This window comes from Epinephelus moara, chromosome 2 (assembly GCF_006386435.1).
Source record: "Epinephelus moara isolate mb chromosome 2, YSFRI_EMoa_1.0, whole genome shotgun sequence".
Taxonomy (NCBI): Eukaryota; Metazoa; Chordata; class Actinopteri; order Perciformes; family Serranidae; genus Epinephelus; species Epinephelus moara.
This window is the reverse complement of record NC_065507.1, coordinates 24,145,556-24,289,734: the sequence shown is the minus strand read 5'-3', so window position 1 is coordinate 24,289,734 and position 144,179 is coordinate 24,145,556. Positions and strand designations below refer to the sequence as shown.

General features: G+C 42.1%; 4 protein-coding genes across 4 annotated transcripts; 2 read left to right on the top strand and 2 right to left on the bottom strand.

The window, feature by feature from the left end:
* The first annotated feature begins 3,027 nt into the window (after positions 1-3,027).
* LOC126404925 (probable G-protein coupled receptor 149) lies at positions 3,028-17,107 on the top strand. Its single transcript, XM_050068350.1, has 5 exons — positions 3,028-4,289; positions 5,836-6,016; positions 6,151-6,653; positions 12,473-12,616; positions 14,732-17,107. Exons 1-5 carry the CDS (start codon positions 3,321-3,323, stop codon positions 15,242-15,244), a joined length of 2,310 nt encoding a protein of 769 aa, XP_049924307.1. The 5' UTR covers positions 3,028-3,320; the 3' UTR covers positions 15,245-17,107.
* Positions 17,108-23,057: 5,950 nt separating this feature from the next.
* On the top strand, positions 23,058-57,273 carry dhx36 (DEAH (Asp-Glu-Ala-His) box polypeptide 36). Its single transcript, XM_050068277.1, has 26 exons — positions 23,058-23,539; positions 27,849-28,003; positions 28,169-28,282; positions 28,427-28,637; positions 29,287-29,325; positions 29,514-29,684; positions 29,898-29,977; positions 35,186-35,260; positions 37,306-37,472; positions 37,582-37,663; positions 37,781-37,921; positions 38,869-38,974; positions 44,236-44,323; positions 46,311-46,366; positions 46,489-46,553; positions 47,128-47,271; positions 47,721-47,838; positions 48,890-48,988; positions 50,822-50,995; positions 51,144-51,230; positions 51,316-51,399; positions 51,534-51,633; positions 51,759-51,849; positions 53,542-53,662; positions 55,090-55,242; positions 56,707-57,273. Exons 1-26 carry the CDS (start codon positions 23,291-23,293, stop codon positions 56,938-56,940), a joined length of 3,204 nt encoding a protein of 1,067 aa, XP_049924234.1. The 5' UTR covers positions 23,058-23,290; the 3' UTR covers positions 56,941-57,273.
* Positions 57,274-57,742: 469 nt separating this feature from the next.
* LOC126404891 (rho guanine nucleotide exchange factor 26-like) lies at positions 57,743-95,379 on the bottom strand. The gene is made up of 15 exons (XM_050068291.1): positions 95,146-95,379; positions 92,982-94,635; positions 92,127-92,178; positions 91,830-91,972; positions 88,986-89,042; positions 88,294-88,454; positions 84,649-84,801; positions 84,326-84,455; positions 83,714-83,788; positions 81,519-81,608; positions 80,972-81,126; positions 72,268-72,477; positions 60,220-60,290; positions 59,924-60,028; positions 57,743-59,543 (listed from the first exon to the last, which is right to left on the bottom strand). The coding sequence occupies exons 2-15, from the start codon at positions 94,560-94,562 to the stop codon at positions 59,401-59,403; spliced, it is 3,126 nt and encodes a 1,041-aa protein (XP_049924248.1). The 5' UTR covers positions 94,563-94,635; positions 95,146-95,379; the 3' UTR covers positions 57,743-59,400.
* A 44,559-nt stretch (positions 95,380-139,938) lies between these two features.
* LOC126405030 (ras-related protein Rap-2b) lies at positions 139,939-142,567 on the bottom strand. The gene is made up of 2 exons (XM_050068545.1): positions 141,662-142,567; positions 139,939-141,072 (listed from the first exon to the last, which is right to left on the bottom strand). The coding sequence occupies exon 1, from the start codon at positions 142,266-142,268 to the stop codon at positions 141,717-141,719; it is 552 nt and encodes a 183-aa protein (XP_049924502.1). The 5' UTR covers positions 142,269-142,567; the 3' UTR covers positions 139,939-141,072; positions 141,662-141,716.
* Between the last annotated feature and the right edge of the window lie 1,612 nt (positions 142,568-144,179).

Here is a 144,179-nt window from a genome sequence, read left to right as displayed (position 1 = left end):
AGGACACATGCTTGCATCTTATCCAGAGTGAAGTGAGCTCATTATGCATTCATAGTGCATGTAAGATGTGTTGTTTTGTTTTGACAGTGCACATCTAAACTAAACCTTTATTCACAAATCAGGATTTTAGTTAAAACGGCACATACCTCATTTTTTATTCTTACATGGTAAATGTTCTTCAGTGATGTTGTGTCTCTTCCCTTCCATCTTGTCATCTAACTACCTTGATATAAAATTTATCGTCAGTCTTTCCTCCATGAATAGGTAATGGGATGTGTTTTGACAGACCCTTGGCTTATCATATTTCCCAACAGATTCTGTTTCAATACATTTTCTCTATTCCTCACAGATGCTTTTGTCTATGCAAGCCTTTACGGTGTTGCACTCTCACCTTGTGCTTTTCCATGCACACATTGCATGCAATATGCACAGACACACACACACTAAGTAGGTCACCTTGATGTGTGACGCTGAGCTCAGCTGTGTGTGTGTCTGTGTATGTGTGTGCGCTTGTGTTTATGCACCCTTGTGGATTGTGTTTTGTCCTCTTATGTTCCTCTCTGTGTCCTCGTGGCCCCAGAGAGAGTCTAGTCATTAGATTGGTTGTAAGTCACTTAGCTCCAGCTCTAATTGAATCACAAGATCTGAAGTCAGATGCATTTACGGTCATGTTTGTATGTTGCACAAAGCTAAAAGAGCTGAGCATCCGCAGATGCCGTGTAGTGATATAATACGGTCAGTGTGAACATGACAGAGGGGTGTAAATAAATAAATAAGCATGTGCTGTCATCATGCAGAGCCATGTTTGCATTTACATAAAGGGCACGAGTCCAAAAATAAAGGGCACGTGTCCAAAAATCTATCACCAGTGACAAACACACTACTACCCATGGAGTATTATCTCTATCTAGACTGCTGTGAGGGTAAACGAACACCCATGAACCATCTAAACAAACGGCAGAGTCCTTCAGCCTGAAAATCCTTGAACACTACAGGGAAGGGAGGCACAAGGCCACCTCCACACTGGAGTATAGGACTCACACACACACACAGAAAGACATGGACACACACAGGCTACACTTATCTGCCTCTGTCCAGCCACAGGGTCACTTACTGTTTAAGTTTTTCTTTAGTCATTTGCATCTACCAATGTTGCCCCATTAACCAGCTTTAATGCTGTATCTGATACAACTATCAAACTGTATCATTCAAAGGTCCAGTAAGATAAAAGGGTGATTTAGTGACATCTAGTGGTGAGGATTGCAAATTGCAACCAGCTGAAACTTCCCCTGGTTAGAATTCCTTCAATGTTTATTGTTCAGGAGGTTTTTATTCATTTTCTGTAACCGCTTATCATGTTAGGGGTCACGGGGGGGCTGGAGCCTATTCCAGCTGACACTGAGCGACAGTCGCCAGACTATCGCAGGCCTGACACATAGAGACAGACAACCATTCACGCTCACATTCACACCTATACAGCCAAGTTAGAGTCACCAGTTAACCTGACTGCATGTCTGTGGACTGTGGGAGGAAGCCGGAGTACCCAGAGGAAACCCACACATGGGGAGAATATGCAAACTCTGCACAAACGGGCTCCCCCACCCCAGGGTTCGAACCAGGAATCCTGTGAGGCGACAATGCTAACCACTGCACCACCATGCTGTCGAATTATCCACAGAGGTGTCTTCCTCTCCCACATAAACAGACCAGGTGAGCACTGAATAAGACTGAATAAAGCCGTTTCACGTTACAAATTAGTGTTTCTCCAATGCTATTTGGCTCATCACATATGAGATATAGCCGAGCACCTGCTAATGTGTGCTCACCTTTTTTCTCTGATAACTTAAGACTCAGTGGCTCAGGAGGTTTTTACCGGGAGGTGGATTATCCGCAGAGGTCTCCTCCTCTCTAAAACAAATGGACCCATTTAAACTGGTAAAAGCACTGAATAAATGAGTTTCACATCAAAACACTGGTGTTTTTTTCAACCCTGCTCGTTGCAGAGGGGATTCTTACTACGGCAGCCAACATGAAAATGTGAAAAGCACTTTCTGGAGCCAGTGTTTGGTTTGGTGGACTCTGTGGGTGAGGACCCACTCTCTATGTAGATATACAAACGGCTCTTTCTACAGTAACAAAAACATGCCACTTCTTTTTTTTCAGATGATGAAACACTAAAGAATACATGCTTATTATATGATACTCAGTTTCTGCCAATATATCCTCCTAAATCCTACACGCTGGACCTCTTAAACACATGTCTCTGATGGCAAGCAAGGTGAATATGTTTTCCTTCACCACAGTGTCCATTTGGATGAGTCAAGCAAGGATAGCAAGCTTTTAAAGTTCTTTGTTGCCTTGAATGTGTCCTTTGCCCTCCTTCCTCATGAGGGCTGCTCCAATACACACAGGATTAAATACAAACAGACACGCATGCACTTACAGTAAACTGGCCTTACTCTGTTCTCAGTCTGGCTCAGAGTAGCCAGCCTACACAGTCATCTCAACTCAGACTCAAGTCTTATTTAATTTGTGTTTCACTTTTTTTTTAAATCCCTGGCATTTAGTTCTCTGACTCCATTAGGCCGAAAAGGTTTTGAAAATGAAACAATGAAAGCCAATCTGCTGAAACTGGCTCGCCTGTCTGAGTAGATGGTGAGTGTGTGGTCTCCAGATGAAATTAACCACAAAGTGATGGGCCCCTAACACGCACGCACAAACCTGCATTGGCAGGATAGAGTCGTTAAAAGGTTCTTTTTTGCTCATTTTGTATTCAGTAGTGATTAAATGTCCCTCACTCAGAGGAAGAGAGGCGGGGGAAGACACTGGGGAATGGAGGGGAGGGGTGTTAGTATCTGGCATGACCTGAAGAGAGGGTCGAGCCAAGCCACAAATGAAAACGCAGCCTGATGCATCGGACCAATGCTACACAGACAAAGTAGTATAGGCAGCGTTTGGCCCAACCCCACATGCCTATCGTGAGAGGAAACGATGATGACGACAGCGCGTAAATCGGCAGCTGGAAACGAGAGGTTCCCTGGTTGCGCGGTTTGAACGGTGAACACAGGTGCCTGCCAGCAAGGAGCCCAGAGGCTCCACATCCAAGGCACCGGAAAGCTTTGATTACGCGTGCGTTCCCAGTTGGATCGGAGAGGGATGTTGCCCAGTGTCCCTCTCATCATCTCCACTGTGTCATTTGGTTTTTAGAGATGCGGCGCAGGTTGTGCCAACCTCACATCTTTGCAACGCGGTAAACTTCACGGGATAAGGAGAGCAATTTAAAGTGCCAAAAGAGACAGAGAAGTTTATTCACTGAAAAAATGTCTACGACGCACCTTAGCCCCTCGGCGCCCAACCAGAGCTACCTTTCCACGGCCACCTACGAGAAGACAGACCCGTCGGAGGTTGAGAGGCAAATCCATCGGCTGCTTTTCGGGTTGTGCGTAATAATCGCCGCTGCTACCTTTATCGGAGGTGTGTATTCGCTGCTCTCCCTCCTCCGGATGAGGAGAAAAACCTCCCTGTGTCTCATCGTGGCTTCCATGTCGGTGGACGACCTGCTCAGTGTGGTCCCTCTCTCCTTGTTCATGCTCATACAGTGGGAGACAGATGGAGGTGGAGGGTCGGGCAGCCTGTGCACTTTATCTGGACTTCTGTACGTGTTCCAGGGTGTTTCTAGCAATATGAAGGCTTGCCTCATAGCAGCCTACACTTTTTATGTCACCAAGAGATTTGGAGTGCTTCAGTCTGTCCGCCGGCCCCTGAGAGTGATGTGGGCCATCGCCGGTGTGTGGGCGGTCAGCCTCGCCGTGAGCGTGTTGCCTCTGTGCGGATGGGGCAGCTTTACGCCGGCCTCTCTCGGGTGTTTCCCAGAGAGCGACAGTTTTTACATCGTGCTGCTTTTCACTTTATACTCCATGTGTTTCTGCGGCTTGCTGTTTTTCTTTATCCCTCTCACCTACCAGCTGCTGTGCTCCAGAGAGCCCCAGAGGACTTTACTGTACCCCAGCTATTTGGAGATGGCGAGGGGACTGAGCGGCTCCGCGCCCCTCTGTGATCTTCCCTCCTTTTCCCGGGACATTCTCAACAAAAGTTTCGGGGTCTACAACGAGCTGAGCCCAAGTTCATGCGGGACGGAGCTCAGGGAGAAAGAGGACAGCGGGCTGTCCCCAGTGTCTGTCAGCGGGCAGAGGACAGCTGCTGTCGGGGACACACCAGTTGTGTTTGCACAGAAGCGCTTCTCCATGATCCTGGCGGTTGTCCGAGTGATTTTATGGATGCCAATGATGGTAAGCACCGTGATTAAAGCAAATAATACAGCAGTTGAAGCCAAAAAAAGAAAAGAATTTTAACTTTTTCCAACTTGTTTCCAGATTTTTAAGCATTATTTAGTTGGAATGGTTCATACAATTTGGCACAGACTCATAAAATTAATTAAACTACAACCCAAACAAGTGGAGCTGTCTCATTATGTTGGAATAATCTCTTACCTGTTGCAACACTGAATCTTAAAATGACATTATTTTAACTTAATCCTGGCTCCAGTTAAACCTACCCAACTTTTTCTATTACTTTGGTAACTTAAGAAAAGTTATAAATGTGGAAGCTGAACAGGACTGAGATTTTTGGGGGGTCAGCCAATTACCCACTTTCTACCCAAACTACTGATGAAGTTGTTTAAGAGTAAGATGTCAAACAAGCACCAGACAAGTGCTTGACTGCCAAACATTTTAATGCCTCACATCCACATCAAACAATTTCCTGTGGTAGTTTGTGCACAGGAATGAGCTGTACACGTTTCTCAAGTGACACAAGTAAGAAAATGTGGGCTTTTAGTTTGGAGCAGAACTGTATGATTATCTTAAAATCCTTTTCTGTGGTGAAAAAATGATGAAGCTATTCTTCCATTTTTGTTGGAGTCCCATTAAGCAGCCTTGAATGTCTCTTGAGGCAACTAAACACTACAATATTTTATTCAATTCTTTAATAGTCTCTTATCTTTAAAGTTTTAAAAGCGCTGAGACATCTCACCATGGTTTGTGGTCTCATGAAACTTCTTAAGCACTGACATTTAAAATAACAAGCAATTATTTAGTTACAGCCAATGTCCCACTAAATTAGCATTCCCCGAAGGCCTTGAGAACAGTATTTGGCAGGTTTTAGTCAACACCTAAAGGGCAGCATTCGCTGGGTTGCATTGTGAAATGCCCCTACATGATTGCCACACAGCGAGCGCCGTTGTTCCAACATTTGTTCGTGCTCAAACAGGAAGAGAAAAAAAAAAGAATTTTAGGTGATAAATGCTGTGCGGCCAGCAGACAATGATGGGCAAACAGAATTGGCATACCAAAGCTGCAATACTGAAAATGAGCTGAAGCAGTGGATATGATTAATACAGAAAATGTCAAAAAATCACAGAACACAACTTGACAATACCAAATGTTCTTTCTGTGGAGACAAGTAAGTCCAAAATAAACATCTCTTGTGTAAGATGATCTGTTATTTATTTTATATCATTTTCCATAGAGCTGGAGAAGTCAATATCAGCATATCAGCACAATGCTGAACCTGTTGCAGGGCCACAATAGAGTCGTATAAACACTATTCATACTTTATACATTTATTTCAGTCTAGTGCACCCACACACAGCGCACCTCTCTTATGTTGCTCTTACGTATTTGAATATAAACAAAATAAACTGAAAAGGCAAACAAACCAAGCCCAGCTCGGGTGAAGGAGCTGTATAATTCATTTCCATTCATGTGTCGCCCTCCCCACACTCATGCATATTGAATCGCCGACTCCTCAGTGAATTAATTTCCCCTTCATTCACAGACTTTGGTGCTGGTGCGCCATGCAGTGAATGCACGCAGCTCGTCCCTGGAGACCCTAAGCTTCTTTCTCACTCTGCTTGCCCCCGCGGTCACTCCATTATTCGTGCTTTCTGAGCGCTGGATCCACATGCCGTGCGGCTGCTTCATTAACTGCAAGCGGGACCCAGCGCAGGAACCCTCAGGTAAACAATTAGGTTACAGAAATGTATCAACAATGCACCATCATGTCTTTGTACATAATGAACCCCTGATCAAGTTTGTGATATAGATGAGAGGGCACGAGAGGTGTAATTATTCCCAATCACTTTCTTCACAGTGATGAAAAGACGATTTGAGTTCAACCTTTCCTTCCAACAAGGCTATGGAGTCTACAAATTGTCACATGCCACCATGTCTCAGAACAGTCCACCCCTTGAGAAGCCGGCCTACCACAGCCTCTTTAACTGTGACTTCCCAAACGCTCGCCTTGATGCACTAGAAAGTGGTGGGCTCCCCAGACTGGGGCCCGATTTTGATTTCAGCACCACCTGCCCTGTGGACAGCTCCTCTCATGCAGACCTTCTGTTGGAGGCGGTGGCCGGTGGAGGAGAGGCTCTGGCCGACTGTCCTTCACTCCCTCACGAGAGCCATGGAGATGACGATGACTTCCGCTGCGTCCCCTCCCTGCCTTCTCATCACCGGGAGCAGGATCACAATCTCACTGACACGTCATCTGTGTTCGAGGGCCCTGAGAGGAGGCTGTCGCACGAGGAGTGTCGGAAAATCGAGCTGACGGACTGGGAGTGGTGCAGGAGTAAATCAGAGAGAACACCCAGACAGGTACACCGCTCGCCAGAGTCGTCAGATTATTAGTCTGATGTTGAACCATTAAATTAACTCATTTGTATCTGCCAGTCTGTGGTTTATGGCTGGCATTAATGGATTTTCCACACTCATACTCTATTGCTTTCCTAAACTAGTCAAACAACTGCTGCCTTAGTATGCAGCATATGGCGATGCACTCAAGAGATGATCATTTAGGATTGATTAGTGTCTCAGGACCATAATTCATGGATTTTCAATCTCCCTATCTCTGTTTACATTTTGTTCAAAGGGAAATTAAATGCTGTCTTATTGCAGTGCACCTGTACAGAGATACAGAGACACACAGCTGTTGGACGAGGATGCAGTCTTTACATAAGCAGGCTTTGGAGGAGTGTATTTGTCTGTGTGAATGCCTGTCTGACTTTCTGTTTGTTGCTCTGTATCTCTGGCTTTTTTTTCTTTCCGCATCTGTGAATATGCCTCTTTATAATCAAGCTGACAGAGTGGAGGCTGCGCATGTGATTTGGATAAAATGGTTAAAATCCCCCTCTCCCTTAGCCTCTCTGCTCTCTCTGCATATCTTTGTTTGTGCTAAGCATCAATGGATTCTGACTAATAGAGCAATTGATCAAGATACTATCAGCGGCACACCATTTTAGTAACAAATGTCAGCCTGTCTTTCAAAACCAAATGTTCATTCAGCGCTGCTCCACTCCAAAATCAGAGCAGCTCTTAAGGCTCAGCTCAACTCATTGATTTAGTCTTGCAGTTTTGTGGGATTTTAAATGCAGTATTTACAGTTTCAAGATCATTATTAATGAGTTTTATCCACTGAAGGTTAGTGCATGTCTTTCTGCACGGCTGTGATTCGGTATGAATTTGGAATGAAACTTTCAAACATTCCATTTCTGATTCATCTTTTAGGTCAAGTTCAATCAAACACAGACTTTATATCAATCCAGCGTAGCGTTGTCTGTCTGCCAAGACTCAAAGTTAGGCTCATAAATGTATTATTTGCTCAGTCTCTCAATAGTTGCTCTATGCAGCAGATGCAAAGTGAAACAGCACTAATTGTAAACAATGCGGCTCAAGACAGTTTGCTGCAACCACATGAATCACTGCCCACTAATCCATTTTTAATCCATTTCTTTCTTTCTTGTTGACATCTTGTGCTCTTGTAATACCAGAAGCTTAATTCTCTCCGTGCTTTGGTGGACCCAATTGAATTGTTAAACAAGGACAAAACGCTAAAGCCTTAATGATTAATGCATCCTGGCATTGTAGATACCAGACACAGATGAGAGAACAGCCTCACTCTGTTTCAGCGAAACAGCCGAGCAGCCACAGGCATTACCTCTGAAACTGACAGCATAGTAATTGTGACTTTTAGAGCAATGACACCATGAGCTCGCTTTTAAACTAACTGGGACATGAGCAGATGGGGGAAACATGCATTGCATATATGTGCACAGGAACACATGCACAGACTTTATCTCTGTCTCTCCTCCTCTCTGTCTCTGCTCTACTTATAAATCTGAAATGTTTTGGTTTGAAAATCACCAGAGGGTGGAAAATCCATGGAGCATGCATCTAGAGTTTGGCTTTGGCACTCACTTTGCATCAGGTATAAGTCTGAGATGCTCGCTGCCGACTTGTGTGTGTGCATGTGTGTCCTACTTCTCAGTTACTTAGTGACAAACTCTGGATATTAAACTCCCTTAGGCTTTCTTTATTGATTGGGGTCAGTACAGTGTACAGTATGTATGCGCAGTCTTACACTGCATATATAAACAGCAAAGACAAAGAATAACTTAGCCACACTAATTCAATCTTCCCCCTTTGTAATGACATGAAATTAGCACACACACACACACACACACACACACACACGCACACACACACACACACACACACACACAAGCGGCAGCGAAAAGCCAAAACTAAATGGTTTAGGATTTATAGCGCTCCCTGGCTGTGTTTTGTTCCTCGTTAGCAGGGTGTAGATGTCATTACCCAGCATCTGTCCTCCTTCCTGTCAGTCCTTCTGGCCTTCAGCATCCACAGCGAGAGGTGGAATTAGAGCTTAAAGACATCTTTACCCTCTCCGTGACTTTATGCTCTCTGCTAGCGAGCAAAGAGCTGGGGGCACATTCACAAGTTCGCTCCCAGAGGCGACACACAGATCTAATGTGCATTCAGATGCAGAGAGCTGTAACCCGTTTACCCTTCTGAGAACACATCCAAAACTGTAAATAAACGTTGTTCTTGCCAATAGGCTACACGAGGGAGAGTGGGGAAAGATGACTGATTTGGGATGGACAGGAAAATGGGAAGAAAACAAAATGAGAATCAGTAACATGCCAGGATTTGTAGACATCAACAGATAGCTGACGGTGTTGCTTGTATAAAATAGGTTGTATATTCTCATACTTAATTCATATGTTAAATATAGGTACAATAAAGAGCCAGCAGCTCTCTGAGAATGCCCTTAGGCACAGGGGTGCTTTGAACAAAATGCTACATGTAGCATGCTAACATTCTCACAGTGATGATGCTAACATACTGCAGTTATAATGTTCATCATCCTTCCTCGGTGTGTTAGCATGTTAACATTTTTGTAATTAGCAGAGGTGTGGAATTGATTCACATGACTTGGACTTGAGTCTGACTTGAGTCACAAATTTGTTGACTTCAGACTCAACCACTTGACAAAATCAAAAAAGACTTGCAACTCAACTTGGACTTTAACACCAAAGGATCGCGTCTTTACCTGGATTTAAGCACTTTTGACTTGAAATAACTCGATACCTTCCCCACGTCCAAAGATTTCAATGTATGTTATTTAAAAACTGTGCCACAAATCAATTAATTTTCCTTAAAGCCGCTATAAGGAACTTTTAACTGGATATGCAAAAGTCTCTTGTTTCTGCTGATGTCTGTGCGTGACCTACAACAACAAATGAGACCATCGGTGTGAAGATAAGCTATTTCTATATAGTGTATATCCATACCTTTAGGAAACTGTGTCCGGGTCCGCCCCAGGTCGCTTCCAGGACGAAACGATTTACGGCACTCAGACGGCACACGTCATCTTACCTAGCTGCTTACATTTATAAATAGTTGCTATTCCTCCTCCTCGACCCGACGTCCGCGGGGAGTTAAAATAGCAGCAATCATCGGGTAAAAGTTCTGTGAAAGCACTGGACTCACCAACAGTCAGCCACGTCTCAGTCACACAGAGAAAATCCAATCCTCGGGAAGTCAGGAAATCCTTCAGGATAAACGTTTTGTTTGCTAGCGATCTAGCATTTACCAGCCCAATCCTGGCAGGAGCTGGCGGGTCCACGGTGTTAGCTGTCTGGGGAGCCACACACAGACGCCGCGGGGCTGGAACACCTCATCCGGGCCGACGACAGGTACCAGCCAGGCGTCGACAGGGTCCAGCGAGTGCCAAGAAATGAAGAGGTGAGGCACCGCTCCATACTCAGTCCAAGAAGCCGTGGAAGTGCTCGCCAAACAGGCCTTCAGCCTTACCAGCCGACCGCTGTGTTTACCCCAGCGGCAGTGGTGCTTACGCCGGGGAGGTGGAGCTGGGGCGCGGCAGAGGTGAGCTGGGATCCCCGATAGGAGGGGGGGCAAAGTTTTCCCGTCTTGTTGTTTCATTCATCCCCAAAACAAACACATGCGCAAGCCAGGTAAGCGTCTTTACGACAATACGCGTCCACAGGGTCGCCAAAATCAACTCACAATGAAAGTTCCTTGTAAGGGCTTTAATCTCCTGAATCTACTAATATTAACGCTATTCATTCTCAGCAAGTCAACACTTCTAATTCTCTGCATCCACTTTGTTTGAACCAATCCGACAGCATTCAGTCAAGCTGCAGGAGAGAATCATTAAGAACAACAGTTCAGTCAGGAACACTCTCGTCATAGATTTAACCTATTGCAACAAATGGAAATACAGTTATACTTGGCGCTGATGGCTCCACTCTTAACATGCTCTCTGGATCAGACAAGCAGCATGCTAAATCAATACAGGAAGCGTAATGCAGAAAACCCCCCAGGGTGTGCAAGAGTGGGCCCAAAGCAAGACATAAAATACTCTTTTAACCTTTAAGCCATGTTAGGACTCTGAATTAGAAAAGTGGAGGATGGGGTGGAGAAGCTTTGCCAGCAGCAGCAGCAGCAGCAGCAGCAGCAGCAGCTGTAGTGTGTGGTATCAGTGAGCCAGTGAGTAGGAGGCCATATTTAATTGGACCACCTTGTAAGAATGGGTTGTGATTGGTGTTTGCTTGATTAGAAGCGATGATCCAATCAGCTGGCTGTCAGATGGTTACAGCTGCGATGTATGACTTAAATGTCCTACATGAACCAACGCAAAGCTTCATTTATGTTACTCAGTGCCAGTTGGAAAAAATTATACGAAAGATGGTTTAATTTGCAACTTCAGACAAACTTGTCTTAACAAATAATATTAATTTTAAAAAGCATTATATTTGGTGAAGAGTGCTTTAGTTGAGCTGAGGCTGGTGGGAATGCCATTGGTTTTGCAGGTGTTTGGTAACAAATTTAAATTTTGATTGGATGATGGTCCGCTATCAAAAGACCACCCAAGAAAACTAAATGTCAACATCATAATGGTTCATCCTCTGGGGAATAAGACGCAAATTTCATAGCAATCAATTAAAATATTATTGAGGTATTCCTGTCTATCATGCACAGTGAAGTGTTTGCATTAATGTCAGGCAGGATTATATATACGTATATTGAAATGATTAAGAGAACAGCACCATTACATGTAATAAAAACAAGTCACGTGAACATGTCCAGAACACACACACACACACACACACACACACACACACATCCATCCATCAATTCTCTTCCCACACTGATGGCTTCTGAGCTTTATTTGATTTACTTGACAATGTGTTTCAGCTCAACATGGCCATCTCTCTGTCACTCTCCCCCTCTGTGTCTCTCTTCATTTACAGTGATGCAAAGACAATGACAGGAAAACAGACAGAGTCAGGGAGGACAAGAGATTGACATCCTCTTTGTTTCTATTGTGCATCATAGTCACAATCAGATCATTACATTGAACTCATCTAAATAATTTAGAGGGCTTAATGAGACCTGCCACAGCTGAACCTCACCATGCTTTTCCTCCCCCCCCTCCCAGCAATATGCGTTTTCTCAAACACGTCATGTCGACAGAGGCTCACTTTGATGTTCTGTGTGGTGAATTAATCTCTCTCAAAACAACATGAAAATATGATTGGAAAATATGAAATATGATTAAAATACGAGTGATATAAACGAGCCTTGTAATTGAAAAATGATGGCACAGTGATAAGAAACCTAGAAAAAAAAAGATTAATGCTTTACACACTAAAATTGTATTATCCAGATTAAATTAGTTCATAAAAAATTCTGATAGCGGCTAAACAGCTCATAGATCTTTTTGCTGTGAGCCTAAAAGTTCTCTGGTAGCTTATTTGTGCTCTGAACCTTAATTGTCATTTTACCAGCTGAGTGCTGTTGACAGGGCTCTTACATGTAAGCCTCATTAACTTTCGGGATAGAAATGGTCGTTCAACACGTTCATCTCCCCGCGCTTAAAATCATGGGCACAATCTGAGCTCAATTAGGCCGAGTTGAACAAAGGGAACAAGATGCAAAAGGACCTTGCACACTTTTTACTTCTTGCCAATAAGCAGCCAAGTTGGAATTTAACAATATGCATGATATTACTCTCAAGTCAGACCAAGTTAATGCCAAGTTAATACATAGATAAAAATGTGCTGAACCTTATTTTGCTCTTTGCTTTGCAGAGGTCATCAGGTGGTCTGTCAGTCCCACTGTGTGCCTTTCAGGGCACTGTATCTCTGCAAGCGCCCACAGGCAAGACGCTCTCTCTTTCCACCTATGAGGTCAGCAGTGATGGACTCAAGATCTCCCCCAACAACGCCAAGAAGGTAAAAGCCCTTAGTGCAGTCTCTTCTTTTGAGGCTTTATTTCTCAACAATTTTAAGCAATTTTATCAAAGGAATTGTTTGACATTTTAGGAAACATGCTTTCTTGCTGAGAGACATATGGAAAGGTTGACATCATTCTCATGTCTGTGCATTAAGTATGTGACTCTAGAGCCAGGACACAGCTTGACTTAAAGATGAACTTTGGTATTTTTCAACCTGGAACTTTTTCTTCGATGTTTTTCTGCCTAAATGACTAATGGAGACAATTGTTGGTCCAGTATTGAGAAAGCGGCAGCGGTGGCTGTAATATAATCTCTACGGTCAATTGTGCACCATCAATTAAAAGTGCTCGTCTTTGCCCCTAACATGCTCAGATTGTTGTTATTAGGTGTCTAACAACATTACGGAAAAGACCAAATAAGACATTTTTCTTCACCTTTCGCTGATGAGGTCTTTTTCTGAGTGTGTAACTGAGTCTCGCTCAAGGAGAAGTCTCTTTTTTAAATCTTTTCCACATTGTCGAATTCAGTTAAAGACTCATGACAACACATTCTCACTCTGACCTATACATGCTATATGATGCTTGGTCATGGACTTTCGACGTCCAGATATGACGTGAAAGGTACCCTGGGTGCGTTGGATGTTGACGTTCTGGGACGCCGTGTCAAGTTCTGCCGTTACATGTATTGTCTTCTTTAAAAAATACACTTCCATTTTCACAGGAAATTTAACGTTTACTGAGTTGGTAAAACACCACAACCGCACATGGTAGGGTTTAGGCAACAAAAACCTGTGGTTAGGTTCAGGAAAAAAGAACAGGGTTTGACTTAATAGTCTTACAGGATGTGAACACCACTCTCCCAGATAAAAGTCTGTGTTTGTTGGATCCATCCACCACCCCTCCCATCCGCCTCACTGACTTTCATCACCTTAACTATCGTTCGTGTGATGCCGCATTTCCCACTGACACTGCCGAGCGCTATTGACCTATAACGGCGACCAGCGTATCATTTCTATCATTCCAACATTTTTGTTGTGCAGTGTCTGACGCAGCAAGTCATTGCCCAAGCACCACATTTCGACAGCCTCGGAGTTAGCCCGGGTTGCCCATGACACTGAAAACCTTTTAGATAGCACTAAGCTACACCGACACTCCTCTCTCCAGCTCTCACTGATCTTTCCACTATTGTTTTGCCTGCAACATGTCACCTCTCATGAGATCTCAGAACGAGACATCTCTTTGAGCAAGACTTGATCACATAACAAACAGACCAGTGAAAGGTAAGGAGAAATGTTTCGTTTCTCTGTAGGGTCCTTTTCATGATGTTGTCATACACTTCTAATAATAATCAGAGCTTGTCAGTGGCAAAATTAAGCACTTTTAATGGATATAAATTAAATGCCTGCCCTGTAGGGATTACATTACATAACAATTTCAAAAATCGCTGTCTCCATTAGTCACTTTGACACGAAAACATGGGACAATAAGGTCCAGGTTGAAGAATACCGAAGTTTCTCTTTAAAAAGACTGGAAACAGGAGGAAACAGCAAACAACCAAAAACTACAAGTTTGTGATTTGATGGGGAGTTGCGTGCTGAAGAGGTTCTGGCTGGTGGATTTTTGAGCTTCGGATAGTCAGACCAGCTGTTTCCCCCTGCTCCCAGTCCTTATGCTAAGCTAGGCTAATCTCCTCTTGGCTCTAGCTTCATACTCAGCAGATATGTAAATTATCTAACTCTGAGGGGAAAAAGCAAATAAGTGTATTCCCCAATTGTCAAACTAATCCTTTAACAGCTGTCTTCAGTTGCAGCGCTGCCAAAAACAATGGGTTTACATAGGTTTTGTAAATGTCCCACTGGCATCTGGGGCAAAGATTAATGGAAGATATGTAGTTGGAATGATTTTGGAGAAAGCAAATAGCTTTATATCAAATCTGTGGGATGATTTTATATAGGACATAACATGGAATAAGTCACACTTTGTATTAGTCCAATATCAAATATGAGAAGACATGAATTCAGTTTACTGAACAAAGCAAATATTTCCATCTCAGAAAATATTTAACTGATGTGCTCATGACAGACTTGAGTTATAAATCTCCCTCTGCTTCAAAGGTGGAAGTGTATCGCTCCAAATCAGTCGGCCACGAGCCCAGTGCAGACGACGCCGCGTCTGGAGGCCAGGCTGGAGACGTGAACGTCAGCAGCATAGGGATGGGCATGGAGATTGGTATGGGGATGGGCATAGGAGCAGGTGTGGGTGACACCAACGTCAAGATCCACCTCGAGGTTCTGGAGATCTGTGACAACGAGGAGGCCATGGACAGCGTCTCCATCATCTCCAACATCAGCCAGTCCTCCACGCACGCCCGCTCGCCGTCGCTGCGCTACTCGCGAAGGGAGAACCGCTTTGTCTCCTGCGACCTGGGCGAGACGGCCTCCTACTCCCTGCTCATCCCCAGCAGTGGCAACCAGGAGGCGGAGACCATCAATATCACTATACCTGACACTGTGGAGGCTCACCGGCAGAACAGCCGACGGCAGACGCAGGAGAGCTCAGGGTATCAGGAGGAGATACAGCTGCTCAATGAGGCCTACAGAAAGCAAGCAGGGGAGAGGGAGGAGTGACATACATACAGGATAACAAGAAGGTGTCTCTCAGGAGGAGAGCGACTCTGACAGCAAAGGATGAAAGACAAATTTCCTAATCTTTCCACATTTACTTCTTTCTGATCACCGCCCGAACAGAACTGACAGGTGACCCAAATAGAGACTTAGCTTAAGACTGCCATAATAGTGTTTGCCTACTCTTGTACTTCCTCATAAGATAGCATCATGAGAGCACATGCATCACCTGTCTGTAGAGTACATAGAGACAGATTAGCCTCTAAAAGAAGAGAGATGGCAGTGAGCTGGGGTAAATAAAAGACAGAGAGGGGGAGACAAAGGAAAGGAAAGGAAAGGAAAGGTAGGAGAGAGCACACAGCATCTGTATTTCTTCAAGACCTTCACCACATGGCAATCTGTCACATATCTAAAATAGATACAGCAGGCGAGAAATTCACTTAGATGTGGAAAAGGAGGAGTCTGATATGAAGCTGTTCCTGTAGACTGCGTCACTGGTGACTCAGCCGTGAGGGGAGGGGTCACCTGACCCATGTGTCTGACTCATCGCAGTGTGTGTTGTGCTTTTTTTTGTGTGTGTGTGTGAGAAGTGGCCTTGTCCGTAAGGATGAGGGTATGAGAGTAATGGTTTGTGATGTCAGCCACCGAAAGTATTCACATGTTTCCTATATCCAAATGTATTTATATCTGCATTTATTTCTTTTAAATGTGTTTTTTTCCTTTGCATCCAGGTGCTCTATCCGTTATGTATTTACACAGTTAATGTCAAGTCAAATCATGGTGAAAATCTAAAGCAGGAGAAGAGAAAGGGAAGGAGAGATCAAGCTTTTGATTGAAGAAGAGGGCGAGGGGATAGTTATGCAGAACTGTTTCCTGCCTCATGCACATTTAGTGCAATTTAAATGAGTGACAGTGTGCATATTTTACTACAGTAGGCAGCATATGAATGTACATTTCAGAGCCACTTTAGAGGATCATTTCTCTGCCTGCTCAGTTCACTGCCCATCCAATCAGTGAGCCATCGGGGCCTCTCACTTTCTATCAGAAACATGCATAAATTCAGGACTGGGATACAATTTTCAAACATAGTATTTTAGTTTTTGAATGGCTACATCGACTGTGAACATCTGTCAGAGCATATAGATCTTGATTCACATTATGTCCATGACTGATATGCACATTTACATGTACATGTGTGTATACAAATGCAGTAACGTGTAAAAAATAAGTATTTCCGATTATCTTTAGAATATATATTTATTTAAGTTTGTTTTATGATGGTTTCCCTTGCTGTCAGCCATTTGGTTGTTTGATCTTCAACGCAACATCGGCACTTTGCAGACTTCATTTGCCAGCTTTCGAATTGTCCTTTAGCGAGTCCACCTCATCAGTTGCGGCATGTTCCATCCTCCTGAAGAACGCTGTCATTAAAGATTCATACCAGAAAATTGCCTCCAACTGGATTGCAATGCATTTCTATTTCGAAAGCTCCCAGGCAAAATGTTAAGAAAATAATGTACAGGCATATGAATCATAATGAATGTAAAGTTGTATTCATTGTCAACCATTTCAGCTGTTAATGGTGCCAAAGGTTTTCAGCTGAGCACAGCTCGAGCTCTGCGGCAGCAGAGTGGAAGTAATTCGATCATCTGCTTATTCTCAGTTTTAAACAGGAGCACAGTTCAGCCTCTGGTCAAGCGTTCTCATAAACCATTGTGATCAATAAACTGGTTTTTGCCATGTTTGTGAACAACTAGGAATTACATAAGCTGTAAGTGTTTGCTGTCATGTTACCGATCTGGACTGATTCAGTGACACACAAACTACTCAAATGGGATTCTTTATTACATAATAAAAGCAAATAAAGTGCAGTAATTAACTATAGAGACTGACCCAGATAGTCAGCTACCGCTGTTGGTTGTTGTGCCCCTAGGATGACAGTAAAGTGACTAATCCACAGCAGCTGTGTAATATTTTTTATAATGCTCATATCTGTGTTAGAGTCGACATAAAATCGGCAGTAAAGACATATTTTCTTGTGTTTTAGGACGTCTTTTTCTCATTTTATCTGTGTGTTTGTGCAGACATTTAGAGTCTGTTTGGAAGGAGAATAAAGGGAAAGAGACAGGAAAGTAAATGAAAGCAGGACAGAATTCGAGGAAAAGCCATTGGCAGCAAAAAGAAAAAGCAAAATAATGTTTTAAAAATGTAGTTATCAAAGGCCTGAGCCGGCAGCTATTCCTAATGTTTTATCATTTCTCTCTGATCCAAGGTCTTTCACCTCCCACTCACAACTTCTGATTATGCTGAAGCAATAAGGTGGAGGTAAGCCTGCATGAAAATGTAGCATCAGTGGCACTGCTTGAGACCTCTGGTTCAACACATTCATCATCAATGAATAGCATATATTATTTAGAATGTAAAAGCCAAAGCCAGAAGAGGAGGGAAAAAAACAGCCAATGTTAAAACATGGTGCTTTTCATCTGAGGTTTTCATCTTGGTTAAATGATTCATTAGGGTCAGAGATCATTTGTATGCATCACAGGTAGCCCTGAGGGTATGAAAACAAGGTGTGCAAAAGAATCGCACATCCGCAACAGCGCTGAGAGGAGTAGGGGGGAGGGGGACCAGCACATACGAAGTAGTCCTTTCTTTTCTTGTATGCTTTTGCTTTCACAACCCCTGTCACTACTCACAAGGCTTTCCCTCACGCTGTTTTCTTACACTTTCCTCGCCTAGTTTCTTGCTGTTTTTCTGCATTGCTTACTTTCTGACTCCAGCTCATTTTCAGTCCAACACCTGTTCCCTTCAGAGCCGCCACCTGAGATATTGATTGTTCTCACAAATTTCAAAAATAATGACGCAGATGAAAGCATTGGCAGCCGAGGCGAAATCCTGTGAGTCACTCCTAATTCAAACAAAGTTTAGCTGATCACAGTTGATTTGTTTTTGTGTTTCAAGCTGAGCCCTGCTCAAAGACAAGACTTTTTATTTCTGTCAAAGAAAATTGAGCTTAGAAAAAAAAAAAAAAAAACAGAGCCAGATATGGAAGTAAAAGGCAAGGCAGCTAATGAAAACAGTCTCTTAAAAAAGAAATTTCACTTGGTTTATCTTTCACACAAAGTGACAATAATTCATTTCATCCGGAAATTATCATCTTCCATTGTGGCTGTCAGTGTGGGCAGCTGGATTTCCTTAATTAAAAAATGGTTGATGACACCATGAATGTGGAAACGCTGCACACATTTTTATTTCACAGTTTATAAAAAATGGAATATTTCACATCTTGGAATGTATCATTGCTACGATGGCGACAGAACAGGAGAGCTTGTGAAGACAAGTTGATTTAAAAGTGGTGATGCATGATATTTTTATGACAGCGACACAGAGCTGGAGTCTCCAACCTCTCATGGGCGTCATGCAAAACCTCTTTGAATGACACTCACACCTTTCATTCCTCTATCTGTTCTCTTGTCTCTGCCATGTGCATCACACAGCACTAACTGGGTGTATAATGCTGTGTATTTTATACGACAGAAGTAGGGAGGGAACAAACACGTCTTTCATTCATTCAATAAACCAGCTCATTTAAAACAAGAGAATATTGAGTACAGTCCAATTAGAGTTAATTGTAAGTGTGAACATCAGAAAAAAACAGAGTCAATGAAGGACGAAGAACAGAAATGAGAAAACTGTGTAGTTTCTAACAACCCAAAAATTCACAAATAAGATCTAGAGACAGTATTATGATGGGATACCTCCAGCTGCAATTCAGCAATCTGTAACTTAAAGTTAATGTTGCCAGGGGTGTAAAGTGGAGGGCCAGTGACCTCTTCTATGCCTCCTGTCCCCCCTTTTTTGGTGCCCTTGCTCAGACCATACTCACCTTGGTAACTGGCCTTCATTTTAGCCCTGTTTCCTCGTAGCAGTGCGGTACAGTTCTGTTCATTTCGCTTGTTTTCTGTTTCCACTGTGAAAAGTTGTGGATGGTACCAGTGGAACCATTCCGTACTGTCCCCATTTTGGGTCCCCCCTCTTTTGGGGTACCTAGCACACAGATCTGGTACTAAAAGGTGGCGCTGTGAACACTGCAGTCTGTCGATTTGTCAATAGCGGACGGTCACTCTGCTCAGGGCTGAGTTGTGGCCAGTTTTGAAGCTCGTGTAACCACTGTTCATACTGTGGAGAGATTAACTAATAAACTGTAACTATAAAATGAAAGGATGTTTTGCTGCCTCTGGCAGCAGCTGGAGTCGGAGAAAAAATAACTTCATTCACTGGGCTGACTACCAGCACCTTTTAAGATGGAACGTTAACTTGTAATGTTACTCAATGCATGAGGTGAAGACGTGAATCAATCAACACACCTTAAATTTCATGGTGACAACTTTGACCATTACTTTAGTTTTTATATGACATACACTTTCAGTAATGAGTGGATCTTCAAGTGTTTATCTGTATTAATTTTGTCCAGGTTATGTGAACTGCATTTATTCTAATTCTCACTCGGGGGAAGAAAAAAGGCATCGCAGAGCGTCGTTCCTGTGGGCTGCAGCAACATTAAACCCCTGAGCTTGCCTGAGAAGGACTAAATGCACAAACCTACTATTTTTAAATATCCCATGGAGAGAGACTCTCACTGCAGCCTGTTCTATTTTGTTCTAAAAAATACTGGTGTCCACCCTCGTTCTGTGGACGATAAACGAGGTGCAGACTTCCATCTGTCTCACCGCTAATAAGGAAATACAGTGAGATCTGGACGGAGCAGTGAGTGACAACAACCCCGTCTGCAGTGAAAAGGCTAGGGTCTAGGTACCATGTCTGAAGGGTTACTTTTGGTTCCAAAAAGTGTTTAGTGGAAACAGGGCTTTCGATCTCAACTACACATCTGTAAAGTTCTGTGACTCATACTCAGGCCGCTGTCTGTGCTCTTAAACCTGGAGTGGCAGGTTGACCAGTGGTGTAGTGGAGGGTATACTCAGGTATACAGGGTATACCCGCTTCTTTTTCTATCCAGTTACAGTATACCCACCTATCAGCTAAAAAGCCATTGTAATACATAGGAGAGTATGCCCACTTCCTCATTGGTAACCTACCTATCTACCTAGTAGTACACCCACCTCTTCAATTACCACTAACCACTGAGGTTGACGTATCAAAAACTAAAGAGATCTAAGTTATAAACTCTGCACAGTCAACAATAAACATCACGATTTCCATCCAACTGAAGGAAATAAAAAGCTTTCTTGTCTCTGCAGAGTTTGTGGAAGACCTTAATAACCTTCACTTAACTACCTTGAAACTGAACTATGTGAATCTATTAAACTGATCCAACAAAGCAAATACACTCAGGTATTAAAAGCACACAGGCTGAAGTAACTTGGATCTTGCTGAAAAAGATTTTGCACAGTTGCAGCTCTATTGCGATAACAAATTCTGTCCACAGACAGAAAGACAGATTTACAGACACCTGGCAAAATACTCAAAACGGCATCTGTTGTAGTTCTTCCTATGCAATAGGTGTCTCCAGGAGCACATTTTGCTATGATCACACACACAAAAACACACACACACACAGACTCTGAAAGTGAAAATAATACCAGCTGTAGTTGCAATTATTGATTGAATAGAATCTTACTTGCTAATTGTGCCTCACTATCATGAGTATTGTCATGCTGTCTTCACTAAGTCATGATTTATTAAAGATTCAGCTTTATATGAAGAAGGTCAAGTAGTGTTAAGGTCCTGATATCATGCAAGAGAGAGGCAGTTTTCTTATTTGCAATGTTACTAATCCAGTGGAAACCTGCATACTTTTTTTTTTTATAAATGTGAAGTAAATGCTTTGCCTCTGCTGATAGATGATACCCAACACAATGCCCACAATAAAAACCAGAACCCCTTAGGTGATACAGTCCATAGCAGTCATGGTGGATCTTTTTCATTTGGCTGTAACCTTTAAGGCCCAGACAACAGGTCAACAGGATGAGCCGGGCACAGCAGATACACGGACAGCACAGACTGTCTCTGTCTGTGCATGTATATTTCCCTGTGTGGATTTTTAGCATTTGAGGATGTGTTTTAACAAGTCACGTATTTTTTTGTCTCCCAAACTTTGCTTCTTTAGTGACTCAGAATGGAGTTACACCGTTGACTATTGACGTAAGCAGGATTAGGTTCCAAGGGCAAACAGAGGGAGCAAGAGGTTTCTTTTTGTTTAATGATCTATGTATAGAAACCAAACGCAGGCAATACAGTGCGGCATAATAAAACACCAGAGAGAAACATGCCTGATAGAAAATCCATGTAAAAAGCAACATAGGGTGATAAATTGGGTATACTGGGAACTAATCTAAATACAGTGTCAGTAACACTATTCAGGTGCAGTGTTAACTCTTCTGAAATGGAGATCCTTTCCTTTAGATGGAAAAGGAATTATACATTTGACTCTAGGCTTTTTTTTTGTTAGAGCCATTCCACAATTGCAGAAACTCTAATGATCTTGTTATTAAGACACAGGTAAGGTAAATGTTAATGTCCCAGAGGGGCAATTTGAGATACAGACAGTAGTCATGAGTACAGTTTAACAGACAATACAGTACAAACACACAGAATCCTGTATCACACACTGTCAGGGGTAAGTCATGGACAATTAGAGGTCACTGCTGGTAAAGATAAGCGATAGCGGACGGGACATAGGACGATCTGCAACGCTTAGTGCTGCATGTAGGGTGGCAAAACCTCCGCCCTGATGGAAGCATCTGAAACTCATCATGGAGGGGATGTTGAGAGTCTGAGACAACAGACCGAGCTATTAGAGGTGACCCTCTCTTCATATAGATGTTGTAGATTATATAAAGTAACACCAGTGATCTTACAGCACATCTAGAACAATATCATAATTGTCCTACCTACATCAAAACTCGTCAGCGTCCTTAAAAAGAGCAGGTGTTGGTTTGCCTTCTTACAGATGTCGTCAGTGTTCACATTAAAATTCTACTTCTCATCTACAGTGCCCAAATACTTGTACTGCTGCAAGGCTGCCACTGGCTCCCCCTTGATCAAACAAGGAGCAGGAAGGCAGGGCTTCCTCTGAAAATCAATAAACATCTCATTGGTCTTAGACACATTAATGTGGAGGACAGACTGGTCACACCAGTTAACAAATTCATCCAGTACTGGGCCATTATCATATTCTGATCCATGAAGAAAGCTTACAATAGCAGAGTCATCAGCATACTTACGGACAAATCTTGATGTGTTATTACCCTGACATTTGTTTATATATAAATATAATAAAAGAGAAGAAAGAACACATCACTGAGGGGACCCAGTAGAGGAAAAATGGGTCCTGGACACTGTCCTGTCAACACAGACCCTTTGAGACCTGTTCAATAAGAAGTTAATGAGCCAACACAACACTAAAGTGTGTAAATTGAAATTAATTAAATTAATAAAACATTTGAAGCGAGGAGTTGGGACTGTCCTAGTGAAGACTATAAGAGGATTACTCATCCAGTTACATTTGCTAAGAGATTCACTTTTCAGCAGTGTATGCCTATCTGTTATTCCAAATAGACATTTAATGATGACTAATGTTATGCTTTTAAGTAAGGTTTCAAAATATTAACATTTACTTGTGGACTGAGAATAATTAAATATCAAAATTACGAGTACTACCACGTCTCCTGATGTTTGTAGTAAGGATTCCGAACTACATGAATGAGGAGAAGTGGGGGCGGGGACAGGAAGAGCGAACAACCAATCACAGAGCGCTACGGTATTTTCAAGCTGCTGAAAGTTGTGACGTCGATTCTGTGCGACATGCCGGAGAGACGACAGCATCCCCTGAATGTGGCTGCTGTATGAGTTAAATAGTGAGACAACATTTGAATTGTATGTGTTCATCAGTAAATGAACTGCCAGTAGCTACGTAAGTGTAGCCTCGTTTATTTAACTTCACTTCCTGGTCCATAAAGTCGCCCAAGCATTAGTGAGAAGCTAGAACGTTAGCTTCCGGTGCTACCACCGCTTGTTTCTGACTGCGGTATGAGTTATGGATATGGCGGTGGAGGTGGGAGAAGAGGCAGGAGAGGAGGTCGGGGGCACAGGGATGGGAGCAGGGAGAGATGGGACAGAGGAGGAGGGTCGAGAGGACACAGCTCCGACTTCGACCAGGACCGAGGAGGAGGAGGTGGACAACGGGACCGTCCTCCTCCTCACCTGAAGGGACGTGAGATTGGTCTGTGGTACGCGAGATATGGAGCCGTGAGGAAGAAGCAGGCTGACCGGAGATCGGTAAGGATTGTGTTTGGTTGTATGCTGTTGCACCATGTGTTGAGCTGGGCAGGGTGTCAGACTATTAGAAACAGAGATGAGGACCTTCAGCACAGATATGAGACAGTAAAGTTAGGCTACATAGAAGGTGACAGATCCTTCATCACTGAGGTATTAACCTCTGCTAAAAGTATGTCTGACCTCTGAACTCAGCTATAACCTGCAAACTGTGGGGCATATGCCAATGCAAAGTGTATTGCATGTGCAGGATTGGCTCTGTTTCATCTAACTGTTTTGTTTTTATGATGTCATCAGAGCTTAAGTGGTCCATCCCAACAATAACACACCGTGGGAAAACTGGGAAAGTGTAATACATTTAGTGGGTTTTGAATGAGCATCGAAAGTAGGGGTGTCAAACATACAGCCCGGGGCCAGAACCAGCCCGCCAAAGGGTCCAATCTGGCCCTCTAGATGACTTTGCACACCTACTGTTGATGCACACATGAAGGCTAAGAGGTTTCAGGATCAAGTTAAACAGTGAGCAGATACTTCATGTAGAATACAACCTCAGAGGCTTTTCCACTCTGACCTGAACACAGCTCTCTGAAATAACAATAAGTACCCTGCTGATACGGCACTGACAACACTTCAGATTGTAAGGCAGGGGATGACTTAACATGCTTCTTCAATAGCACCCTCTTTAGTTGGAAATAATGAAAAAAAATCACATAATGAAAATGAGTAGCAGACTGACTGAGTGTGGAAAAACTAAGACATACTGTTGAATTTGCACATAGTTTTTCTGTCCTCTTTGTTTGGTAAATGGATGAACGTTTTGAGAATGAAAGAAAAATTTGAAGAGGTTGATATTTATAGGTTATAATGCAGTGGTTTTACTGGTCCGGCCCACTTGAGATCAAATAGGGCTGGGTCAGTGACAAATAAGGGTTGGCAAGATGAGCAATTCAGAAATATCTTCAAAAATAGTTTTCAAAGCATGTATCAGATTTGTTAAAATGTACATTCTGTATTTTTGTTGGTTTTATGTCAATTGAAATGACATTTGCACCATTTTTTATGAAAAGTAAGACTGAATGCTCCTGAAAATGTCAAATGACGTAACCACGAAATATTTTATCCACCTACAGTAGATTTAAGTGTACTTATAAAAAACTTTATTTCAAAAGCATTAAATTGAAATGAGATATTTTTGGAGTATTTCTATATTTAAATTTTAATGCATTTTGGCAATACTGAGCAGGACATTTCCTAAAAACACCCCTTTTTTTCTAAATAACGCGTGACAAATTATGTAAAATTTGTTAAAAAACACAGGGCCGAATTCACAAAAGGATTGTGTGGCTTTTGCGACCGCTAAACCGGTAAAAATAGAGCAAACAGATACGGTCTAATTCACAAAGCATGCGCAGAGGGTGAAATGCTCCACTAACTGCCCTGCCAAGCAGATTGCGTCTCGGTGCTCCGGTGTTATTTGCACGTATTTAAATGAGGTAATATGCATATATTTGGCGGAAAAAATGCCCCTTTCTATGCAAATGAGCCTCAGCGTGTTTGCGCTGGTATATCATTAGCGCAATATCCTTTGTGAATAGGACGTTAAGACGGAGCAAACTGCGGGTGCAAGTGAAGTGCAATTCAAGGTGCTATCAGCGGCCGCAGTTCATGCTTTGTGAATTCGGCCCACAGTGTTGCACTGCAAAAGTGGATTACATTTATTCCACATTTTACTCCACATTTATTTTCCTGTATATAATCATATTTTTATGAAAAAATACCTGTTACACCAAATGACACTGGGTTGTGTCAATTGGTGTAACAGGTATTTTTCATAAAAATATGATACACTGCCTGACCATGTTCCTTCTACAGTCAAACACCACTGCTTGGTGAAGGAATTAACACTGAAAATCAAATATGACAGTCAACAAGGTTAAGTGAACTTGTTTTTTTCATGTTATTTCAGTTCAGAAAAAAGAACATCTGACAACAGTGAGCTAATTTCTTCTACTGTAAATTCTTTGCTGAAAAAAAAAACATTTTACAATCATGTTTCATTTTAAAATTTAACTCATGTTTTGTATCTTAAGTTCTGATAAGAAAAAAGTCACCTGACAACAACTCATAAGGGTGAACTGGTCTACTATTGTGAATACGGTTGATAAAAATCTAATGAGAGAGAGAAGAGAAGAGAGAAGTTCAGAAAAAGGAACAGCTGACAACAATTAACTAATTTCTTCTACTGTAATGTTTGCTAACAACAATCATTTAATTTTAAAATTTAATTCATGTTTCATGTTTTGTATTTTAAATTCTGATAAGGGAAAAAGTCACCTGACAACAACAACTTGTAAGGACGTAATTGGCCCTTGCTGCACATTAGCATTCATTAGCATTCATTAGCACTCTATGACGAGCCACTTTTTCCTCGTTTTTTTTTTTTTTTGTTGTTGTTTTTTATTTGCACACAAGAAAAAGAGTACAGGATGTCAATAAGAAGAAACAGAATACATACAGTATTGACACATATAAAAAACGATGACTTAAAAGAGAAAAAAAAAGTGTGCGGGAGAAGCCAAAAGAAAACCTTTAGGGCTTGGCCCTCCTAGAAACTGGCATCTAATGGGGAAAATTGATTTTATTTATTTAGTTTGATTACTTTAGTTTTCTATAAATGTATCATACATTAGTAATGAAATAGCAGAGATGTAAGTAATTGTATTTTACAGACAGAAATTTTAATGTTTGAGTAACATTTCTACTTTAAATGAATTATTGGATTTTTAGGTATTTTAAAGCTACTGTACAAGTTCAAAATAAGTTTTTTTTAATAATACATCTTTAATTAGCATCATAAACTACTGATATCTAACAAATTACTATCATAAACTGCTGATATTTGACATAATTGCCTATAACAGAAAGGCTCTTAATAGGAGTCAAATTGGCGTAACCGGTTACACCATTTGACATTTCATTTTAAAATCAAATTTGACAGGCATTGCCATGGACACCTGTGTAAGCACATGGCCTTGGTCTCAAGATTTCAAACATAATTTTTAAAGTAAATATTCATTTTAATGATTTTTATGAATTATTAATGTTTTTCTAGGGTCATACCATTTGACATGTAAACGTACCGAACCTGAGTCTAAAAACATCAATTTAATAGTAATTTTAAGAGATTCTAACCTTGTCATGCAGCAGTTGTGATCATCAGAGGTCCTTCTCTGCAATACCATTTCCTGTCACATGGCCTTCTTTACAATATTAACAAAACGGCCTCTTAAATGGTGGTTACACCACTTGACACTTCATGTAGTTTACTTGACTTTCATGATTCCCCAAATTAAATTTCATATTTAGAACAATTGCATTCCATTACCTTTACTGAATATAAAAAAGTAATAATTTAAAGATCATGCCAAACTAGTTGATATGGTGTTTTATTGAGAATTTTAGTGTTTTTAAGCAAGTTTAATTATTTGGTGCAAGTTTTTATGGTTAAACCACTTAGACATTTTTGCCATTATCCTCTATTCTCTCAAAATGTATTAAAAGCATAAATTTTATACTGGATCCACACAAAATTAAAGTTTGTAAGTTAATCATACATTTATTTTCAAATTTTAACCCTTTTAAATTTGACTAAACCATATGAACACAAAAAAAAGTAGCGTCACGACATTGACCCAGCTATATGTGGCCCATGAACTAAAATGAGTTTGACACCCCTGATCTTAAGTCTGAGGTGAGAATTATTTTCAACCCTTAAAGCAAATAAAGTTAAAATATATAGCACTGAAGTTAAAATAGACATTATATGGAGCTAAAGGAGCAAGCAATCCTTCAGCTGACACTAAAATTAATATGTAATAATGCATGTGACAGTTACATAGATGTCACAGTTTCAGAAGGATTCAGTGGGATTTTTCATTGTGATAAAATAACATTTGCTGGTAGTGGTGCAGTGCTTATCATTGTCACCTCACAGCAAAAGGGTTTCAGGGTTCAAACTAGCCCTTCTAACTGAAGCCCATAGGTGTGAATGTGAGTGTGAATGGTCGTCTGTCTCTATGTGTCAGCCCTGTGATAGTCTGGCGACCTGTCCAGGGTGTACCCTGCCTCTCGCCCAATGTCAGCTGGGATAGGCTCCAGCCCCCCTGCCTGGTGATCCTTAACAGGATAAGCGGTTACGGATAATGAATGAATGAATAGAACACTAATAACATCTCTTTAAGCCCCGGTGTCACCTTTGGTTTGGCTAACTACAAGGTTACGGCTGAACTTTTCTCTCTCCATGTTTGTGCAGCGGGCAGTGGTCCAGATGGATGAGGCCAGGGAGCAGCACATTACCAAGCTGCTTAACTCTGTCCAAAATGAGCCTGGTCCAAGGAGGGACAGCAGGGATGCGAGACCCTCCACGTCTGACAGCTGGCAGGCGGCTGCCAATAGCAGTGGTCATTGGTAAGAACAGCCTGCAAAGCTTTTCCGCTTTCGACTTGCACTGTGTAATTTTGAGCTTACAGTAAAGAAAATGGGAAACCTAGATAGGATCAATGTGCCTGGAGTGTCAATTATTCTTTCAGCTGCGGCTGCTGACACAAGTTTGACTCTAATTTGTGCATACAGTTACTTTGATGGGGATTTGCCTGAAGAGGAAAAGCTGAAGGTTGAGCTCAAATCTGAGGAAGAGGAGGAAGAAGTCACTCCAGGCCAGAAGAAAGCAACTCACAAATCACAACGGTAACTTTGAAAGCAAATCTGATGCTCCAAAAATATAGTTTAATATTTGATTGTGCTCCATTGCCACAATAACAGAACAACCAGTATTCTCTGGTGATTCACGATATTGATAATATTAACACACTTTTTTGTGTTTTTGTTTAGTTACTTCTCTCAGGCAGCTGTTAAGGATGAGCCTCCAGACACGTGGGATGAAGAAGAAGAGCAGGAAAAGGAAGAGAAAGAGAAACTGAGAAGGAAGGACAAGGATGTGGAGTTCTTATTTCAGGAAGTAGTCAGAGACAGTTCACTGGATGAGCGTTTAAAGAGAGATTTGGAGAGCAAGAAATCAGATCTAAAGTACAGAGAAATGCTGGTGAGTACAATGATCAGTATCAAGTTTTCTATATACAGCAGAAAGTTAAATCTTCTAACATACCTTTTATTGTTTAATGCTTTGTAGGGCATTTCTCTGATCATTCACACCAGAGAATTTTGTTGGTTTGATGTACAACCTAACTTATATTTTTTCTTTAGATAAGACCCATGTCATCCTATTCAAAAAGTCACAGGGTGATCTCTTTAAGGGAGACTGGGTTCATAAAGCAATGAAGTATAGAATATAGATAACAGTACAACAAAATGATATCTGGAGATTTTGCAGGGCAGAGAATATGTGTCTTAATAATAAATAATACATGGCAGTTGGTTTGCAAATATTTGTTGCTGTGCAGGCTGCTCTGAGATTTACAGGTGAACAGGTGTTTATGTTTATAGACCTAAATAGTTTAATACACGAGCCTAATACAGAGTAAGGCTGGACAATATGGTGAATTAATATCTAGCAAATACAAAAATATCTTCATAATATTCCCTGTAAATGCAAAATAATGTGAAATGTTTTATCATATTCCACAGAGTGAGTGTTGGCACTTTATAACATGTTATAAAGATGGAACGTCTGCTCTTCACTTCATTGATTTATTCAGTGTTTACAAATAATTGCTATTTTTTTTTGTCTTCAGAAATTCAGGGAAAAGCTACCGTCTTATGGGAAAAAAGAGGTGGGTTTTTGATTTGACTGAAATTCATAAGCACATACTCTCCTCCTCATCATTAATCAAACCATTTCTGCTGAAGTTGAATTGCAGATTTTTGAATTTGCAGTCTTGTTAGCGGTATCCTCTATTATCACTCTGTTTGTACTCCTCGTCTCATAATCCTTCCTCTCACCTGCTCCCATCTTTCTCAGGAGCTGGTGGAGCTGATCAACTCGAACCGTGTCCTGGTGGTGAGTGGGGAAACAGGGTGTGGAAAGACCACTCAGGTCACCCAGTTCATCCTAGATGACTACATCAATAGAGGCGTGGGCTCCATGTGTCGTGTGGTGTGCACGCAGCCTCGTCGCATCAGTGCCATCTCGGTATGTACTCTCCTGGTTTTTGGAGTGCAGTTGTGTTGGATTATATGTGACAGTGTGCCAACTGATGATAGATGTGGTTGCTTATGTGTGTGTTGTGATGTTTATGATGTGTATATGTGATTTTCTGCATCTGTCTTGTAAGTTACGTAGCTGTTTTTTTCACAACGCTGATTGTGTTCTGAGGTGTTTTTGTGTGTGTGTACTTCTTTTCAGGTAGCGGAGCGTGTAGCAGCAGAGAGGGCAGAAAGTGTTGGGAATGGAAATTCTTGTGGTTACCAAATCCGCCTGCAGAGGTAAGGAAGTCTCTTCACACATATGTTGCATAAAATGAAGTACTCTGATAATGAAAAGTCACTATTGTTTGGGTTGCTGAGTCTCAGGCACTGCTCATGATACAATGGCTAATCAGCATGTAATCATAGATGATAGAGATGTGAGAATATATCTTTACACTTGAGTATCGCGATTTTATGGTTTGTAATACTGCACCAGAAACACTGCACTGACTTTTAATTAATAATTTACATGCAAAAATTGGTGGCAGTGGTTTATTTTGTGTTCTGTTTGAACCACGACGGCTAGATCCTTAAGTGTTGTAATGTATCTTCAGGCATTTGACTCTTACACTCCAGTGTGATACCCTTTTTTTCCGTTTCCACTGCAAAAAGTTGTGGATGGTACCAATGGAAACATTCGTCCCCATGTTTGGTCCCCCCTCTTTTGGGGTACCTAGCACACAGATCTGGTACTAAAAGGTGGAGCTGTGAACACTGCAGTCCGTTGATTGGTCAATAGCGGACGGTCACTCTGCTCAGGGCTGAGTTGTGGCTGGTTTTGAGGCTCATGTAACCACTGTTCATACCGTGGAGAGTTTTATTAGTAAACTATAACTATAAAATGGAAGGATGTTTTGCTGCCTCTGGCATCAGCTGTGGTCTGGAAAAAAACAAAAAAACTTCACTGGGCCGACTGCCAGCGACTTTTAAGGTGGAACGTTTGGCACCATAAATTTAACTTTAACAACTTTGACCGTTTTATATGACATGCACTTTCAGTAATGAGTGGATTTTCAAGTGTTTATATATATATTAATTTCGACCTGGTTATGTGAACAGCATATATCCTTATCCTCAGAAAAAAAAGCGTGTCCGAGTGTCGTTCCTGTGGGCTCTGGCAACACTAAACCCCCGAGCTTCAGAAGGACAGAATGTACAAACCCACTAATTTTAAATATCCCATGGAGAGAGACTCTCACTGCAGCCTGTTTTATTTTGTTCTGAAAATGTCGGCGTGCAGCCTCGTTCTGTGGACAAGACGCAGACTGTGTCAATCTGTGTCACTTGTAATTAGGTAATACAGTGAGAGCTGGACGGAGCAGTGAGTGACAACAACCCTGTCCACATTTACTGTAAGAGTACTGTTTGCGGTGGAAATGCTAGGATCTAGGTACCATGTCTGAAGGGTTACTTTTGGTTCCAAAGGTACCGCAAGTGTTTGGTAGAAAATGAGACTATAGAAATAGAGGCCTATGTAACAGGCAGAATCATAGAGCTCCTCAAATAAGATTTTAAAAAATCTCAATATATTGGAATGTATTGAATAGTAACCCCTATACAGACCAAATCACCTTGATGTCATGCTAACAACTATCACTTCTCGGTCAGCAACTGGCGATTGTAAAATTGGTTGTTAATTTCTGTTGTCATATTCAACTGTGACTGTAACATTTAAAGATGTATAGTTAAACACTGTGGTCTGATCCCTCTGACATTTCTGCTGTGCTTTTTTATGCTTATTTTCTGTACTTTGTTGCTTTGCTTTCATCTTTGATAAATCAAATCTACCGGCATGGAAGCTAAACAACGTACTGCTATGGAGGGGGGCTGCGGCAAAATGTATTTGGCAACTTAAAAAAAAAAAAATCAATATCAGTGTAAGCGCACGCTATAATTGAATATTTGCTCCGCTTTACCTTACATGGTAACAATTAGAGGCCATGGTAGACCAGTAACTTCAGTGGGGTTTTATTTTTTTCGGGTTTTTTTCCTACTAAGCAAAATGGCTGTATTTTACCTTTTAAAAAGGCTGTTTGATGGCCAGATAAAGTGGCGAAAATGTTCTAATAGTTTCATTTATCGGATATTGATTTCTTTTTGTGGGCCTTTTTCTAGGTGGCTAAAAACTAACCAGTTAAGGTTAGCAATGTTTTATTTTATGTACGTGACATGAGAGTTTTCTACCCAGTAGTTATTGTGAATAAAAATTGTGATTTGGTCTTTTGTGATACATAATACACAGCCCCCAACAGATGAATACAAACACTAAAGGAACTTCATATTCCATTGAAGCTATGAATTCTCATTGAGGATTCACTGGTGATTGATCCATCCCTGTACTGAAACTGTGCAAGACTTCTCAAGGAAGGTTTTGGTGGATGTAGTAAAATTAAGATGGAGAAGTTAACTAGGTGGGATAAATTAATTCCACAGGGAACTAGTTTTTTTTGTAGGATAGGAGATGTAGTAGATGGGAACGGTCATCTGAGACCATGCACATTGAAAGAAGTGGACGAATCTGGGGAGAGATGCACTTGAGTGGTGTGCAGACCGAGGGAGCAGACAGTTACAGGAGATAAGAGGGTGCAGCAATCTAAAGTGAATTATATGCAATAGAGTATGGAGTATGAGAGAGGATGAAATGGATGCAGTAAGAGGAGAGGAAAAGAGGCAACTCAGGGAGACTGAGACAGGGGATGAAAAGTTAAAAAAAATGCACACATTTTTTCTACTGCATGTCAAAGAAATTTCATGTGGTGCTGTTTTTTTTCTTTAATGGTATCAAGTTACTGTGATTTGTAGCTCTCCTGAAGGGAGAAAGCAGTTACTAAAGCATGGTTTTCTATCAAAGAACTTTAATAAAGTATAGACAGTTTAGGAAGGCATCTCTGTAAGCTCGTTGCTTTGCTGTCACTGCTCAGTGTCACTGTCACTGATGGAGACCATGGGTGTCTCAGTGGGTTTATGCAAAAGCTGGTAATTTGTGTCTCAAGCTTTGTTAAACTTTTATTGATGTACCAGCTCCCCCACATAACAGCTAATTTAAAAAAATTACACACTTCTTATGTTGGTCTCTCGGTGGGTAATCAACTTTAAAAGCTGAATACAAATTCACCAGCAGACATTGAACCTAGTCTTTGGCAACTGCAGTTACATTTGCAGGGAGCCAGTGTATTAGTTTGCACAACTCAGTCAGTGCAGACAGTCACTGAATTAAATGTGCTCTGACTGGTGCTGGTGAAGTGCAACAAAGAATGGGCAGTTATAATAAACACAAAGCAACTGTTTAGAGTGATTAACATTGGTTTGATTCATAATAATTAAAAAATAAATTTAAAAAATGAGACAAACTTTAAAACTTCTTTGGTTGAATTTCACAATGTATCTAGTTGTACTGATCACTGAAGTACTGTGCTGAATTAACACCTACCTAGATGTCTTTATCTCTTATGAGCTGTACAGGCCAATGACCGTTGCTAGTAGCAACGGTCATTACACAGTTGCTATGTAGCCCAGCGTTGCTAGGGACGCTGTCCTACAACAATGCAGCTGTCAAACAACTTCAAAGGGAAAAAACAAACAGAAGTGGCTGGTTTTAACATTTATTTTAACTTATTTAGAGAGTAGCTACAAGGATTTTGAGGAATGGGATGCCGCTGAAGAATAAGAATACGGACTTTCTCTGCCAAAAACAAAAGAACACGGATTTGAATACACACTCGCAGTCATGCTTAATGACATTTTACGCAAGTTTTATGCCTCGGTTCAGTCCACTAACATTAAGCCTGGGTGAGTACAAAACTTTCACCAAAAGTTGTCGAGTCCGGTCGGTTTTAATGCACTTTGCGGAGGCAGACAACATTATTTATTTAACTGATAATTAGCCGTGTAATAAGCGGGATAATGTATAATGAGCCGGTGAATACTGGGAAAACAACTCCCTTCAGGGGAATAAAACCTCTATTCCCCTTACATAATTGACCCTGTTACATTAACACACTGCTGAAAAAAATGAAGGGAATACTTAAATCACACATCAGATTTTGATTTTTCAAGCTGAAAGTCTGTACTGATGTACATTGTGTACTTTGTTGAGAAGAAAATGACATAACAGTCAATGGAAACCAAAGTTATCAACCCAGTGAGGGCTGGATTCAAAATCACACCGAAAATCAAGGTGAAAAATTGAAGTCACAGGCTTATATAACTTGCTTTAATTTTATCATGGCACCTTCTGATGTTACCCAGTAGTGTTTATTACCATCACCAGAACAAGACTTCTCCTTGAGCAAGGCGTTATCACAATAACAAACAGACCAGTGAAAGATAACGATACACATTTCATTTCTCTGTAGGGTCCTTTCCGAAACTTCAAACAACAATCAGAGCCTGTCAGTGGCAAAAAATAAGCTCTTTAATGGACGTTAATTGACAGTGCACAATTGCCAGTAGGGATTACATTGCAGCCTGTTTTGCCGCTGCAGTGTCTCTCAGTACTAGACATATTTCAAAACTTGTTGTCTCCATCACTTACTTAACATGGGAAAATTGGGTCCAGGTTGCAAAATCCCAAAGCTTCCTGACCTGAAGCCTGTGTCTGGAAAAGGGTCCCTGTGATAAAACATAGTTGCAAGTTTGTGCTTACATGCGGCATATTACTAAATTAACTTGTGATTAATAGAATAACCACACAGCAAACCTGCCACCAGGTAGTATTGCAGTGTTGAAAAACTGTATAAACTCCACAGAGCGTGTGAGGAATGAGCGTTTAATGGAGGCCCAGCAGCTCCTATTCGCCCTGAGGCCCCTCAGCAGTTTTAACCCTGCCATCGCACCTGGCCCATGGCAAACTTCTCCTCAGCTGTTATTTATTTTCTATATGCTGTTCTGTTATTGCTATTGCCAGTGAGGTATAATTAGGCCGGCTGTTTATTTTCTATGGTTTAAATTGTGTGTCGATGTTGTGAAATATTTTGCAACCCTCTTTCAAAAAGTGCTTCAAATGATTTTAATTTTTATTTTATTAGTGTTGTTTATCTTGAAATGAGGCCAAGTTCTTTTGGAAATTTGAAACTTGCATCAGCCTCTAATGTGGTTCAGTTGTCAGTGAAATGTGTTTTTCAGATGTGTCAGATGAGAGGCAGTTTCTGCTTGGTTTTGGATTAAAATAAATGAGACGCTGTTTCATGATTTCTGTTTAATGGAGAAAGTTTTCTTCACTAATGCTTGTGCAAAGTGCAGTGTGTCTGGAAACCTAAAATGGAAAAGGAGGCAGGAAATACAGGAATGACAATAGGGTCTTTTACAGTCTCATATGGAAATGTATGAACATTAACACAGAGACCTGAGACTCACTCATATAACCTTTGTCTGCACTTGATACTCGTCTTAATTTGTGTCATTTGGGAAATGTAAAGTCTTTTTTTTTCTCCTCTTAATTCTCAGCCGGTTACCACGGAGACAAGGTTCGGTCCTGTACTGTACAACAGGCATTATTCTTCAGTGGCTTCGCTCAGACCCGTAAGTCCTCTCCCACCCCCACCACCCACACCCCCTGCCCTGCTTCTTCATCCTCATCACATCCTCCCTTAGCATTTTTCTTCTTCTCTGTTTTTTCACTTTGTCTCTGTTCCAGCTGTCCTTCCTCTACTTTCTTATTCCATCTGTGTCACTCTCTTTCATCCCCATTGATTTGTGGTTAACTCTACTGTCTGTGGAAGGAGCATTAGTATGGGTCCCCATTCTCATAGGCCGAGAAATGAAGACACACACACACACACACACACACACACACACACACACACACACACACACACACACACACAGCTTCTGTTGACTCATCCCTGCATCTTGCATTCTGAGAGTCTTCAGAAAAAAAAAACACAGGGACTAAGTGAGGGTGCCAGCATTTCTTGTTGTCTTGCTTCATGGTGTCTCAGATTTGGCACGACTCAAGTGAGTCATTTTAAGACTACAGTCGTCTGACAAAATGCTGCAACTTTTTGGCATTATGTATATTTATGCAGCAGCTGGTTTACAAGCTGACGGTGTGTATGGACTGCAGCTATGTTTACACTTATCAGTTTTGGTGTGACTGTTTGTCTCCAGACATCACATTAATGATGCATTAACATTTCCAGTCCCACAGACTCCTTTGACTCATCGTTACAGACTGGTGCTGTACAGATGAGCACAGAGCTCAGTTATCCAATATGCCAGACTGGTGCTACAGACAAATGTGAATATAAAATGTATAATTTGTAAACAAAGTTGTGTGAACATTTCTTTTTATTGGGCCTTTCTGAATATCTAATATACCAAGATTTAGATAGGGAAGATTAGATGAGGTGTGGAAAAAATGCCTTGAACCAGAGAATGTAAAAATGAAAGAAATATGCATCTACAGGCCATGCTTCGAAAATGTGAAACAGGAACTTGAAAAGTGCACTCAGTAGTCGACTGAGCAGCCACTCCCGACATTTTTTGTAATTCCAGCTGATGCATTTCAGAAGCTCCCAGAAGCTAAGAAAAATATGCCCCTTGATTATTTTTGAGGGAGCTCTGGCTTAACTGGACTTTGAACAGTATTCACTTTATCTGTAGGCTACTGCACAACAAGGTAAGAAATAACAACAATAAACACAAATAAATTAGAGCAAAAGAAAAACTATTTAACTACATAACTGTCTTACTAACGTATGGTAGAAGCACAGATATCAATGAGAAATGTCCAAATCAACAAAATCTGCAAGTCTACAAAATTAGGTAGGCAAACACGTCCACTACTGAAACGCTCCTGGTGTGATATGACACCATGCAGAGGAGCAAACAAAAGCGGGTCACAGGCGGACTGCGAAGAGCTGCGGCTGGTGGACACGTCCCTTCCAGTTTCCTTACAGTCAGGATGGTGGTGAAGATAACAACAAAACTGGTACTAATTGAACTCGTATCTCAAATCAATGATTCATAACATATTGGGTACTGAATTAATCTTCAGACGCTCCTTGCCAAAACGAGACCAAACTTTTCTATGGTTGTCAGTTTTTGAGCTCGGATGAAGGCCGAAATGTGACCTGCAATGAAATAAGTAGGCCCAAGGCTTGTTTTTAGCCGAGCTGATTTTGGCTAAAAACAGTAGCTGATTTCAGTAAACTTGTGGCCCCTTCTGGCCGGCTAAGAGGAGTGCGGAATCAGCAGTCAATTAAGGTACAGAACAGTCAATAAAACAGTTTTGTTTTTTGTTTTTTTAACAATTATGACTTACCGCAACCATGAGAGGTCCTTGAGCATAGTCATAAACGTGCACACAAAATATTTGGCTAATTGGTTTCGTAATATCTTAGATAAGCTGCAGACACACACAACCAAATGCATAATCCCCATCAGGCTTACGGCTCAATAAACAGAGCTAAAAACATGTTCTTCTTGGCAAAGGTATCAAATACAGACATAATTGACACAGAATTTCTCTCTCTTTTTTTTAGTTTTAATGAGGATTTACAGACACTTGACCTATAATCAACCACAGACCATATCTCCTGTTTTTTTGTTTTTGTGTGTATCAGATTGTTGTCTAGTATCAGCCACCTGGTGCTGGACGAGATCCATGAGAGGAACCTGCAGTCTGACGTCTTGCTCGTCATAGTGAAGGACCTACTCAACCTCCGAGATGATCTCAAGGTCATCCTCATGAGTGCCACCCTCAATGCAGAAAAGTTTTCTAAATATTTTGGTATGCAGCCCTCCACATGACAAAGTTTGTTCAAAATTAATAATGCAGGTTAATTGTTTTGTATTGTTCCTCCTTCTTCTCTAACCATTTCCCTGTGTCAAACCTTCAGACAACTGTCCAATGATCCACATCCCTGGTTTGACCTTCCCAGTAGAAGAGTTCCTACTTGAGGACATTGTGGAAATAACCAGGTATAAGACCAACAAGGCTCCCAAAGACAAAGACAGTCACAGCCTAACATGACCAGAACTGCTACATCCCTTTCATTTTAATTGGGTCTTATATAAACTGATTGGTGTGTCTGCCAGGTACCGTTCTCAGAATCAGGACCGTCGCCCCGCATGGAAGAGAGGTTTTTGGCAAGGGCGCCACTCCAGACCTGAGAAGGAGGAGAAGGAGGCTGAGTACAAGGAAAGCTGGCCTTGTTACGCACGCACACTGCAGGGCAGGTGGGTTGCTGAGAACAGCAGGGTAGTTAGATTGGTGGAGCAGCTGCCAGGTTGATAGATGTGTTATTTAGGTGGGGAATAGGAAGGTTTGGCTTTGTAACATTTTGATTGTTAAAATGAATAACTCCTTGTGTTTGTGAATTTGAACTTCAAGTTAATCGGCGTGTATAAAAGCTGAATACAGAGCAGAGCGCTCTGGAACACTTGACCCTTTGATAGATTTGTTACATAAACATTAAAGTGTTGTACCTGTGCCTTTAGGTTACTGTAGTGTCTCTTGATGTTGTAGCTTATTTGCTCCTCTTCAGCATCATAACTGCAGATTTTGAGAGGTAACATGAGATACACAAACACTGCAACTACTGTCATTTACTTGCTTTTTACTTCCTGCAACTACCTCAACATTTTTTAGGGGACCAGCTCCACTGTAGATGTCATCCTCTTTCCTCTAACACCTAACTAACCTTATTCAGTTAGTGCAGCAGCTATTTGTGGTGCAGTCCCTTTTCTATGCAACCATTATTATTGCTCTGTGTCACAATGTGAACGCGAGAGAATGTAAACATGATTACTGCCAGTGTACTGTCGTTGTAGAAGGTGTATTTAACATTGTCTGAATGCATGGCGCAACAGTCTTATTATGATAATCAACAGGCAGAACTCTGGGCAGAGCTATATCACTTCTCATATGAACACTGAAACTGTGTTATTTCTGTGATCATTAGACCTGTTCACACTGAGGTTCCTGCAGTTTCAGTGAGACAAATCAAGTGTGTATTTCCAGAAGTTACAGTGTTGTGGTACATAATCCCCTCTTTGCACTGCCTCGCAGAGCTGCAGTGGAGGGATTGTAGCAATCACATTGAAGTTTGTGTCCATGTTAAATCACGGATAATGATGGATTATTTATTTAGTAATGTGTTGTCTATGTGCAATGTTTTGTACAGATACTCCGACAACACGATTGAGACTCTGGAGCTGTTGGACAGTGATGACAAGATTGACCTGGAGCTGATTCTGGCACTGATCCGCCATATTGTTCTCAATGAGGAGGTGAGTTTAACTCTGCGTGGGTTTCAGGTCAGCTGTCTGTGGCTTAATTCTGGTGTCTTAAATTTGATTTTTAATCAAGTAGGGGCAACTGGGGTTGGCTGGCACACTTTTCACTCTCAGCCGTACTTCTCTGGCATAATTTATGTTGGAATATTCTAACTGCAAAGTTTTAGGGCTGCTGTGAAACTATGCCTACTCAGGGCAACAGAAAAGTTTATCTTGGGTGCATCGGTACAATGGGCAACCAAGAAAGGACGACAAAGGAGATACCTGCGCATCAGTGCAACTGGGCTGGACAGCCACAAAAAAGGTCAACAGGCTGAGATCAGTGCAAAAAAATGTCAGTTTATTTAGGACATCCGTGCTCAAAAAGAAGGGTGCTCGGTTCTTGACTTTCATCATTAGAATATTCTAACAGCAAATTGAAAGATTGAGGTCTCAACTAAAAATAAATATGTTTTTATGTCCACAAAAATTTCTAAAATTACATGGCTTGTGATTTTAGGTATGCTGTGCATTTGTGCCAAACCAGCACCATCACAGGGTTGGTTGGCACTCGTTACCAGGCACAATGATAAAATGCTATAGTTACAAAATATAAGGCAACCAATAGAAACATTTAAACAAGAACCACAAAACATTTTTAATAGAATATCTTTCCATTTTTAAAAAACAAACAACACTTTTTAGCAGTTCTTCAGTAGGATTGTCTAATTACTTTGTATAGAAATTTTGCTACTGACCTTTCAAAATAATAATAATTAGCTGACAATATAAACGTTGTTTTTAAACTTCCAAAAATAGTTTTAATCTCTTAAAATACAGTTACAATTCTTGATTTTTATTCCCCAGATTAGCGTGCCAAACATCCTTTGACCCAACTTTGTGATGAAATTTTGTAAGTCGGCTACAATCACTAATCACAGACATTCAAATCTCCTATCAAAATGTAGCCGAATCCTTTGTCTATGAACCAGAAGTAACACATTCCTAATATTTCTGTCTAACACAGTTTTCATAATGCTTCAGTCTATAGACCACATTTTTCTTCGATACTATAAAAATTAAATGTTACGCTCACCAAAAAAGTGACTTTGTAATGTTTTAACCTAGTAGACAGTGACGTTTTCTTTATTTCTGTGTCCTAAAAAGGGCCACAGAATAGCTATGTGCCAACCAACCCCAGTCTCCCCTACATTTGTAGCATGCCAAATAAAAAGGGATTCCAGGGAGCCTGTTATATTCTCATGAGCAGTCTAAAAAGCCCTGAGTGTGCTTGTGTCTCGGAAACTTGTCTCGTAGATTTTAAGATTTGTGTTCTTAGACTTGGAAATCTCCCAACATTTTGATTGCCTACATGCTGACAGAGCAGCGGCCCATTAGAGAGATGGTTTCAGGTCAAATAAAAGTGAATAGTTGACACAGATGCAGAGACTCACAAAAGGAGTGAAGTACAGTACAGTCCTAGGTGCAGCAGATGGAAGGAACAGTAGGGCTAGCTTCCAAACACTGAATGATATTAGATCAGAGGAAATAACACAGATCCTGGCAGCTGATCTGTGCTAATGAGTGATCCAACAGATGCTCTTCCAACGCACGTCCATTCCCCTTTTTTCCCTTTCTAGTTCTTGTTAAATTTCCTCGCCTCTATGCAATTTCAGTGTTGGATTTAGAGGCTGGTAATGTGGAGTATGTCAGCTAAGTCAGATAAAACATTTCTCTTTTTAATGTGAATGTTTTAGTCTTTCAGTAGACCCAGTAGTCTAACTATGCCCATATCAGGAGCTGCTGCTGCTCATGTAATGAAAGCAGAGCAGAAAGTTTTGAAAAATGGTTGCTATTTCAGTAAATTCAATAAAATTTGTATTAGCAGCATGTTTCTTGTATTTTCCAACTGTTTTCTTGTCAGTCACGTAGGCTTGTGCCAACATGTTAGAAAACAGACTGCACAATGGAATAAATTCTTGCAATCGATACCGTTCAGTGTAGCCTATTAAAAGCAGAATAACGAGAGTGAGGACAACTAAGAAAAATGGAGGAAGGAGAGGAAGGAAAAAAAAGACACAGTCTGCTCTCACTTTTAAAATATTTTTCCAAATGAAGTGGAACTAGTTGAACTTATTTGTTAGTTTGTGACTGTGTTTGTGATAAACGTTTGTGATATGAGAGAGGAGCAGAAAAAAAAGGGACAGGCCCAGAATGAGGAGTGACTAACGCAGACAGACAGAATAATTATCCCTTCCCATATGAAGCCGTATCTCTATCAGTCACGGCCACCCTGAGCCAGTCGACCAGCTGATTCGCCGTGGCATTGTCAAACGGCCAAGAGGGAACTGGCTGATTCTCCGTGACGGCGTTCTGAACCGAGGATGCGGGCCGTCTGCCAGGCTTTCGACTGTGATGATTGGTTAATTATGTTGCAGGAGTCTGTGATTAGACACCTAGGGGGTTGACATACAGGCATTAATGAATGCCTGCTGGGTGCAACTATGTGTGTGTAGGTGGTGCAGCTAGTGTGCGTGCTAAGTAGTAGGCCAACACCACTGCGCTCTTACTTGATTTTTTGTTGGAATTAATCAGAGCCTCTTTTTCTGCTGCATGTGTGTGGACATGTGCTTTTGTCAGGTTGTAACTAGGCACACTGTCTGCATCTCTCTCCTCCTCCTCTCTCGTTCAAACACACATGCACAGGCATTAATACACACATATACAGTCCCATGTGGGTGTCGGTGGTTGAGCACTGGTAATAATGATTTGCTTTAATTAAAAGGCAGAGGTGCTCAGGGCTTGTTCATCTCCCCTTCTTTCCTCTCAGGAAATGAATAGTCATTTTTAAAGAGTGGGTTATTTTGTACCAGCTTAATATTATCCTGAGAATAATTTTTGTTTAAATTTAGGTCTTTGATGCGGCCAGAAAGCTTTTCCAGAAACTTTACTTTTTACCTTAAATTACTGTCATCAGCACGTATGTGTGGGTAAAAACATTATTTATCTCTGATCTTTTCAGCATGGTGAATACAGCATTGTCTTTAGAAGCTGCTTCAGGTTGCTTTGTACAGTCTGATCTGCATGTGAGTGTCATAAATTGCAGCCTTCACATTTGTGTCCAAGATTTACGGCCCTATCTTACACCAGGCACAAAGTGGTGCCAGTGCAGCACAGTTGTCATTGCCGGGTTCACCCTGACGCGCTTTTTATTTTCACGGTCAGCGCCCACGTTTTGAAATACCAGATGTACTTGTGCTCATCAGTTCACCCATGGGCGTGAAGGTGTTAAATTGAGGTGTGGTCAGGTGCGTTGCTATTTTGAGGCAGTAGAAAGTGATTGTGCCCTTGACCAACAAAAAGCTGGTCTGAAAGTCAGAATGGTGTTTTTACTGCTATTTAAGGGCACATTACTCAGATAGTAATATGCGCTTACGTAGGCAGGTTCACAACATGCGTACACTCTGCTTGTTACACACACGGGGACTCATGGATTAGTTGTGGGTGGGTGAAATAAGACATCATCAATGAGGAAAACATCAATTACATTCTCTAAAATGTGAACGGAGCAGCTGCTGTCCAACTCCCCATTAAGCCTCTGAAACCAAGCAAAGCAAATCAGCTTGGTTTCTTGTAAACATTGGAAGAAGGCAATGAGCAAGGAAAAAGGAAATGACCCAAAAAATCAGCAAGAAATTAGTAAAAAGAGAAAATTAATAACAAGAAAATTATAAAAACAAACAAGGAAATGACCTGGAAGAATGCTTGGAAATTATAATAATCCTGTAACATAATTTAAATCCTCCTTTTTTAAAACGTGATAATAATACTGTTATCATTATTATTATTATTATTGTTATTATTTAAAATATAGTTTTTCCCTTGCTTTTTTTTCTGTATTTTTCTGGGGGGGGGGGTTTTCACAATTTGTGGGACATTTCTTACCAAGTAGTTCAGTGCCTTTTCCCCATATTTTTTGAAAGAAATCACACCAATTTGCTCAGCGTTCAAAGGTTTAAATATTTGTGAAAGCCACCTGAAAGCAGCGCAAGAAAAGTGATGTCGCTCCCGGTTTCAAGGGGTTAAGAAAGATGCTCTGTGCATTTACACACTAGGAGCAGCGTGACTTCACTGATTATTTCAGACGCTAAAAGCTTGGTTCCGCTCTCACTGCATTACTCTCAATGTAATGCAGGCTATATCACTTACACACCCTATGTTACATTGACTTTGTCAAGAATTGAAATGCCTCCATTGAACCAAGAATCCAAAATGGAGAAATTTCTTGATGAGTTTAAGTCACAGAGCTCTGTGTTGAGCTGAACTGACATTGACACTTATCTATGCTCTCTTCAAAGCCAGGCTCCATTGACAACAATTGTAATTGTACCTGACTGAACACACAAGCTGCTGGTCTACCACTTCCTTGATTGGTAGCTTGTTTGTGTTATTGTGCGACTTTGCTGAATCTGAACTGTCCAGCTACATGATTTACATTTCTACATCTGTTCTGTTTATTTGATGTATGTAGATGTCTGCTCTGTTAGTTCATTATGATTAAAAAATAACACTGTAAGTATCTGTTAGTAAATATCTCTTAGATATTCCATCTTGCAAGTTTTCATTGTTTTATTATGTCTTTGCTGCTGCAGTAACAGTATTGCTCATCATCAATCATTTAAGGTATCTTCATCCAATGCAGCATTATGCGATGTTGTTTTAATGTTCGGGGGCTGACACCTACTCTGTGTTAAGTGGTCATCCATTCCATTGTCAGACAACTGAATGTGCAAAGATTTGCTCGCACTGGAACACCTCCAACTCTGTTAGCCCAAATCATCTGTTATCCTGCTGATGTTTTCTCAGCTTGTATTTGTGTGCCTACATTTTCCAGGTGACTAATTGTTTTTCTCTTTTTTTTGCTGCGTTGAGAGAGACTATCCTTGTGGTAATGTGGAACAGAGGCTGTACTGCAGTGGGAAGATGTTGTTGTCATAATGATGTTGGCAGGCAGTGTCAGCGCCTATTGTGTGACTGAATGTGGAGGTTTTGAGCTCAGAGCAAGTCATCTCCATCTGCCTCGGCTCAGCTCCTCCGAGGAAACAGGCACCTTGTTCACTTGGCTCGGTTGTTTAGGAGGCTCCTCGGGCTAATGGCTGTTTGTTTCTGTTGGCAGTTAGGATGTTCCTTGTTTGTTTTTTTTACTCTTCCGAAGCCCTGCTGGTTTTTGTATGTCTTTCAGCTGCTAAGTGTTGTGTCATGTCTTTGTCTGACAGGAAGGAGCAATCTTGGTCTTCCTGCCTGGTTGGGACAACATCAGCAGTCTCAATGACCTGCTCACGGCTCAGCAGATGTTCCGATCAGGTACACGCACACATGTGACATGGAAATGCATACCAGTGACTTGCAGGTTGATAAACAGTAGAGGAGAATATTATTGACTTATGGATGTGCTGTTTTGTGCTTTTTAAGCCCTCCTCCACTCAAAATGTGCTTTGCTTATTTTTACTTGGATGTTTGACCTTCAGTGTGCAAACTGATGTTTGTGCAGATTTTGGCACTAGAATGCTGTTTCACATTCAGGTGCTGAAGGGAGAAAGTCTCTCTGTGCTCAAATCTCAGTTTAACACATGTATATAAGCATGATTTGTGACATTGTAACCAATTTGGAAGCCAATTACAGGCCAGTTTCTTACACTTTATAGACATATCAAGGAAATATTCTGTAGATTCTTTTTTTTGTTAAAAATAAATAAAGATAATTATTAAAAAAAGATGGAATAAATCATTGATAATGAGAAAAAAAATACGTTATTTCAGCCCAGGATGTGTGATGGGAATACTTCTAAAACCTCCAGAGCACATATGCTGAGAAAAGACGAGACGGACATCTTGCGCTATGTAGCTAAACATGTGTAATGAACAATGTTTGCACATTCACACATTCTGGCTTCTTTTTTTTTAAAGAAGCAGATGGAATTTTAAGAATTTTTTGTGGAGAAAACATATTAAAGATCCAGTGTGTAGGATTTAGGGGGATATATAAGCAGAAATCGATAATAATCACTGAAGAATGGGAATCGTCACCTTTTTGTTGCCTTAAGCCCCATTCCCACTGCACAATAAACCCCACTAACACCTGCTAACATCTGGCTTTTCCATTTATTGGAAAAGGTTACAATCGGCATTCACTCACAGGTCAAATGACTGATCTGCACCAGCTCCGATCAGCAGTGATTGAAATATGACACCAGGTAGACACACTAATTTTAGCCCTTTGCCAATGCAATGCAATGAGCTGTAACAGAACACTGTCTTGTTTCCATCCAAGCACCGCTTGGAAGTTTGAAAGAGAGACTGAATAAGTAAGGCGTATTAAGAAAGTAACCACTGTTACATTTTTCACTGGCCTCCATGCTGCTTTCTACTGTTAACTAACCTGTTTTATGGCCTGTCCGTGGCGTGGAACAGGACACACCAGAAAAAAAATGCACACATACAGAAAGGCATACACATGCACTGCAGAGCTTTGCACACAGCTGTGGTCTACCGTAAATGGGAAAGGAGTCAGTCGCCTTTTTTATCAGGTTTTCCAGCGTTAAAAAAAAAACTGCATTCACATGCTAATTTTGATGGAAAGAGTGTATTAGAATGAGCTGTTTATATCTACATAGGGAGCTGGTCCTCATCAACGGAGTCCGCCATGTTGCACCCCAATCTTTCTACAGTAGCCCAAAACAGACAAACCAAACACTGACTCTAGATAAGGCCATAGGTGTTATTGAGCTGAAGCAGCTGAACAGCTTCAGAAAAATAGATTTCTAACGTGAAACTACTTTATCCAGTGTTTTTACCGATTTTAATTACCTGGTCCTTTTGTTTTGAAGAGGAAAAGACCTCTGCTGATTAATTTGGCTCCTAGTAAAAACCTCCTGAACAATGAACACTGAAGGACTTCTAAGTGGGAGTTTGTGCTTGACACATGAGAGAAATTTCAGCTGCTTGCAGTCTTGGTCCACCACATCCCACACACTGCTCCTTTACACACAAATGATCATTATCTAAGCAGAGTATTGTCATGTCACAAAACATGACTGGAGGTTTTTTTTTAATGAATTGCTTTTGTGTTTTTTTCTCTGTCTATATTAGATAATAATAATATACTAGAGATATGTCGCCAAAGATGAGTAAATAATGGTGATAAAGAATTACTGCATTCTTGATATTTACCAGGAAATTCAAGGTTGTATTTTTAGACGTGATCATTCAGCCTTGCGCACCAGCAGTATTATCTTGTGTTGGCAAATGGTGTTTTGTTTGAGTTTCTCTTTTGTGTCCTGTTGTGTTTCAGACCGGTTCGTTATCATCCCGTTGCACTCCCTCATGCCGACCGTTAATCAGACGCAGGTCAGCATTCCTCTGTTTCTCGCCGTGCCCGTCTCTCTGACTGTCTCTGTGTCTGCTGATGCTTTACTCCCTCTTCAATATCAGAAGAGACCAGTCTCATCTCTCTCCCTTACTCTTCTCAGGTGTTCAAAAGGCCTCCTCCTGGAGTTAGAAAGATTGTGATTGCTACCAATATAGCTGAGACCAGGTATGTGTGGATGTGTGTGTGTTTGTGTGTGTTTGGTATGTCCAGCCTTTGTACTCACTCCCTTTTGAAAATGTATTTTTGGTTGTTGCTTTCTGATGAGTTTTGGGGGGGGTATGATGACTGTCTCAGGCAGTTTTGTGTGTGTGTGTATGTGTGTAGAAGTGTAATGTAATAGGTTCCAGTCATTAATACAAACAGTGTATTTGGGGCTAATTAGCACACATTTCTTGGATTGATTATGAGCACTGTCATATTGGCTCGGATGGAGCACACTGAGTCTCTGTCAGGCAATTTGTTAATGCATTTACACACAGCCTCACGCACACACAAACCGAGCAAATTAAGAAGCTGCCTGCACTCCCAGCACATCACTCCACTAAATATAGACTCTAAACCTACCAAAGGGCTAAATTTTATTTTTACTTCTGAACGATTGTGTGTGTGTGAGAGTTTTAGCTAAGCATTCTTGACAGACTCCTTTGAAGTGTTTTTTTTTCTTCTGTCTGATTTGGTTTTTACTCCAGCCTCTTTTTTCTTTCTCCCCCTCTTCTTCTCTCTCCACTCTTCCTTGCAGCATCACCATAGATGACGTTGTTTATGTGATAGATGGAGGGAAGATTAAAGAGACCAACTTTGACACCAACAACAACATCAGCACGATGACAGCAGAGTGGGTTAGCCTGGCCAATGCCAAACAGAGGAAAGGACGTGCCGGCAGGTGTGTGTGCGTGTGTGTGTGTGTGTGTACTTGTCTGTGCTCCGGGGTATTTTTATATTTTGCATTTTTATAATGAGGGCATGCTTTTTATTAGCACCTCAGGGTATGCAGCGCTAATCAGGGAGGATTATTTTTGGGTGTGTTTGTCATCTCAGCTCTCTGTCAGTCTTCCCCATCAGCCCCCTCCTTCCTGCCTTCCCATCTGTAAACACTGAGAAAGGAAAAGCGTAGTCACTCCCAGGTTGTTTCCAGTCTGTGACTCGAGACGTCTGTTCTGTTAGCTAGCTCTGACATCAAAGTGGAGCAAGGCCCAATTAGCAGGGAGCTGCTTACTGTGTGAAGTTTCATCCCATTGATTTTAAATTAAGCCCTTGTCACAGGACTGATGTAACAAGTAACCTTTTTTTCCCCTCTCTGCTCCGCTCTTCTTCTTCTGTGCCTATACCCAGAGTGTGTCCAGGGAAGTGCTATCATCTGTACAATGGTCTCAGGGCCAGCCTGCTGGATGCCTATCAATTACCCGAAATCATGAGGACACCACTGGAGGAGCTCTGCTTGCAAATCAAGGTTGTGTGTGTGGCGAGAAACGGGGAGACAAACTGATGGAGGACGACAAATAGGTGTTGGCTGGGGAGTTGAGATGAGGACAAGATTGTTGTGAATGAGTTGTTTGAGTGCAGGGAGGGGGGTGTGAGGACAGCGCTGCCGCTTTTGGTCTTACGTTGAATAACAGCCTCTCCTGCCTAATGAGAACTAGAGATGGACATTCTGGGCTGACTCATGCCCCTTGCTCTGCAGCTCTTTCTCCCTCTTTGTGCCGACAACATAATCATTTCTCTTCTGGGCCTCGTTCTCTTAAATTAACAGTTGCTCTCTTCTTTGGTTGCTTACTTTTTTCCTCCCCTCCTCTTTTTGCTTTTTCTTTTTAAACCCTCACACTCCACTCAGACATATTTCAGCCCTGCTAATGGAACATTATGCCAAAGTTCACTCAGATCTAGTGTTTGCTATGATTGTCCTCAACAGTGGCTTTATTGGATATGTGTTTGAGTGTGTCTTTCACTACTTGAGTTGGCTGTATTGGATAGTGTGTGTGTGTGTGTGTGTGTGTGTGTGTGTGTGTGTGTGTGTGTAATGTGGGTTTTGAAGCTAGTGGGTGAGAGGTGGACTAATGCATCAGTCTGTCCTTAAAGTGAGAGAAACACTGACAATATGCTAACCCTTCGCAGACTCTATAATCCACAAGCACTCCAACACCACTGTATTAGACACAGAAATGTAGTCGCATCCTGACTCCTCAGTTTATCACGTGTGGATGTTTGGTGTATTTAAAATCTCTCTTTGATGTTGAAGTGACTGATAGAAGCATATAAATGTGGTTTACTCTACAGTGTTGGTTGTTTTGTCAGATGTATCTTGTAAACAGCGATATAAGCAAACCATGAGAAGATGCGCATGAAGCTTATTACAGCAGACCTTAGTCTGCCTGGATATTGCCCACAATTCAGTGTTTGCCACAAGTGACGAGCACTTAGACGAAGAGAGGGGGGTTTAATGTAAAAATAATTGCATGCTTTTGCTGAGTAGTGTGTAATGTGGTGTGATGTCTGCCGCCTAGATATTGAAGCTCGGGTTTATCGCTGGGTTCCTGGAGAAAGCTCTTGACCCTCCCACTGAAAAGGCCGTCAACCTAGCTATCAAGAACCTCGTAGACCTGGTAAGAAAGCATAAAGACATTCAAAACATTTTAATGAGTGATTAAGAACAAACCAAGAACAACATTTAACCTTAAGAATGTGACTGTGATTGGTTTGAGTATTGATTAATCTGGAAATTTTCTGGATTTTTCTCTTTTGTTTTGTGTCTTGAAATCGATGTTAACGTCTTTAAATAGCTTGCTTTGTCTTATGTGAAAGTAAACTGATCATTTTTATGTTTTAGACCAACAAAAACAGCAAAATGTAACAACTAAGCAGCTGAAATTTGGGAATGTGTGGACCTTTTGTTTGAGGAGTTGAGAAATACTTGAGTATTTTCTACCGATCACCTAATTAATTAATTAATTAACTTATTGTGTTAGCTTTAATTAACACTATTTACCAAACCACAGATCCTTAAAAAGTCTTAAAAGGCATTGAATCCCTTAATGTAAACATAAGGCCTTAACTGGTATTTAAATGTCTTAAAGCAATCTGTCAAGAGTCTTAATATGCAAGGACATTTGTTAGATTTTATGAATAGCTTTTTCTGACGTAACATTGTTTTTTAAAAATACAGAAGCAAATGCCTCTCTCATCAACGTCACGCAGATTGGGGTAGCTGAACCATCAACACTCATATTTTGTTTTTGGCCAAGATTCTCAGAGCAGAGTGTCCACTTTCTGCTCGCTGGCTTTCACTGTAGCATTGCTTTTGTTCAGCTTGACAATGTATTAGTAACATTAACGTTTTGGTCCTTCTGGACCTTCGTCGCGAGTGTTCAACACCATTATTTCTAACATTGAGCTTAAATAGAAACTTCCCCAACCATCACAGGAGTGCACAGGTGTAAGTTCAGCTGTGGGTGTGTTTCAACAGCCTGTGCACCATTTCTGTTCAAAGACTCAAGTGATACTTTTCCAACGCACTTGCATCTGAGACAGTTGGATGTGCAAATGCCTTTCTTCAAACTGTAGCATGGCCGGCATAGGGAAGTGCGAATTCAATGAAAACTGGCTGTTTAACTGAGATTTTGCGCCATGGCTAAAACTGGTGTAAGGCAATACACAAGGTTTGGTGTATTTTATGCAAAATAAAAATTAAAAAAAAGTCGACAAGATGTGAATGAAGGTAGTGGAATCCAACAAGCAGAGTGAGAAACACAAAATCACAAAAAAAAAAAAAACCTTGGCATCAAACACCAAGTATTCCCCTAAAAACTCCTGTGTTATATTGGAATAAATGTGGCCAAACCCCATGTCATTCATGTTGGGTTTTTGTGATTTTTCTTTTTGATTTTGGTTATTGTAAAATTGGTCTTAAATTTCATTCAGAGTGGCATCAAAAAAGTATTAAGCTGCAGGAACTACGAGCAACAAAAGAATAATCGTCCTTTTGGGAAACAGTAGCATTTCAAAAAGAGAGACTGTCTCTTAACCTGAGCGTGTGGTTTCAAGGTCTGCTGTCTAAAATCATTATCTGCCAGTTCCAAAGATGCTTATCCTCTAGTGGAGGGAGCAAGAAGGAAAAAAAACTGAGGACTAAATGAGAAATAAGTGTTCATTAAAAGGGTTAACAAGGTTAAACGAGAGAATGATGTCATGTTAACAAGGTTTAAACACAATGAAAATCAATGTAGAGGTTGGACAAAATTCAAATCAGTTGCTCCAGAGAGCCTTAAAAAGCTTTAATTAATTAATATGTTGTGTTTACAAAGGCTTTCTCCCATTTTATATTTTGGGATATTTGTTCTGTCTCTTGCGGAAATGTTTAAAACACGTTATGTTGAGCTGTAGCAGACTAAAGATGTGTGATTTTCTTTTCTGGGTGTTGTGTCGATGTTGTGTGTCAGAACGCCCTGGACCGTTCAGAGAATCTGACAGCGCTGGGTTTCCACCTGGCTCGCCTGCCTGTGGAGCCTCACATTGGCAAACTCATCCTGTTTGGAGCTCTGCTGGGCTGCCTCGACCCCGTACTCACCATTGCCGCTTCACTCAGCTTCAAAGACCCTTTCTTCATACCCCTGGTAGGGCACCAGAGTTCACAGACATGAAAGCTCATGTCGACAGCGACACACAGACACACTTGAACACATTGCTGCGCTGTATCTGCTGACTTCTCTCTCTGCAAAGTAGGTCTTCAAGGGATATTATTAATGCATGTGTCTCTCTCAGGGCAAAGAGAAGATGGCAGACATGAGGAGAAGGACCCTCTCCAGAAACTCCAAGAGTGACCACCTCACTATTGTCAATGCCTTCCAGGTCAGACAGCCCACGTCCATCAGTTTTCTTTCATCTCAGTCTGCTGCATGAATTGGTTGTCTTAATTTATACATTGATCGTCCAGGGCTGGGAGGAAGCAAAACAGCGTGGTGCCAGGTATGAGAGGGAGTACTGCTGGGACAACTTCCTGTCTGCCAATACACTCCAGGTGAGCCAGGCTGATTGAGAGTGCTGTGCTGAAGTGCTTTGAAAAAAACACACATTACATTTTTAAATTGACTTCTGCCTGGGCAGATAAGGACATGCAGCATTTTAGAACTGATTTGTCCTTTTATTATTCAGATGCTGCACAATATGAAGGGCCAGTTTGCTGAGCATCTAATGCATGCAGGCTTTGTCAGCAGCAAGGACCCCAAAGACCCCAAATCTAACGTCAACTCAGGTAACTTAGGGGAGTTTTTTGGTTGCCATTCAGCTGTCAAAAAAGCTAGCTGTGGAGCAGAAATAAAATATCATATGGGACTTGTGCTCATTTTTTCTTTCTCTAACTCTCACTTCCTTCCCCAGACAATGAAAAGTTGATCAAGGCGGTGATTGTTGCCGGTCTTTACCCGAAGGTGGCCATGATCAGACCGTCCCACAGCAAAAAGAGGCCGGGGTGAGTCTGCCAATTCAAAGAGGGAGATAAACAAAGACAGACAGGAAGAGGGCTGCACGGCACAAGATAGAGAAGTGCACAATCATTCCTATTGATCTTTAGACAGAAAAATGGCCTTCACACTGCGATAACTCATCAGACCTCTCAGGTAAGAGTTCTTTAAGAGTCCTGTGACAATTACCTGAGGCAGTGCAGAGACCGTGTTAGGAAAATTGTCAAAAACAGAGGCGCTTTTGTAGCTGAAGATCAATGCAGTCATCATAAAACTGCCCTCAGTCAGCTGTCACGGGCAACCTGAGCTGTGACCTGCGTGCGAAAGACAGAGGCACGCAACAGGGAGACAGACACACACTCTCACAGTGGGGCTGTCACTTTTGTTTGTCGGCCTCAGTGACAGCTTCAGACCCAGTTGCACAGTGAAATTGCCAGGGTCATTTCCTCTGCATAAATAATTGTCCACACTTGTGATGCTAAGACAGTTGAAAGTTTTCACATGTCCGCGCAACATCTCAGTGTTTAATGGATTCATTGCTCGATGAAGCACTTCTTGTTTGTTTTGCTGCTAAATCAGAAACGCTGTCTGGTACAAGCAGCTTTGTTCCCCGCAGTCAAGCAGTCAGTTATGTCTGGCTGATACTCAGGAGTTTGAAACATGATGTTACTTTCATGTTAGATGATTCGCAGACTGCATCGCAACTTCTCTTTGGTACCATCCGTGCCAAAATGGCAGGAAGCAGTCGAATTAACAAGCCAGACAGATCTTATGGGTTGTTTCTGGAACTACCTTCTGAATCACTTCAACACAATGTGTTAAGGAGTTTTAACAATGTGGGCGACAACATATGCCTACAAATACACACTTTGTAGGCATGTGTGGATACATTTCTTCAATTAAGTTGGCCAAAATTGTACAAAAATACATCTGTTATCACTGAAATAAGATGAAAATCTCACTGAAACATGCTAAAAAAATACTCTACAGATTTAGCAGTGCACTCCTATCACATTGTTGCACCCACGATGGAGAGTGAAAGAGATTAGAAACAGAAACAGAGTTATTGTCTTTTATTTACCACACATTTCTTCTTCCTTGTCATAAATCTGGTGCCCATGTCACCTACAATAAGGTATGCACTGATATGGATTTTTTCAACAGATACAGATACCTGATAATTACCTGCTTCTCATGGCTGATATCCGATACGATAACTAATAGTTTCATGTTTTTGTAGAACAGTTCAATGAAAGGATCATATTTACACCTGTGAAATATTTATTAAAGTTAATGAAATGTCAGAAATTTGGGAAAAGTTTCCAAGAGTTTTAGTCGTAGGTGGCCAACAGATGAAAGTTGATGGTTGGAATTAAATAACTCATCGGTTAACAGAACTGTTGATTAATTTTCTGTCAACCAAGTAATCACCATATTTTTTCAGCTTAATTCTCAGCACATTATAATTCATCTTTTTATAAAACTGTCATGCTTCAGGTCTTCCTCTTGATTGCGGAAAAGTTCAGTCGTCTTTTTTCTTTTTGTCTCCTCTGACAAAAAACATGTAGCTGTGAAAAATGTTTCCTCTTCTGTTCTTTTGTCATTTATTGAGACAGTGATGGTAATAAAAACTATTATGCTTTTGTTTATCAAGTGTCAGCCAGTCAAATTTACACACTTAAATATGTTTTCCTTCTCAGGGTTAAGGTGTACACTCAGGCTGATGGAAAGGTGTGTATCCACCCGAAATCAGTCAACGCCGAAGAGACTGAGTTCAACTACAAGTGGCTCATCTACCACCTTAAGATGAGGACGAGCAGTGTGAGTATGCTGTGTTTTATTGCCGCTGTATGAATGTTTTTACATTTGAGTGTGTGTTTTTCTGTCTGTTTGATTTTGTATGTGTCCGTGCGGAGGGTGCGAGCGAGTGGAGAGAAGGACCGGTGGTTAAAGGTTGGCAGTGGTGCCGCGCCAGCTTCACACTGAATGAATATTTGATTAAAACGCTGCCTTTCAACTCTCTATCTCAAAGGCTCTTGTGCTTCAAAGCCTCCAGACACAATGTAAGAGATGGTGTTGGGGAGGGGGCAAAACGGTCAATGCGGCTCCCTGACTGCCGCCCTCTCTCTTTCTTTTTCTCTTCTGTCCTTTTTTTTGCCCCTCCTCACACTCTCATATCCCCCTCCCTTCCATCAGTCTTTGTTCTTTCTGTGCAGTGAATGTTACCATTCGACAGAAAAACACCTTTCATGTTTTCTCTGATTGCTGCCTGTGTCTTTGTCTCTCACTTTACCGCCGTGGTTATTATGAAGAAAAGTGTCGTGCTGGATTTCACCATTATTATCACCACCATTAAATGTTTTTTTTTCTTGTTGTGTGTAAGTGGTTTTGTGCACAGTCTGTGTCTATTCTAACGGTAAGGTGTTCTGAGAGTGCAAAATTGTCAAGGTCATTTATTTACTGAGAGAGAAGAGAGCGGAAGAGCAAGGCTATAGAAAGGGAAAAAAAGGAAGGAAAGTGAGGGATGACGTTAAAGTTTATCTCCTCTGACGCACTTGCCCCTGGTGGTCTATTACATTACACATTGATGGGGCAAATGCAGTTGTCCCTGCTCTCTCGTCACTTCTTTTTCTCTCCTTGTCTCCTACCCACTCCCTCCACCTCTCCCTTCCTCTCTCTGATGCTAATTTCCGACACTTCTGTCTGTTACTTTCAAATCTGAAATGGGTTTTGTTTGACCTCGGTCTGCTGCTTATGTAGTCTGTGTGGCTTTTGACCTGAGAGCTGAGCAGCTCTGTGAGTGTGTGCATACAGATCAGCGCCTTACATAAAGTATCACTTCTGTTTTCTGTCTGAAGTTGCAATAATTTGGGACACATATTTACTCACTTTGACATTTCTGTAAGAAAACAGGATTTTTACATTTTGTGTATCAATAGTCGAACTCCTCTACATGAGCATCTGTCAGTTCAGCACAGCGAGGAGAATGGATGGAGAAGAGAGTAACACATTTTCAAGATTCACAGACAGGGCAAGATGACATTTCTCCTAACACTGGAGGCAGAGAAACACATTTCAAACTTGCACAGCCTCTCTTCACTAATGGGACACTTTCAGCCCACACCACAGAATAGCTGTCGGGCACGGTGTGTCATAATGATCGCGCTCCCTGTCATCGAGTGGGTAAGCGTGTTTGTTGTAAAGCTGCTGTCGTTGTGCGTTAGCGACACCTCTCTGCGTGTCCTCAGATCTTCCTGTACGATTGCACCGAGGTGTCCCCGTTCTCGCTGCTGTTCTTCGGAGGAGATATCACGATCCAGAAAGACGAGGACCAGGAAACCATCGCCGTGGACCAGTGGATCGTCTTCAGATCCCCAGCACGCATCGCTCACCTTGTCAAGGTAGTATGACAGGGTGTCTGCAGGTCCTTAAAAGACGTAATGTCTTAAATCCAGTGTTACAAATATGATTATATTTTTATTATATTGTTATATTATAACATTGCCACAAACATTTTATCTCTCATTTATCCATCTCTTAATTTCTTTTTGTCAAAATGAGTCAAGCCCTTCTGTGTGAAAGTCCACTTTTCTGATAATAATACTCATAATAACTCATTCATTTATTTACTCATTTTCTGTAACCACTTATCCTGTTAGGGGTCGCTGGGGGCTGGAGCCTATCACAGGTCACGGGGCTGACACATAGAGACAGACAACATTCACACTCACATTCACACCTGCATGTCGTTGGACTGTGGGAGGAAAGGGGGGGTACATGGAGAAAACCCACGTCGAAACGGGGAGAACATGCAAACTCTGCACAGAAGGGCTCTCCCACCCTGGGGTTCCAGCCAGGAACCCTCTTGCTGTGAGGCAACAATGCTAACCACTGCACCACCGTGCTGCCTGATAATAATGATAATAATAATAATAATAATAATTCACTTTATTTATATAGCACCTTTCATACAGGAAATGCAGCACCAAGTGCTTTTCAATAAGGGCACAGAGTGTTTCACGTGAAAATAGAGTGAACATAAAACAGAACTTATTCAGAAAATCATAGAATTATAAAACTTTAAATCATAAGATAAAGTAAAATTAAAGAGTTGCAGCAGTGTGAAGCATAGGTAGAAAGTAAAAGCGTAAAAAGAAAGAGCTTCAGACCTGTATCAGGAAGTCAGAGCTAGTTAAAGGCTAAAGGGAACAGTCACGTTTTAGCTCTTTTTAAAATATTTATCGATTTAGCTTCCCTGATATTAATGGGTAGTGTGTTCCATAGCTTTGGGGCGTCATTGACAAAGGCTGCATCCCTGATCTTTTTCCGGCTGTTGCTGGGGACCTCCAATAAACCAGCAGCAGGTGATCGCAGTGTTCTTGGAGGCAAATAGTTAACAAGGGAGTTAGCCATATAGCTCGGTCCAAGCCCATGTAGTGCTTTGTATACAAGGAGCCTTAAAATCAATTCTAAATGTAACAGGAAGCCAGTGCCAGTCTGATGTTACACATCTTTGAAACTACCACTGAACCTAATGCTGTCATTTAATGTTATATTTACAGTTAGCTGTTGGCAAAATGTAGATTAACCTAATTCACTCTAATAACCGTACTCCTACATAAAACCTTCCACTGCACAGGACTATATATATATGCATTACTTACATTTATACTTACCTGCAATTCTTGAATAAGAAACAGATGATTGTTGAGAAATCAGTCTTAAATTTGTTTAAAATGATCTTAAACCGGTCTAAATTCAGGAGTCTGATACCTGTAAACACCCTGTACAAGCTGGAGGACACACACAGCGAAGCTCATGATGAGACTGCTTTCACTGACCTCTCATTCCTGTCTTTTCTGCAGAGTTTAAAGAAAGAGCTGGATTCTCTGCTGGAGGAGAAAATCTGTAACCCTGCTCCTGTGGACTGGCAAAACCGCCAGTCCAAAGACTGTGCTGTCATAACAGCCATCATTGACCTCATCACCACCCAGGAGAAGCCTACAGGCAACACTCGGGGCTACGGCAGGACGTGGGCGTCTGCCCCGAGAGGACAACACATTCACTTCAACGACGATGACGACGACGACGATGATTAGAAGTGGCCAGGTTTTTCAGAAAGGAGCCGCGGGAATAACGTACTGCATTCTGGGACACAGAGGTCAGTTGGTATATTTATGATAACCAGCTGGTTGGTGCTCCTAAAGGCCAAACCCAGGACATGAGTACTGGAACATGTTATGCACTTGACTCCCATTATTCATTTTTTTTGCCTGCTCTGTCATTATTTTGCAAGGACCAATCCATGTTCAAACACACCCAGTAGCTGTTGTGTTTTTTTCAGTGTTCAGTTTGTACGTTCTCGCTCTTGTTCTTAAGCAATGTCACTAAATGGACTGCACAATAAAGAAAGTTTGCTGAAAACAAAAACACACCTGGCTTATCTTAATCTGCTTTACCCTGCTGAAATTTAAGGAAAAACAAAGTGATAACCATTACTCCCAAATATTGCTGGCTTCATGATGGAGAGCCATAATCTGCTCTATGATTGGAGAGCACCATTTGTTCTGAGCTTTAAGGGAGCAATCTCTAAAATCACCTGGGTGATATTTGGTTGCAATGAACACCTGCATAGCTGTTAACCTTCAGCAGCACACAGTTGCAAACCCCTGATTTAGCAGCCGGTATCTCATAAATATCTGAAAAAGTGCTGCTGAAAGAAGGATTTACGCACATTTCTGATTAATCTGCACTGAACGTCCACAGAGCACACGGCTAATTTATTGTTCCAAGTGCTACTGGAGGAATAAAAGTGGAGTAATTTTCTTGGGTCTATCTAGCGGTGGTCCTCAGGGGAAAAGAGGTGTCATATTGATCATTGAGAGTAGATGACAAGCCCCTGCAATTGAGCTTTTATTTATGGTGGAGTGAAATACATAAAGGTTGACTAAACAAGTTTCGGCAATATAAATCTGTATTTTGGAAAAACATACAAGTTATAATTCAGGCTGTTTTACATATTTACATGTACACAGATGATTTACAATAGTTACAAGTACAGGAAGTGATTGAAATAAAGATCGATTCATGCTTACATGTGTGACATCACATAGCTAATTTTTTCCCTGAGTGCAAAGCTTTGTCTGGATACGTTGTTGCGTCCTTCCCGCCCGCTGCCGTCATACCTCGCTTCATGTAGCTCAACAGTTGTGGTTGTCATTTGGGCTGGAGCCAGAGCAGTGGGCTTGACAGATGGTGTTATCACCACACTCTGACCAAGCCATTCATTTCCTTTAGCTGGGCATGGCAACACTAAAAAGATGACTCACACTGGACAATCACATTAAAAGCAGGGCCGGCTCTTCTCTCCCCCCCGTCCTACCATCAGCACACACAAATTAATTTCTGCTTGCCTCTGTAACATCACAGATATAAATCCTATGGGGGATGTATGTATATATATATATATATATACATATACACACCCCTGGGTTGCATCTAGTGTGTGTGATATTTCAGGCTCTCCAAATCATTGAGTGGATGGAGAGAAAAATGGCACGTGTGACACAAATGTAGAGTCTGATTCATGGTGGTGACATTAACAGGTGACAAACAGCCAGGTAGAGAACAGACTGTTGGTGATGCTGCTTAACCCGTGGATGACACGAGATTACACCTCCCAGAGCAGTGTAATCCTCATCATCCAAATAATTATGACTATGAACACGTGTGCCGTGTGTTTCAGACACGTAGCATTCATGTTTGTCCTCTGCAGCTTAACGCACACTCCGTTTTGTTTTCTTCTAAGTATCATTGTAATGGTTTCACTTGCCTTCAGATGCTACTGAAACACTCAGAAGAGTTTCTGCACTAACCCACACGCTGTAAAGAAGCTGCCAATCCCACCGTCTTGCCTTATTATCAACATCTTCATAGTTACATTGTTACTGGCACAGCTCCTCATCATCACACGGCCTGATCCGTGTTAACAGAGCACGAATCAGGCTGCTGTCATTTTCACACTATTTGGTCTATTTTACCTCCTATAGCGATACCGTAGTGTCAATTATTCCATTGCACATCACTTGCACTCAAAAAATATGCTTGAAAAAAAATAACAAAATTTACAAATTTCACACCATCAGTCGCTCTGCAGAGCGGGGTGTTGAAAGCAGTGACTCCGGCAGTGGGTGTGAAGTTTTCTAACCGACCGGGGAATTAATGAATGTGACAGATCCCACTGTCAAGCCATCCCACCCACACAGGGAGCGATTAGTAATTAAGGGATAAAAAAAAACAGTTCTGCCGTGTTTGTCCTGAAAAGTCTTTGCTTTGAATCTCACAGTGCCTGATATTTAGTGGACTTTGAGCAAGGATTATGGCTTCATCTTTAACCCACTGTAAGGAGTCAGGCAGCCTGGTCCACGGAGTCCCTGAAGGCAGCTCACTGATGCTGTTACTGAACCCATTTCTTTGGGTTCACTTCTTAAATGGCAGGTCACTCGTGAGTCAAAGGGTGAGAAAAGCCCTCTGTGGTTTAAGCACTTGGCTCATCCTGCTCACACATTAGTCTCCAACCCCTGCAGGCGGTCCATCCTCTGCATGTTGCGCTCGATGGTGGCCTGGCATGTGATTGGTTCTGCGCACTCGGCGAGGAACCACCCCCTTTCTCCGTCGCGCAGTCGCTCGCCTTCATACCAGCCTGAAAAGGAGAAATTGAAGGATGCATGAAAACTGAAGCAGGTGTTTTGTTACCTTGTGCCATTACTGTCTCTCTGCTTTTGATGCTCAATGCTGTCTGTTCTTTAACATGAAAGTCTGTTGCCATGGTTCCCGGAAGGGAAGTGACCTTCGGCCTCTGTGTGTTTGTGCGGTTTTAAAACCACATCTTCAAACAGGTGTAAGGTCCATTATGTGAGACAGATAGGTGTTGTGGAGAGGGTAGAAAAGTGCATGATGAAAGGACGGCGCTGAAACAGGAAGGTGGAGAAATGAGAGGAATACTAAAGAGGGTGAGAGAAGCTACAGTAAAGGCTACAGAACAAGACAGAGCGGTAAACGTGAGAGATAAAGCCAACCTACCATCCTCTACAGTCTGTGAGACCAACACAACATCAGCCACCTGCAGGGACAACTCATCTGGCTGCTTGGCTGTGTAAGTTCTGATCACCTCCACCTGCATCACATCTGAAACAACACAAACACACATCCATAAATCATTTCAGATAATTAACACCGGCCTTATCTGAATATATCTGAATTTACAAAGTGTTTTTGAAATCAGACTGAGAAAATCTGTTCATCAAATGGCCACAAGGTGGTGCTACAGGCTAAAAGGAGCACACAGGGAGCCTTTTAGGTGTCGGCGGCAAACTTACTGGTTCTGTCCTGATTCTTGTTGTTGCTGACATTCTGGCCCAGAGCGCTGATCCATCTGGCACGCTCATTCCTGAAAGCACACATAATAGAACATTATTAAACTGTTCTGGCACTAGATGGAGACTTTTATTGACTTAACAACTCCTAAAGCTTGACAGCCTTATGAGAGTTGTTCACCTCCTAAATTGCGGTTGATGGAGTTTAATTCTTTTGATTGTGTAATACAGATGTGGCACATGCTATGGTCCAGCTGTTTTTGAGAAATACACAGCTGTTAAGGACAGTCCGAGCTGACTTTTACCAAGCCTCATTAGACATAAGCAGGCTGATATCATGCAGATGGGTGTGGTTTTGCAGGATGTAGCAGCATACTTTATATGATAACCTGCGTACACTTTTGTACGAATGCCAAACAAAAATGCTGAATTATTTTGGTTTGATGAAAATGTGAAGTTGGACTGCAGGGAAGTCTAGTTGCAGCCAGCAGTGCAATCTCAGAGTATTTTAGTAAATTCACAATCACAAAAAACAAAAATGAATCTCTGTGTGAAGTTACAGTTTGGCGTGAGGTCTCCTGTAGGGTTAATCTCGGGTTTAAAGGAACACTCTACTAGGGATGCGTGCGATTAGTCGTCTTAACACAGAGGCACATCAATTTGACATTGTTCACCCGGAGATACTGTGATCCCGCCCGGTCTACAAGGATAACGCAGCTCATCACGACAATGACCTCGCAAGATATGCTTCCACTTGACTTTGTTGAAGGTAAAGGCTTCAGAAGTTAATGGAATATGTTGTATGCTAAATTTTGACTGAGTGTTTTCCCTTTTTATTTAGACTAGTCGACGATTAAAATTTTCACTTAGTCGACAGAGGAATTAGTCGCCAGGAACATCCCTACACTCTACCCACAAAGCAACCATTTGTGTGTCAGTTAGTCATGCAGTGTTACCTTTAATCCATTAAGAAAACTTCCTTTCTCTCGCATGTTTTCACAGGAAATGGAAACTGGATCTGTTGATTGATTGGGGACCACGTCTAACAGCAAATCTATATCAAAACACTCTCACACAACTCGTGCAGTATAATCCAAGTCTCACTTATGCTCAGAACTTCCCAAAAACTTATCAGTGCTCCAATACTGATGTTTTTAGTGAAAATGCATGTTTGGGAAGTGCTAATCATACGACTGGATAAATGAGACTTACTGCACAAGGTTCAATGAAAGCATACAAGAAAAGGTTCTTCACGAATTCAAGGTAGCACAGCATAACTAACTGATTTACAATTAGTGGGTGAAGTGTTCCTTTAAGGAAAACATTAGATTGATGCACAACTTTTTTGGTTACAGTTTGGCCAGCTTATCCAAAAAGTGTTGAGCCAACCCAACGCAAGCCGACAAGAACGCACATCAGGCACACAACACTGTGTGACACAGGTATATCACCCAGTCGGCACCTCCCCCAGTGTTTAGGGAGTCCCATAGTCGCCCAGCAAGTTCTACCTTCCCTCCCTCCTCACCGTCTCTTATCAATGAGAGAACAGCAGTGTGTTTTCAGTCACAGAGAACTGAGCAGAAGCACAAGGCTGATTCCCAGGAGGGAACAGGCTTGCTTTTGCTTTCCCTCTCTCCTGTGTGTTTCATGGGAAAAAAAAAAACAGGTGGAGTCGCACAGGTCAGATTCCATGAAACTCTATCTCTAATCTTACCTGTTCTCATCTACTGCTGAGGGAGGGCGAGGATTTAGAAAGAGCGAGAGAGGGAGAGATAAAGGGGGGTTCAGGAAATGAACCAGAGGGGGGTTTTGAGGCCCCCCTGTGACTCAGCTCTGTTGCCCTGAATCATGCAGATGGGTACAACATGCACAGACAGTCAGACTGAGAACAGTATTTGTGTGTGAATGCTCTTCACAAGGGCCTCAAACGAACCTCAAACAGGCAAGTCCCATGAGTCAGACCTCATTATAGTGTTCCCATTGTACACAGGCTGTTTTGATCCCTTTCAGGACGCATAAGCTGTAAAACACGGGATCATGTCATCCTTCCATAAGTAACTGGAGTGTGTGGAATCACCATAAAACTTTATAATCATTACTTTGATAAAATCATTAACGTAGAGGCCATCACATTGCACCCACAATGCAATATTATGACTAACCAAGTGTGGCCTTTGGAGTCAACAATACAGTCACTCTTTGGTACCTTTTAATATGTTCAATAATTAACTGCAGTTTTTAATAATTCCTAATTTCCTCGTGTCTTCCAAAGTGGGAAATAATCACTCGCTAGTAAAGTGATGTCATTCAGTTTGTGTGTTTAGTATTTCATAATCATATTTGGTGTGGTGCTATCTGTCCCGCTCTAACACTGACTTTGGTCAGGTTAACTCAACTCATGTTTTGGCAGGATATATTCCTTTGACATTTTAACTTATTCGATATCTGTCAGTCGGACAATCGCTGGTGTCACTTCCATAACGCCCAAAGTGTTTTTGTTTTTTCCCAGCTGAAAACGCCAGGTGCTCTTCCAAAAACAGCCAGCTAAGGGCGCTAAAGTGCTTCGAGGGCGCAGCATTTTTTCAGCTGAGACGTTTTGGTTGCATCTCATTGATACGATGCGGAATTTCTGCAGAAGTAAAAAATATCGGTCAAGGCAGAACACTTCCTCTGGCCCTTGTTCTGGATGAAAGACAGACTGAAATATGCAGAGAGAGAGGACAGACCCGCCAGTGTATGTGGCGGCAGTATTAACTTCTTTATTAATCCTCTCCTCCGTTGTTGTTGTTCAGCACTTGAACATTTAAGATGTGACAGCTGGTCTTGGTGTTTTTTGTCAGTAGTCAACCAGAAGTGTCAGACAGACACAGGAAGTGGCCACACTCAGCAGTCAGACAGGAGTCAGGTTAATTTCCAGGGCTGGTACCTGCGGTTATTCCACAGGCTAGTTAATAACATGTCGGGCAGGAAATCCAAAGTGTGGGATCATTTTGAGAAGGTGAAGGACGAACCCAAGGTGATATGTAAACTCATCTTCATTGGTCGACTACAAACATGACGTATCATCTGAAACATGTTAGTAGCTACATGCCCATTAGCCACTTAGCACAATCATTACTGCTTTGCCGACAGCGTCATTAACAGGCGGCTCGCTCAGTGTGTGACGTGCACTTGTAGATAAAATATAGGCCTATATTAATGAAGGTTCATTAGTACGGTTTTGTATTTCTCTGTAATGTAGCACAGTGTTAACAATGTTACTGATACTATTCTTTCTCGCACCTTCAACTCAAACCATTGTATTGCCCCGCCCAAAATACATTTACTTAATAATTAAATTAACATTGTAAACATGTGGGCGACTAGTCGACTAATGGCCCTAAATGACGACTATTGGTTGACTAGGAAAATTCTTAGTCTGGGCAGCCATTGGGTTAATGTAGAGATAACGTGCAGATTTATTTTTGCCCTGTTGATCAATCATTTTTTTGAAGAGTACGTAGAATTTCAGTCAAAAAAGATTTTCTTTGGCTGACAACAGCCCTAATGATTCTAGGCTTAGTTTAGCATTTTAGCATCATATGTACAGTAGTAATGCTTAAGTAGAGCTGAGGCTGATGGGAAAGTCCACCAAAGTGCTGGAATTTTTTTTTATCAGATGATGCTAAAGTGATCACTAAACTTATTGCAGTTCATCCTGAGGGTGACATGAATGCATGAACCAGATTTCATAGCAATCCATCCAGTAGTTGTTGAGACATTTTACTCACGTTTCAACCATGAATGTGAGCCTGCTGGTGGCACTAGAGGAGAAGTGCTATGATCAAGGGCCCAGTTACTCTGTACTGAATGTGAAAGTTCTTCTAACATCCGAGCTGCTCTGTGGGAATGGCATCTGTTCATCGTTGATTTTGACAGCTGGACGCACATGCTGACAGATTCATGCGCACATACAAAACACACACAGGTCGCCTTCTCATGCAAACAGCTGAAATACTTTATCCAAGCTATGAGTGTGCAAGTATTCCATATATCGAGCACAGACGCAAACGGGCAACCACATGTGTTTAAGAGGCACTTAATGGTTATCTGTGGAATGTGAGGCACATACCAAAAGAGGTTCAGGTAAAAAAGAAAAGGCCTTGGAACTGTGAGTGTGTGTTTACACGCAGGCATGTGAATACTGCATATGCACAAACAGCAGGTGCTTGCCCTCTTCCCCTTTAGATAACTACAAGTCTGTGCAGGATCAGGCTTTTCATGGCAGTAAAGCTCCTTCTGCCTTTACCATTCAACCCGACGTGCAAGAGAATGCAAGAATCATAAATCTATTGTCAGAGGCTCTAGTTTCACCTCTGCAGAGAAGAGAGGCCTCGCTGCTGCGCTGTAAAACCTCTTTCTCACAAGCAGATAAAGAGCGATGACAGACTCTATCTAACCTTCCTTCCTCTGCCAACTTAAAATCACCACCAGACCACTGTTTTTCATCTCTCACTCTCCCCCTAACCCTCTCTGCACACTCCTATCACTCTGTTTACTCTCCACCAAGTCCCTCCCTTGTTTCCACTTAACCACAGGTCAGAACGGTATTCGGGTACAATTCCTGCTCCTCCGACAAAAACATGAAATCTCCATGGCCGGAGCTGACCAGCCAGGGAAACTCCCAGGCAGAGGGAATGATTCCCATCAGCACGCTCCTCGTTATCACATAAATGAAAGCAGACGTAGTACGATAATGGAAAACAATAACATGATGAACAAAAGCAGATCGAGTAGAAAGAAAATCAGAAATGATGCCAGAGTGTGCAACAGAAGTAGAGACTCCCTCCTCCGGTCGGGGCTGTTACGTAACCGGTGCTGCTTTGTGTTATAGCTGCATATCTGACAAACAGAAATGTTTTGCTGCAGACTTCTGTAGCTGCTCTGTTCCACTAATAGAGACGCACTATTCACTGACTGTGGACAGGACACAACATCAGGGTCATGGGGAAGACGAGCTGACATGAGCACACCAAACAAAAAGGATACAGACAGAAAAGAGAATCACAAGCACACAGACGTCCTTGTGCCATCTCCGATCCAGCTGTCTTGTCTGAATTCCACATGTATTATGTCACTGCTGTGGTCAAAGATCAGTCTACTGTATGTGCTGCTTGGACCTCACACAGTGATGCACAGATAGAGGTAAGCCATTGGCTTAGAGGGGCAGGTGGTGGAGAAGGAAGTGAAAGCAAAGACGCCCACACTGACCAACATAAGAAACCATTTCTATGGTTTTAGCACCACAAAAAACACACAGACCCGCCTTTGGTCAGAATGTGTGGAATTTCACATCGTAACCCAACTTTGGCTTCTCTTAAATGCAGTGGTTAAGTAAACAATATAGGGACGCGTATGCAATACAACCACTTGTTTTGCATTAGAGTGGTTTTATTTTTTGTGCAAACTCATTAGCAGAGACATTTTGCACAAAGTAGACCTGCATTTGTGTGGTCTTGTGACAAGAACAAAACAGCTGGCTGTCCTGCCCTGTCCTTTTTATCTTATGACTTTTCATCGAACAACATAATATAAATTTTAAACCAACAGCTCAGATAAAGTGGACATTTTCATAATTTTTTGTCTTTTTTTTTAAATTAAAAAATCAATTTTTCAGTAAAATAATCCACAGATTGTGTTTAAATGACTCATAAACAAAGGGCTGTAATCTCTTTTGCTTCGTTCATAGCTTCCTCTCGAATCCTCGTCTTTTGGAAAAATTGCTCCCCCCCCCCCCCCTCAAATATGTCCTGGCTGCATTTCTGAAACTGAAAAAGATCAAATTTTCTGTGCGTGGCCCAGCTGAGAAGTTCTACAAACACTGGCAGCCTCTTATCTCCCACTTTGAAACAATGCAATCTATTTCATTAGACTAGAGCATGGGAAGTATGACCGCAGAAAGATTAATGTTGGTCGTTTGGGGTACGTAGTAAGTGCACACAGTGACATGCATATTGGTGCATTTATTGTATAGATACAACTATGTGTGGAGATGTAACAGTGTTGGTACATACATGTTGCATTGTGATCTTGTTGGATGCAGACAAGGTTAGGGTGGCATGTTGATCTTGAACATTACCTGCTGACTTTTAATCATTATTATCATTATTATTTTCTTATTTACTTATTCCTTTTTTATCTGCTTCTTTGTTTATTTTAATTAGTTGCAAACCTACTTTGTGTCCATGTTTGTTATTTATTTTTTATTTTTTGCTGATTTATTCATTTATCATTATTTTGCTCTGATGAGCTGTGAGAGGATCATTGGGTTCTCATAAGAGCAAAGTAATGATATAATAAGAGCAAGTCTATCGGAGTCAAATTCCTTGTATGTACACACGTAGTTGGCAAATAAAGCTGATTCTAATTCCAATTCTGATTTGGTGTTGGAAGGCAAAAGGATTAATATTTATGTTAAAAAAAACATGACACTGTGCTATTGTGCCATTACATATGCAAACTGTTGAAATTTGGTAACAAAAAAAAGATCAACAGAATAATAAATATGGGGGCTCCAGACTGCTACGAAATGGTCCAACTTTGCGACCATGTTTGGAGTCAGAGAGAGTATTTTTTACAACTACTCGCTTCTGTGCAAACTGCAGATTTGCAGGGTTTTTTGTTCATGTTGAAAAACAAGGGAGCAAGTCTGCCAGTGTGGGCCAATGTGTGTGTAAGAGGGAGAGGGTCCGGGAGTGAGTGATAAGTTAACTGTGAGTATCACGTTATCTTCACTCATCAGTGTTTCTAGCTGTGCTCGCGTCCAATGTCACAAGGATGGCGAAACTAACTATATACGCGTTCTTCAGCTGTGTGTCAGAGCCAGGCCCTGCACAGTGAAAAGTTGCCAAGGAAAACTCGGATATAGACTCGAAGAAACTATACAGAAAAAGCCCAATGTACACTTTAGACAGGAATGGCTTAATGGATTTACACGGCTTTCGTACAACCAGACAAATAATACAATAAACTGTGTGTTCTGCGCTTCATACAGCCCCAAATATACGGGGAAACGAAGTTCGCAGAAGCAATGGGTACTAGTGATGCACGGGCCGACCCGTAACCCACGGGTCTTCCGGGTTACCCGTGGGTTGGGTCAAGAAATGTTCACTTTATTGGCGGGGCGGGTGGGGCGGGTCATTAAAGATTAAATATGTCGGATATAGCCTACTTGTTAACAACACTGTTGTAGGTTAGGTAAATGCATGTTATGTAACGTAACCTGCGACCTGACGTCACAAAAGCGCCAAGCAGCGGCCACAACAAACCAGAATCAATGAAGCGGTGAGGATGGAAGAAGAAGTGAGGGAAAGATTACGGTCAGGAGAGTACAGAGTTTAAAGAAAAAAAGGCCAAGCTGCTAAACCTCATGTTTGGGACAATTTCTGTGAGGTAGTTAGTGCAGCAGACCACAGCAGCATTGGTTACGTGAAGTGCAATTCCTGTGATAAGCTATACAAGCATGAGAGCCACAAGACAGGTATGTGAATAGCGGCGGGGGCGGGGTGGGGCGGGTTTTGAAAATAGATGCGGTAGCGCGGGCGGGATGGAGCGGGTCAAATTATTTCATAAATGCGGGACCCGCGGGTCGGAAAAAACCCCGACCTGCGCATCACTAACGGGTACTGCACAATTCAGACATGATACACTAATGAAACATAAAATCATAAAACATAAAATCTGACAAGACAGGTTTACAAATGAAACAGAATCCCCACTTTCAACATCCTTTCGCAGGCAGGAAGCTGCAATACAATTTGCAGAGGAGGCTGAAATGATGAGTTAAATTCAGCGCTGCATATTTCATCACAAAGCAGGAGCTACCGTTTACTAAGTATAAGGGACAGATTGAACTTTCTAAAAAGAACGACGTAAATGTTAGCCCCACATATAGCAACGACACTGCATGTGTGCAGTTCAGGAGCTGGGTGTGCGTTACACTTGATAAAATTTAATGCATTTGTTTTGTTTTGTCATAACAGGAGGTAGGTTACTGACCACATACTTTGTTTACATGCTTTGTAAACAGTCGTGAAAGATTAATTTTGCTCAATTCGTGACGTTGTAAACTTGAAATAAAACATTACCAAAGCATTTATCAGTAATACAGTTATAATGGCCAAAAATGTGATTAACTGCATCGCACGATTATTTAAAGTGTGTCCCTAAATTTTCTGCATGTGCTCCTAAAATTTTCAGTCAGGGTTACAATGCTCCTATTACAAAAAGTTAGTCTGGAGCCCTGTATAATAAAAGTAATAGTTAGTGGTAGCCCTGCCTGACTGTTACTCCATCAAAATAAGTAATTTAAAGGCATCACCCTGGGCCCTGGGAACTTGTGATAGGCAGTTTTTAAAACATTCTCTGACATTTTATTGACTTAACATGTAATCAAAATAATAAGCACTTTGATCGATAATGAAAATAATCATTAGCTGCACCCTACTCTCACTCTGAGAAAGCATCAATACTCCTTATTGTGCTCTCTCCTTCAGTTCACTCTGACAGAAGCCCAAAATAGACTGGCTAATGTAACACCACTTCCATGTGTCATGTCGGGTTAGATCACTAAATTGGGATGAATGGCCGCAGGAAAAGGAAGTTATTCTCCGGTCATCAAAAACAAAGAGCAGACACTGGCTGCTGTCTCCAAGATGAGACACGGGACTGTGAAGAAGAGTCGCAGAGAGCGAGGAAACAGGCGGGGGGAGAGATAGTCGTGGGAAACAGCCCACTTAACAATGGGCCGCTGCTAGGCAACAGCTTAAACAATGCCTAGCAACCACTGTAACAAAGGATAGTTTCCAGGGTCTCTTCTGCTCAGCTCATTCAGTAACTACAGTGAGTGGAGCGCTGCACTCCTCACACATACACATTATTAGATGTTAGCCGAGGGCCCCAAAACCCAAGCTATCAAAGGAGGGAGTCGAGGGGCTTTCCACAATGACACACACATCCAGACAGAGTGGGCAGTTACACAAGGAGACCCCCTCATGTATACATGGGCAGTATGTAAGGCTCAGCAGGCAGCACATTTAAGTCATGTCACAAAGATTCCCTCCCACGCAGGCCCACAGCAGTCACACTTGACACTATTACTGCAGCCGCTTTGTCAGGTTTCACTTAGTCGCAGCATGGGGGCCAATATCCGACTGTCCACGCTGCTATTCAACACTGAAACAGGTTTTTACTTCCAACTGCAACAAGGAACAAACACAGAATTGTGCTGTGGAGGTGTACAGTGGTTTAGTGGTTCCAAACCTGAGAGTGGCAGGATAACAACCAGGGTAGAAATTAAAAGTGCAACATAAGATTTGGCTTTCATTTTTGTTTGATTTTTTTTCCCCTTTAAGGCCTCTAAATGAAATAACATTTTGTGAGGGGTCACAAGAAGACACAGGTTGGGAACCTAATGTTGAAGGTGCTACCAATAGGGGTGTGCCATATCGTGCCGTTCACAATAATACCAGTATGATTTCTAATATGATATGAAAAATTCATATCCTGATACTCGCGATATTTTGACTTGTTAACACTGACATCATACTGTTACCCATGGCAACAACAAGCATGACAGTTGTTTTGTCGGTGAATGTTGTGAGTTGTAATGGAGCCAAATTATGTGCCGTTACCTTTGTTAAATGTTGCTGTTGACCCTGGTTTTATATGAGAAGAGGGAAAAATCGCTAGTTGCTAGGCTAATTTATACAATGTAAAATGCCAAAGGCTGGTGCTAATAACGTTAGCATGTTATATTTGTTTGGAAAACGTGTTTAGTATATGACAGTTGTTTTGTCGGTGAATGTTGTGAGTTGTAATGGAGCCAAATTGAGTGCCGTTACCTTTGTTAAATGTTGCTGTTGTCCCTGGTTTTATATGAGAAGAGGGAAAAATCGCTAGTTGCTAGGCTAATATATACAATGTAAGATGCCATAGGCTTGTGCTAATGACGTTAGCATGTTGGATTTGTGGGGAAAATGTGTCCACTGCCGACTAGTGTTTTGGAGGTGTAACTGCAGAGTGACACAGACACACCACCGCAGAAGTATAAATGCTTACAAGGGCGTAGGCTACATGCGTAGGGTCTGCACAGAACTATAAATCCTGCATTACTGTTGTAATTCACAAACTTAAGAAATTAGAGATCATTTTTGTTTAGTTTTTACTGAATATCTGACGGCAAACTGTAAAACTACATCACTTACTTTGTTGCTATTCTATGTTCTTAAATTAATAATAAAACATTATTTTTACTAATTTGTCATTTCATCAGGAATATCGTTATCGCAAAAATACCCTCAAATATCACAATATTATTTAGGGTCATATCTCCCACCTAGAATTACCAAAATGCTGTTGCATCCTGATGTAAAGTCAAAGTTTGAAAGCTGCATTGGTTTATAAAGATATCATGCTAAGGTGCTTTGTTTTCTTTAAAATGTTTTTGACTACTGTCATTTTCATGTTTCTAGCGGTTAGCCCCCATGCAACTGCACCATGTTCTGAGCAAAGAATAGGAGTCGAGAACCGTCAAGAATCTTATCCCTCCAAGCTTATCAGTTCCTTGTATAAGTAGATTCTGGCATGTTTTTCTGACAGTTGTGCGTTGCAAACAATGACGTCAAACGCCTGAGGCTACGCTGCTGAAACCTTGCAACAAGGAAGAATCAAGTCTGAGAGGAAGAAACAGTCAAAAGCATGGCTCTATTTCATGAAGAAAAATGAAATCAGTGCTGTTTTCCAACGTCTGTAGGAGACAGACAGACACAGAGACACTAAAACAGTTGTGTTGAAGCTGAAAACTGGTGCAGGACTACTTGTTTCCTCACACACAAAACTAATCAGGAGACGACGAAGAATTGGACCGATAGGAGGAAGTGATAATGGCATTGGTATCAATAAAACCTTAGCAATTTCCATCTCCATGCCAAGCTGTTGTTAGGAGGCTACCTCCATGTCCTGCCTTGAAAATAACTATTATTCTTTGAACTACCTCAGCATGTTTAATTATCAGTGATTGAATCCCCTCTATTACCAACAACAAGTTGCATTTTACTGCTGTGGTAAAAATCAGAATTCAAGCTGTTCTAGATTTTAACTTTGAAGTCACAAAATAACAATATAGGCTTTAAAAGAGCTGAGAGACATTTACAGGCAGCTTTTTGTGCAGTGAAGTTGAAAACCACACCTGTGCTGAGAATACAGAGGGAGGTTCTGCGACTGTACAGGAATGAAGAGGAACAGGCCCCGTGCATATGAAAACACTCCTCAACAAAGCTGTGGACCACACAAAATAATTACAGTGAAAACCGAGCGTGTGTGCGTGCGTGCACACGGACTGCAACTCCTATCGCTAACTAGAACAAATAAACCCTGTATGGAGCCCAATATATGACAGATCCTCTTTGTTTGTGCGGGTTATATAATCTATTTAAACAACCTCGCTTTTCACTCTATTTGCTGTACAAAGAGAGACGAGGAGGAGGAGGAGGAGGTTGGGTTGGGTTGAACTATACCAACGCAGCCACAGGCAGAAATATCAAGGAAGCTCTACTGTACTGACGGTACTTCTAGGTCAGATGTGTGAGTAATCATTTACGCTGCACATGCAAAACATTTCAGCTACAACCAGCAGAGTTTAAACAAAGAGAGCTGCTTTGCCCAGAATAGACGCTCAGGTCAGAAGACGTTCAGTAAACAAAACAATTGTCTGGTACAGCCAGTCTGTGTTACAGAACGACTAATAAACTTCCATTTCCTAGGTCACATAAACAATAAGCAGTGAGGCTCAGGCTGTGGCTTGAGAATAGATGTAACTAAATATCCCTGTGACCTGTAATTGTCCAGAAAGAGACTAGGAAACCAGAGCCAAGGAGAGAGGGGTACTGGGACTCTATTACTCCAAGTTAAAAAGCATATTAGAGCTTGTAGGAAACCAAAATATCTGCAATGCAAGTGAAACAAACAGCATTTACTGTAAGAGGGACAAAGGTGACAAAACAAAGCACTCACAGCAGCTCCGTCCCCAGGATCATGGGCACCTTTTCACCGGAGTGGTTGCTACGGAAGCGCAGGCGGAAAAGATGGTTGGCGCCAGCTTGCCGTGAGCTCAGCATGCTGGCGGTGCTTCTGACCGGTGACAGGTTGACATCCTCTGGCTGGCAGGGACCCACCCAGATCTGGTCTCTCAGAGCGTAGTCGATCACAGTGTAACTCTCCTCACTGGAAAAGAGACAGAAAGCTTTAATATCATTTCACTTACTGCACTTAATGCAGTGGCAGCCATCCAATTCAGTCAAGTGTGGCGGAAGTTCTATGGACGGAGGCCTCGATGTATGAGACACCACCCATCATTAAAGTGCTCTTGCATGAGGACTCAGATACACAATCAATCATTTATTTGTCACATGGATTAATACAAGGTGCAGCTCAAGCAAAATGCAATCCTGTCATCTCCTTCAACTTGTGCACTGTAAGTTAGTCCTTTCTTACTTCTCCTTATATTGTAGGCTACTGCTTTATTCAACTGTCTTATACTCAACACGTTTTCCATCAAATATAACATGCTAACGTTATTAGCACAAGCCTATGGCATTTTACATTGTATAAATTAGCCCAGCGACTAGCGGAGCCTTCCTCTCCTCTGTGAAATTAAAGTCAATAAAAGCTTTGTTTCCACTGAGGGAAATTGTTTCAGCTTCCAAAAATAGACAGGAGGTCTGTGTCGACGTGACGTGTAGCTACATTTCTGGGGAGGTGCACGTCAGGCTACGTCGATTCAACTCACAAGTATAGATCCTGCTTTATTGTCCATGTTTATGACAGTATATTGAGATGAAACAACAGCTCTACCACATGGAAATCCAACACATACACCAACACTTACAAACACAGCTGGACCCTTATGTCAATGTAATAATAGTAGTAGTAGTATGTGAGAATCTTGGGTTATATTTGATCAGCATTGCCTAGTTTTACAGTTTAATCAGAGTTTAGTCTGCGTTTGACAGACAGAGACAGAGAGAGGAGGGTCTCTCTCTCTCAATATGCCTCTATACTCTTTCTGTCCGTGAAGTCAGGCATACAAAATTGCGCAAGTACAATCTGTAGTTCGTGTGAAAAGCCAGTGAAAATCAACTGGACAACGCAAAACCTTTCATCCGGTGGATCTGAGCTGGGAAATCTGAGCGCTGGTATTCTACACTTCAATTACACAGTCTACCTACAATATTAAAACACAACATAGTCATTGTTAACTGTTTGTTGTCTCTGTTCTTATTGCTGTCTTCTCTTTGACTTAGTCTTTGTCTGTATTTCACTGTGTATGTTGTGTCGTATTATTGTATGGAATCACTCCATGCTCAGTAATCTTACACTTGCTGATTTAAATCTAAAAGCCTAACCAGGGACAGGGGTTGCAAATTAGCCATGGCTAGAAACCTGTGTGTACTGCATCTACTAGGTATTTTACATATGAAGCAATGTCTTGTGCATGTGTCCATGTCAAATAAACAAGTAAATAAATAAGAAATAAAACAAAGCTGGTTGAGAATCTGATAAGTATCCCTTTAGCTACGTAATCATTGATAGTAGAATTTCCAGTGGTGCATTTTTAATTTCCCCGAGCGTTGTTACTGTTTGTCTTAAGAAGAAACAGCCAGTTATTTTACATATACAAACACAAACACATGTTTCACTGAAAAACTGATGTAAACCGAATTTGACAGTCAAATGAAGTCTCTCAAAACCCTTTTTCCTCTGTATCCCACCAGCCAGTGCAGTTAGATAGAAATGCAAAGAAACAAAAAAGCACGCAAATTAGACCACTGCATCTCCTGTGACTGAGTTTGCTTTGGGTTAAAGATCATGAAGGCCCAGTCTACTCAGATATCCAGACACTCTTTTGGCAGGTTGGTATTCAAATATAAAGGTGGATTCAGCTTTTCTAACCATGCAGACAAACATTAGTATCACTTCACAAACGGCTGTCCCTTATTTTGATTTTTTTAGATTACTTATTTGTGCTTTTCTGTCCCCAAATGGTTCCTGTAGCTAGTAGCCTGCTGAAAGCCCCATACCATGACTGCTGTAATGCGTCAGCCCCAAATGCTGTCTGCATCCTGTTTCTGCTACAACACGGACATGATGTACCAGTCACCATGTATATGCTACTGTTACTTTGTTTTTGCAGTATCATATTAAATCATAAAGTTTATTTACAGATTAAGGAGTGTAAATAATTAATGTCTGCCATGGCGACATTTTTTCTTGTTATCTAATTAATTTGGAGCAAATAAAATAATCACAATTTAAAATACTCAAAATATCCAAAGCCAATAATCGTGTTTCAATCAATCAAAACCAAGTACGAATTTATATTTGAAATAACATTTGCTGATTAGTGTGTACAGTATACCATGCCTCCACTCCCTCTCACACATTAAAATTTAGCTCATTGTTTGCGGTAGAGATCTAGTTTCATGGTACCTCAGCTATTCAACCCCCTGAGAGGGTATAGACTGTAGTTAACCACATTCACCTGGGTGAATAAATCAGCCGTCGCTGTCTCAGATTCTGTGCCAATCCAAAGTCCAAACATCGAGCTGTCTACATGATCCCTACACTAAATCAGCTGCCGCCCGGTTTCTTTTCTATATGCCTACATTTCCCATGAGTACCTTTAACTGAGCATGACCCCGTGTACGCAGAGTTAGTCAAACATCTGGTACTGATTGTGAAACACGGTACCTCTAATGCTGCTGCACTGAACCTGGAGAAAAACAGTGTGTGTGTTTACATGTTGAAGAACAGGAGCTCAGGTCCAGCCCACATGTGTTTCATCAACCTGAGACTGAAACAGCAACCGAGCTGAAAAGCTACCAGACAGGAAGTAGCTTCTCGTAAGCCAGCATGTCCATTAGAGCACTGAATACACGAGCACAAGCAGGGACAGAGGTAGTCGTTAAACAAACAGTAGTGAACAGTGTATCTGTCCATGTCTCACTGTCTCGCTCTTTCACTTACACACACACACACACACACTCTGCACTCTGGGGTCATGACTGGTCGGAGAATCCAGTCACACTCGGGAGGTTCTCAACAAGGTTCAACTGTTACCCATCAGCCCCTATTGTTCACCAATCAATCAAGTTAAAGCCTGGTGCCCACAACCAATTAGACTTCCTGGAAGAGGAGGAAGAGAGGAGAGGGAGAGACAGATCAGATAAAAGCAGAGGGAGAGGAAGAGAAGGGCAGCATGGAGTATCTGCGCTAAGGCTGCATCCAACTGTAACCACAAGCCGCTCTGTGCATCAGGCTAACCACACTGACCTGGGGCTCAAGGGAAGAGGGTGACGTTTGGGAAAATACACTTACTTGCTTCTTTGCCAACAGTTACATGAGAAGATTCTACAACTCTTATTTTGGTCGGGTTTGTTTTGTTTAGTTTTCTACCTCATACTTCTATTTTTAATCAGCTTTACTAACCTATAGCTTTATCACAGTATATTTCTTTCAAAACCTTATCTGGAGCATGTTGCACTATGAAACAGACTCCCCTCTTTTTTATCTTAAAAATTAAATAAATTCTGATTAATAATAAATGGGGTAATAAATGTATTTCAGTAGGATTTGAATGGGATAATATATCAAGTTTTTTTTAATGGATTATACGCACAGTTTAAACCAAATCAAGTTTATCTATACAGCACATTTAAAAAACAACCACAGTTGACCAAAGTGCTGTACAAAATAAAACACACAAATATAAAGCAATATAACATGTACAAAAATATAAAACAGAATTACACCGGTAAGAACAATTACACACGTAGAAAGATCCTAAAATACTAAAGTATTAAAACTACTACAAACAACCAAAATGTTTTAAGATTTGTCTTAAAAGTGTCATTGGAGGGGGAGGGAGTTTAAGGGTTTTCTTAAGTGTAAAACCCCCTTAAATAGTGGCTATAAACATTGACCCAAACCGTGAAAACATCCCCTGAATTTTTTACTTTAAATGGGTCTTAATAGTTCAATTAAGGTTGGAAATTCAAAATTGATTGGTAAGGGTTTTAAGTAAGTCTGTACATTTTTTTTTATCCCTAAAAACCGTGCATCTAATCCCTTATAAAATCCTTAAAGGAATATTTCTCCCCCCCCAAAAAAATGACCATTTGTGTGCTGTATATCACTTAGTCACGCCATGTTGTGTGAATTCATTAAGAAAACTTGTGCTCCTCACCCGCCTCCATGGAAAACGGCAAATATATTGATTTACTGATTGATTGGGGATCTGTTTGACAACAGCAAAACTTGTGCAGTATAATCTAAGTGTCATTTCTCCAGTCGTATGCGCAGTGCTTCCCAAAAGCTGAACTGAACAAGTTGTGTGAGAGTTTGTAATCAGATGTTCGGATATAGTTTTCTGATGTTAGACATGGTGCCTAATCAATCATTACATCAATATGTTCGCTGTTTTCCGTGAAGGCGTGTGAGGCATGACTAACTGATATACAGATGTTCATTCTGTGGGTGACGTATCCCTTTGAAATCATTCATTTTCACCTCTAAACAGTTCAGACCTTCATGTAAACCTAAAAAAATCCTAAAGGTTCCTAAGTAGAAACAGAATTATCCCAAATCTGTTCACAGGTAACATAAGAATCTCTTTGTTAGCAGGATTTTATGGTCGTCAGCATTTCAGCTCCTGACAGCCCTACAGGTGAAATGCCTGGAATGCCATTAACATGATGTTGGGGAATGGGGTGGGTGGGGAATCCACGTGTTTGTGGGATGAGTTCTCTCATGCGTGTGGTTGGGTGGGTATACAGTGTTGGAATATTGCTAAACAGAGGAATGAAGTTGGGAAATAGTTTAAATATCCTATGTCAGAATGTGGGAGAGAGGCGTTAAAACGTTAAATAGTAAGAGCAAGAAACCATCTACTGTGTGGCTACTTCCACAGAAACAAACACACACTCTTACTGGAATGAAATTCAGTCTGCTGCTAGAGATAACGCAGGCATCTACCACACGTCAACACAGCTGTGCCAGCTACCACGTTACCAGTGTACAACCAGTTCTTCAACACTCAAGCAGATTTAACGCAAATCCTCCAAGAGATGTTGAGATAGGACTTGAAGTCAAGCATGAAGGCAGACACACACACACACGCACGGTAAGAGCATAATGTTCTGGTGCAAAGTACAGTAGGAGTGTTGAGACTATGGCACAGTCAAACAAACAGAGGGAGGGGAAAAAAACTAGAACAGAAAGTGTTGGGATTATAGGCTTGCACGCACTCTCACACACACACAAAAAAAAAAACCACAAGGTCATGACTACCAAAAAACGGAAAGGACAGAGAGAGAGAAAGAGAGGAGGGAGAGATGAAAACCTCAACAATAGTTAATGTTTAGATGATGCCCGGTATCACACAGGAAAAAGGGGGGAAGTGAAGATGAGAGAGGAGCCAGCTGGTGTGGACTCAGTGTTATGTAAGTGTTCCTGTGAGCCAGAGAGCAGCAGATCAAAACTTTCCCCACTGTGTGACAATAGGCCAGTCTGACAAGGGCTCGGTTTCATAGCCAGCTGTATTTTGGACACAGTTCGAAGTTGACAAAACAGGCTGAGAATCTAACGGATCTCATATTTGATAAGATCGTTCATCTTCTCTCCCTTTATAATAGCAACTATCATGATAGTTTTCTTGAGTAATCAAGGTTTGTTTGGTCTATTAAAACTCAAAAAAAGTAAAAACATTTCCATGGTCCAAGTTGAAATCCTCAAATGTCCTGTTTTTATCTGATCAACGCTCCAGAACCCAAACACATCTGATTTACAGCTCTATAAAAACAGAGCAAATCCCCACATTAGAGACACTGGAACGAGAGAATATTTGGCATTTGTGCTTAAAACCATTAATCCATTATAAAAATACTTTCCAATGACATTTGAATTTTCAGTTCTAAAGACTAATTTCAACATTTATGACTTAAAGGAGCAGTATGTAGGATTTAGTGGCATCTAGCAGTGAGGACTGAAGACTGCAACCAGCTGAAACTTCTCCTGTGTGCCAAGCGTGAATTCCCAGTTAGGATTCCTTCAGTGGTCACTTTTATGGAGGTTCTTACCGTGAGCCTAATTATCGACCTAGCAATTACGGACCAGGGGATTAAAACTGTTAAAAACACTGAATAGAGCAGTGTTACCTTAAAAAAAAGTGTTTTGTCGATCCTGTTCGGCTTGTTGCAGATGGGCCGTTATCCCAGCACCTGCTAATCTATGCTCATCTTTTATCTCCGCAAAGGTTTCCTCCTCGCCAAAACAAATGGACCAGGTTCTTTAAACCAGTAAAACCACCAAAGAAAGCAGTTACATGTGAAAAATCAGTGCTTTTCCCACGCCATTCAGCTAATCGCAGAGGGGCTGCCAACTACAGTGGCTGACGACAAAACGCAAATGGCTCTATTTTGAGCCAGTGTTTGGTTTATCTGTTCTGGGCTACTGCAGAAACATGGCAGAGCAACATGGCGATCTCCACAGACAAGGACCCGCTCCCTATGCAGATAAACGGCTCATTCTAAGGTGACAAACACACAACAATTCTTATTTTCAGGTGATTATACGCTAAAGAAAAAATACTTATTTTTATCATGTTCCATTTTCTACAGTTTCAAAACTGTTAAAAGCTGAGACAAAATAGATTTGATAACAGATTTGAAATAATTTAGATTTGATAATCAGTCATGATACCACGAATGGGGGGAAAAAAATCGATACGGCATAGTATCGCAATATTTTTATACAGCAATATCGTATCGTCATACAGTGCCAAGTATCAATTTTTATTAAGTAAATTATAAATATGACACATGTAAATCAAACTGTAGGTAGCCTACTAGAATACTTGAAGTAAGTCCTTTTTCAGTCCACTAAGTTCATTTTGCTGCAAAAAAAAAAAAAGGCTGAAGTGAGATGAACAGACTGAAAACTTTATCTTGTAAGATAAAACAGATGTTGAGAAAGTTGAGAAAAGGTTTATATATTGCAATATATTGTATTGCAATACTCAGCATACATACTCGCAACATATTTAAAATCGTAGTATTATTGTATCGTGACATAAGTATCGTGATCATATCGTATCGTCAATCCTCTGGTTATTCTCAACCTTACAGGATACTAGATTCATTTTCAGCTATTGAACCCCATCTAAAGTCTAACTAACCTTCAGGATTCAGAATCAACTAATATATCTTTGTGCACTGCTCTCTTTCCTTTAAGTATTAAGTTATATAATCTTATAAAACTGTAAATGGCCTCAGGTCGTAGGAATGTTTTCTCTCTGCTGTGTAAGTGCTGTGGCTTTAACCTTTCCACCTTCCTTCATGGTATTCCTTAAAATGTAAGCTTATAAAAAGTGACACAAGAAGAAGCTGAGAGGATTCAAGTGCACTAAAGTACTGCATTTGGCAACAAAGGTGGGTTGGGAGCTTGTAAGCTACCCCCCGACACACACACAAACTCCAAGTTATAATGAGAAGCTATAATAAAAAGCTATTACACCATTATGTCTAGGAAGGTTTATGACCTGGCTGTGCCTGACTAGCCTCGTGTACCCCTGTTGTGTTTTTGTTTTGATTACTGCAGATGGAGTGCAGTAGAGTAGCGTGCCACAGCAGGGCTCCAACGCTCACCCGCAGCACAAACCAATATTATAACAGCGTCTCCCATTCAAACGCACACTCACGCACAAATACACACTGTGATTCCGGAGCACTCCCTTTCCCAAATCCCTCTTCCAAACACGGGCCTGACACCACACTCTGGTGGAGTCTGCCGTCCTGGATCAGATTCCCAGAAAAATATCACATGGAATGTTTCTTTTCCTTTTTTTTTTTTTTTTGAACGATTCTTAGGAATTCATAGTTTTTGCGAGTGGCGGGACAATCAGTTCCAGACTCGGAGGGAGATGGACGGGAAAGGACTTTTTTTTGGCAAAAATAGACACACTTGTGCGCGCACACCCACGCTGCACGCATTCAAATGAAAACCACATCATTTCAAGGAAGTCCTTTTTATGGCTTGCTTCATAGTGTTGTCGAAAACTAGAGGAAATAGAGGAGGGTAAAGCAGACTCATTGACAAGGCTGACATTAAGCAGGCCTACTCGCTCCAGATGATTCATAGCACCAGGACATGTTGAAACCTCCACAACAATCAGAAAACCATGCTCAGATTCACGATGCCAAGTCGCAGCAGGTTCAGGTAACTGCACCTGTTCATCCTAATAAACACACCCATAAAGCAGAGGAAGCGTGGGCAGTGCATCAACATGTGCCAATCCCTCTTAACTTTTTTAAAATCTTCCTTCGCCCTGCAGATAATGACATCATGTTATGACTGTGAAGCTGTTGTTTATATTTTCTTTCTTGTAATTCAATTGTTTTGCTTTCATTTCAGCTCAGACCTCAATAACTGTTCTTCTTCTCAACAGCCTCATTTCCCACAACAAGTTTAAACACGAAGATATAGAGACAATGTCACACACCCTGTGCTCAGGGTCTTGGCTATATGCGGTTCACACACTCACACAACAAAAAACAGCTTATGATTACACTTTCACCCTCGACATGTCAGAACAGGTGAGTTATGAACGAAACCTGCACACCAAGACCATGCTCACACCAGCCCAATGCAGAGCCACTCTCACCTCTTCTTCCTGGTGACGATGAAGACGTCATTGAAGAGGAAGAAGTAGACCTGTTGCCGCGACGTCCGCTTAAGGAAGATGCCGTTGTCCTCTACGAACGCCGTCAGCTCTCCTCTCTTCACCATCCACCTGGAGGATGAGACGAGCGGGAACGGCTGAAGGAAAAGGAGAAAGAGAATGTGATGAACAGGAAGTGGCGATAAATCTAACCAAACGATATTTTGATGTTGGTGCCATCAGGAATTCCTTAGTTGCAATTTGTGTGTGCATGTGTGAACAGCTGGCTATGCAGACTGAGAATATGTTCGCGAGACATCTGTGAATACCAAATGTGCCAACAGCTATTTCCCACACTACTTAGACACACTGGCGTCTGCCAAGCCGTGTGTGCATTATGTGTGTAGATCTCACCAAGTGAGTGACGGAGATGTGTCTCCATATGTGTGTGAGGTCTGTACATGACTGCATGAGCACATGTTTTATTACTTAATAAATACACATCTACCCAAGATGCAACTGTTTGGTGTATTACATAACATGTTCATACCTTGATCTTGAACTCCAGCTGAGAGTTGATGGTATACATCATCTCCGTTCTCTCCATTGTGCGAGCTCCTTCATTACACTTCCTCACCACCTGCTCACACACACAGTGTCTATTAGTCACAATGTATTCCTTCTGCTTTTCACTTTATATCCATTAATCATCATAAAATACCTGCTCATATTTATCAAGTACAACAACTACTGGAAATTAACTGTTTTTCTTGCATTTTTAGGGGAAAATTCTTCACCAAAATACAGCATTAAATGGGAAGTGATTGCATCCCTGCCTAATCTTAGGCTGCGAATAAACAGTAAAAAAAAATATGCAAGTGCTGTCGTTATCTGGAGCCCTTTCCTAAATCATTTCCCATCTACACTTAAACAAACTTTGTTAAAAGGTCGTAGCCCTTCTGAGGGGAAGCAAACTTTGCCTAGTGCCAACTGAGATTTCCTAGATGCTTATTTTGTAATACTTCATCGTTTGCCAAACGCTGTTGCTGAGTCACAGAACAGTGAGTTCTTCACTTTCTGGGGTACTGTCATTGTCAATACTCTTGTTATCTTTTTTATTTATCTATTTTTTTCTAAATTATGATTACTTTAACCATGCTTTCACAGCCATATTCTTTATCTTAATGTCCCATATCCTCTCCTAAACACTCTTCCTTGACCTCGATGGAAAACAGCATGAGATCAAGGAAAGATGTGAAGGAGAATACATAGGGACTTAGGAAAAGACAACTGAGTGCTAGGAGAATCTGACTGCAGTTACACTAGGCTACATAATTAGGCAGCAGTAACTGTCATTGATGTGGGTCACTTTAAATGTTGCTGCAGCAAGAAATTGTGGGACAGCGTTATCTCCTTTCCTTTCATAAAGGATGGTCCAGTGTACCTTTTGCTAATAGACTAAAAGGAAGCATTGAAGCACCTATCATGACTGCCACGTAAATACTTCTGAGTCATTTCATTCAGTTTGGAACCTTCCAAAGCAAAAAAAACAAAAAAAGACTATTCCACCACAGTCCTAATCTCTGCGTTTTGTGCACCCTCAAATTAATTTTTTCAATGTAGACGCAAGGCAGGTGTGATCAAATGCCAGAGCGTCACCACCGCGGCGTGCATGCCTTCCAAGCGTCTATTTTTCATGACACGAAGGCTGCGCCCTTTTGGAATGCAGCAGTGCACACTGCATGTCATGTGACGAGGAACAATACCTTTCTCCTCTTCCATAGATATCCATAAGTTGATCACTTTAGTGCAGGTCTACCAGGAGCTTTACATTTGTCCCACGGACAATAGTTCTGGCCTAGTACACACATACAAAACAACGCCTGGAAGAAGATCAGCTCTGCACTCAGGATTTCTGGTAAGTAGGCTATGATAAGGTGCTGATAATGGTTGCAACCTCAGATTCAACCTGCCTCCACGCCCTTAAAAGTTGGCACAGAGTAGGTACAAGAGAAGTGCCTAGCGCCCAACCTGGCGTTTTCCAGGCGGGTAAAGATGCAGCATGTGTACAGCCCCCTAAGGCAAGACTCTTGAGCCATAGTTTCACAATAGCAACATATCCTCCTGAGACCTGAACTTTTGTTTGGTACACATTTTTAAATTCTCTTAGATACGTGGGATTAGTTGGACCTGATAAGTATAAATAAACAAACATTGTCAAAGATAATGAAGTCCCACTGTCCATCAACAAGTTGATGATAAACTCCCAATGTCTTCAAACGAGTGCTTTCTAATTAACAGTGTCTTGGATTGTTACTGTTGCTAAAACTGATAAAATAAATTGTTGGCATATCAAACTACAAATGTTATCAATCACAAATAAACAAATAAATGTATCAGGTTTTGGACCTTGTCCAGTTTTGTGTCGGGATCGGCTGCAGCCTGACTTTGCAGAGATGGCTGCCATCTTGATTTTACATGGATTAGTGAATTGTGCTCCTGCTACCACTAAATGGCACAAAAAAGTGTCCACGAATGAGGACAACACGTCTGAGTTAAGTAGAACGAAGTATAAGGTCAAGAAAACCCAAAATGTGATGTCCTCATATGCGGACACAGAGTCTCAGGAGGATGTATCAAAATAATATGTTTAGATATGCAGGTCAAAATTCATGAAAATATAAAAACAGAAAATCCACAATGACTTGGTTTAATATTCGTGGTTGACTCCACAAACCCACGCACCTTGCTGACTGCTTGCAAAGCCTTCTTACACTCCTCATATTGTGCCGAGTCTTTAGGTGTCTTCTGACAAATTGTCTGCAACACAGATAGTCAGGGCTCAAACCAGTGACACTAATTCATAATGTAAAAAACATTCATGCACAAAAACACACAACAATTCACTGCAACCATGCACACCATAATCCACCAAAAGCCTGACAAAATATTCATGCATGAAGAAAGCTGTGGGAAGCAATGAATTAAAACCAAACTTTCTCAGGATCCAAAAGCCTCTGAGTGTACTAGCATAAACCCCAGAGTCCCGCGGGAAACAATGACGGAGAACGGGAGAGAGGGGGATAAAAGTAGGGCAAGGGGGAGGAAGAGAGGGAGGTACTGTAGGGACAGAATATCGTGCGCCAAAGGAAGCACAAAACTGAAGAAGGAAAAACATTAAAAGGAGAGGTTCATCAGTTAAGAGTTATCAGGGGATGATGTAAAGTCACACAAACATCTTCTGAGGGTTAGAACACATCCCATGTCGAATTAGCCCGGACAGTATGAGTAAACAAACTGTTGTGTAAGAGCCAAAGTCTTGTCATTCCAAAGCTCATGCTTCATGCATGCACTCACATCCATGAGCAGGGGCAGGCGAGTGATCCTCTGCATGGGCAGGATGAGGAAGGAGATCATGGGGAGGTTCCTGCAGTCTGGGTGGCTCTCTATCCTGTTTAGCACCTCCTTAAATACTGGATTCTTTGACCTGAAAGAGAGGACGGAGGGAGATTGGGTGTTCAGAAAGAGGAGTAAGTGATTATACATGGAGAGAAAGAGGAAAAGAATGAGCGGGAGGACGAGCAAACTCTCTAGGTCAAAGTGTCAGAGCAGTCATGTTGGATATCATACAACAGAGATACAACATGAACATCTGTTTGTGTGTCTGCTCGGTCACTCACACCAGCCTCTGCAGGGTTCTCTGCTGATAGACCTCATTGGAGCAGTACGTGATGTAAGGATCAAAGCTGGACTGTGCATGCTTGTTCATGATGTCGCTGATGTCACCGATTACGATGTTCTGTTGGTGTCTTTCCTCCAGTTCCTTAAAGAACCTAAGCACAGGATGAATCAGGGTTAGTATGTCAGGGCTTCATACCGTACATGGCAACAGCTTGAGTCAGACGCATCGAATCATGACTCATCCCACACTGGAAAAAAAATATAGGATACAATGACAGATACAAAGTCAGGAAGGCAGGAAGCACTGCCAACACCTTTCTTCCAAACCCGCTGTAAGATCACAACAGAGGAACTCCCCGCCTCTTAAAATAGACATAACCTACCATTAACCATAACACAGAGGCTTTTCCTCTTCCTGAGCTCCACCAGATGGCCGGTTTAACGGCACGCCACATGGTCCACTTCAAGAGGATGAGTGTTTTTGGATGCACGATCCAAGGTGACAAACAGGAAGCTGTCGCACAGACAGGACGCTGACCTTGACCAGTTGGACTGAGTCTGAGCTCATCTGCACTCATCGCTATCCCTACCTGCTCCACATACACACTGTGCTACGACTATCTGCAGGAAACAATGCTTCTTGTGACCATGTAACCTTGTGTCTCTGTTGACCCTGCACTCTTTGAACTATAGCCTTTCTAATGAGGTCATGACCAACAGAAAACACACACATGCTGCCCTGTTTGCTGGCCCATGTCCTCAAGGTGTATTCAGAGCTTTAACAGGTCAAGGCTGCTCAAGTTCAGGCCTCACGCCCTCCTGGGGCAAAACTCACTGACCCCAATAATAGCATGGTGTCATGAGGGAAGAGGTCAAGGGAAGAGAGTTGAGTCAGGGTGAGGAAAAAAATGAAATGCCCAAAATTAGGCTGTTCTACCAGTGCGTACTGAGGAATGAAAGTTTATCAGCTTCCGTGTCAGTTTGCCTTCGTTGTACAGTACGCTGTTCCAATTATAAAGTATGTTATGGTAATTAATGAGGTATGTCATATCCCAAGGCTGCAAGGGAAATACAATCAGTAACACATCTGCATTTAAAATACTCAACAGCCCTTCCACTCACTATCACACACACACACACAGACACACACACACTACACTGGAGCCTGCAGGTGGATTTCTACTATTTTCTTAACTTAAAGCCTGACTATCTGTTCCAAGTAAAACATCTTGTTTAACCAGTGCTGCAGGCCAATTTATATCTTAAGAGCTGCTGTCTCACCGTCTCCGTGCCCTTCACTCTCTTCCCTGGGGCTATGCAGGTCTAAGTAGGCAGGGAGGGTAAAGTATTGCATTACTGTGTGGGGTCTGTGTGCAGGAATGAGAGAGGGGAGTGAAATGGGCTGCAGCAGGTCTGAGCACAGGAAGGAATTGTTGAGGAATTTATAGATAGCACCGTTCATGCAGAGCAGGAATGAGGCGTAAATAAATGTACAAACAATGTCCATGTCAACCCACATGTGGACAACGAGGAGTATTATTTGTAAAAGTGTTTTTTTCCTTTATGATAATAAGGATAAGTCAAATGTACATGTTTGGTAGACTGTATGCAACGAAGAAATCTTTCTCCGAGGAGGGGGCTGCAATCCTGACATGGGATCCTTCAGCAAATGTCATGAACAGTTGCACACAGGAGGCAGTGAATGCTCTGGGTAAACTCACAACCTCAGCTTAACTTCAAGTCATGCTCAGATTTGTTGATTCGTATTATCAAGAATAACCCTGAAAACTTGGTAACAGCTTCTTGGCAGAGTGGGTTCAGTAAACGTGTGGCTATGGGAGGGAGAGTGTAAAAAGACTTTAAACCTTGGACTAATTGTGGAGTCATAAGTCCCTATAGCAGGCTTGTAAACCGACATCACTGCACCAATAAACTGACTGCTGCCATGGTGAATGTGACTTCATACCAGCACATGAGGCTGTTATCATAATGAATTAAGGCTAGGGCTGGGCGATATGGCCTATAAATGCTAATGCAATATTTATAGACTATATTGTGATACATGATGTAGTATCTGTTGATATTTTAAAATCTCCTCTAAACTACTGTAGACTACTAAAATACTAAACTACTAAATAAACTACTGTTACAGTAAATAACATTTACATTAAATACAGTTACATTAAATAAAGTGCTGTTATAGTAAAGTTAAATAAAATACTTAATAAGTATTATTATAATACAATTACATAAAGTAACGTTATAATAAATTTGAACAAAGTACTGTTATAATAAAAGTTAAATAAAGTAATGTTACAATAAAGTTCAGGCTTTCGTCTCGAGCTGTAAGTGTTGATGTTTCTGCTATAAATATGAAGCTTCCTGTCAGCGGTAAGATGGTAGCAGTTAGCAGAATGTTAAACTGTTAAAGCCATGCCGTCAAACTTTGGGATTCATTCACTGTGAGCAGTTGCACTGGTGCTCCATGGTTGCAAAATCCAACAAAAGGGTCGCAGTCTGGAGTCCTGAAGATACAAAAGCACACACCTCTCCTGCTCACAGACTATCTACTAGTGAAGTGGATGGGTGGGGGAGTGTGTTTGAGGTATCAAGATTGTGCGTCTTTTTTCTTTTCTTTTTGTGTCTGCGACAGAATGAAAGAACCAAAGCACCAAAGCAAGTCTAAAAACAAAAAGACATGACAAATCATACTCAGTGTTTGCGATATAGTCATCTTATACATCCCATGAGGAACAAGCCACGATACATCGCTATATAGTCCACCTCTAATAGAAGCCATTATCATAATGAAATAATCTCATAAAGAACAACATGAGAAATGATACCACAGTTAAAATCACCAACACATACGAACCTAACAAAGAACACATGGGCTCAGAAATTCTTCTGTCAATCATTTGTAGAAATAATGGAGGCCTGTACAACCAGTAATTGCTGAGGCAGCACAGTCAGTCTAAACTTTCATGGCCTCTCATGCATGAGTGTTTCCATCAGTTTATGGGATCCTTGGAAGAAGTTCATGGTTACCTGGCCATGAATGTCATTAAACATTCCTCATGCATGCACTATAAATCATGATGGACGGGTAAACTCAGAGGGCTCATAGCAGCAAATTTTGGCTTATTGTATCCAGTCTGCTTTTCAGCTCTCTCAAACAGCAAGGAATGCTCATGTTGATAATGCCACTATAATTAAAGCTTAATTCTTCTTTTGTTCTGTCACTCAAATTGCCCCTCAGCATTTGACCACACATACATACAGAAAACAGCTCAGTGCCGCCTACCCACAATCCCTTACACAATGAAAACAACTCTGAAGCTGGAGCGTCAGGCTGGGATAGTGTTTACAGACACGCCCTACATAGAATGAGTGCGGTCTACCAACTTTAAAGTGCTGTTAAATAAGAAAATTGTCTAGATCATTAGCCAAAACCAGAATCCACAAATTCTGATTGACTTCTACGGAACATATAAGGGCAGCCTAAAAATACCAACCAATATGTCATTACCAGCACTTTTTGTAAGTCCTTGACACCGAGACAGTTCTATAAATATACACCAAACAAGAAAACACACAGCTATATACGTCTGATAATAACTCTTAAAACACAACTGCGCACTTACTTCTTGCTAGCCTCACAGACGTCGGTGATGTTGGAGAAGAGGTGGTGGTGTTCAGTCTTGGTCATGGCCTCGCTGAGCTCTGCAGAGTTCTTGAACATTCGGATAAGGATCTCTAGACTGTGGAGGTAAGAGTGCTCCGACGAGATCACCTCAAAAATGGCCTGTTGAGGGGCAGAAGAAGGAGGACAGAGTGAGAGACTGAAAAGAGAGGGATTACTCCCACTCCTGTTTGTTTTGGGTTTTTTTGTTTCACAATAGTCAGTTGATATATTTCCTGACTCACTCGCTTCTCTATGAGATGGGCTCTCTCATGAACGTGCTTGACATACCTGTGCTCTACAATCACGTTTGGAATGCTATTAAACAATACCACGCACATCTAAGCACTTCTGTCAATTACTTTGATGCTTCTGCTCATCAGGTTGTCTTAACTTAATATTTATTGGAACGTGTCCTTCTCCGCCCCTTTACAAAGCATCTGCTTTAAAGATATAATAGTCCATGATCCATACGTCCGGCTGTGCTCCTTTAATGGCTTTTTTATCGGTCTAGTAGAGTTTACAGAGACCAAATGGACAGCAATACTCCAGTCAGTGCTTGTAAACCCCTAGTAACTCTTGGGTTAGCGTGCCCGCAGCCTAAAATTGGATTATTTTCACTCTGAACCAAACAAACAAAAGTATGATTCCTACCTCTTGTCTTTTGCGTTCTTCCTGACTCATCCTCTCAGACAGACCGCTTTTCTTTACCTGAATAGAAAACAAAATGAGGAAAAAAAAATAAGAGGGATGATTTTAAAACTATGAAAAGATTTCAAACACAAAGTCACACTTGTTTGATGACTCTGGGGTTTTTTCAGGTCAGGAGCCCTTTGAATTTGTAGCACGGGTGTGTGCTTGTGTGCCACTGCTGTCCTCACACACAAAGAAAGGAGCACTTTGCATACCACACTGAATTGAGGGCCAATTAACTTACTGTAGGAAATGGGAAAGAAGAAAGATCTTCACTAAGTAAAGAGGCGCAGGGTGAGTGTAGAAAAAGGGAATTTGTTGTAACCAAAAAACTCTAAAGGTAAAATATCATTTTTCAGGAAGCATAGGCCCTACATAAGCAAAAGCAAAGTATGTGCGTGTTGGTATGTGGCTGGCGAGATGTGGTCCAGAGATATTTGAGTAAGATTGAAACAGTAAGCAGTCTTTTGGAATGAACTGGGTGTGGAGAGCAATTGAATTAATCAGCCTGTGGCTCTGACAAACTGAAGGTAAGGTTGAATAAAAGCATGCCTCCATCTCCTGTTCCACCAAATATATCCAATATAACCTTGGGCACATTCACAGTATGTTTTACCAGATCACACATGCAGGCACAAATCCACAGAGACCGTCTTTCCTTACTTCCTCTAGCATCTCATCCTGTTTCGGTGTAAAGACACAAGGAAGTGATACTGCTCCTGGAGGAGCCTTCCTTCTCTCTAGTATCTGCCCTGCAGCCTTAAGCAAACACTGAGAACAAACAACCTGCAGCATACCAAACATCTCTTGTTGTTCTTTCTGTGTACTCCTTTCACACATACATCAGTTTTATTATTTCTCTTGCTCTTGTTTTCCCTTCTGCCAAACCCTCAACACCATATCAGTAAAACCAGCTATCATTTTAGAGTTGTAAGGGTTTGGTGCCTGTCATGATGCCAACTGAACTTTGTCCAGTTTCAACCTGGTATGAACACGCGTCCTAGGTGATAGGATCACAAGTGCACAGCTCTGGGTACAGATGTGAATGCACACAACACGTCCTCAATGTGTCTTGAGATGTGATCGCTCAGATCAAACTCGGAGGTGGTGTGGGTCGCATTTGGCCACATTCTTTCAGCAATGTGTACACTAATGTGTCCTGGCCCACACTGAAAGACTGCCTACTGATGTAGCTGATGTCCTCAGGGTAGGTGGAAGTTCTTACTCACTCGCACACCAACAGCTTCGTTTTAAAGTGCAAAACAACAAGACCACAACAATCAAAAAAGCAAATGCCACAACATGCAAAATAGATTCTTGTGGATGGAATACACACAAAACATGCTGTGTGATTTCTATTTTGGCCGAAGAGTAAGTGCAACAGAAACTGGAAGATTCATGTTGCAACCAGGCAATTTATGAAGACATTTCAAAGAATCAACACTACACCTGCTGACACCAAGGCTGATAAAGGTGATAGTGAGAGTTATGTGCCTAGTTTGAGAGATGAACTTGACTTATATTAAAAACAATTGGAAATGATGTATTTGTAACTGAAACACAACCAGGTAGGTCTCATTAACCAAAAGCTAATTACTCACAGCTTTTTTTAAGCTTGAATCAATATTTCCTTTCTTGAAGCAGACAAAACAAACAAGTTTCAGGCAGCTTTAGTGCCAGAGACAACGTAGCTCTAGGGAAGCTCCACCCTTCGAAACTACAGGTGGTTATTCCTGGAAATGAAAAAATTCTGGGATGTGACATATTATCAAACCCTGAATGGCGAGAGATACCGGGGAGGACAGAGAGGAACTTTTTGGGAAGACAAGACTTAAACGATGACGACATTTTTATCTGTTTCTTGGCTTCAGGAAATAAACTTATTTCCTGACATACCAGGACAATGAAAGTGTCATGTATTTCCTACAAAATGCAAAGGTTGAGGAAGAATCCAGAAGTGTTACATGACGCATCTGGCCAGACACATTCACAGATCTACAGCTGTAAAGCAGCTGTGATGGAAAAAGAAAGTCCTGGTCAGCACGGTAATGTTGGACTCAGCTCAATTCACCTCTGTGTCTTCCTGGCTAACACAAGAATAAAAAAGACCCAAGACATTTTTGCAATGTTCTCTACTTTGAATCCAATTTCCCATTTATTCGAGTCTGAGTGCATACCATTCTCAGCTCAGCAATTTCAGAACTAATCCTAATTGCCTCCATCTATGCCCTCGCCTGTTTTTGCTCCGGCACTTTCCCTCCTCAACAAGTAAACAAACAGATGGGAATGCCTAAGTAGAAAACTAAATTAGCCCATTCCCCTCCTCTCTATTCCTCTATCCATCCATTCCAATCCCTAACTATATTATGTAATGAAGAGCCACCGCACTTCTCTGTAGAGGCAACATTTTAAGCATATTTGCAGTCTGACGAGTATGTAGAGTTTGCCAACACACTGGCATTAGGCCCAGCAGTGCTTGCAAGACTTCCTGTGGGTCTGGCTGACTGTCTGCCTCCCGGCCCACCCGAGTCTTAGAAGAAATGCTCCTGCACCCCCTTATAAACAGAGTCAGGGGCAGAGGAAGGCAGAAACAGTGGGAGGATGGGTATGGACTGTGGCCAAACTGGATATGACAGCATTCTTCAGAGCACTAGAATTCCAAGACTGCACAGCCACGGCACTGTGTGCATACTGTATGTCTGTCTGTATACTGGATGTAGCTAGAGTTTGTGTGTGTGTGTGTGTGTGTGTGTGTGTGTGTGTGTGTGTGTGCATGTGCGTGTGTGTGTGCGTGTTATGTCTAACCACACTGAGTTGGCTCCAGGAGGTACGTATAGGTCTGTACTGCACCACAATGCCGTTATCGGGTTTGGGTTCTCTGGAATCGGCATCCTCATCCGAATCATTATGTAAGGCCTTTTCCTGGTAGTTCTGGTACAGTTCTTCCTCTGAAATTCACAGGAAGATCCATCATGTTGAAGTTTTTAAAAAGGAAGATATTGTTTTCTTGAGAAAAAGACAGAAAGGCCAAAAGAAAAGACACTGAAGGATTACAATGAAGGAAAATGTGAGGTAGAAACAAAACAGATGGGAGTTTCTCACCCTCACTGTCAAATGTCCGCTGAGTGGTCAAAACTTTCTTCTTATCTGGACTCTGAGAAAAAAATGCATCACAACTGTAATGACCTGGACAAACAGGGACTGAGAAAGCGTGCACCGACAGACTTTAAATGGAATAGGCTTGTATACCTCAGTCACCTGTCCATGACCTGCCTGTGCCCTTTCTTGTGACCTCCTCATTGACCCCTGTCTAATTACAGAGCCATTGTGTATGTCAGTTTGTATGTGTGGGCATGGTGTCACATTACGTCATGTCTCCCAACAACCACATTAATTGTTTCCTTGTAAGGCCTTGTCTGCCCTGCTGCTGCTGCTGCTGTTAAGTTTGTTCCACAATACTCAGTCTGTGTTGTCACTTTACAATTTGGACTTTGCCCTCCAAATACTGAATATTCCATACTGAAGCAATCTTTGTGCACGATCAAAAATAAACCCATCATGTGGATTATGATTAACTAAGTGAAGAAATGTCAATCTGTTACAGCAAAGGGAAATATTAAATGGAAAAGTTCTCAGGGTATTTACAGGGCTGTACATCTGCAGTGATAGGTAGTGCAGGTGAATGCTGAAATTCTTTCTTTAAAACTGTATAGAGCCAGTTGGGTATGTTAGCAGCATATTCTGTATGAGGTACAGAAAGTCAACCCAAATATGGAAAAAAATAGCAAACTTCAGACCTTGACACATTAGTTAAAATTCTTGACGTTCTTCACTTAAAGGTAACCTCCAAATTGTCCCTGCTCCTAAAAGTTTTATTTATTTATTATCATACTTTGGTAGATTTCAACCCTTTTTTTTCTTCAAGAGCACCAGTGTTTGTTTCTTGAGTGCACCCACCTTGTTTTTTCCAATGCCAGTAGGATTTTCTGTCCCAGGGCTGGCAGGCTTTGCAATCTTTGGGCTGACAGGTTTGGGTGTCCCAGGGCTAGAAAGTTTGGGTGTCCCAGGACTAGAAAGTTTGGGTGTCCCAGGGCTTGTGAGTTTGGGTGTCCCAGGGCTTGTGAGTTTGGGGGTCCCAGGGCTTGTGAGTTTGGGTGTCCCAGGGTTTGTGAGTTTGGGTGTCCCAGGGCTCGCAGGCTTGGCTGTTCCGGGGCTAGTGAGGCTAACAGTGCCAGGACTTGCAGGGCTCACTGGTGAATCTGGATTATCCTCATTCAGCCATTTGATGACAGGCTGCGACAACCGATGGGCCTTAGGATCTACCGACGGGACCTCTAAGTCTACTCCACTTACAACAGCCCTCCTGTAGGACGTACTCCTCAGGCCCCTTCTTAGTGTCCCCGGGCTCTCACTTTCCCCGTCTGTCGCTTCGCTTTGGACCCCTCCTGTAGAAAAGTAGGTTCCCGTTTCTACCATGCTAAGGGCTTTCACCGCTCGCTTGGAATGATCCAACCCCAGCAGCCCTGCCAGACCATGGCCTTGTGGCTCAGAGGCGGGCGCCTTGATCTGCCGAGTATCCGATGCCAAACCCTTGGGAATGAGCTGCTGGGTGCCCATCTTCAGGGCAGCAGGGCTGTGGGTGCTGAGGACGATGGAAGGAGAGGGAGGCATAGATGGGGAAAGGGAGGGAGAGGGTGAGGTGGAGGAGAGGGAAGAAGAGGAAGAAGCATGTCTGGTGTCCTGAGAGGAGGCAGGCGAGAATGAGGACGGTCTATGGAGCACTTGTCCTCTGTCTGCTGGCGATGGGGAGCGTGGGGTCGGGGGGTCTGAGGAGGTAAGGGATGAGAGGGAGGGGATGCTGGAGGTGGAGCTGTGGGAGGGGGTAGGGGTACGCCGGGCTGGAGGCGAAGGACTGGATGCAGACGAAACAGAGGACAGTTCATGGTGGTTGTATTTGTGGTTGTTGTTGGGAGAGCGTGGACACATGACAGGGGAGGAATTAAGAAGAACACCGTCGGGTGAACTCTTCCCATACGCAATCTGGTCCTTCTGTGAGATCAAACTGGACGAGCTGGACGTGTGTTTCTGGGGGTCTTGGAGATGCTTTTCCTGCCACACTGTCACTCCATTGCTGGTTTTCCTGTCTCCATTACACACTCTATTGTCCAGTGAAGTGGATCTGTCCTCAGACCTAAATTTGGACAGTGAGAAGAGTCCGTTGGAGAGGTGCCCAATGCTGATGCTTCGAACAACTCTGGTTTTCTTGGCAGGTTTGTGCAGAACGTGCTTCAACACCACAGTGCTCTTGCCCCAACTGGGGGGTGCGACCACCAGCCTCTCGGCAGGTTGGCTCAAGGTGAAAGAACACTTGTTGTCCTCCACAGGGAAGTCCGTCGTCATGGCCCCATTTGAGTGGTAACTGAGGGGTCGTGGTTTGGATTTACTTGAGTCCTGGGTCTTTTTACAAGAGTCCGTGCGACGTTTCCACAATGGGGTGATGTTTTTATTGGACAGGTCCACATCGTTGCCGATATCCATGGTGCTAGATTGTCCGTGTCCTCTTCTCTATATGTCCAAACCTACAGGTCAAAGTGCAAACACTGACCTCTCCCTGAAGGGCAAAAAAAAATAGGAGCTCAGTGCAGTGCCCAAATTCCCAAAGTTTACTCATTAACAAGGGTTCAGTGCAGACACTGGCAGCTAAACTTAAACACATGCGTAAAAAAGTTGAATTGCGCATAATAGAGGCCAAGCCAGTGAAGACAGCTGATAATCCTTTTGTGTATGTTCACTGTGGTGAAATGCCCCTAATACAAGCACAAAGCTGACAGGATATTGTTAGCTGTGAGCAATCACTGTAATATTCCAAAAGGGACACAATAGTCCTCGGTAACTGTGAGTTTACAGACCATATGTTGTTTATAATCCCCCGTTTCACTTAAAGTCCAAACTTTTCTGCGATTCTGTTTGTGTGTATGTCACCTACAAACATCACTAAATAAACAGGCATGCTCCAGTTATTTGCAGCACAACACAGATAAACAGAGTCTCTCTGACCTGTCGAAGAAAATAGTTTTTCCAGTAGATCTAATGAGCTTTATAAATGTTGGGCTCGACTTACCTCTAATCAGTCGATCTGCTGCAGAATGCGGTCATTGTACCTGCGCTGTCGTAAAACAAACCTTCTGTGGTCGGAACAAAAGGTTAGTGGGTTTAATCCAACATTGTATCGAAACAGAAGCAAGTTTGTGAAACTAAAGTTGTGGCCGCGGAGTTACTTGCGTTTGATCAACCTGAAACTCGTGTGAGCGGCAGGGAGCGCGTCTGAAGCGCTGCTGACTGAGCTGCAGAGTATCTATGGAGAGGAGGAGGAGGAGGAGGAAGAGGGAGGTGAACATAAGTGAGAGGGAAAGGGCAGGAACTCTCCTCCAGCACTGGGCGACTGAAGGGCCGTGGTTATGGTTTCAGCTGATGTGACCCATTTTTATTCAACACATTTACTGAAAAATAAAGTTGCGCAATGAGGAAAAGTATAATTGTGTTGGTGTCTCTTTAATATCAGCTATGATATTATGTTGTTCCTCCCCCATGAAGTGTGTACACCTGTCCAGGTAGGTTTAGAAAAGTCGGTTTTAAAACATTCTTACAAGTTTAGTGCACACCTGCTGAAATGAAGCCTTAATGTTGACTGATACTGAGTTGACCCGTTGCTGTTGTGCGCCACCATGTGTTTTGTAAAGTAATTGCAACAGCCCCGCAGCAATAAATAGTGATTCAAGAATATATGAATAAATCATAGGCATTTAACTGATTTCACACACACATTTGCACACACACACACACACACACACACAAATAAAATAAAATAAAATATAAATACAATAATCACTTACTATTCACAATCACATAATATCAACTAAAATAATACCGTCACCCTGCCCGATAACTTAAGCTCCTCTAATGTTATTATAGTTAACTAAAACTAGACCGAAAATTAAAACTAGATGTGGGGGAAAATAAATAAATAAATTAGTTAACTGGAATAAAAATTAAAACTAGACATTAAAGAAAACAAAACAAACTGAAACAATATTGTGTATTTACTACAACAACTATTACTACTACTACTACTAATAATAATAATAACAATTATTATTATTATTATCATTATCATTAGTAGTAGTATTAAAACTAAAAACAGAAAAAAACTAGTTTACTGAAATAAAAATAAAAAACTAGACTTTAAACAAAACAAAACTAACAATATTGTGTACTTAATAATAATAAATATAATAATAATAAGAAGAAGAATTATCATTATTGTTATTATTATTATTATTAGTAGTAGTAGTAGTAGTATCATTAAAACTAAAAAAAAAATAAACAAACGACTAAACCTACTCTGGAAGCTAACTGAAACTACATTGAATTTAAAACAAAAATAAAAATAAAAACTACTAGAAAAATACAAAACTATAACTCTTAGCTCTTGTCATAGTATTCAAACAGTATCCCTTTGTTTGTTTTGCAGTGACATTTGCAGATGCCTCGAGAAAGTCAACACATTAACTTAAAGGATTTACAGTTTTTCATTTTGGCTCCAATAAAAATCCCTGTTGTGCAACTTGAAGCTGTGGTTACTTCGTGCATCACTAAAAAATAGAGATTGCGAAATACTGTGTGACAAAAGAATTTTTTCATTAAATCCGCGCATGCAATGACACTCTTTAGATTTCTTTAACAAAAGACACAGATGAAGTATTGACACGGAAACTCCAGAGTAGACGCCAGCTTTGTGATTAATGTGATTAACTGGTACTTACTGTAAATGACTGATCAGACTGACATGCTGTATGCTGAATGTATGGTGCCACCACGTGGCTCTTGGGAGCCGGTACTTCACCTATTTGACCGCTAGGGGACGCAATTGTCATGTTTACTACTCATATGAAAGCCCAGAGGAGACCAAAAGAAACCAAATTATTTATACAATGGTCATAACGATATGTGAATCATCCTTGATAGTCTATGACAATGTATTGAAGTGATAAAATGTATAGAGTATGTAAAGTACAGGATGAAACAAATGACACCTACAGTATGAAGTACAAAAGAGCAAACCTTTGCACAGCTTGTTCTTGTGGTCAGTTGACAGCACTGTGGAATTCTGTTTCTATGATGTTGAGGGGAGGGAAGCCTGCAACAGATCATCTAATATGTGTCAGGATCTCAGCCCTGTTATTCAGTTGTGTGTCCCATTGGCACGAAGGGACTCTTCCATTCTGATCACAGGTGTTCCTGTACACTATCCCAGCCACTTGGTTGTGTCTCTCGGTGTATGCTGTCCCAGCTTTCATCTTACATCCTGCCACTATGTGCTGGACTGTCTCAGAGGCCTATGCACAGCCTGAACTGGGGTCTTGTCTGCTATGGTAGACCCCTGCTTCTATGGATTTGGTGCTCAGGGACTGTTCTTGTGCTGCCATGATCAAGGCATCTGTGTTGTCCTGCAGGCCAGCCTTTTCTAGCCACGGGTAGGATTTCTTGATGTCAACCACTTCCTTTATCTGCCAATGGTACATCCCATGGAGGGGTTTGGTGTTCCATGATATTTCCTCTTCCTTCTCACCCCCCTCTGTTTTCTGCTGCCTGAGGCACTCTCAGAGCAGGTCATCCTGGGGGGCCATCTTCCCGCTGTATTCTTGGATGCTCCTTGTTTCATTCTGACTCGTGGTTCTGACACTCACAAATCCTCACCCTCCCTTTTTTCGCTGTATGTAGAATCTCAGGGTGCTGGACTTTGGGTGCAAACCCTCCAAGCGTTGTGAGGAGTTTTTATGTCTTGACATCAGCGGCACCATCTCCTCCTGTGGCCAGCACACTATTCCAGCTGGGTATCTGATGACTGGCAATGTGTACATGTTCATGGCTCGGCTCTTATTCCTCCCGCTGAGCTGCCTTCTTAGCACCTGTTTTACCCTCTGAAGGTATTTGGCTGTGGCTGACCTCCTTGTGTCCTCATGACGGTGCCTGGCTGGCCTGTGGGATACCCAGGTACTGTATGTCTGCTATCCTTCCGTCAAGTAGCTGCGCCCCTCAGTTCTGATCACCTTTCCTCTCTTCGCCACCATGCGGCCACACTTATCCAGTCCAAATTACATCCTGATGTCCTCGCTGTAGGACCTGGTGAGGTGGATCAGTGAGTCGATGTCTTGTTCACTCCTTGCATACAGCTAGATGTCATCCATGTACAGGAGATGGCTGATGGTCGCTCAATTTCTGAATCCGATCCATAGCCACTCTTGGAGACGATCTGATCGAGGCCAATGTGGGACAGCAGCAGGGACAGCACATCACCTTGGTATATTCTGCACTAACTTGTGCGATAGCCTTGGAGTTTGCTTCCAGTGTTGTTTTCCACAGCTGCATTGAGTTCTTGATGAATGTTATCAGTGTGCTGTTAGTCTTATATAGTGCCAGGCACTCCAGTATCCATGTGTGGGGCATTGAGTTGTAGGCTTTCTTGTAGTCAATAAAGGTGGTGCTCAGGTTGACCTGCTAAACCATAGAGTCTTGGATGACTGCTGTGTCGACCAGTAGCTGGTGTTTTGACCCTCTGGTGTTGTTTCCTATGCCCTTCTGAGCTTTGCTAATGTATCGACTCGTGTGCCCCTTCAGCTTAGCTGCTATGATGCCTGAGAGAAGCTTCCATCTGGTGTAGAGGCAGGTTACCGGCCAGTAGTACGAAAGTGTTGCACCCTTGTGGTGAACTTTAATGATCAGTATTGTTCTGCCTTGTGTGAGCCAGTCTGGGTGAGTGCCAGCTGCTAGCATATCACTCATTTATGCTGCCAGACTGCTGAGCAGCGAAGAGTAAAAGAGACTCATACACACCAACCTCAAAAAATGCAAAAAAAAATCTTAATCAAGGTTGGCATATTTCATATCAAGAAGTTCAAAAGATTGGCTTTTTAAGAATATTTCATTGCTTTTTTCTGTCTTTTTAACATTTACTAAAAAATGATTTGTTTCCTATGGTATCTGAGAGACATTTTGATAATTATTAGGATAATATTGTGAATTAAAATTATTTTGGCCAGGATAACCATGCCTTCAAATGTTCGTATCGTCCTCTGCCTAGATGTTATAATGACTAAGTGGATAAGGGCGAAGAATAATAGAAAAATCTCAGTCAACATCCAGCATCATATCACAATATCAATTTAATGTTCATATACTGTATTTCCCAGCCCTATACACTATATGACAATTAAAATCTTCTTGATGTTTATCACTTGTGTATGCAGCTGTGCCAGATCACTCCCACATTAATCCATGGCAATTATAAACATCATCATCATAATTTTAATCATTAATTACCACGATGTTTTCATGTCAGCATCTGTCATACAGATCCCATGTGGTGAGACAATCCTTACTATACTCTATAGAGGAAGTGCAGCAGCCTATCCTGTTGTATTGTTTAGAGGAGCTATAGCTATGTTTCCTCACTTTGTTTGGTTAAAAAAAAATAGATGCTTCCTCTGCCACCAGACAAGACATTCACCTCTGACTGGAAGGCCCAAATACAACTCCCCTGAGCCAGCGAACATCCGCCCTGATGAAGAGTTTGAGCGAGACAGCGAATCTGCACCCTGTTCTGTAACTGACCCTGACTCTTTGTGAGAGAAAACAAACTTGCTCTTTGTGGATCAGTGGAGTAGAACAATCTAACAAAAAAAAAGGAAGGAAGACGGCAGGGTAAATGGTAGAAAACCTACAGAGCAATCATTGAGCAGGTAGGCTAAGCTGCCACAGACTGATCTTACACCTCCAACTTCTCCAGATAGCCGTTTTTATTCTTCCACACATCAAAGACTGATAAGACAAGAGCATTAGCTCTGCCTGTTTGTGTGGGCTTGTCTGAACAAAGTCTGCTACAAAAGAGTTTGAAGCAGCAAACTTGAGTTAAATAAAACTAAAGCGAAAGTAGTGAAAGTGACAGAACAACCTGACAGGAAAAACATTAAGATTCAATTTTTGGTCTAAGCAAACATTTGTTGGAGGTATGACCTGCTCTTACAGCGGAACTTAAACCTAAGCGGTCAGGGCAGACGAACCAGTTTTTCTGGTGGAGTTATGTTTCTGGGGAAAAAAGACAAAGGGTGGAGAGAGGAAAAAGCTATAGTGAACCCTTTCCATCCCTCCCACCCACTCAAGGTGCATTTTAGTCATACAATGGTATCTAGTCTACATATCTTACTGGTCTAGTTTATCTTCAAATGAGTCATCTAAGGTATTTACTGCAAGTATAAAGCGTCTCTGCTGCTGACCCTCTATGAATAGGTAAAAAATGCGGTCCAGCATAGCCTGAAGGTTGGTTTCCTCTCAGGCAGCTCTGCTCCACTGATTACACTCACTGAGTTCATTAAGTTCATCCTGAAGAGGACACTAGGAGAATATAAATATTGTTAATGCATTTCTTAAAGACAAACATTCAAATCCAAAAACAGTCTGATCTAGATCCTCAAAAGAAAATAAAACTTTAATATAATCCTGTTTGTGATCTTCATGGACAGGATCTCAAGGCGCAGCTGGGGGGAGGAAGGGGTCCGGTTTGGGGACCTCAGAATTGCATCCCTGCTTTTCGCAGATGATGTGGTTCTGTTGGCTCCATCACACCGTGACCTCCAGCATGCACTGGAGCGTTTTGCAGCCGAGTGTGAAGCAGTTGGGATGAGAGTCAGCACCTCCAAGTCTGAGGCCATGGTCCTCTGTCAGAAACTGGTGGTTTGCCCCCTCCAGGTTGGGGGAGAGTTACTGCCTCAAGCAAGGGAGTTCAAGTATCTTGGGGTCTTGTTCACGAGTGAGGGTAGAATGGAGCATGAGATGGATCGGCGGGTTGGTGCGGCTTCTGCAGTAATGTGGGCGCTGCACCGGTCCGTCGTGGTGAAGAGGGAGCTGAGCCAGAAAGCAAAGCTTTCAATTTACTGGTCCATCTACATCCCAACCCTCACCTATGGTCATGAAAAATGAGATCGCGTATACAAGCGGTGGAAATGAGTTTCCTCCCTGGGGTGGCTGGGCTCAGCCTTAGAGATAGGGTAAGGAGCTCGGACATCCAGAGGGAGCTCGGAGTAGAGCCGCTGCTCCTTCGCGTCGAAAGGGGTCAGTTGTAGTGGCTCGAGCATCTGATCAGGATGCCTCCTGGGCGCCTTCTGCTGGAGGTGTTCCGGGCACGTCCCACTGGTAGGAGACCCCCGGGGCAGACCCAGAACATGCCAGAGGGATTACATATCTCGTCTTGCCTGGGAATGCCTTGGGGTCCCCCAGGAGGAGCTGGAAAGTGTTGCCAGGGATAGGGATGTCTGGGGTGCTTTGCTTGGCCTGCTGCCCCCATGACCCGGCCCCGGATAAGCGGATGAAAATGGATGGATGGATATATACTCCAAAAATAAAAAATGAATAAAAGAACAACTCAAACACAAACGTTTTAATGTGATTTAAAGCCTGAGTGTAGTGTATGTTACAGGAAGAAAAGAATATCTTGTTATACCAAGTGCCAAGGATTACTGCCTTAGCCTCCATTCTTTTGTATTTAAGCTGCTTAACCTGCGGGGTTTAACCTTAAGTGTTCTCTGATGTTGTGCACATTAGCATTATATTGTGTCAGACCCCAGTGGAAAGACATCTCTGCAGTATTTTGTTGTGTTAAAGGTCTAGAGTTCTGAAAACTAAGGTCTGAAACTTGAAACTGAAAAAACTGAAACTCTCGTGTGCAAAGCATGTAGGAGAACTACGGGGGCCCATGCAAACACGCAAAAGGCCCTTTGCAGAGCCAGTGGATGATTAATCCATTCTGGGCTACTGTAGAAACACAAGAGGATCCGCTCTGCATCTAGATATAAACAACTCATTCTAAGGCGATGAAAACATGATTCTTATTTCCAGGTGATTATAAACTGAAGTCCATTTCAAACAAAAGCACATACAGCGAGCAGCAGCAGCAGCAACCCACCATCTGACACCGGCTCACACGAGGACGGAATCAGAGGGCTTGGTGGGGATGGAGCACCTGCCGCAGCAAGCGAATACGCCCTCTGCTGTCATTTTGTCTTGACCAGCAGACTTCACTACAAGCCGAGTGGCTGTAAAAAACAGGTGATGTGCTTTACGTTCTACATTCAGCCGCCACTGATTTGACAAGCTGAGTTGCAGGTGACACCATCAGCCGGCTTGAATCAAGCTCTGATGGCCAGTTCACACTGCTGCAACTTTTCTCTGCAACGTTCTAAAACAGTTTCATCTCATCACGAATCAGTGATCTGAACTGGGCTTAATAAAAACATACTTATAAATCATTTCTTCTAATAGATGCCCCTAAATCCTATGCACTGAACCTTTAAGTTGTATTTTTAGATAAATGATCTATTAAGGTTACGATACCTGTTGTCAAGGAATCTGAGCTCTCTTCAGGATTTTTGTTGTGCAGTCATCTGATTTCATTCAGATATGTACTGTAATGTGAGCAGGTGTATTTGTGTCATTGCAAAAGGGAAGTTTTCACTTGTTTTAAGACTATTAAAGGGTCAATTAATTTTCAGGGAGGATTTCATGATTTTTGTTTCTGATAGTTCTGCTTCATCACACTAATGTAACTTATTACATTTGATTACCTCTCTAACTTGTTTTAAACTCGGCAATAAAGCTGAAAAATAGTCAGAAATAGCCTATGCCAAAAGAAGGCGTTCACACATGCCAAAAAGATTAAAAGCAACAGAGGGAATGTTTTATTCTACATGTAAACTTAATATGCTACATGTAGAATACAAATCATTCTACTTGTTAAGTTAAGCCAAAGCCAAACTATAGGCTACAGATCACAGTGTAAAAGTGAACCACCACATCACTGCTGATCGCTACAGAAGACAATGAATATGAAGGGAAACTTTGCAGATGAACCAGCTTTGTGTCATCATGGTGTGTGCAGATGAACGATGGCTTCGGCCCTATGCCGCTGCCAGCACCCGGACCTCCACCGCCGGATGGGAAGGGATCCCCAGGGGAAGTGACACACAGCAGCATGTGTATACATTCAGTAGGCCATATCTTCAGTAGCTAGCTAGCTAACCCTACACTTTTCAGGGTTTGATTTTGGTTTTGGAACAGGGAAGAAACGTGTATCTTTTTCCAACCTCTCCAGGTAACGAATATCATTAATACACGACGTGACCCAGGCACAACATTTAGCTCCAAATCCACAAAACCAGCTGGATGCTACGTTATGATTGGCCAGTCTGTGTCCGGGAACAGGACTTAACAAAGGGTCAATTTAATGACACGACTGACTTTAATGACATGACTCCCCATCACTGGCCTTGAGCACCGCAAATAAAATTCCCTTCATTTCCATGGCATTGGTCTAGAGAAAGAAATCCTAGAGTTTGACATTTCAGCGACACGGCTATCTACATGGGTACGTAAGACTCAATACTTAACTATTTATTGCTGTGAATACACAAGCAAAGTTCATGATAAATTTTGGTGTATGATAGTGTCTAATCAGGGTGGACTCAGACCAGGACTATGGTCACTGGTCTCTGGTGTTGGACATCCTTGTGTTGGTACCACACCGGTCCAAAAGTGCTCACCTGATCAACCACACTAAACTGTGTAGATAGATTCAAAATGTGACATCGGAACTAAGCATGCTAGCAGAAGATGAGAAATATGTTGAAGTCCGAGCTGTGTATATGAATACCTTGGATGACTGTGGTGTGTGTTTTCCTGCTGGGTGTGCAAAGCAGTGTAGCATATAATTCAGATAATTCAGTCACAGACAATGGGGATAACAACAGTGTGTGTAGTCTTGGGAGTCAGGAATGCAGGGGTCAGATGATTCCTCATCCTGATGATGGTGTGTGGAAAAAAAATCAGTGAATGGGTTAGCAGGAGAGACAAGAAGTCAAACTGTTTTGTTAGAGAGACACTTTGCATTAAAATCCCCATTTGCTGCCAAACACAATCCACATAAATGTATTCTAGGATATTTAATACATTTTCCTGTCGAGCCTCGGTTGAGTAGCGCCCCCACTCTCTCTGTTCTGTGCATCATGAGTCACCTGCTCGAGTCCTACCTCGCCAGATATTAACATAAAAGCCATAAAACAGAGAGATAGTATGAGCAAAACATTCCTGAGCCTTCTCAGTCTTCTGGCATTTTAAAAAAAGCCCTCCACACACTGACCTTTTCTCAGCATACCTATCTCTTTCTCTCGCTTCTCTCTCCTCTTTTTCCTCTGACTCACAGCCCATTGTACTTCTCCTACTCAGCAGTGTTGTTTGCTCGCTGTCCTTGCCTCCCCTCCCCTCACCCTTCACTGCCACCCACACGTCTCCTCATCCATCCTCTCGGAGAACAATGCAGAGGAGAGCTAACGACTGTAATTACCATAGCAATAAGTTACGACGGCTGAGAAAAATAAGTGTGCAACCAACAGAAGCTGGAGGAAAAGCATGCCTAAAACATGTATGGATCACATTATGCATGCATAAGCCATATGTTACAGAACTAGGACAACAGTTGATGATTGTATGCGAGTTCAGCTCAGTGTCCAGTGCTGACAGGCCTGTGCCCCCTCATGCATACCCTCCCACAGCACTGGATTAATGCAGCAGGCCCGTCTATGTGCACAAGTGCATATGGAACCAACACGGGGGGCATCTGCCACACATACTCGCATTTGAACCCAGGCTAATCACCATGGTTACGGGCCTTTTGGCTCGTGCTGATTGGTCAGTGTTATTGCAATGACCCCAGATTGACTCCCCCCCTATGGGTTCTCATTGGCTGTTTGCCCTGGGATGATGATGTCACTGTGTGTGGCATGTTGCCGTAGATGTGGCATTGAGACATGCCCCGCTGGGCAGGGATGGAGAAAGCAGAATTAGATCAAAGCTGAAGGTGACGGCTATGTTTGTATAATTCACAGGACTTCTAGTTACCTGACAGCAGAAGAAGACCCAGAGGTGCAGGGTTCTCACAGGTGACTTTTTGGTTGGATCAGATTACATGATACAACTGCAGATTAGCAGGAGGGTTTAGAAATACAGATTTACTCAACTAACTGAAATAATGACAACTGTAACCAGTAGAGGGCATGTTTAGAGAGGGAGAGAGAAAGACTGAAAGCAAGAGAGCAGTGACAGAAACACACGCAGATGCTTGAATTTACACTGTAGGTGTCATTTTTCCCTTTTGATTGGGCCTTTTCCCTGAAGCCAAAAACAATCCTGTCACAGGTTATTGTTGGATAAAATCAAAGGTGTATTATCACCAGTTATAGATACTTCCATTTTGGTCCTTAAATTATGACTGTATTTGCGAATGATTCAGGTTGTCACAGCAGAACTACACCTGTGTTTAAAAAAGGACTCACATCAAATTTAAAATAGTGCCATTTGCTATGGGCTGTATTCCCTCAAAAATGCAAACCCATCCCCGTCATGATTTTCTTTTCTTTTCTTTCTGTCTTTTTTTGTTAATTTGGCAAAATGGTCAGCAGCAATTTAAAAAAAAGCTTATTCTACATAAATTATAAATACTATGAATAAACTATGTTAAAAATCTTCTTAATTAAATAAATAATTTATCATTTTCTTCATTATTTTTGTCATACACAGTAATTTAATGATGATTGTTGGGTAACACGTATGTCAATGTTATCTATTATCAAGTCTCTATTTGATCATGTGCCAAGACGATACAATCCGGTAGCTAGTTTAGGCACAAATCCTTCAAGACTGACAATCTGAGCACATCTGTAAGTCCAGCGAGCAGTCATGCCTTTTGAACATTAAAGCGGCAGTAAGGAAGGACACGAGAGAAACAAACAGGAGGAAAAAGTAGCAAAGCTCCCTGAATTAGATTCCTCTGACATTTTTATAAACAGTTGGCAGTGGTGTGTGTGTGTGTGTATATGTTTGTGTGTGTGCCTTATAACTAGTAACTAGCGTGCACTGGGGCCCATGGTAACTACATTACGCCACTGTGAAGAGGTCAATATTCAGTAAAGAGGATTTTATTCAAATGTCATGCTGAGCACATGTACGCTATATACACACTGAAAGAACTAACAAATCCAGCTCCAACAGGAAGAGGTGATAGCATCACTTCCTCCCTGATAACTACTGAGTGAAGTCTGAGGTTGAGTGTGTGACGGTGGGAAAGAAGCTGTGAATGTGTTTGTGTGTGTGTGAGTGACAACCCCATTCACTTTCCACTGCAGTTTCCTCACACTGCTGGTGGGACTGAGGGATTATATGAAGCTTCAACAAAACTGCAAAGTGAATATTCTTTTATTGATTCAGTGTGAAAACTGATGATCACTCATCTGTGCAATATTCCCCCAGTAGTTTTCCGTGCAGCTAATAATTTATCATTGCATTTTCTAGTCAAGTCCAATTTTATTTATATAGCTCCAAATCATATCAAAAGTCATCTCATTCATTTCATATAGAGCTGGTCTAAACCGTACTCTTTTAATTTACACAGACCCAACAATTCAAACAAATTCCCACCAAGAGCAACCACACTGCAACAGTAACAAGGAAAAACTTGTAAATAACACAGTTAAACAGTTATATTAATTTAAAAAAAAAATACTAATGATAAAACAGTAGCAGTAGATATAATAGCATAACATTTATAGTAGCAATAATAGCAGTGATAATAGCAGGAATGATAATACAAGTATGACTAATAATGATAACAGTAGCAGTGGGCGTCAAGCAGGACCACGGCAGCAGGAGCAGCCACAGTCCAGGTGCTGCGAGGATCCGAGAAACCTGCGAGGCGGAAAAACACAAAGACTCCGGGGAGGAAGCCAAGTTAGTAACATGCATTAATTGGACATGAATGCATACAAATGGAGAGAGACAGGAGGAGGAGAGAGAAGCTCAGTGTATCAGGGGAGTCTCCTGGCAGTCTAGGCCTCTGTAGCAGCCTAGCTAGGGACTGGTTCAAGGGAAGCCTGAGCCAGCCTATAAGATTTATCAATGAGGAATGTGTTAAGACTCAGACTGCAAGAGTTTTGGGCTGATTTGTCCCTGATTCACCCCTCCTGACTATTGCAGGAAAAATTCAAACTGGGACCATGAACTGATGTTCAGTTCAGATTATCTGGTAATATGAGGAGTTTACTAGGGCTGCCCCCTAATAGTCAGCCTAAAGTTAGTCGATCAGAAAGGTCATCAGTCGGCAAGATGTCATTGGTTGCTTAGTTGAAGGAAAAATAGATAAATACAAAAATAACACACATGAAACTGTTAGGAGCTGCACCTTGTCCAGGCAGTTAAAGACGCAGCACATGTATGGCCTCTAGTTTCCAGGGCTGGTACCTGCGGTTATTACACAGGCTAGTTAATAACATGTCGGGCAGGAAATCCAAAGTGTGGGATCATTTTGAGAAGGTGAAGGACGAACCCAAGGTGATATGTAAACTCATCTTCATTGGTCGACTACAAACATGACGTATCATCTGAAACATGGAAGTAGCTACATGCCCATTAGCCCACAGCGTCATTAACAGGCGGCTCGCTCAGTGTGTGACGTGCACTTGTAGATAAAATATAGGCCTATATTAATGAAGGTTCATTAGTACGGTTTTGTATTTCTCTGTAATGTAGCACAGTGTTAACAATGTTACTGATACTATTCTTTCTCACACCTTCAACTCAAACCATTGTATTGCCCCGCCCAAAATATATAATTTAATAATTAGATTAACATCGTAAACATGCAGGCAACTAGTCGACTAACGGCCCTAAATGACAACTATTAGTAGACTAGGAAAATTCTTAGTCAGGGACTATAGAGTTTACAGAGCTAGTCTTACGCCTCCTGGACTGGGCTCATCGAAGACACCCCGATAATTTCAAACTGCTAATCAGCTGTACACATTGTAGCCCTTTAGGCTAACGTTAGCATACTGATGTTGACAGATATTAAATGAAAGTTAAAGGGGAACTAATGTTTTTTTCAACCTGGGCCCTATTTTCCGATCTACTTTTGTCTAAATGAGTGATAGGATGTTCAATATTTGACATTTCTCCAGTACGAAGCTAGGGCTGACCTGCCTGCAGCCCGTGAGCACGTGCTATATTAATAATAGGGCACTCGGACAGCGTCAAACAACGTCAAAATACGTCCACTAAAAGTGCATGTTTTCACACAGATAGGCTCGGATTGTTAGTATAATTATCCGACAACATAACGGAAAGGAGAAATGAACATCTGTGTTTACCTTTAGCTGGATTCGGACATGTTCCTCTGCTTGTTACAATTTTAGTATATGTGCTACTGAAGTAACACTGCTCCCTCTCTCTCCTCGTCCGAAAAAAATGCACTTTTAGTGGACGCATTTTGACGTTGTTTGACGCTGTCCCAGTGCCCTATTATTTCATATAGCGCGTGCTCACGGGCTGCAGGCAGGTCAGTCCTAGCTTCGTGCTGGAAAAATGTCAAATATTGAACATCCTATCACTCATTTAGACAAAAGTAGATCAGAAAATAGGGCCCGGGTTGAACAATACATTAGTTCCTCTTTAAGTCTAACCCAAGCTAATCGCGTCTCCCCAAACATTTTCTCATCCAGACTTATATAGCCTTCTGCTTTTGTTATTCTCACCACAAAGCACTGTTAGCATTACAGCAAGTTGTTGCACCATGTCAGTCTCCATGTCATTGAAATCTGCTTCCCTATGTGAACGCATGTGGTGCATTCATGCTCCCTCTGGCTTGATAATCTTATTAATATCCTGTTGTGTGTGATGCACCATTGCTTTGAAATCTTGTAGTGTGTGTATGTTTGAGATTAAAGAGAGGAACATCTGTGATGTTTTGTCTTAAGTGCGTGATGAAACCCGATTTCAGAATCAGTTAGGGTTATAAAACTGAGCCTGAGCCTGGCTTCAGATGTAAAGTAAAGTCTGCCTCCCCCACCGAAACCGGAAGATGTTTCCACAGGAGAAGAGCTTGATAACTAAAACTGTCATTCTACTTTTGGAGACTCTAGGAATCACAAGTAACCCTGCATTCTCAGAGTGCATTGTTCTAGTGGGATAAATGGGTACTGTCTTATGAGCTATCTAAGATAAGATGGTACCTGACAATTAAGAGCTTTGTAGATGAGGAGAAGGATCTTAAATTCAATTCTGTAGGGAGCCAGTGTAGACACTAACACGAGAGAAGCTGGATAAGTAGTCGTAACAACTGAGACCCATTAACAATATGTTGGCTGTAATTAAGGATAATTGCTTACCTTCGGGATTTCCTACAAGAGAGTCCCAAGGTTCACACCTCGCTGTCTTTCCACTCACACACACACACACACCATGCAACAACAGACTCATGCAGGAACAGAAGCAAAGCAAAAAGAGCAGATGTTGAGAAGGAGGGAGAAGAAGAAGAGGCTCTTGTGGTGCCAAACACATCATAAACTTTTTATTTGCGGAGAAGAAGGTGTGAAAACAGACAGCAGAATGGAATGTAGGTGTATTGTAAAGGGATTGTGTGTTTGGACAGGAGGTCAACAAACAGCGACAGCAATTTACCCTCCGAGGATGCAAACAAAAAAAATCATTGTTTAGTTTTCTCACATAATGCAAACAAAAATAAATACTATCACAACACGCACACAAGCTTGAAATCATTTGACAGGTAAATCAGGGACACAGTCATGAAACTAATTTTCTCCAAACTGCACGATAAGCGATATCTTTGTATTGAAGATAAACAAGGAAACGGCTACACACTGCACACAAGCAAACACACACACACACGCACAATAGAGGGCCACATCTCTGTCCCTCTGCAATTAAAGTCTTAGTCATACTGCACCAAAGGCTATTTCAGTCCTCTTCCAGCCCAGTTTCCTCAGCCATCCTCATAGCATGTTTTTTCCCTCTTCCATATTTACTTTTCCCCCCTCTTTCTGTCCCTTTTGCTTGGTGACAAGGTTGTGAGTCAAAGTCTATTGATGCTGATCATTATTGACGCATGCTACAAGGCCAATCTGACATCACAGCACTGGCTGCAGAGAAGAAGCTGTAAATGCGTGAGTGTATTTTGAGGGACAGGCTAAATTGCTCTTTTCATTCCTGCCACAGCACACACATAGAGAGGCAAAAAAAAAAAAAACATCCGATTTGACAACTCTCATCTGCCTGACATGAGCACACAACACACTCAACACTACATGTCCTTCTAAATCACTTGAATACACAGCCATCTCACACACCTCACTGTCCTGTCACTCTCACACTCTCTGAATAGATCCCTCCGCTCCGTCTCTTGTCAGTCTTCCCTCCCACACTTCTCAGCTTGCCGTGGATCCACTGTTCCTGAGCGGCCCAGAATACCGCTGAATGACAGTTCTGCCCAACATGCCACGTCTGCTGCCGCTGACAAATTTGGCAGCATCCCTTTCTCTCTCATCTGTTCACATCGTCTTCCTCTCAGGCTACATTCTTGTCCCTGTGTTTTTCAGCTGGTTTCCATGCCTCAGATCTCCCTCTACACACTGACATTGTTGTCAATCTTTTTTTTTTTTTTTTGCGGCCATTCTCCTGCGAGGGTCTGTGTTGGAAATTGCAAAGTTGCAAAAGTGCAAATTTTTTTGTCACACAAATGTTGTGACAAAGAAACAAACAGCTGGAGGAGAGACATGACACTCACCACTGTGTCAATGCTTCCCAGCACTCGTGACACATCATGAAAACAGCGCTACGGAAATTTTTCTCGGTCCTTCTCCAAATGTGATGTTCTGGAAATACCCTGCGGGATGTATTGACACAGCGTACACTCTGAGACTGAGGCAGTGGTATGAAGTCACTGTCATATAATCAAAGTCTGCAGGGTGCTAAAGACATCTGCAATAAATGATTTAAGATGGCCTGCCTCCACAAAAACAATGATATCATCAGGGCATACAGGCTGACATCACTGACAAATTTTACGCCCTCCACTGCAGTGTGACTAAAACGATAAAGGCAAATCTCTGTGGGTGAATGGTTGAAAATTTAAGTCTCCATGGTGAGGAGCAGGTAGAGGTTGTTGTTTTTTTTTTTTAATAAAGAAGCGATCTTGGCCATGAGTGAACCAGGACACTGCAGTATGAGCTCATCTGTAAAAGAAGTGAGCTCATATCTTAGCCGTTAAAGCGGTACGCCATAAGATTCTGATTTTGTTTCGACTTCTTGAGCAGATTGAACATTGTCCAAACTAACTCCCAAAGTCATTATTTCCTACATAATGAACAGTTTAAAGTTTAATAGTGAGCAGTAGGTCAGATGTTGTAATCTTGTGTAGTGTCACATGTCAGCATTTTGTGAGATGTTCATGCCTCCTAAGCGAGACTTGCACTTACTTACGGATTATTTTTTTGATTGCTTTTTGCCTTATAATGAGCCAGTGTTGTACTTTTTATAAAGTATACATTTTAAAGGGAGCTTTCAACAGTGTTGCATCCCTCAGAGGTAGAAATCCAAAGAAGTGCCCAAGGTCCCCTGCAGCTCTGGCAACCCTGTCCCACAGAAATTACATTGGTATGTTACTAAACCAGTGGTGTAAAGAAGTTACAACAGGCACGCTATTATGCATGTATTGTCTTGACATAAATAGAGACTTGACATTGCACAACATCAACACACATATTACCAAACAATCATCATTGCGAGCCCAGTCTCACTCCAAAGTTGTCGAAATCCGGCGCTTGGGCAGTGACTTGCAGTGTCAGAAACCAACAAAAAAAGGCATCCTTTAATGTTGGTGTGATACACGGCCAGTTGCTGTTATAGTTTAACGACACCTGCCGGTGTCAGGGGGAAATGCGGCGGGACAAGGACATAAGTTAAGGCGGCTAAAGTCCGACTTGGGTGGGCAGGAGGGGTGCTGGATGGGTTCAACAAACACCAACTTTCACCCAAACCTAACCATGTGTGTTTGTTGTTGAAGGAAAACAAACGTCAATTTGTGGCGTTGTACCAATGTAATGCCTTAATTTTGAAAGAGACTGTATGCAAGTGCACTGCCTGCACTGTCTGTATTTACGCCCCTGTACTAAATAACTGTCTTGATTACGCTGTCGTGGTAACATCATCCCTGCCTGGATTATACTCAGAGACGTTTCTTTCAGGATAACAAAACACTACATTTGTGTACTGCATAGGATCTGGAGCACTGATGGCGGTTATACAAAGTGCAGGATCTTAACATCAACTGGTTTCACATCCAGACTCCTGTCTTAGGTTTAGGCAATAAAAGCACTTAAGGAAGTTAAGGAAAAGGCATTTGCTGTTTCAAATTACTTGTAGCTAAACATAATATAGGAGACAAGGCTGCCTCTGGAGGAGTTTTGTCATGTTTAAGAAAAAAATTATAGGAATGTCATCAGGAATATCTTGTATTGGGCTTGACACTTTGACAGACAACCTGGGTCATTTGAAAGACAAAGGCTTTAAATTGGCAATAAGTTGAGTAGTATTTTGGAAAATTTAGGATCCAGGGTTTCTAGAGCTTAAAGGGGCAAAAAGCAAAATCGTTTCACCACTAGGTTTGCTGCTATGCACTGCCTGTAGACCAAAGCAAAATGTGTTATGAGCCACACCTCTCTCTACCTCTGCTGTTCCGAAATCATCATGATGCCCTGTGGTTAAGGTCTGGTTAGGTTTAGGCACAAAAACCACTTGGTTAGGGTCAGGAAAAGATCATGGTGTGGGTTAAAATGAAAAAGAAAGTGGCAAACACATAAGCTGTGAGCCTGCTTCGCCTCAAGCCTTTCCCAGCTGACCCAGAGCTAGTCGCGGTGCACCATCAAGGCAGAAATACGCCTGCCGCGAGCCGCTCAGCACCGTGGACCGTCGGACTAATGGGATGTCGGACCAATGGGCTGTCGGACCAATGACATGGACCCATAGCTGGTGGCAGCCGACTCAGCTCGAGCCATCGCCGGATCCCGGCTAGTGCTAACATTGGGAGCTAACGCTAACGTTCCTACTATTCTCCGTGAGTGAGAGTGATGTTTTAGCCTGGCTACATTTTACAATGCTAATTGCAAATGTTAGCTGAGCTACTCACCTAACACAACCGTAACACCTGACCCATTGCTGGGACCGAGCCGCTAATAACTCAAGCATGCTACGATTGTAACATTAAATTTAATTGAATCGACATAGCGACATGTGCCTAACGTTACTGTAACACTTAAAACAGACATTTGACTTTATGTCGTACCTGTCCAGGAGAAGAAGAGCTAGCTCCGAGTCAGATTGTAGCCCCTTTAGCTCTTGCAGTGCTCTCCACCTTGGAAATGCAAGGCCAATGTTAATCTGAGTTCTGTCCCTTTCTTTATCCGACAACTTCTTTGCCAACGGCCGTTGTTTCTTTAGAGGTAATGTCGGATCCTGGTCTTCTTCAGGTGGACGTTTCATTCTGCTCTCCGCCATTTCACTTCGAAAATACGCGCTGCCATTGCTCACTGGCTGTAGCCTTTTATAGGGAGGGAGGGCCAAGGGCTCCGAGAGGAGGAGGAGGAGGAGGAGGAGGCGGCGATTCACATGAACGTGCAGCCGGACCGGCTTGTAAACAAGGGGCTGGAGATCAACACAGACAGAAGGTGTGGGAGGTCATGCTATACTCCAGATGAAATTACACCTCTAGTTCTTCACATAGCAATTTTTTAATTCCTTCAATCTAGAAATGATGAATTTCGCTTATTGCTCCTTTAAAGTGAGAACATCTGAGTCTCTTCTGTACAAATATGTCATCAACAAGTGCCCCAACTTTATGGAAGTGCAATACTAAATTGACAGAGTATCTTTGTTATCACTAGTAGCCTATGGGCTAAACTTTAAAAAAGCTGGACTCTAAAACTCCCATAATGCAACTCTATGGCGTCACTAACCACACCCACACTGAATGGTTATTTGCGCACATCTTTCAAACTTTATATCTCCAGTTTGCAACACAAAATAATTCATAAAAAAAATCTGACAAGCTCAATCTGAGATAACCTTATGACATCACCTGGGGCTCTCTCCCCTCAAACTCTTTCTCAAAATTCCTCCAGCACAGGAAGTACATTATTCAATAGTTTTCACGGGCTGACTAATCCTCCCCATGACGAGTAAACTGAGCTCCATGTACAAAGCCGTTGGAGTGGGTGCCTCTTCGAAACTTAAAAATAAGAAAATCAATGCGGCAGAGGCCAAGATATCCAGACCCTCAGTCTCTAAAAATATAGTATAACATTTTCTCAGCCTCAACAAAGCTGGTTCAGAGTCACAGAAGACATTATACAACTGTTTTTACAGTCTGTGCATTACTTACCAGCTGGTAAATTGACTTTGACATGTGAAATTAGTGGAGTGGTCCTTCGATAAAAACAATGTAATATATCTGTAAATATATGTGAAGACATTGTAGATTATCACATGCATGTCAGTGTGTATGTCAGTCATGAAATGAATGTTCAGATAGATAGATAGATAGATAGATAGATAGATAGATAGATGTAGCTGTCACGTTGCTCCGAGCAACAGTCTCTATTTTTGAACCTTTCTTTCACTCTTTTGCAATACAAGATAAAATAAAAAAGCCTGAGGGTCCACAGAACTCTAATCTATTTTTCCTGCACCTACACACTGTGAGTCATCTATCCACACTCAGCTAACCTCTCCTTTATCTCCCTCTCTCTGAGGATGGCACATCGGAGGAGAGGCTCCTCGCCCAGACGAGCTGTTTGACTGTGACCCCCACAGACTAATGGAATACTTCACCAAAACACCCTTTCACATCAACCTGAATTAGAAAACAGTATGTAAAACAGTTCACGCGGTTCATTTTGTCGCCCCTGGAATGCAAGCAGTGATGCATTCAAGACATTCAGTGCGCAGTGTTATTTCATTTTTCTTAGGTTTGCACATGTGGAGAAAGGAAGAAGGAACTGGAACAAACTTTGTTTACAGTCGTCCACACACGCACCATATCTAATGTCCCCCACTTGGCTTGTCTGGATTTGCTTAGCGCGTCATAATACCATGTCATAGGAGGGGCCTTTTTTCTCTGTTTAAATGTGAGTCATAATACTTGTGGTCTGATGTTTTGCAATAAATTCACTGGATATTTGGAGCAGCACCTGACCTTGTATCCTCAGGATATTCCCGCAGCTTTCCCTCAGTCCTCCTAACACTCAAATGCTTCAAATATGAGTAAGTAGTTTCTGAAAAAAATGAGGATAACGGGTTTATTTTTATAGTCACAAGTGTGTGATTAAGTGTAAACTGGCAATTTCAATGCCTGAACATTGTTGTGCAAAAACAACAAACAGTGCTACGTTTGTTCAGTGTTTTTTAATTCTATGGGTTAGTGGTCAGTGTTCAAGTCTAAAACTGCTCAAAACTGTTAATTTTAATGCCCCAACATGGCTGAGCAAAAACAAAATTGCAAGGAATGCAACATATCTAAAACCCCTGTTTCCCTTTTTTTCATTTTGTAACTTTGTGTGATTTTCCTTTGCTCCATACTCCATACTAGGAATGGTTTTTTTTTTTGTCTGTAGGAATTAGCCTGTGTAAAATGCTGTGACAAGAAGATAATAAAGTCCCAAACAAATATTTCCTAATTAATAGTATCTTAGCTTGTTTATATTGCTAATATTTGTCAAATTTGTATGCCATATCAAACTAAAGACATTATTAAACATAAATAAACAAGTTTAAACTATTAAATCTGATCATTTGTACCTTTTTTAATTCTGTGTCGGGATCGGCTGAAGACTCACTTGGCAGACATGGCCGCCACCATATTACACAGATTAGAGTGCTGTGCTTTTGCTACCTCTAGTAGGAGTAGCAGTAAGGTGGTGCAGTGGTTAGCATTGTCGCCTCACAGCAAGGGGGTTCCTGGTTCGAACTCCAGGGTGAGGGAGTCCTTCTGTGCGGAGTTTGCATGTTCTCCCCGTGTCAGCGTGGGTTCCCCAGGTACTCCAGCTTCCTCCCACAGTCTAAAGACATGCAGGTTAATTATTGACTCTAAATTGTCCATAGGTGTGAATGTGAGGGTGAATGGTTGTTTGTCTCTATGTGTCAGCCCTGTGATAGTCTGGTGACCTGTCCAGGGTGTACCCTGCCTCTTTCCCAGTGTCAGCTGTGATAGGCTCCATGCAGCACCCCTGCGACCGAGTGGTAATGGAAAATGAATGAATGAATAATACCCTTTTCCATTGGCACTCTTGGGCAAAGTCATGCCATGCCGATTTCTGTTTCCATTTGCAGTTTAGACTTGCCATGCCACGCTAAACCATGTTGGAGATGGACCTGCTCAGCATCATTGCAACAGTAAACACAGCTGCAGAGGATGCTCCTTTTACATGTCACAAGACCCATGGCCAGTGTGTCATCAGAAAGGACACACCTTAAAGCAGGTAACCCAGTTTTCATGGAAACGCAGTCCTCAGCAGCACCGAACTGAGCGGCCCAGCCGGACCAAGTAAAACCAAACCAGGCCACTACCGTGGAAGAAGACCATAGATGACACAAAAAAGTGTCCACAAACACGGACAACAGGTCTAAGTTAAACAAAATGAAGTATAACATGCAGTAAACCCAAAATATAATGTCTTCATATGAGGCTCAGGATCACAGAAGGAAACAAGTTGTCATCTGAGCTGAATGCAATATCAACAAGTTCTCCAAAATAATGCCAAAATGCATAGTTTGTCTGTGCCCTCGTTGTTATGGTTACAGTTACAAACACAAGGTGTGGACATGCTTAAAAAGCCCATGTCGACTTCGTCATTCTATAATACTGTCTCCTTACTTCCTTGTTCACTCTCCTTACAAAAGAGGCACAATGCGGCTGTGGCAATATCACATTTCGCATGTGTCTAAAAAGCACGTGCGTATTCATAAATATATCAAATGTTATCACTTGCTACATTTCACACATGAAATATTCGAAAATCACTTGTGCCTATATCATTAATAATTCACGACGCAGCACTCGAGCCCAGTGAGTTGGATAGAAAACAGAGCTGGGTCAGTGTGTTTGTGGGTCTATGACAGGGCCCTCATTCAGCAGAATACAATAGTGCCAGCTAGTACAGTCGCCCCACTGTCCCGTCTGGTGGCCAAATGGCAGAATGCAGACTGACCTACAGTATGGCTCCTCTCTCTTTACTCTTATGTGGGGCAGACACACTCATTCACGCAGAGCACAAGAGCTCACTCAGTCCCCGAGTGAGAAGAGGCATTCATCGAGGGAAAACAGTGAATTTGGGGAAATCATTTGGGCAGGGTTGGACAAGAGGGGAGAGGGCCAACGTTCAAACCAACACCACACACACACACACACACACACACACACACACACACACACACACAAATAGGCATGTAGATTTGGAGACGCACCATCCCACCCTGTTTCAGTTTCCTGTCAACGGCTACAATAGTATCTGCCTGCAAGCTGTGCAACCCAACCCTATCTTATCAACTGCAGGCTCAGACACAGCCACAATACTCTGCAGTGTGTGTGTGTGTGTGTGTGTGTGTGTGTGTGTGTGTGTGTGTGTGAGAGAGAGAGAGAATGTGTGTGTGAGTAAGTGTGTTGGTGTATGCCCCAGGAGGCATGGGGAATGAATTCACTTCACAGGAATGCACAGCTGAGTCTGGGTGTTTTTACATCAAAACACCTACTGTATGTTTTTGATAAACTGTTGCTACTTTCTCCTCATTTTTCTATTAGCTCTGTGTTTTGTTGACTTTACCTCCTTGTAGTTTTTGAGGTCCCACAGACCCCGCAGGTGTATGTGCAAAATAATAATATGAACTGCCAAATCAACCCTTTCCTCCAGTTATATTCCTCCTATTCTTCAGATGTTATGTAGAAAAAAATTACAAACACTGTAAGGAAATATTTCATGTTTAATAACTTATTGTGGCCTTCCATGAACAAATATGCATGGCTGTTATTTGCTGTTTAGAGATAAAGAAGTGTGACGTTAATTCTGTTTGGGGTCAGTTAAAGCTCAGTGAGGCCTGACTGCCTGTTACTGTTGGAGATAAGACTTGTTTATACTGCCTTTGCATATGAAAAAAGATATGTTTATTTCAAACGCTGTAAATGCCACTGCCCACTTATTTCCACACCCTGTTTATGTTGGCATAGATACATCCAATAGATGGCGCTAGATGGCAGAATCAAAAGTTTCGGACAACAACAAATGAGGCAATTGAGGAGGAGGTCGTAATAATGTACCTTTTAAGAGAAGCATTGTAGATGGCAGTGACCACTGAATACATCATGACACATGGACGGAGAATTCTTTTCATAATATTACCAATTTGTACTGTTGTGCCATTTTTAAAACACGTCGGACATTTCCTACGAGCATACGTCGCATGGACTCCAGGATCTCTGGTGGTACTGTTCTGTTTTGTCCATATCCGTAAACCTTTCAAAAAAACATACTCAAATACGGACAAAATAAACGCAGAGTAAAGGCCTTTGCACACTGAGTCCATTTTTTTCAGATGCATATTTTTAATCCGTCATCTGAAAAAAATCGTTATGCACAGAAACCTTGCAGACTGATTCCGATGCGTTTTATTGTTATAGTCGTGGAAATCCGCAACACGTGACAAATGAAAAGACACATTTCCTCCTCTGAATCTCTCCACTGGAGTTACCTATCTGGCTGTCACCACTCCCTCCCTGTCTTTCATTTGGCACAGCAGCTTCGTGAAGTCCTCCACATTCTGTGTGTGGACCACATCCTCCTGCTCTTCATCATCATCATCCACCTGAATATTACTATCTGACCTGTTGAAAGTAGCTGTCTTAGTCATGCAATGATTCTGTGTGCCCTGTTCCTCTATCTTGTCATGGCTGTGTCCCGCTGCCACATTTTCTTCACTGATTCTTGGTCAAACATCTCTAAAGGCTTCGACGGACAGGAGGAACGCAGAAAATCAAACCTGTTCCGAAAATATGAATGACGGATGAAAGTTTCGGACCCAGTGTGCAGACGTGATTGACACAACGTGAAGTCGTACTTATTTCTACACATGCAACAATTTTCGATGAAAAAAATGGACTGTGCAAAGGTCTTAAGAACAGAAAGCTCTGTTTGTATCCTTATACGTATCTAACGTCGAGCATAACCTCATTTCCACATAGCTCCATGTGCGTATGTGAGTCAACCAGAAGTCCAGTTTTTCAGTCTTAAATTTGCCTCAAGTATGCTGACAAAAATTGAAAATTGATTTTTGGACAGACTGTATCCGGTGTGCCACAGGAAGTTAGAATAAAAATGAATTAGCTAGCTTACTAATGAACACAATGCAGCTCCATTTGACGTTTGACTGCATGTTCAGCTTTCTAACATTGATAGCATGCTAGGTGTGTAACATAAAGAGGGCATGCATTGTGGATCATACGTCCTGTAAAGAAATATTTCACAAAACACACCGGACAGGCCAACCTGCTCACTTTTTACTGGTCCAGTTTTTATCTTTGTACTGTTCCATGCACATATTTCACAAGACTGGATGGTGAAAAACTCTTAAAATGAAGTTTTCTGCCATTTCTGCAATTGTGTGTTGTTTTTTTTAAATCAATTTGTAAAGACATGCACTTTGTTGTGTTGAACACTAGAGGCGCACTCTGTGCACTACAGGACAACACGGACACAAAAGTGGGAAAGAGGCCTAAATGAGCCATTAGTGTCGAATGTTTCATCTTTAAGGGGAAATTTATGTATCTGACTCACTCAAGGGAGCAAATTTGTCTTTTATACAATGAGCTATACAAGAACAGCCTGTAGCATTAGTTTGTTGTTTAGGCTTCCTTCATTCATAATCCATTTAAACTGCCACTCTTATCTGCTTGTTGTCCTCTCCCCATGCATGTACTTCTCTGTCACTGCAGCTGTTACATTCTTAAGAGAACATCTCCATCTTGTCCTGGCTTGAATACTTGCTCTTCACCGCCTACAGTTCTCTGAAAATAGACAAATAACCCGCGGGGAGCCTGAGAGACACATTCAGAGCTCTGCACCTTGAGAAACAATAAATTGCCATTTGCCAACCACAGTACCATCGCCTCATCGTCCTTCACACTTTTCCCAAATGTTTTGGAGTGAGCGCGCCTGTGAACAGTTATTATGCCAAATACTGAAACCTGAAGAGAGAATGATTAGACAGAGGCTGAAAAGCGGACACGCTCGAAGCAAAATGTCAAAATCAAAAACACTGTCTTCTGTTTTAAGATCTCCAGACTTGGATTTTGTGCACAAGCCTGGAGCATCACATCATTCTACAAGTAAGTCCCAGCCTGAAAAACTGCAGCAAAACTGTTTTGTATTGCTTGGATCTTAATTTGCTTGTTACACCAGAATATGCAACATTTATGTGTATGTCAGAAAAGACAAGAAATTATGCGTAAAGTTTCAGGCCAAACATTTAAACAAAGAATTTGCTGGAACATGAGCAGATAGCTAATCTCATGTCCAGTAACAGTGGTTTTTAGGAGTTAAATAGGATGTGAGGTAAACATGAGACACCCATTCTCTCACACATGCAAGTACAAGCCAGTGTAAACATACCCTCCCTATACTTACACAGAACCTGAGTATCTTTACTAACAATCTGCCTTGTCAGACTTTTCAGGCAGCTTAAGGCTAAATTATATCACCAATGACTCATCTACTGAGTCTAATTGCTCTCAAAAAATATCCCACACTGCACTCCTGAATCTTTAAACTCCACCATCCTCCTGACCTCTGCACTTACTGGTTGCCTATCAATTCGGTGATCCAAAGATTCAAGCGTAATCCAAAGTGGCAGTCGCAGTAAGTTGAACTATATTACTTAACAAACCAAACACAATAATACATACCATATCGTCGGCAGGTCCATGCTGGAACATGATACCCACAAATCACAGTGTAATTATATACTGAACACAGAGGGAGCGGATGGAGATACAACAGACAAGTGCAGACAGCACCAATTAAATGCTGGTTTAAGTGTGTTGTTGTCATGGTGACTAAGCTACCAGGCTACCTCTGAAATTCTGTTTCATATTAAATGCCGTTGCTTTTGTTCCTGTGCCCGTCTCTTTATCCTTCACCTCCCTCCGCGTGTGTCTGTCTCTCACTTCATCCCTGCCTGTATCTGTGCGACTGGCTGAAAAACATCAAAAACAGTCAAAACCAGTCCCGGTTAACCAGCTTCAAACCGCCTCGTCTCCTTCTCCACCCCTCTCTTTTGTACGTCTCTTTCCATTTCTCCTCCAGCTGTGCCCTCATCCATGTTACCTCGTTCGACAGTTAGCAGACACTGTGGCACAAGATGCAGTGGGGGTGGGAAGATTTGTGCCACGGGGGTTTATCTGTCTCCCCCCACATTTCTAAAGAAAACACCATGTTGTTCATTGTTTACCCCGGTGTTCTGAGACGCCAAGGTAAATGGTTTTGTGTGATCTGTCTAATCGGAGAGAGAGCGAGTCTGACTACAGGAGAAGCGTGGGAGCTTTGGAGTACTTTGATTTCAGTGACCTTCCCTTTTCATGCAGTCTGGCTCTGCTGCAAGTCTACGCAGGTATAAAACAGACAGACAGCCGCACAGACAGGAACACGCAAAAAGAACAGTTTAAAGGATTGTGGCAGTGGTTTTGCAAGTTTGAGCTCATTCACTACAAATCATATTTGCTTGCTATTTTCAAGCTCATGTATTTCAGATTTTTGGATTCAACCAATTACAAGCATCAGTTGTTTCCAATCATCTCCATATGATAATCTATTAGGAGACTAAAATCTGCTTCAGCTGTGTCGTCTACCACAGTAAACATTAGGGTCTACTTACTCAGGCTTTTAACTTGCACTTAAAAAGTATTCTTGGATTATTACTACTCAGGTCTTATTTTCATGGATTTGTCCATAATTTTTATCACTCATGATACCACCATTCTCTCCAAAGTAACTGCAGTACTACCAAGTAAGATTTGGGGTTACCAAGGTAACTTCAGGTTTAACCCTGAGTTTTCAGTACTTTGAAGCTGGTTCACTTTTTACCGGGATAAATCACCATGGTAACTTATGCTGTATGGCTAACCAGAGGACCAGATGACAACCTGGCAACACCTTGACCACTGACCGATGACATCACTTAAAAAACAACTGGTTCATTGGGCCCTACCCACTCCAGAGTCCTGTCGGGTCCATATATATTCGGGTAGGCACATTGGCCAGCTGCATGTATGCAAATTTCAGTGGGCCAATACATGCTTGTGATTGGGGGAGAGTATTGTCCATAGAGTCCAGTAGAGCTCCACCCTTGTTAATAGCCTGGAAATCCAGACCCAAATCTAGAAAGATTTAGGGTCTGGCTATGAGTAATGCAAATGGCCCAACTCGAGGGGCGGCACCAAGCATGCATTTGAAAATATCACTGCACGCAATTGGATAACACTACGACCAATCAGAACAATACACGGGGTGACGTATCCAGAGCTTAGCTACCAGCGGAGCTAACTGGTAGATTAGACTCTTGCCGTATCCGGTCAGCAAAACAGCAAAAACGTCCTTCTTGCAAAGGAAAGATTCGAGCGCCGTCTTCTGTTCCTTTTAGAGAAAAAGCCAAGTCTAACTCGTTCATTGTAGCAGCCAAAGCTGTTTCAAACAACTGGTGTTCATCCGTAGCCATCTTGCAATGTTTACTGACTGGTTTCGGACTTCGTTGTTGCAGCGCTGTCGTCATCTGTTTAGCTCGCCTCTGGCCCGCCTATATCAGATACACTGATGTGATTGGTGCAGCTTGGCTACAACGGCATGGGTAATGAGCATCGTTACTGATTGCCAGAGTGACTCGCTGAGCAAATTTAAATTGTACTCTCGCAAGAACTCTGGATTTCCAGGGTATCTTGTTAATAGAACTAGGGTTACAATACTGTAACCTTCAGTTTCTTCTTATCCATCTAAATAGCAAAAATGCTCACTCTATAGGCATGTAATAATTCCTACCTGTATTTCATGTCTTGGCCTACTTTTAATATTTGGAAATTATTTCTAGTTTCTCTACAACTTTTTATTCCGTAGTAAGATTATCTCCACTCTGGTGAACTCGACTTTTTGCTGTCCCCCCTGCAGGTAATTAGTATCACCTTTTCATCTCATATCACATGAAGTAAAATGGTAAATGGTAAATGAACTGCACTTGTATAGCACCTTTCTAGTCTTCCGACCACTCAAAGTGCTTTAACACTGCATGTCACATTCACACATTAGCACACACATTCACACACTGGTGCCCGAGGCTACCAGACAAGGTGCCACCTGCTACTCAGTAGCCATTCACTCTCTCACTCACACACCAATGGAACAGCCATAGGGCCATTGGGAGCAATTTGGGGCTCAGTACCTTGCCCAAGGATACTACAACATGTGGGCTGGAGGAGCTGAGGATCAGTGGATGACCTGCTAAACCTCTGAGCCGCAGCCGCCCCTTAAGTACCTCATCCATGGTTCTGATGTTGCTCATAAATAACAACCCCGTCTTTTTCACATGAACGTTCTTGTGGCTGGACAGGAAACCCAGAGTTGACTGAACCACTTGATAACCAGTTTCTTGATACTGGTTATCCAGACAACTAATGTTAGGGTTATGAAAGCCAGATAACAAAAGAAATATATACTGGGTATGCTGAACTTGCTTTGTAGTACAAGTCTCTGGCAACAGGAACACAAAGCGAAGTTCAACATGGAAAGAAACATGAGAGGTCGGATAATCAGGCAAGTTGTTTAAAAAACCAACATTAACTTATGTAGTAAACTGTAATTAAGTAAACCTATTTAAGTAAACTGTAACTACGGTAGGTCAAAGTTGAACCAGGCAACTGGTCAGTAAATGGATGCTGGACGTTTGCACACAGTTGGGGTAATCATTTTTATCTTCCCTTTCTGTTCCCTTTATCAAATAGGTGTGGCTAACTTGTTTTTTTTTTCAACCTGTCTCTTAAGATGTGCTGAATCAGAGGCAGCTGGAAGCAGTTTCATTTCTTATTCACACTTCCTTTTTAGCGATCAGATCAGATAGAAGTGATGCCCAAATCTTTAAACATAAGACCCCGGCTGTTAAAAAAAAAAGAGAGAGAGAGAGTACATCATCGCACAAGGACTTTGTCACCAGAGTGACAGAAATTAACGCAGCCTTGATTTTCATTCTGATGCGTGACACAACTCGAGCAAGTTCTTAGAGCCTGCTAATTGTTACCACGCAGGAATGAAGGAAACCAATGATTTTCCAGGAACTGAAGGCAGAAACACAGTACATCCAAACAACAGTGTAGTTGTCAGAATGGTATGCTGTAATCTGTAATCGTAAGTATACATGGTTTGCAGTTAATTCACTAAAACATGAAAACCCCTGGTGTGAACCTTCGAGATCGATGCAACAGTTAAAATCTTATAAACATACATACATACAGTGAGGGAGAGGGAGGTAGAGGAACAGTCAGAATGTATACAGCTCTCTGAACCGACAAACTCGGCAGACAAACTTCCATATGGGTGGTTAGATGCGTGGGAAGAAGGTATGAGTCTGCGTTATGGCTCAGGAAAGGCCTGACGACTCAGGTAGGCTGGGGGGCAAGTTACTTCAGAGGAAAGATGGGCATGAGATGTAGACAAGTATAGGCAGGCAGGTAGAAAGCAAATCAGCTGGAGAGGAGGAGGAGGAGGAGGTGGAGGGACGGCAGCGAGGGGAGCAGAGAGACTGACAGATGAACACAAGACAGGCCTGTTGGGTATTGCTGTTATACAACAACAGACGTGAAGGTGCAGACTAATTACAATGCATAATACAAGTACATGATACCGAGGCTGGACTAATTGTGTGGCGCATGTGTGTGTGCGCACGGGTGTCTCTGCTGCCTTTGCATGCGGGAATTATCTTTGCCCAGCAGGCAGTGTTGTACCATATGGTCCGCAGAGTAGATATTCCTAAAACAACACACACACTCAGACACAAAGACACGTAGGCTCACACATGAACACAGACATGTGCGCATGAAAAAAAAAAAAGAAGTGATGGAGAGAAGAAGAGGAAGAGAGAGACAGAGAGTCATTGGTGAGCAAGACAGAGCCATCTGCCCATCCTGGATTGCTGAGATCCACAGATCACAAAGCAAATAATAATTACACAACGAGCTAACACTGTGCTGGAGGAAGCAATGGATTATATTTGCTTACAAAGATGCAAAACGTTAGCTTAGAGAGGTGGGGTGACAGAGGAGGGGAATGGGAAAGTGAGACTGACTAAACGATAACAACCCCTCAGATTTTTTTTTTCTCATTCTCCAGACAGGATGTTTGAAGCATCTGAAAAGATGACAAGATGCCCCTTCAATACCCCTCAAACAGCAGGCCCTCCGAGGGGGGCTGGCTGGAGGTCCACTAAGCCCCTCAGAGCCCATATGGTCGGAAGGCTTACACACCCTGAGATGACATGAGAAGGCGAGCCCAGAGGCTGGATCCACGGACAGGAAGATGAGACAGGAACAAGGAGGTGGAGAGGGGTAGTGACTGGTGACATGTTCTGAGCATTCAGAGATGTGCGCTCATGTGTGACACACTCTTGGAAAGGCGTCATTTGCTTGAGCCCATGTGTGTCTTTGGAAAGCCATTCATCTGGCTTCAAGGCTACAGAGGGGAACACTAACTCTACAGGATATGTGGAATTTATGTGTGTGTCTGTGTGTGTGTGTGTGTGTGTGTGTGTGTGTGTGTGAGGGTAAATAAATAAAGAGCAATAATGACTCTGTGTCATATGATCCGCCTGCACGGTGACACTAATGGCATTAGCCTGAATGAGAGACCTGCAGTGTGGCCCTCATATCCCCGTGTTTTCTCCCCTCCCTCTCTCCCTCCTCTCTGTTTCCTCTCATCTCCAGCACGTCTCCAACACTTTTCCTTCTCTTGCACTCATTTGTTCCATCTGGTTTATTGATTTGTTTTGGATTGTTTCAGACAGACTGTTACTGCGATGATTAGGCCTACCCACCATCTTAATTGGATGACATCTCATTACAGCTGACAATTCACACACTCAGTGATAAACATCCCAGATATCAATCAGTGTTATCATGATTTGAGTCAACTCGTGGTTGCAAATTGAAAGAGGATCAAGGGGAGCAATTAAGGTACTGAAGATGCGATGTGCCTGTTTGAGTAATTATCCTGAGGATTCACAGGGCGTTGTTGTTTTTGATATGTCAGTCTCTTAGCACCACTGAAGTTCTTGCTCGTGTGCAGCTTTGAGGACACCCTGGGTTGTGCATTTGCTTGGTGTTTCATGGAGACCTGTTAAACTAATACAGAGCACAAATTAAATGAATAGTTTGATTTATTTGAGAGAAAGTTGATACCACTCTCAAGTGTGTATGATGAATACAGAGCTACTGCCATAATCTGGTTAGCTTAGCTTAGCATAAAGACTGGAGACAGAGGGAAACAGCCAGCCTGGCTCTGCCCAAAGGCAAAAAATGTTTCTAGCATTTTACCTACAGCTCACTAATTATCATGTTATATTTCATTTGTTTAAAATGTACTTAAAGAAAAGTGTAAAGATGATCATTAGTGGTTTTATGGGGGGAATGTGCTGGAGTACTTCTTGCGGTGCTATGTCATTGTTCTGATGGCCCATTGTTCCAAAATCCCACTGGTCCGAAAAACGTCCTATTGAAACAAAAGCCTAACTGTCCGTTTACGTGAACCCGAAAACGGCCGTTGCTTCAAATATACACACTCTCCCAGTAGAATGATTCATGGCCTGTGATCAGCCTTGCGACAATATTTCTTTGTCCTGTGATGGCTCGTCACATATCGCCATTTCATTGTGGACTTTCCACATCTACATATGATGTGCAAGGTAGCCAGGGGGCATCTGTTGATGACATTCTGGGACGCCCTGTCAACTTCAGCCTGTTATAAGCATTGTGTCTTTTCAAACTACACTTCGGTTTTCACAGGAAATGTGCATTTTGCATGCAGTCTCTTTCAAAATAAACCTACTACACTGGTATGAAATGGTAAACTGATGTGTTTTCCGTCAGCTACAAAACGTACATGGTTGTGTTTAGGCAACAAAAGAATGTAGTTGGGTTTAGAAACATTTAACAGGGTCTGACTTTACTTTCATAGAGGTTGGATTGTAGGACCCATCCACCACCTCCTCCCGGACTTTTCGCCCCCTTAACTTACATTGTTGTCCGATCACGTTTCCCCCTGACGCCATCAGGCGCTGTTACACACTGACGTCTGGCCACGTGTCAGTCCGACGTGAAAGGACAACTTTTGTGATTGGTGTCTGACGTGGAAGTCACAGCCCAAGCACCAGTATTCGTCAACTTCTGAAAGACACAGGGTTGCCAAAACTATCTCTACTAGCGAAGGCAATGAGTAGTAGCCAATCAGAGGATATGCAGAGGATACCCAGGAAGGTCCAGTGATCTGTTTGGGAAAGTGTATTTACAGAGCAATGGCTGTTTGTTTTCAAGATAGCAGGCCACCGGGCAAATGGGCTGTAGATCCAACTGGACATTTTTCACTGGGGTTTCGGAATGATGAGCCATCAGAACGACAGCCAGCCCGCCTTCTGATGGAGTCTTGTCAATGTCCAATAGATTGATTTATACCTTTGGACAGAGCCAAGCTGTTTCCAGTCTTTGTGCTAAGTTAGGATGATCCGCTATCAGACATATTTACTGTGATGATATTGGAGTGATATCAATCTTATCATCAACAGTGTTTCCCAAAATGTTGAATTATTCCTGTAAAAAACTGGAGGTGCAAGATATATATAAAGAAATGACTCTTGCTGCAAGCAGCTGGTCAATAACATGTTGACATGACTTTGTGAAACCTGGACAGATGGTCCAACCAAAGCTAATAAAGTAAATGAAGAAAAATGTGAGTCAGAAGTAAGTGGATAGACTTAGACATGCCCTGAGGGAGGGAGGAAGAGAAGAGTGAGGGGAAAAGGAAAAGAGCAGCACAAGGACCGACACTGAGTCACACAGCACGACAGGAAGTCTTAGATGGAGACACCCTTCCTTCCTGTCAGCACACTGATCACCAACACTGGACACCATTCAGTCTCACACCACATGACACATGTGACAATTATTACAGTGGACAGTATCATGTGTTGTACTTGTGCAGTTTATACGAAGCTGTACTCAAGGCTACGTGTTGCCCATAGTAACTTGGTTTAGTAAAACTGCTGCATCGAGTCCAAGATGAAGCCAGCCAGTGTGCAGTCTTCTCAGGGAACAGTGGGTTTTTCCCACCTTCTGCTTTTGATTTCAGTGCCTGTGATGATGAAAAATTGATCTCCGGGGGGGTATATATTTTATCTACCCTAGTGGAGTTTTCTTTTGGTAAAAGCCCACAGGCAGCAGGATTAGGGCACACTGAAATCTCAGCAGCCAGACAGTGAATTTGAGCACACCCATTGATCAGCAAATTACTTTGTAACAAAGCACAGGGTGCCAAAGGCAGAAAGGAGCACTGAGCTCCAGATTTATGTGCAGCTCCCATCTGTTAACATGCTTTTCAGTTATCTTATTGTGCCTGTAGCCCAGCGAGATATTTGCATACCAGCACAAACAGACTGCAAATATCATTTTGACACCTTTTAAAAAAAGTGAGGAGGACGGGATGTAATTTTCACAGGCAGACACTGGCTAAGTTAGATCACACCACCAACAGTGCGATCTGTGGTAATGAAGGAAAATGGCACATAGCGACAATAGTCTCCAACTGGATACTATACGCTCACACACACACTACTATTACTCCACTATTGTACCCAATCTGGCCTGACATTCTGGCACTAAGGGACTTAAATTAACCTTGAGAGTTATACCACTCTCACACCATATCATTCAGACTGTTATTACATGCAGCCCATTGGGAAAACCACATCACGTCAGCCTCCGACTTGTAATTCCGAGTCTGAGATATTGGGAATTGCTGACAGCTGCCATATCTCTCACTTGCCACAAAGAACTACGAACAAACGTTTCAACAAACTGCTGGAAATAGGGCTGCAAAGCCATATTTTGCTGGTATTTAAATCTAAATAAAACCCAGTATTAACACTAATAGAATCTGTTCAGCTCATTTAAATTTTGATCATTTTGTTTCTGGTTTGAATTGCGTACAAAGTGATACAATATGTAACACAGCAAAACAAGCTAATCCAAGATTGCTATCTAGCGTGATTACAAATGTAGCAGTGGGGATAAATGTCTTGGAATATAGTGTGAATGCTCCCAAATCAGGGTAACAGGAAGTTTTACAGCGCTGCATGAATTCAGCTCTGAGCATTTAAAGATACCCCTTTGAGTCTCTGAACACTTGTAGCATTATGGAGCAATGCTTTGTTGAGTTTTGATTGTCTCTCACAAGGTCCCACGTTTTAAGTTTTATGCTATTCCATTGACCAAAAAATTGTCGCAATACACAAGCAAAAGGCAGGGAAGGAAAAGGGCTCCTAGCCTACAGGATGTAAACAATGCAACTGATCATTTTTCAGAAAAATCACCTTTGCAAATGTTTCATGAGAAGTAAACATTACCATGTTTGATAGGTCTCAAGTATCCAAATAATGTGATTAGTAGAAACACTGAATATAAACACAGCTGTTGCTGTTTACAAGAATATTCCACCAGGCATCTTTAAGCGTAATTGCACCAACATATAAATGTTCTCGAATTACTTGGAACACTTTAACACTGCAGAGCACTGGTGCTGGTAACCACAGTGCAGCAGGATCCAGATCCCAGTGATGTGGGTCAGTAGAGTGGAGATTCCCAGTGTCACAGGAGACTTCCTCTTCCACAGCTCCACACAGGATATGAGCAATTTCCTCAGAGCCTAGCCTCTCCAAAATTCCCAGAAATCAATTCAATGTAGAGGGTCATATCTGGGGCATCGGCTACATCTTTACTACAAAATACGTACGATCATTACGCTCTTACTGTGTAGGAACAATGAGCAAGTGGCACACGCAGCCAGGTATAATTGCACATTGCCCAGCGCACACACTGTACCATGTCAGCACAAAAATATCACAGTAGTATCGGTGAAAACGAAAGAGACCAACGTGTGACTCATGTCCTAATAACCCAGTGTTATGTGTTAACAGTGATTTAGCTGTGGAGGCATGAATGTTTGGTCCTGAATGCTGCATCGTCACGCTCACTTCCTGCTGCAGTGTGTTGGCCTGTGAGACAGATACTCTGGCATTCTGGGTGGGGCTGCTGTGTAATTTTACAAGGCACACTCAGTGAACCATCAGCTGTGCCACACGCCAATCTGTCCGTGAGCACTTCCTTTAAGGACCATATTTGGAAAATGTTTCCGAAAGGTAAATAAACAAGCTCTGACACCTTGGCTACCAGCAGTATGATTGAAGAATGATAATAATAAGTCATAAAAATGATATCAAAAAACAATCTAATTATCATATTTTTACTTTTTTTTTTTTTTTAATTGCGCAACTTTATGAACTTTCCCAGATGAACTGCCTGCCTGGAATGTGTTTGCAAGGATCCAAGCAAGGATCCAAATAAGGAACCCTTGAGAATAAAAAAAAAAATAGGCCACAAATTCTGAAGAAATATTACGTTTCCATTTCCATGGAATGTAAGGGTGTGTTTGCTGGTTGGTTAGCAGACAACATCTAGGTTTTTTTACTTGAATGTTATCTGAAAATCACAAAAATAAGAGCCTTTTTTGAGGCCAGTGGGTATTTTACTGTGTGAATGTGCTTATTTGTTGATTGTGATAATAGCATGGTTTTAAGAACATGACACTTTAGCACTGTCAAGGCCATTATCACCACATGTTGGGTTGAAAATGTGGGCAATATCCTTCCTATCGGTCCCTAGATAAGGATAAGATGACAAGCACATACAGCCTCAGAGCTCACATAAGTAAGGCAGTGAAGTGCTACACACATACTTCTCACTATATATGAAAACTCCAGCTCTTCTTTTTGTAGCTGCTCTCTCCCACAAGGTTCTTTTTCAGCCCCCTGGTTGCTCAGGTTATAAAAGAGATGTTGCATAACCCTGCCTCGGGAGAAAAGTTTGATGATGAATCTGGACTCATAACTGGGGGAAGGAAGGAGGCAGACGGATAGAGACAGAAGAGGAGTAAATAACTAAATAAACACACCTAAACATGGCATCTCTCTTCAAGTCTCGTCAGTTCTCACCCCACCGAGGGAAACGCACACCTTCAACTGAGAAAGCACGGAGTGACAAATTCCTAGAGAGGCATAACAAACCAACTTGTTAGAGAGAAGTGACAGGAATGACTGAATAAATAGTAATGATGACAACAGTCAGCAACTCAGTACATGGGGAAAAATATGACGGAATGAGAAAAAGAAATGCGATTGCAAATGGGGGAGGAAGGTCACAGATGTCACAGCACGTTAGTCAGAATGCTGATGTTGCCGTGGTGACAGTGAGGCAACGCCACAGTGGTGGGAGGCAGTCACATGACCTGGGATCAGGCCCTGGAGGATGCCACAAACCTTCTTCTGACCACAGATCTACCAGATGGGGGGATGGAAAGGAAAGGAGGGCAGGAAGATGAAGCTGATTGCAAGTTACGTGTGGAAAAAGTTCAACTCTGAACGAAGCAGGAAGCAAAATAATAATGGAGTGAGTGAAGACAGATTTCTTACACCAGAAGGCCAAGGTTTCAAACCCCACTGACACCAGGCATCCTGTCCTACTGCAGTGTGTCCATAGAAAGACAGAAGCCAGTTGCACCAGTACTACCAGTTAGTTAAAACTGAGCCTATTGTTATTATAACTGTGTTTACTAGGAGATTTTCTTATCACAAAATTCAAACTGCTCGCAACACAGAAACTTGTTCTTACACAGAGATCAGCTGTAAGTATTTACCCCCAGTAGTTAGGGGAGCGTATCTATGTTTCCAGGGTTCTATGTTTCCCACTTAACCCTGCAAAAAAGGTTCTATGTTCCCCGCTTACACAAAAAAGGTTCTATGTTTCCCGGGTTCGATGTTTCCCGCTCAACCAAGTGGGAAACATTGAACCCTTTTTGTGTAAGTGGGGAACATAGAGGATTTTTTGCAGGGTTAAGTGGGGAACACAGAACCCGGGAAACATAAGGATGACCCCGTAGCTAACAGGTGTAGCCGACAATGCTAACGTTAGCTTGCTTATATAGGCTATGACATACATAACACTAAACTACCTGATAATGTCAGGTAGGTTAGCATTATCATATATTTCCCACCTGTTTTAAACTGCTTAAATACAACTTCAGTGATATTTACATTTACAAAGAAGTGGCACTTAAGTTAACTTGTTTCCCACCTTAACTGCTTTAAGAAGAAATTAGCTATTTTACAACATGATCTCATCCCTACTTGTCATATTTTGCAGCTTGGGCAGAAGCCTTGGCATTGTGAAAAATGAGGCCAGGGGCAGGTTTTGCGTTGTATCTTGACGCAGAAGGTTAGGTTTAGGCAAGAAACTACTAGTTATGGTTGGGAAAAAACGCAGATGTCGCTACAAAACACCTGCCATTGATGTCACTAACACAGCCAGAAAGGCAGCGGCATGTTGCTACAAAACACCTGGCTGTGAGTGGCGCAAATGCTGTAACCAACTTTGCTGTGTATTGGTCTGAAACACCGGTCTCCAGGGTCAAAGTCCTGTGTCTGTTAGACCAGTGGTTCCCAACTGGTCTAGCCCTGGGGTCCGGATTTCTCCTTAGTCATCAGTTCAAGGTCCACAGTTTAATATATTCAGTGTCAAACTTGTGTTTGGCCCTGTCCTTGAGCTAGTTAGCTGTCTCTGTCAAGTAGCTGTTCATTAATCACTCACTCTACCGTAGGAAAAAGCACTTCAAAATAAAAGCTCTGTGCTGGAAATTCACTGTACTTCAAAATAAAGTGTGTTCTTTACAAACTTGACATCATGAGTCACTTGTGGTCCCCACTTTTGGATCAAGACCCACCAGTTGGGAACCACTGTGTCAGCCTTTCATGGTCTTTAAACTACGTTTGTTGCTCTGAGCAGCTAATAATGATGTGGATGGGTTTAAATTGGAGTTGGTGGAAAGCCTGCTGGATCTCACACAGATGCTAAATGTTGCCCCCGGCGTCATTCACGGCCCAAGCAGCGTATTTTGATGCTCTAAGAGTGAGACCATGCAGTATTTTAAGAAGTTATTGGTGCCACAGTGACTTCATTAGATGGTGCTACAGGTTGAATTATCACTAAAGTCTTAACTAGCTTAACATTTCTTAATTTTAAAAGGTGCAACCTGATACCAGCTAGTAGTTTTTAAGAACTTAAAAAGGATGCAGACTCTGTAATGGAGTTACAAACAGCTGGTACAACCCAATCCAGACCCAGAGATGCTGTTTTGTTGCTGACTGTGCCCTGAGACGTCCTTGTGGCGGGGGAGGCAGCGGTTTGGGGGTGTGGGTATTATTATATCACAAAAAAATCTCCCAGGGCATTATCACAACCAACAGTTTCAAACTTCTTCCTCTGCTCTCCTGTGGTTTCACCCAAACCCTCCAAAGTCACACAAATACCATGTTCAGGCCCAAATGACGTTTTTTTCCCCCTTTTCTAAATGTGACCTAATGCATCACATCAAAACATCTGATGCGGGCCTATGATCAAACAGTGACACAAACAAACTACAAGGAAGTATTTAAGGCCGCGCACTTCTTGTAAGTCCTCCAGCAGAGAAGCTGGCCTGTCATTCAAGTGAGAAACCACACCCAAACCTCAGGAGCTACATCTGAAGCCTGCTGGAGAGTCAACAGCAGCCAAGTGACTGACACAGTTCCTGACTCACTCAGACTAAAGGTAACAACACGCTATCAGACATGTTATGAAGGTCTTAATAACCTATACAACTGAGACTTTATCCAGGCAGCTTAATATGCCAATTATATATTTAATCATACCTACAGAAAAGTCAAACTGCACTCTGCCAGGCCTGCGCACACTTTCTGACCTGATTTTTCCCCCATCATAATTAAAACACTGATTGCCACTGAGCTCAATTACAAATCAGGTCCTTAAGCATTTCTCGTCCTCGCTGACACCAGTGAACAAAAACTATTAATCCACACAGGGGACGTTCGGAGTAACTAGTCCTGTCTAACTGGCTCATTTGGCCTAGTTTCCTTTTCAGATTGAGCTCTGGTGCAAACCGAAGCAACTGTGCTATGATTATCTAAAGATGGGTATAAAGAGCAGTTTGACTGCGTGCCCAGTGGGATCCATCTTGTGACACAGAGGGGCGGTGTCTGGAGGCCTGTTTAGACAAACCCTGCACTCTCTCTTTTATCCTTTATCTCAGCTGCTCATTCTATCTTTCTCCACCTTTGTTGTAGCTTTCTTGATGATATTCCTTTTTTGAGCTTCTATCCGGAAAAACAAAACAAGCAAAGCTATGAAACAAGGAAAAGCAGTCTCTAATCAGACTCAAAGGGCAACTGCAAGGCCACAGCCCTGAAATAAACCCTTAAAAACACCTCTCCTTATCACATCCCTACTTTCTCCCTCGACCCATCTCTCTTCTAGCTCAGGCTGAAGACATGTCCAGGCAATACAGTTGAAGGAATGACAGGAATGAGAGGAATTCCGGGGCATTCCCATCTCGGCAAAAGTCAGCTCTGAATGAGAAGGCAACTCCCTGATTTATAGAGAGAGCTGAATGAAGAAACTAATGGTGATCAGTCATGACACTTACTCTCGACGCGTGTTATTTACTCAGTCAAGTAGACAAATACAATGAGGAATACTAGTTTACAATCTCCAACCCACACACTGCTGTAATAGATATAACTTTCTCCAGCAATAATTCACATATGTGAAGATCTCTCACAGTCTACTGTCAGTCGTATAACAAGATATCACACTCCAAGGTGCAGTTTGGTCAAAGATTATGATAAGGTCGCACGGACTATACAAGTAATTACTGGGTAATAAGGAAACTGACAGGTCTAATCAAGCCCTCTGTTCCTGTGAGGGAACATGGTACAAGTGAGGACGAGAACGATGCCTCTGCTGCTTGTGTCTGGACAAAGTCTCGGTGTTGGAATGCTGCAGGAATCTAAACTGCAGTGGGTTTAAACGTGGGTTAACTGCACTGTGTTTGTGTGTGTGTGTGTGTGTGTTCATGTGTAAGTGAAAGAGAGAAAACAAAGGTTATTCAGCCCTCTACGGGAAGACAAACAAGGAGCGAATGGTTATTCCTGTGTTGTTATGGTAATGCCCAACACGAAAAGAGGTGACTGAGACACAAACTATAAAATCAACAATGCTGCCACACATTAAAGGGGACCGACTATGCCTCTCTGTGTTTTGTGTCTTATATATAGTGTTACAATGACGGATGTTCATATGAAGTGCTGTCCAAGTTTTAAATGATTAGGTAAACAATATGTAGGAATAATTCCTATGACCAAAAACCTCGTTCTGAATACTCCATTTCCAACGTTTTTTCTACTCTGGCTATAGTATGACATCCTGGTGTGCCGGATTTCTTCACATGGTTATTTGCTTCAGGCACAATTCCGCAAGTGTTTACATTATATAACCTACACTGCTAAATGGTGCTACATGCTTACTTCAGGGAAACACGTTAACTTGGCTGCTCATGTTGTTATATTCTCCCAGATCATATTCCTGCTGGAACATGTCCCCTTGTGATCAGTGGCTTTTATTGGTGGAAAGTGCGGTGATAGTCTGTTACATTCAACCCCCCGGCTGCTTGTACACTGTTAACGTACATGTAGCTACATGCTAACGTCAGGGAAATGTCATTTTGGTTGCTGATGTCAATTTCTCCCAAATTACAGATCATATTCCATTCCCTGGCTATGATGACTGCGCAGAGACGCTGACATACCCAAGACCCAGAAACGCTGACCAATCAGAGCAGACTGGGCCTTTTCAGGAGGGGTCTTAGGTCTGTTTATACAACAACGATTTCAACCAGCTGATGGTTTACACGACAGCGGTGTTTTGGGTGCCTGAAAACGCAACGTTTTGAAAACGGGTTCCAGTGCAGAGTGCAATTTTTTGGAAACAGCACCATCTCCGTTGTCATGTAAACTTGCGATATGCAGTTCCTCTGAAAACTGAGACTTTTCGCACATGCGCATGACGATTCCGGTCGCTAGGCATGCACAAGAAAGTCGACCGTCACAACAAAGGGGGACTCCTGAGCTCTGTTTGTGTTGCTCACCCTATTGAATTTATCAACGCAAGGTAGATTTACTGTAGTAACTTCACCTTGCTATTTTGTTTGTTTATATATCACCACTCTGTAGAAGGAAGCACATGTGCGCAGGCACATTTTGTTTCATTACAAAGTCACACCGCCAACTACTGGCCTGGCGTATACTAGAGCGTTTTTGGTCATTTTTGCAGATCTGTGTGCACGGCGATTGTTATCAAAACGTCATCTGAACGCGGAACTTTTTTCAAAACGAAAATGAGAAACAATTCCGTTTTAAGCGGATTGTTTTCGTGTAAACATGGCTTAAAGAGACAGGCGCAAAAACAGGGCATCTAAGACAGAGGGTGAATACAGGTGTTCCAGCACAGACAGTTTGAGTAAAATTAAGTATTTCTTTTACCATTAAAGCATGTAAACACCTTCTAAACGAAACCTTAATCACAAGTATGCACCTAAAAATTAGCATAATAGATCCTCTTTAACCAAATACAACCACTGTCACATGCCTTTTTTGTTGAATCCTACATGTCGAGGGATGTGATGTGTCACAATAAACAAAATGTGGAGAAAGAAAGCATGATAGAGTCAAATGGATTTCAGAGAGCACACTGCCTTAGACAGATAGAGTACATAACAGGCACATCTGCCAAGAAAAAAAAGGGCAAAAACCGCACTCTTGAACACAACAGAGCCTCAGAAATAGCATGATGACGCTGGAAGAGTAAGAGAAGTCTGTAATTCAGCTAGGAGCCTATATAGTGATTAAGTCCCATGTAAAAAATGCAAACACACACCACCCACTCTCACTGGCTGTCGCAACACTTCCCGTCAGAGCAACTGCTACCAACAGCAAAAAGAAACCCAGCACAGATCAGTGTGGCAGAAGACAAACACTTAACCCATATCTTAATCATTTGAAAATAATCAATATGTAGTTTACTGCAGCCAAGGAGGGGAATTATTTATCCAAGGCTGTAAAACCTGCATCTACACTTCTCTTTACACTGCAGAAATTAGCTTTAAAAGTAAAAACACACTCCTTGTCATGAATCAAGGAAATATACGTTTATGGCAGTTGAGAGTAAGATGATCAAACAGACCGACACCCTCCTCTCTTACAGTCACCATTCCAGCAGTGACTGAACTCCCATAGGTCACGAGGCCACCCTGAGCAGCCATACCACATCCCAACCCCCCTTAACCATGGCAACCACATCACATGACCATCTCCCATGACCGGCAACCACTTACAAGCCGAGCCATCTGTAAACCTGAGCACAACTGATTTCCTGTTTGCTGCAACCGAAACCAATCGATTTAAAAATAGCCTGATTAGAATTAATAAAAATTAACAACACTGCAATGCAAGTATGTAAATAATGTGGCTGCCACATACTGAAATTGACATCATTTAAACTCACAACCACACAAAAACAACATTAGTGCTGAGTTGCGCAAAAAATTGGTGGGGCAGGAAGTGAAACTTTCACCTTCTCACTCCTTAGAAAGAGATAGATAAAAAAGAAACAGGAACTCGACAGGCCCCTTTCTCTCCAAAGGGCAAATTCTTCTGCTATCAGATGTTTATACCACAGCAAGAGACAGAAGCTGCGCAGCAGTCCAAGATGGGGGGGTGTACATTTACAGTATCTGGGGCAGAGCTGTAATAACTTCTGCCTCTCGTCCACCGCCAGTTTAACTGTATTATTTTAAAGGCAGAGCTTGACACAACAGCTCTGCTCACGTCTAATCACATAATCTGTATCAAAGCCTTGAAGAACACATGCTCATCAGCCATGACTTTACATAGTAAGCACCGTAGTAAACTAGCCATGACTTGTGGTGGATGAACGGAAGATCTGAGACGTGCTATCGACAAGCATACAAACACACAGCATCTCTGCATTAAAGCTAGAGCCTTCCTTTACATACACAGAGTGTGCGTGCATGCACATGGTTTTCTTCTTACTCACAGAAATTCTGCAAATACTGAAAATATATGTACACAGCAAGCTGGGCAATAAGTTTAATTATCTTTACACTGGATCTGACACTCATTTACTGTATTGTGATATAAATAAATGTCATAAAAAGTCTTGTAAATATCACAATATCCATTTCAACCCTATCACCCAGCTCTAACGTACACCACTGTTTAACTGCACCTGTTGGATGCAATATTCATGCTAAATTGCCCCCTCACACAACCCTGTATCCTGACCTCCCCATGCCCCACAATCACATGGTGCAGGCAAAGCCAAAGAATACATATGATATCATTGCTTACACTGGCTAACAGGCAGGGATACACAGGCCTACACATAGTGGCCTTAGCTTGTGCAGGAGATACAGCACAGTGGCAGGCGGACACATATGCGCGCACTCATAAGACGCATACAGCACATACCATAACAAAACACATAACCGAGTAGAGCGAGAAGACCAGCACAGAAAGACCGAGTCTATATGTGAAGCTTGTCTTGTGTTTGTCTAATCCCCACCCCACCACCACTACCCCCCAAGCCATACTGCGGTCGACCAGCCAGCCGGGGCTAGGTAATCCCTGTAGGTAAACATAAGCGGAGCAGGGCCCTGCTCAGTCATACCGGCCTCTCCACATCACACCACTACACCCACACACACAATGCACCCAGGCTAAAGCCCTGGGCTGAAACACTACAACACCCACACAGTTAAAAGAGACATTTCTCTGGAGCTGCATAGCCTGGCTGCGTCTATTAATGCGTGTGAGAATGATGAATAGATGGAGGTGTTTTCATCTTGATCCCATTTTGCCGGTGAATACGGCTAAGGTTCATCAAAGAGGCAGGACTGACAAATCTCCTCAGGTACTTCACGATTATCTTCACACGAATTCCTGCTGTTCGGGGACGCTGCGTGCGCTCTCACAGCCTTGACAATAACCGTGCTTAGATTACCAGTGTCATGTAAACGCCGCACAACACAACAGAGATGAGTTACTCATCTCTTTTTCAGACGAGTCATATCATGAACACACCTTGGTTTGGTTTCTTTCTGGTTTTGATTTTGTACATGCATCACAGTGGCCTCAGTGTTAACCACACGGAAAGTTCTGCAATTGAGAAAAAAGAGCATAGCTAGGCAGCGGTGGAGAAATAAAAATAGATTTCTGGGGCGAAACTGCTTTCATGTTAACTAATACTGCATACAACAGAGCTGGCATTAAGGTGCCCAGTGAATTTTTCAACATGAAACTCAACAACCACACTGCATTTTCCTATTGTGCTCCTACTTCCTGTTAGCTTGTGGGCTAGCCTCAACCATCAAACAGCTCATTGGGTTTGGGGGGGGGGAGTCATGTTACTGTAAATTATGCACACAACTGAACATTTACTATTTGAACTACTGTATTGCTGTGGGTATTTGTAGTAATCCAGTTATTTGTGTCGTCCAAACTGCTCATGACAACTTTGTTTAGGATCAGCAAACTGGCAATTAGCCAATGTGGTAACATGATGAAACAAGTAGATGTCAACAAAGAGAAAACCCAGCCTGGATTCTTTTTTTAAAAATGCAATTTGTATTAAAAGTCTTTTTTTTTTTAAAACAGACAGCCCATTGTTAAAGGGCTGATCTGAAATTAAACTTACAATCAGGTTAGATTTGTCAACGGTACATCATCACATTTCCTGTTAAAAACAACAAAATAAACATAAACAGAATTTTTCGATTTAAGTGGTCTGGAAGGTAAGCGTTTGTTGTTGTTGTTATCATGTCTAGGGAGATTCCAGTACCTGTGCATTTCAAGATATAGGTTTGGCCAGACTAAGCAGACATTGCAAAATGAACACCTTAGACTTCAAAAAGGCCAACGTAAAACATACAGAAAACTGCCATTCCATTAACAAAAAGCCTATTGTAGTTTCTTTTCAGCCTCCACCCCTACAAGATTATCCAGAAGAACAGTTCACTGAATTGTGGATCGCCGCGTTGAAGGGTTCTTTTGGTGATACATGTAGGTTGGCACTAAATCTGAACAGCTGATTTGTTTTGGAAAGGCACTCGACACAAGGGCGATCAGGTCACCGTCCCCATGTCACTTCAGTTAAGGTCCTCACGCACACTGAAGAGGAGACGAAGAAAAAAAAGTGGCACTCGTCACGTTTGCTCCCCCAGCAGATAAGTGGTGTCAATTTCTTTTGACTTTGGGAACAAAAAATAGGATTTGGAGTGTTTTGGAGCGTTGCCCCAAAACTGGGTTAGGCAGAGATATCACCCAAATCTTTACCCGCCCCAGACTGTGCAGTTTATTTAACAAAATATACTCTATCTCTCTGTCTTCTTATACAGAAATATCCATTTATGAGTGTCTCTAAGTGTTGCCCTCCGTATCTTTTCCATTGGGGTTTTAGTTCCAGTTGTGAGTACAGTTGGAACTGGTGAGGGGGGTGTTGCTGAAACTCTGGATCTGACACTGTGTTGACATCAATGGTGGACACTGATCGTGCAGCACAGATACTCCAACCCAGCAGAATTCCTGAAGAGTGGACCCCTCCCTCTGAGTCTCAGTTGCTCCCCTCCTCCTCCTCCTCCTCCTCTCGTCCCCCTGCAGCATTCCTCCCCTGTATTTTCCTCCAAGGCCAGGGTGAGACACGAAGAAGAGCTCAACAGTACACACTTGCTGCAACACACTGCCACAAACAAGACACAAGAAGAGTCATGAATGAACTACAGCAACCTCGAACAAAGACTGAGGAAAAAAATTAAGTGCTTTTAAAGGGCTAATTTTGGGCTCGGCTCATCAAAACTTGCTGAGCCTTGAATGTAGGCCATACAAGAACACTGGAATCTCCCGACTCCTGTTAACCTCATTCTGGAAAATACCATTTAAACACTTATTAGGCAACTCCGTAGGTGTAGAGATTCAAACACTAACTTCGTAAACCTAATTAAGTCAGCCACAGCTTGCCCCTCCAGTTCTGCAAATGAGTCAGACACTTCCCCAATCTGCTTAGCAAAACAATAGACTGCAAGTGTCCTACTGTAGCAGTGAAAACTAACACTCAGCTTAACTGGCAATAAACTAAACACACTAAGAGGCTAATCTTTAAAATGAAGGCACATCCGGCTACTCTATAATGTTACTTAATATGGACATGTGCTGAGAAAGGATTTCAATAACATGTTTATAATAAGCACTGGTTATATAGTGTCACACTTCATAAAATAACACTTCATGTCAGTGGATGTCAGCTGTGTATTTTCAGTGTTTCAACTTACCATTGCAAACTTAAAACCGAGCAAAGAATAAAACTTTATGGTTGTCCTTTTTTTCTTAAAGAATGACACAAGACGAACAGCACTGGTCGTCGCCATTTGGTGTTGAGGCATAGTTCATCTGTCGGACAATCTCTGCAAACAGTTCGTCCACCGAGGTTTTATTTTTGGCTGAAGTTTCCATGAACGGGCAGTTCCAGTCGTCCGCCAGTGCCTTCCCCTCACCGGACGAGACCTCCCTCTCCCCCTCCAGGTCCACTTTGTTTCCAACCAGAATCATCGGCACTCTCTCGTACCTTTTCACCCGTATGATCTGATCCCTCATTGGTTTGATATCCTGGAAGCTCTGCTGGTTCACCAGGCTGTAGACCAGGATGAAACCCTGCCCGTTTTTGATGTACAGGTCTCGCATGGAGGCGAACTGCTCGGTCCCCGCCGTGTCCAGGATCTCCAGGACGGACGGAGAGGAGTCCACCTCGATCTCCTTCCTGTAGAAATCCTCTATCGTGGGGTCGTATTTCTCTATGAAGGATCCCGTCACGAACTGGACGGTTAATGCGGATTTACCGACCCCTCCGGACCCGAGAACCACTACTTTGTACTCTCTCATGGTTCCCCCAAACAGCCGACACTCCTGCTTCCTCTCCGCTGTGAGCCCGCTAGCCGCCCTGCTGGGTTTCAAACCGCTCACCGATGCGCCTCCGCCAGCAGTTTTGTACGGGCTCTGGTCGGTGGATACGGGGCGTGGCCGTCAACTATTGTCGTTCAGGGGGTAAAGGCGGTTGTTTCGGACCCACGCTCAGCATTTGTATTGTGACATGTTGAGTTCCCGACGACAGCCCAGCCGGTTCTTGAGCAAGCTTCCCCCGTTTTCGTTCAAGTAGCCACCGTATGCCCGTTGCTCTCTTTAGTAGAGTCAAGTCGCACGTGACGGAAACATACCTCTTCCGGTGTTAGCCTTCAAAATAAAACCGCAATAGCCGAATGTGTCCTGGAAAGTTTACCCAGTTACGGTTCCAGTACTTTATGAATAAACTAACTCTAAAAATATCAAACTAAAATGATTACTTATTCGCGTATTCTTGTCACTAATTATTACATTCTCCTGTTTACCACACAGTCTTGAAGGCGAGTTCTTTGACTTCCGGTTTGGCTCTTGCTCACTGTTGTTACCTTGACGCCGCGAGCTCCCTGCGCTTCCTGCCCACACTCAGCACGCAGTCTGCGTCCCACGTCACTCAACGCTCGCCAGTGTTTAGTTAAAGGTGCAGTGCGGCTGTTATCGCACAGTCAGCGCGGCTGCTCCACTCAGTACCCACGCAGACCTGCCACACCTTAGTTTCGACATCATCACTGATCCTTGGGCTTACTACTGATTGACTCACTCTCAGACAACTTACTGGAAAGGCATCTGTGCAGTCAGCTTATTGCTTAACACCCAAACACAGTGTGGGTCTACCCTCCAGCTCTCTTATCACATGAGTTTCAATATTTCCAAAGAAAGAAAATGAGTCAAGAGGAATAACAGAAAAAAAAGTGTCAAATGATGAACAACTCATCTAAAATATTATCAGGTTTAAGGAAAAATACAAGAGTTCAAGGTCCAGTGTGTAGAACTTAGGGGGATATATTGGCAGAAATTGAATATAATAGGCCTATAATAAGTCTGTCTTCTTCAGTATATTATCACCCCAAAAAAGAATTGTTGGGGTTTTGTCACCTTAGAATGTGCCATTATCTACATACCCTCTCACAATGTTCTAAAAATGTTGTTCAAATGTTTTGTTCAACATAACATTTCCAGAACATTAAAATAACCACATGAAGTAACATTTTTGGGAGGTAATTTTTGTTCTCCTAAGGTTCTCTGCTAGTAGCCTTTTAGGTAACCCCTTTCACATAGGAATATGCAGGAATTTTCAAGTAACCTCTCTGGAGCTTTGACCAACCCTTTCAGAATGTTCTGGGAACACAACAATAATGTTAGTTTTATTAACCTGCCATTTTAACATCTAGTGAGAGTTATGCAGGAACACTCAATAAATGTTCCTAGAACCCCCTAGAAATGTTCCCAGAATGGTTTGGGAACCAAATTTTGATAAATTTGGATCTGAGGAGGACCAAGACACCGGTGATCCCTGTTTCCATCCAGGGGGTCAGTGTGGACATTGTAGAGGACTATAAGTACCTGGGGGTACACATTGACAATAAACTGAACTGGGTTAAGAACACTAACGCTCTCTACAGGAAGGGCCAGAGCCGTCTCTATTTTCTGAGGCGACTGAGGTCCTTCAACATCTGCCGGACTATGCTCAGGATTTTCTATGAGTCTGTGGTGGCCAGTGCTATCCTCTATGCTGTTGTGTGCTGGGGCAGCAGGCTGAGGGTGGCGGACGCCAACAGACTCAACAAACTGATCCGCAAGGCCAGTGACGTTGTGGGAATGGAGTGTGACTCTCTGATGGTGGTGTCAGAGAGGAGGATGCTGTCTAAGCTACGAACTATCTTGGACAATGTCTCA

Coding starts and splice junctions, on each gene's coding strand:
- LOC126404925 (XM_050068350.1), top strand. CDS start 3,321: ATGTCTACGACGCACCTTAGCCCCTCGGCGCCCAACCAGAGCTACCTT. Junction 4,290..5,835: donor TTTTATGGATGCCAATGATG/GTAAGCACCGTG, acceptor CTTCATTCACAG/ACTTTGGTGCTGGTGCGCCA. Junction 6,017..6,150: donor CCCAGCGCAGGAACCCTCAG/GTAAACAATTAG, acceptor CTTTCTTCACAG/TGATGAAAAGACGATTTGAG.
- dhx36 (XM_050068277.1), top strand. CDS start 23,291: ATGAGTTATGGATATGGCGGTGGAGGTGGGAGAAGAGGCAGGAGAGGA. Junction 37,664..37,780: donor GACATTGTGGAAATAACCAG/GTATAAGACCAA, acceptor TGTGTCTGCCAG/GTACCGTTCTCAGAATCAGG. Junction 51,850..53,541: donor CACAGCAAAAAGAGGCCGGG/GTGAGTCTGCCA, acceptor TTTCCTTCTCAG/GGTTAAGGTGTACACTCAGG.
- LOC126404891 (XM_050068291.1), bottom strand. CDS start 94,562: ATGGATATCGGCAACGATGTGGACCTGTCCAATAAAAACATCACCCCA. Junction 81,127..81,518: donor AGCTGGAGTTCAAGATCAAG/GTATGAACATGT, acceptor CTTTTCCTTCAG/CCGTTCCCGCTCGTCTCATC. Junction 72,478..80,971: donor ATCGTCACCAGGAAGAAGAG/GTGAGAGTGGCT, acceptor TCTCTTTTCCAG/TGAGGAGAGTTACACTGTGA.
- LOC126405030 (XM_050068545.1), bottom strand. CDS start 142,268: ATGAGAGAGTACAAAGTAGTGGTTCTCGGGTCCGGAGGGGTCGGTAAA.